The 144,179-nt window shown below is 45.8% G+C and overlaps 1 protein-coding gene, 1 long non-coding RNA gene and 3 other non-coding genes across 9 annotated transcripts; 4 read left to right on the top strand and 1 right to left on the bottom strand.

Moving 5' to 3' along the window:
- The first annotated feature begins 33,472 nt into the window (after positions 1–33,472).
- LOC129626284 (small nucleolar RNA U2-19) lies at positions 33,473–33,552 on the top strand. Its single transcript, XR_008701896.1, has one exon. It is a non-coding gene; the product is annotated as a small nucleolar RNA U2-19 (small nucleolar RNA).
- Positions 33,553–33,698: 146 nt separating this feature from the next.
- LOC129626283 (small nucleolar RNA U2-30) lies at positions 33,699–33,770 on the top strand. The gene has a single exon (XR_008701895.1). It is a non-coding gene; the product is annotated as a small nucleolar RNA U2-30 (small nucleolar RNA).
- Positions 33,771–44,567: 10,797 nt separating this feature from the next.
- Positions 44,568–83,756, bottom strand: ZNF217 (zinc finger protein 217). 5 transcript variants are annotated; one of them, XM_055545345.1, is made up of 7 exons: positions 83,667–83,696; positions 82,282–82,514; positions 56,216–57,982; positions 52,446–52,562; positions 50,210–51,562; positions 48,593–48,724; positions 44,568–46,731 (listed from the first exon to the last, which is right to left on the bottom strand). In XM_055545345.1, exons 3-6 carry the CDS (start codon positions 57,609–57,611, stop codon positions 48,615–48,617), a joined length of 2,976 nt encoding a protein of 991 aa, XP_055401320.1. In that variant the 5' UTR covers positions 57,612–57,982; positions 82,282–82,514; positions 83,667–83,696; the 3' UTR covers positions 44,568–46,731; positions 48,593–48,614. The 5 variants fall into 5 exon arrangements, with proteins under 5 accessions (XP_055401320.1, XP_055401318.1, XP_055401321.1 ...); XM_055545343.1 differs by lacking the exons at positions 82,282–82,514; positions 83,667–83,696 and adding exons at positions 71,752–71,834; positions 73,018–74,169; XM_055545346.1 differs by lacking the exon at positions 82,282–82,514 and having other exon boundaries at positions 83,667–83,756.
- A 3,460-nt stretch (positions 83,757–87,216) lies between these two features.
- LOC129626308 (U6 spliceosomal RNA) lies at positions 87,217–87,323 on the top strand. Its single transcript, XR_008701915.1, has one exon. It is a non-coding gene; the product is annotated as a U6 spliceosomal RNA (small nuclear RNA).
- A 34,484-nt stretch (positions 87,324–121,807) lies between these two features.
- On the top strand, positions 121,808–124,112 carry LOC129625146 (uncharacterized). Its single transcript, XR_008701281.1, has 3 exons — positions 121,808–122,061; positions 123,074–123,176; positions 123,605–124,112. It is a non-coding gene; the product is annotated as an uncharacterized LOC129625146 (long non-coding RNA).
- The last annotated feature ends 20,067 nt before the right edge of the window (positions 124,113–144,179 follow it).

A 144,179-nucleotide genomic window follows, 5' to 3' on the forward strand; every position in this document is an offset into this window, starting at 1 on the left:
GAGGAAACGCAATTTATTCAGCAAATTGACTAACAAATGTTAGCGGGCGTCTGCTGGGACTTCCCTGACAGTCTAGTAGTTAAGACTCTGTGCTTCCAATGCGGGTTTGATCCCCAGTCAGGGAATTAAGAACTTGTATGCTGCATGGTACAGCCAAAAAAAATTTTTAATGATATTATCAGGCATTTATTGTATGCACAGCACTCTCCTAGGTGCTACGGGACGCAAGCTGAACAAGTCACACAGCATGCTGGTCCTCGGGTGTGTACAGCAGCACCTGAAGCTGGTTGATACCAGACGCCTGGGTGAGGGGCTAAATTAGGGTCCAACTCCCCTCATGCTATTTGCACTTTATACCTGCTTTTCAAAAATAATAATCTTTCTGAATAGGAAATTCGCCTTCTGAGAAGTATACAGAGAGGAAATAGTTTAAAAATAGGTCATGGCCTAAAAGCAGACTATAATCATAGAATAAATTGAATAGTCCAGACAGTCCCCACAGAATTTAAGGTCAGAACTAGATTTCTTAAACCTCGCCCCCAGAATGCACCTGCTCGGTTGTTGGAGTCTTTCATAATTAATGTCACAGACACAAGCCGCTGAATTGAGTGGAAATGCTGAAAACAAACAAATGAAATGACATTTTGGGAAGGCATTTAGATAACTCCGACTAATCAGGGAGGAGGTGTGTGTGAGTGTGCGTGCCCGTGTGTGTGTCCATGAGTATATTTTACTTTCACTGTAATTTTCCAGGGCCTATGGTCAGGGCCACAGTAAGACTCGACAATTTTCTGAAACTTCCCACAGTAAATCCAAAGATTATACGGCCTTCAAAGGTGCTTACAGCCCGTGTCTTTCCCGTCTGTCATTCCCTAGGTTATGTGACTGCTTTCCAATCTTTTTCACTGGGTTTCATTTTTCAAGTTTGTTAAATATTTTTTGTTTTAAAAAAACATAAAAAAGTCACTTTCACATTATCTTCTATTCTCTGCAACAAGAATCGAAGAGTGCTGATGAATGCTGAAATAATAACAATAAGGAAATATATTGAAGGTTTCAAACACACAAATATACACATGTAATTCTAAAGAACAAAAGTGGTATCTATTTTGAACATGCATTTGGCAAAAAAAAAAAAAAATCACAAGTGAACTTTGCATTTATTTTTTCCCCCTGTGAGATGTTAAAATGCTAATTTCATTTTCTCCCTTCCTATATGTGGCACTTTCTCAAAATATCCACAAAACACTTTTAGACAAAGATTGAGCAGGAGAAAGAGACCCAGATCTCCATCCCCACAGACAGAGACATGTTTCCATTGTAGGGAACCATTAAACATTTTGAAACTTGTGAATTATCTTTAGAATTTCTATGGGGGAATTTTACCTCTTCATCCAAAGTAAAAGCCACTTATCTCCTTTGGTTTCCTGTGACAGATTCAGAAGCAGACGCAGATACACAATTTCCAGGCTCTAGTTAATCTTCTTCCAATACTTCACGAACAATGGGCTAACAGGCGTGGGTGTTTCTTCAAAATTATTCATGCGGAAGGCAGCCCAAAGCTTCAGGGAAAACTAGAAATGTTTTATGGATTAGAGGAGGACTGTTTTAAAATGCTAGTACCAGGTGGAACATTATTTCTGCAACAGAACTTTGTCCATTTCCATTGGAAAAATATATTCCAAGTAAAATGGCTCCTGCAAGTAAAGGCACCCTGATCTGACACCTCTCAGCATACAAATGATTTTACCAATAGCCATATGATGATCATTAAGGCCTTTTAAAAAAAGCAACCTGATTGAAAAAAAAAAAAAAATTTAAATACTCACAGCCCTTCTACAATGTTTATTTGCTTAAGACTGCTTTTGGAAGTACAAATAATAACTCTTCTGTGAGAACCCCAGGAGAAGTTGAAAAATTCTAACAAATGGATTACTTAAAAAAAAATTTTTTTTTAAATAGAAAACCCTCCCACTCCCTTCAACCCCTCCAGAAAATGAATTTCAATGCATTTACTAAATCCTGGACCTGAAACCTACATTTGTATCTCAGCCCCCAGGCAAAGGCTTATATTTACAGAACTTGAGCAATCATACGATTGTATCTCAAATATGAAGACTTTGTACAGCAATGTATTCACTTTCTAAATGACCCAGATAACATTCAGGAATTATAAATGTGTATGTATATTTTGTTTTAAATATACTAAGCTCAACCAATCTGCGGAGAAGATGTAAAAACTATTTTCATTCTGCATGGAGATCAACGCAACAGAAACATTCCAGTTTTGCAGTATAATGTTTTGGCTTATAATACATCAGATGCTAGAATGTGCATGCAAGTCAGAAAAAGCTGACATACACAACCATTCTTGTCTGGCTCAGGGTTCTTAAATGTCATAATATCTGGGGATACAATCTACTTTTTGGTCTCTGATATGCTGGTATCTTTCTAATCCCTTCTGACTTTGACTCCTAACAGCCAGGCACCATCGGCGTAAATCAGAAACTTCCAAACGCCTTAAAAATCAAGAAGGTAGTTGATCATACACAACCTTCGCACTGGTCAACCAGTTCTTACTCTGCAGAGCGCGTGTGGGTTTTTAAGAAATTTGGCATCAACCATGTTTGTGTTATATATTTATCCCCTGTTACTTCTAGACATTTTTTTTTCTTTTGGAATTGGCAGTAGGGGAGGTAGGGCATAGTGAGTTGGGAGAATTCAACCTTGCTCTGAAGGAAAGTGTCTGCCAGCAAAGAAAGGCAAACACGTTTTTATATTAGGACAGCAGACTAGTCATTTTCAAAGAAAAATGACGGCAAGCATACTTGTAGAATGTTCCATGCGAGCGCACTAATTTTCTATAACCTGCATGCTGTATATACTACATTTGCCTGTATACTAGGAGGAAAATCCAGGCTGTTTTCCTTGTGTAAAATGCAGCGCGGATGGCTGAGAACAGCAGCCTTCCGTACGTTTTTATACTGTACATATTTGTATATACTAACTATATCGCCATGTATGAACACAGATTTTGTTATATTTGCTTGTTTCTGTTTCCTACCAAACTGGCCCACAATGGGGATTCTTTTGTATAGAAAAAAAAAAATTATGCTTGTAATTTTTTTTCCTGATCATTCTCTTTCAATAGCTTACGAAAGAATTAGATCTGAGTTTACAAAGAAACGATAAAGAACCAAGTTTGTCTGTCTGCATGAGTCCATCCAGTTGCTGGATTTAAGGAGGAATCAATGTCCTAATTCAGGGTTTTCCTTTAAAGGCATGCTTTACCCCTTGGGAAAACTGCAAACTCATCCATGTAAGAATTATCCTCTTTGTATTTTATCTAATAGTGCCTGAACATTTTTTTAATGTCTTCTTAGAGGAAGAATTCATAATTGTCAAAATTTGAAACATTAGCTTAATTTTGTTTTTATGACCTCGCAATTCTTTTCCTTATTTATTCGGTTGCTATTGTAATGGGGCCCCAGGCCATTCCTGACATCGGCGTGTTCTTCTTCTGCATTAAGGATGTTTTTAAAATTACAGAAATTATTGAGCCAACAGGCTGTTTTAATCAAAACCATGTTTCACTTGTTTTTGATGATTATAAATTGTCCTTGCAATGAAAAAAAAATTTTTTTCTGCTAGGAAAATTATACCACCCTGTGGCCAAACAGATTCATCACAGAGAGGCATCCAAGCCTTCATCTCTGGGATCTGGAAAGTTCTTTCCCTGGCTGACCATGCTTTCCTTTGCGCCTGATCATCCCAAATACTAGTGCTCAATGCAGTCACTACTTGCGATTTTCCAAAGGCTCACCTACATTGTCACAGCCTAAAGACACACCATGCCCCCCGGAAATGAGGGCTTTCCAGCTTGGGAAAAAAAAACCACGGGGATTTTCAGGAAAGGTGCTCCTCCTTTTGTCCCCAGGCGCCAGCCTCCTGTCCTTCCTCCTAATTCTAAACAATTTGGTCTCGATACCCCATAGAACTCAGATCAGCCAAAAGAAACACCTGGAGCAGCCGCCGGCTGAATGAAAACGACTTGGTCTGGGCACACTCGAGATGCATGTGTGATGCTCTAGCAATGAAATAATCTCTAAAAGGAGAGGGGTTTTTTAAAAAGTACAATTTTACCACTAGAAATATCTTCTGATGGTGGAGGTGAAAATTACATCAAAGAAGCCATTATTTTTTACCTCTAAAGATTTTTTTTTAAGGAAAAATCATTCCAACTTTGAGAACTGTAATTAAAGCCCTATATAATAGACACTACTTCTTTTAGCTGTTGTGAAAAAATACCACCACCCTCAGCAAGGTTTATGCGAGCCCCTCATTCCATCAAAAAGGTTTCTATCCGTGTGCTACTTACATCCTTAAGCATGGTAACTCTTTCCTTTGTGTCAAAAAAAAAAAATCTATGTCTCACCCACTCAGGAGTTATTGGAAATAGACTGTCCCCATCTGAAACCTTGCCATAATTTGCATCAGGAAGTTCAACTGCCGACATTAAGGACCTGGGTGTGTTCAATTATGATTTTGCTGGAGGCTGTCCTTCATATGAATGCTGCAGACATTGAACCACCTTTTGGAAATCGGGCTGATACAGTATAACTCAGACGGGCCTCCTGACACCATTAGCTTTGCAAATGGCTTCATTTCCGTCAACCACGACTTCCGCTTTGGCTAATTGAAAAATGAAAATTAAAGGAGAGAAGAAGAAAAAAAAAAAAAAACAAACACAGATGCACTTAAAACATGAAAAGAATTATTTATATGATAAAAATATATTTAGATTTTCAAAGCACAAGACTGAATAGAAGTGCTCTTTTTATGCTTTCTGAAGATGTTACTGTTAAATGTCTTTCTACATCAGGCTTAATAAATCTGTAATGACATTTGATGGATTGATTTCTGCCTATGTGTGTTTTTTTAAGGTGGCAAGAGAGGAGAGGGGAAGGAGGGCGTGGGGAGCTGCGCTAAGCCTTGGGAGGCCACGCCAGGAGATTATTGGTGGACTTCTCTGTTGCTCAGACCCACTGACCCACTTCTAGCATCTCCCCTTGTCTCCAGCAGATTCTTTTTTTCATCTTTTTTTTTTTTTGTAAACGAATGCCAGCCACCTTGCTTAGTTCCTAGGCTGCCTTTGCAGACTCTCAGATCCAGTCAGCTTGTGCCTGAGTAATTTACGGTGGAATCTCAGCAGAGGCAGTGGGCAGCTGTCTCTCAAATTCAAGGACGCAGCAGAGCAGACAGACATGATGGAGAGACCCAGGCTCCTCCCCCTTGGGCCATGGCCCTGCTGTGCAGTTTCCCTGTCTGCTCCCCTCCGTTTCCTTTAATGCCCCAGGGAACGAGACCATGGTTCACACCCAAGCTGCCCAGGCAGAGGCTGATGCCCCACCAACAACGATTGCTGCGCAGCCGCTCTCGTCTGCCATGTGGCGGGCTGCAGGAGACCCGTGCTTGTCCAATGATGACATCCACCTCGTTGTCGTGGTCCCGTGTCTGAGCCAAGACACACGAGAGGCCAGGCTAGAGAAAGCAAGGCTGCAGAAAGGAGAGGCAGTGAAGGCAGAGGGCTGGGCTCAAGGAGCCCCTAACTTCCAGGGTCGAATGCCTCATGAGCTGAGCTGGAGCTGATGTAATAATAATAGACACATGTATGGTAAGTGTGATGTGCTGGAATCATCCTGAAACCATTCACCCTCTCCCAGTCCATGGAAAAATTGTCTTTCACAAAACTAATCCCTAGCGCAAAAAAAGGTTGGAGACGGCTGGGATAAGCTATCTGGACCGAGCCATAACGTTCTTGGTCTTCATTCTCTCGGTGACTGCGAGGTGAGCACCCACTCTAGGTGAGGTCTGAGGATTCCACCCATGGCTCAGTGCAGTGATGGTGAGGAGAACGGAGCCTGCACTCAAATTCTGTTGAAGACATGGGCTCTGTCCTGCATTATCTCTGTGACCTAAGGTGAAGTTAAAGGAAGCACAGAACATTATAGGAGGAAGAGTAAAGGGAGTGTGGGAACACACAGGGGCCCCCAGCCACCCTGAGAAGTCACGGAAGGAGTCCTGAAGGAAGCGATGGTCAAGATAATCTCTGGGACTTGCCTGGCTGTCCGTTGGTACTCTACACTTTCACTGCTGGGGCCCAGGTTCAATCCCTGCTTGGAGAACTAAGATCCCACAAGCCTCGTGGCAAGGTCAAAAAAAAGACAAAAGTTTACTTCTCCGAGGAGGAGGATTAGAAGAACCAAATATACACAAGAACACACCCCTTAACTGCTCCCTTTTCTCCAGTCCAGTCCATCAAGACTGGACTGAAACAAGCCCTGCTGTTTCTAGGTTTAAGATACAGCTCCTACCTGTTCACTCTCTGTCTCTCCTGAATACCCATGCTTGCTAAATCACTTCAATGTCCAACTCTTTCCAACCCTACAGACCAAACACCACTAGTGTCCTCTGTCCACGGGATTCTCCAGGCAAGGACACTGGAGTGGGCTGCCATGCTCCTCCCTAGGGGATCTTCCTGACACAGGGACTGAACCTGCATCTCTCACATCTCCTGCACTGGCAGGCGGGTTAGGGAAGGTTTCTAACTGGGCCCAGAGCACCCACCTCACATCCACTCTCCACACAGCTATGGGAGTGAAATGTTAATAAAGTAAATCAGACCATGCCATTTTGCTCCTCAAGACCAGAGCTACCAAGGTACTTATCCCAGCGGTTAGAGAATCAGATAGTGAATATGTTTGGCTTTACGGGCCGTCTGGCCTCTGACCCAACAACCCCACTCTGCCATTATAGTGAAAAGCAGCCATAGACGATAGTAAACAATGGTCAGGCCTGTGTGCAGATAAAACTTCACTTATAAAAACAAGCAACAGCCCAGATTTGGCCCTTGGGCTACAGTTTTCTGACTTCTGCTCAGGATCCTCCAACACTCAGGTTTCCATTTGTCTTAGACTGGTTTCCTGTGGTGTTGGAGAAGACTCTTGAGAGTCCCTTGGACTGCAAGGAGATCCAACCAGTCCATTCTGAAGGAGATCAGCCCTGGGATTTCTTTGGAAGGAATGGTGCTAGAGCTGAAACTCCAGTACTTTGGCCACCTCATGCGAAGAATTGACTCATTGGAAAAGACTCTGATGCTGGGAGGGATTGGGGACAGGAGGAAAAGGGGATGACAGAGGATGAGATGGCTGGATGGCATCACCGACTCGATGGACGTGAGTTTGAGTGAACTCCGGGAGATGGTGATGGACAGGGAGGCCTGGTGTGCTGCGGTCCATGGGGTCGCAAAGAGTCAGACACGACTGAGCAACTGAACTGAACTAGACTGGTTTTCTGTGGAAACAGGTCTGGAGATGAGGACAAATAGTTTAAACGGGAGGTGACACCAAGAAACACAGATGGGGGTGGGGGAGGGAAATGGGAGATGGAGGATGCCAACAGGAGCTTTGAGAAGAATGCCCACCATGGGTGATGGGGCCCAGTCCCCCTGGGCACCGGGAGATGGTGCAGGACAGGCTTGGGGTTCTTGCCTACTGAGTAGGGAGCTGGGGTGTTCACACACCACCTCCTCTCGGTTATTAGCGGACAGCTGCTGGGGGATGTTGGGGGGTCGGGAGGAGATGGCTGAGCACGCAGCACTTCCAAGCAGCCCAAAGGTTGGAAGAGGTAGGCGCCCTTCCTCACCCCTGCCTACCCACTGCCTGAGTCTTCCCAGATACAATTCTTCCATCCAGCCTGCAGTGTAGTAATGCATCTCTTAAGAATTTCATGGGATCAAAGACCACTACCAACTAGATTGAGGAATACACTGGTGAGCCATCTTAACTTTCTGAGCAGCCAGGGGCTTTGGTGAGCTTCACCTCAGTTCCTGGGAGTGGTCTCAGGCAAGAACTAAGAGATGAAGGAATCAAGAGCATGAGACCCCCCCTCCGCCTCCCCGCTCCTCAGTAGCGGGCTGAACTAAGAGCCCAAGAGAGTGTTTCCTCTAAAGCCTGTGGACTCAAGATGGAACCTCAGAAGTTCAAGTGCAGAAGCTAGACACAGACAAGCCCCGAGGAGACCAAGACACAGCTCCCGACACGAGAGGATCAGGCAGGACAAACAGAGGTCCATCAACAAGCTCCAAATGTATCTAGTTTGTTATGCAGCTTGAAAATTTTAAACAATATTCAACAAATTGAACATTTAAAAACACTATAGTCATACTGAATGTTTTAGTAAGTATATGTATTGACTTTTCAAAATTAAAAAATAATGATAAATAGTGTATATATATATGGGGCATCCCTGATGGCTCAGAAGGTAAAGAACCAGCCTGCCAATGCAGGAGACGTGGATTCGATCCCTTGGTCCAGAAGATTCTCTGTGTTAGGGGAAGCACCGTGACTGAAACCGCTGCCCTGGCCAGGAAGCACGGCAACCATGCGCATGAGCCGCTTCACAACAAGAGGTCCTGGTGAGGAACACGGAACCAACAAGACAGCACCAGCCAGAAGAGGCCAGGACAGGTCACAAGGTGACACCACACGTCCGACCACCTCCCAGAATCCTCGCTGGCAACCATCTTGACTGAGCAATGCATGGACCACCAGGAAGGACTCTGAGTCAGAATGACTGGTCAACCCGGGAACTAATCCCATCACCATAAACCCGAGACTGCGAGCCACGCGGCAGAGCGGTCCTCCTGGGCTCCCTCACCCTGCCGCTCTCTGCCCGGGCGCCCTTCCCAATAAAATCTCTTGCTTTCTCAGCACATGTGTCTCCTCGGACAACTCATTTCTGAGTGTTAGACAAGGGCCCAGTTTCAGGCCCTGGAAGCGGTCCCCCTTCCTGCAACTCCTGGAGAAGAAAATTGCAATCCACTCCAGTATTCTCGCCTGGGAAATCCCATGGTCAGAGGAGTCTGGCCAGCTATAATCCATGGGGTTCCAAAAGAGTCAGACACCTCTGAGCGACTCACACACACACACACACACACATATATAGAGTAAAGAAATATCCCTATTAGGTATGAAAATATACTATAAAGTTAAGATTTTTAAATACTGAATTGGCACAAGAGTACAGCAATTCAATGTAAAACAAAATAATGCCCAGGAATATGTTAAACATTTGAAGAATTTAGCACAGAGTCGGACACGACTGAAGTGACTTAGCAGCAGTAGCAGCAGCAGCATATTATAAAAGTAGACTTTTAAATTTGTAGGGAAAAAGTACATTAATAAACAATAAGATAGTGCTCAGATGATTGGTAAATTTTTCAGGGGGGAAAAAAGTTAAATATCTCATGCTATATATATTTCAGATGAATCAAAATTAAATCTAGAAACGAAAACATAAAACAACTAGAGGAAAATGTAAGTCAGCAGTTACCTGATATCAGTCAAGGAAGTTATTTCCAGGTATAAATACTAAGAAAGAATCATAGAAACGAAAATGCCAGGAGTCAAAAACAAAACAAAACACTATAAGGGGCTTCCGTCGTGCCTCAATGGTAAAAAAAAATCCACCTGCCAATGCAGAAGACACGGTTCAGCCCCTGATCTGGAAAGATCCCACATGCTGCAGAGCAACTAAGCCGGTGCAGAACTATCGAGCCCAAAACAAGAGAAGCCAGAGCAGTTAGAAACCAGAGCACCGCAACTAGAGAGAAGCCCCTGCTCGCCGAAACTGGAGAGAAGCCCAAGCAGCAGGCAAGACCCAGCAAGACCAAAAAGAAATAAAATTTGAAAAAGAAAATTCACCATAAGTATGATGAGAAGTCATACACAGGAGGAAATTACACTACTATATGATTAATGGTGACTAGCATAATTAATGATGTAGTATATATATATATATATATATATATATAAGAAAAATAGATAAATATCCAAATAGAAAAATTTTGGCAAAACTCATGAACTGACAACATGCATGTAAAGAAATGCTTAGTGAACATTTAAGATAATATCAAGTGACAGTAATAACCAAAGTGACATATATTAAAACAGGGAGAAATCATTCCCGCTTATCAAACTGACAAAAATAAAACATAATATTTCCATTATTGGAGAGGGGTCAAGGAAGAAATGTCCACACTCATTGCTGTTGGATGCTAAAATAGACAGGAATTCCTAGAAAAAGATTAAGCCGTATTTGTCATTTCCTTCAAAATGTGCATGCCCTTTGATTAATTACTCTTCTTGAAGGGTCTTCCTCAGAAAATAACCAAAGATGTTCACTGAGATGTATTTGATAAGAATGTCCAGTCATTCATTGTTGTAATCGTAAAAAGTTGGAAAGAACCAAAATGTTCTAAAATAGGTAATTGATGAAATAAATTATTACATCTATGTGGTAGAACAATACACAGTCACAGAACGTGTGTGTGTGCTTAAAAACAGCTACACCTGGTTTAGCAGGTAAGTTTGGCAGACACCAGTCTATCCTAATGATGAGTAAAAAGCTTGAACAGACAGAAAAATCAACTCTGAGATCCAGAAGAGAGGGGAGGACTCTGCCCCGAAGAGGGCAAAGCTCTGCCCCCAAGATTAAAGAGGCAGACAGGCAAGAACAGGGAGGGAGTTCCCTGGTGGCCCAGTGGTTAAGACTCCAAGCTCCCAATGCAGGAGGCCTAGGTTCAATTCTTGGTGGGGGAACTAAGATTCCACTTGCTGTCCATATGGCCTGGGAGGGGAAAAAGAAAAGGCAAAACACGGGAGAATTCCACGGACTTGAGGAGCCTGGCAGGCTACAGGCCATGGGGTTGCAAAGAGTTGGACATGACTGAGCAACTAACACACTTTCACTGATCTGGAGAAGGGAGACACCCAACTCCATGCAACCTGTCCCAGCCTCTTATCTCACCTAAGCAGGGAGGGAAAAACCAAGAAACTCTTGCGCCACTCACAGTCCAAAGCACAGGCTCACTAAAAAACCAAGACTAAATCATAAGACTCTAGAAGACCTCCCCTCGCCCACTCCTCACCTCTGCTGAAGCCCTATTTACAGCAGTTTCTTTTACCCTCTACATCACTGTTGTTCAGTCGCCAAGTCATGTCTGACTCTTTGTGACCCCATGGACTGCACCATGCCAGGCTTCCCTGTCCTTCACTATCTCACAGAGTTTGTTCAAACTGATGTCCACCAAGTCGGTGATGCCATCCAACCATCTCATCCTCTGTCACCCCCTTCTCCTCCTGCCCTCAATCTTTCCCAGCATCAGGGTTTTTTCCAATGTGTCGGCTCATGGTATCAGGTGGCCAAAGTATTGCAGCTTCAGCTTCAGCATCAGTCCTTCCAATGAACATTCAGGCTTGATTTCCTTTAGGATGGACTTGTTTGATCTCTAGTCCAAGGGACTCTCAAGAGTCTTCTCCCGAACCATCCAGCTGTTAAGGCATGTGTGCTAAGTTGCCTCAGTTATGTCCAACCGTTTGCAACGCTATGAACTGTAGCCCCCCAGGCTCCTCTGTCCATGTAAGAACACCGGAGTGCGTTTCCATTTCCTCCTCCAGGGGATCTTCCTGACCCAGCGATCAAACCTGTGTCTCCTGTGACTCCTGCATTGCAGGTGGATTCTTAATGGCTGAGCCACAGGGGAAGCTCTATTAAGACATACGAAAGGGCAAAAGATATAATTTGAAACGACAGAGTTAGCATCAGAACCAGATGTGGAATTTAAAACAACTACAGTTAATATGTAAGGGCTCTAATGGATGAAGGAGACAAGAACACATGGGCAATGGAAGTGAAAAGACAAACATTTTCAGAGAGAAGCAAAAAGAAATGCTAGAGATTTTAAAAGACAACAACAGCAACAGCAACAACAAAAAAGCGCAGACGGGGGACCATGCGCTTTTCAGTGGACTAGACGCGGCTGAGGAGGGCACGTCTGAGCTGGAGGGTATGTGTGAGAATCCTCGAAAACCGAAAAGCACAAAGACTGAAAAAAGAACAGAACACCCAAGGACCACCGGGCAGCCGGAAAAGGTGAAACATACAGGGAAAGGCAGCGGGCACATGCGCGCTGAGTCGCTTCAGTCCTATTGGACTCTGTGAGAAGCCAGGGACTACGGCCTGCCAGGCTCCTCTGTCCATGGGGTTCTCCAGCCAAGAATACTGGAGGGGCTTCCCTGGGGGCTCAGTGGTAAAGAATCCGCCTGCCAGTGCAGGAGACATGGGTTGGAGCCCGGATTTCGGGAAGATCCCACATGCCTCGGAGCAACTACGCCCGTGGGAACTACTGAGCCTGCGCTCTGCGGTCCGGGGAGCCACAACTGCTGAGCCTGCGCCCTGGGGCCCCGGGGCCGAAACTGGGGAGCCCCCGGGCCACAAGTCCTGAAGCCCCGGCACCCTAGAGCTCGTGTTGCACAAAGGAAGCCACTCGGCGAGGAGCCTCCACCGCGGCTAGAGAGTAACCCCGCCCGCCGCAACCGGAGAAAGCCCGCGCCCCGACAAGACTACACAGAGCCAAAAATAAATAAATAAAAATATTCAAAAAAAAAAAAGAATACTGCGGTGGGTTGCCGTGCCCTCCTCCAGTGGATCTTCCCCACCCAGAGCTGGAACTCGAGTCTCTCATGTCTCCTGCACCGGCAGGCGGGTTCTTTACGACTAAGCACCACCTGAGCTTTGGTAGGACGGTAAACGGGTACAGCCATAGAAAACAGTATGGAGGCTGATCAAAAAATTAAAACCAAGAGCTACCTCACCAGCTAGCAGTCCCACTTCTGGGTGTATATCCAAAGGGAACGAAATCAGTTCCTCAAAAAAGAAATCTGCCCTCCCATGCACACTCCTGCATCCCTTAACACGGCTAAGATAGGGAAACAAGCCAAAGGTCCCTCGGCAGGTGAACGGATAAAGAAAACGTGGTGTACAGGGACAGCGGATTATTATTCAGCCTTCAAAAAGAAGGAGATCTTGCCATTTGTGGCAACATGGATGGGCCTAGAGAATATTACGCTAAGAGAAATAAACCAGAAAGAGAAACACTACAGGATCTCACTTATGTGGGCTGAGCTTTTTTTTTAATTTTTAAAGCAACATCTTAATGTAGCATGACTACAATGTGCAAAAGAAGACAAAAAAGTGATTTTAAAAAATCATTCCAATGAAGTAGCCACGGTAACTGTCCTACTCAGGAAACTGGGGGAATTTCTCAGGGTGTAACTCAGCAGTTGCCCCCAGTTAGCTAAAGTCCCCCGGGACCTGGTCAAGCAAGACTTCTGACAGTGGTAATTTGACTCATCACTGATCAGTGACCATAACTGATTAATGCCTACCTTCTCACTGATATAAAAATGAAGAGCTAGCATTTACCATAGCAGGCACCACATTTCAAATGTTGTGCTAAGCATTCTACATACATTATTTCGTGTAATCCCAACAAAGAACCCTCGGAGGTAAGCACGATTGCCACCCCATTTTACAGAGGAAGAAACTGAGAACAGAGAGGGAAAGTAAGTTGCTCAAGACGGACCTGCTAAGAAGTGGGATCGCTGGGATTCAGCCAGCAGACTGGCTCCAACATCTGTGTCCTTGGATGTTCTCTTGCAGCAGCCAGCAGACTGCAGCCCACAGAAAAAATCCTCCACTCACCTGTTCTTTTTCTTTTTTAAATAAAGTTTTATTGGAACACAGCCACAATCATGTGTGTCCTTACTGTGTGGCTGCTCTCATGATAAAACAGCCGAGTTCAGGAGTTCTGTCGGAGACGTCTGTGGAGCCTCTTCATTCCACAGGGCTGCCCATACCCTTCAAGTCAGAGTGACATGGTTATAACGCAATTTTTTCTTGGCACTGACTCCCCCCCCCAAAAACCAAAAAGATGTGCTATCTGTTCTTTTACGAAAAACCCCTGCCAGCCCCTGCTGCCCTGTCCCTAGACAGCTGACCAGTGAGGGCTGGACCAGAGCCTTCTGGCTTCACCGTCGTGCCCCCAGGTTCTAGGACACCCCATCTCGCCTCACACAGCACACTTGCTCGAGACAATATTCGTGAAAAGAGCCAGTGAGTGCATGAACCCTCACTGACACATCAACATGTCATGTGTACAGATGCCCACCTGGTAGCCAGACAGAAAGCAAAGAAACGCCCCCACACTCCACTCAACACAGTGGGCCGGAGATTCAAACCTGAGCTGTGACATGGGAAAGCCACACGCCTGCTTCTGGCATGAGGCTTGGCAAATAGCAGGCCCTTTAGAGTGGACGGTTTATACGCTTGTTGATGGGGCTTTGTGTGATAACATGCCGTAACTGGCTTCCGCCCTCGCCTAAGGTCTTTCTTTCATTTTTGGCTGAAGACGGTACTTAAGGTGATGGCTTGGGCATTACTTTGACAATGAAGGTCCATCTAGACGAGACTATGGTTTTTCCAGTAGTCATCTATGGATATGAGAGATGGACTATAAAGAAAGCTGAGCCCTGAAGAATTGATGCCTTTGAACTATGGTGTGGAGAAGACTCTTGAGAGTCCCTTGGACTGCAAGGAGATCCAACCAGTCCATCCTAAAGGAGATCAGTCCTGGGTGTTCATTGGAAGGACTGATGTTGAAGCTGAAACTCCAATACTTTGGCCACCTGATGCGAAGAGCTGACTCATTTGAAAAGACCCTGATGCCGGGAAAGATTGAGGGCAGGGGGAGAAGGGGATGCAGAGGATGAGATGGTTGGATGGCATCACTGACTCTATGGACACGAGTTTGAGTAAACTCCAGAAGTTGGTGATGGACAGGGAGGCCTGGCATGCTGCAGTCCATGGGATCGCAAAGAGTTGGACACGACTGAGCGACTGAACTGAACTGGGCCATTTCAGGGAATGACTCAGTTTTCCTGGTTAGGTCCCAGATATTCAGGAGGAATGGTAGGGGTGGTTTAGTTGCTAAGTCATGTCTGAATCTTGCAACAGCCCCATGGATTGTAGCCGGCCAGGCTCCTCTGTCCATGGAATTTTCCAGGCAAGAATACTAGAGTGGGTTCATTTCCTTTTTCATCAGGCAGTAAGCATGCTATTAAACTTCTGTTTGTTTAAAAAAAAAAAAAGAAGCTGATGGTTTGGTCACCACAGTGGTCACTGGGCCCAGGTTCTGAGTCCGAGCAGGATGCGTCTCTGGGCTTCCTGGACCAGCCAGAGGCCTAGGCGCTGCAGGCTGAGAAACAGAAGCGACACTTTACCACCAACGCAAACGTGCCAGCAGAGATAGTTGAAAGACGAGCTGGTGCCTCACTAGCTCCCTAGGTTATCCGAGCCCCTGGGTCTGTTTCCCAGACTCCAGAACTAAGCTCCTCCCATGCTAAGGGAAGTGGGAGGAGTCTGGGAACACACAAAGAATCCAGAGCGTAAAAGCAAGCGGCGCCCCGGCCCCTCCGCCGGCCACGTCTCCTGACTGATTCTTGTCCTTGGTCCCTGCGGCCCTGTGGACCGCTCCCCGCCTCGGCCCCCGGAAACCAGGCCTGGCCCAGCCGCTAGGCCGGGGCTCCTGCGCCCTCCAGCGCTTTCCGCCCTCCGGCCAAGCCCCCCGCGTCGGCCTCTGCACGGCGGTAACCGCCTTCCCCTCCGGGCCCTCCGGGAGGGACGAGCCCACCTGCCCTGCAGTCACCGCTGGACAGCCCTTCTGCCCTCGAGGGGACCGACGCTGCCCGCCCGGCCGCCTGACCCCGCCGCCCGCTCAGCCCCGGGCCCTCACCCTGTGAGAGCCCGGAGGCCGAATCCACACAGCCAACCACATGGTGGGCCTCTCGGTGCCCCCGCACTGATCCGTCCCTGCGTCCAGGGGGAGAGGGTCGTGTCCAGGGAGGGATGAAGAAGCAGGGACCCAGGCGCTAAGCAGCGCCTCGGGGATCAGCAGGCCCGTGAGGGAGACCCAGGCCTGGGCTCAGGTCCCGGAAGGCTGTGATGTTTTGCAGAAACCTCAGCTCCCTTCTGCTTCTCCGCATTCTTCTACCTTGACCTTTCATTTCTACCCGATCTGCAGGTACTAGACTGAGGGATAATACACCCTGGTGGCTCCGTGGTAAAGAATCAGACTGCCAATGCAGGAGACTTTTCCTGGGTCAGGAAGATTCCCTGGAGATGGAAATGGAAACCCACTCCACTTTCTTGCCTGGGAAATGCCACGACAGAGGAGCCTGGTGGGCTACAGTCTATGGGGGTCTCAAAAGAGTTGGACACGACTGAGTAACTAAGCAACAGCAATAACATACCAGTAATATAACATAGCAACATATAGTGAACAGCTGACCCTTGAACAGCCCAGGGCTTCCGGGCACTGGCTGTCTGTGTTCGAGGTTCTAGACATTTGTGGCTTCAAGCGACCAAGGACCACAGCATCCTGTCATATTCACTGTCGAAAAAGAATCTGTGTGTAAGTGGACCCACGCAGCTCAAATCTGTGTTGTTCAAGGGTCAACAGTATATTGTATTAATGATAGTATGTGATCTCTAACATAGTTTATATAATGTACACAAATACGTAACCATTATTGAGCACTTACTTTGTATAGAGTGCTTGACAGAAATTACCTTCCCTTAGCCTTTACTATTGCCCTAAAATAAGCATTCTCAACAGGGTGACATCACTCCCAACTGGGGAAACCGTCAGCTCTTGAGGGGTGAGCAGTCGTAGGCTGTTACAGTGCTTTGTGGTCCTCCGCAAAGTACAAAAACAGATGTGCCCTGGGTCTGCGGCATTAAAGTTTCAACACTTTAATGGAGAGGGGATGGGGAGGGGCGCGTCTAAAAACGCTGCTCAAAGAGGCAGCTCTTTTTTCACGGTTGAGTCACACTGCCCTAAAAGGAAGGTCCTCCTGAACGTGGTGCCGGCTCAGAGAGGTGAGTTAACCTGCCCATAGGCACATGGCTTCTGCTCTGTGCAGCAGGAATGCAAGCCCAAGTCTACTCACAGAAGCCAGGGCCTAAGTGACGTCTGAACGCTGTCTCCAAACACTAAGTTCCAGGTGGCACCAGGAAGGTGCTGCGAATCCTGCTACTCAGTGAAGTGTGGTCCTTGAACCGGCTGTAGTAGGGGGCTTGTTTAAAATGCAGGAACGCAGATTCCCAGGCCCTGCCCCAGACCTGCCTGCTGAGCTCACCCAGAGGACAGCCTGCACGTCCAAAAGCCAAGGGAGACGGGGTTCCCGCACGCCAGGTGAGCGGCCCCCACGCATCTCGAACAGCAGAGAGAGGAAGACATCCACGTGTTGTTCCCACAGGCTCGGTCCCCAGCCCCGATCGGGAGCTCCCTTGTCAGACTAATTATATTTAAGGGTGTTCTCCGACTTGCTGTATTCCCCAGAAAAGAAAGAAAAATGAAGTTCTCTTTCAGGTTTGCAGGGTGGATAATGTCAAATATTTACAGAGAAAACATCATTCTAGAGGCACACCATTCTCTTCCCTTTGATTAGGGGGCTGTCAATCACGCCCCGGGGAGAGGGCCTGTCTGCTCGTCTCGGGAGAAGCCACCTGTCATCGCGGCTGAATTCTTCGTGCCTGTTGAGTGGGGGGGCGCGGGGAGAGGGTTCTGAACACGGGTCGTGGAGGCTGGGGGCTCCAGCGCTGTAAAGACCCATCTTTGTGGGATGGGGTGGCTTGAGCCTGGCAGTCCAGTGAAGCGGCTGACGGCAGGCGGGAGACAGGCCTTCATCACACAGGAAACCGGCACGCTCACAGACCAGGCATTTTCAAACCCAAGCATACATCTGACCACCTGCAGAGCTCGATAAAACATAGACGGCTGCCTGCCTGGGCTCAGAAATCTGGGGAGGGGGCCTGAGAAGGTACATGTCTTCCAAACTCCCACGTGATGCTTCTGTCCTAAGGACCACACTTGGAGAAGCACAGCCAAAAAAAAAAAAAACCATACATAAAACAAATAAAGGGCTTCCCTGGTGGCTCCGTGGTAACAAATTCACCTGCCAGCACAGGAGACACGGGTTCAATCCCTGGTCCTGGAAGACCCCACGCGCCGCAGGGCAACTAAGCCCTGAGCTGCAACCACGGAGCCCGTGCTCTGGACCCCGGGAGCCACCAGGAACGCCGCTGCCTGAGAAGCCTGCACACCGCGGCCGGAGAGCAGCCTAGGTCACCGCAATGTGGCGAAGACGCAGCACGGCCACAGGCAAATAATAATTTTTTTTAAGGCATGTTATTTTTTTTTAAACAAGTTCAAGTGTAGCAGGGTCCACTTCCAGGTAAAATCTGTGGCTGAGGCTCCTCTTGGGCAGTGGGGCTCCTCGTGGGCCCACTGCAGCTCCTCGTGGGCAGTGGGGCTGAGGACTTCAGTGCTTCGCCGGTTGTTGGCTAGAGGCTTCAGTCAGTTCATTGCCACGGGGGACTCTCTTTACCTGGTCCACATGCGGTAGCTACTCCATCACGGGAAGCAAGCAAAGAGGACATGGCAAGGAGACAGAAGCCAGACTGCTTGTGTCCTAATCACCAATGTCGTACCCCCTCATTCTTGCCTCACTCTATCCTTCAGAAGCAAGCCATCCGTTCCAGCCAAGCTCACAGGGAAGGGATCACACAAGGTCATGAACACCACGGGTGGCTATCAGTGGGGTCATCTCAGAGGCTGCCTGCCGCCCTCTCCCAGGCCGAGGGGTGGGCAGGTGTGCAGGCCTTCGGCTTTTTCTCTCATCCAGGAGAGACAACTCACTTCTGACCCCTGGGGCCCCAGGCCCCTTCAAGCCCAGTCCTTCAGCTGGAGGCTAGTCAGCTCTCCTGTACCATTTCAGAAGAGTCGTTTTTGTTTCCTGCATCATCAAATTATAAAGGACAGGGCTTCCCCGGTGGCTCAGTGGCTAAGAACCTGTCTGCCGATGCAAGAGACACAGGTTCAATCCCTGGGCCAGGAAGATCCAACTTGCCTTGGAGCAACTAAGCCCGTGTGCCACTACTGAGCCGGTGAACCACAACTCCTGAACGTGAGCGCCCCAGAGCCCGCGCTCCACAGCAGGAGATGCCCCGCGATGAGAAGCCTCGCATCACACAGCACGAGCAAGACCCAGCACAAAGATAAAATACATTCGTATAAATGAGTTTTTAAAAAGGCAGACCCAACCTTTACAAAGGGATCAAACATATTTTTTTTTAATTCTAATGGATAAAGAGTAGGAAATGATTTTTCCATCATTTGGAAAAAAATAATGAATTCTAAACCTAGAGCCCAACTATGTTTTAAAGATTTTTTTTGGTGTGGGCCATTTTTAAAGTCTTTACTGAATTTGTTACAATATAGCTTCTGCTTTATGTTTTGGTTGGCCGTTTTGTTTTGTTTTTTTTTATTTGGCTGAGCGACATGTGAGATCTTACTCCCTGACCAGGGATGGAACCTGTGCCCCCTACATTGGAAGGCGAAGTCTTGACCACTGGACCAGCAAGGAGGTCCCTGAACCCAACTAAATCATCAACCCAACAATCGTAAAACAAATGCCTACCTTCCAAATGGATGCATGATGGATGCGTACATGGATTTGGATCTTTAAGGGACGTGCCCATCGGTCTTAACCCCCTTCATCTGCCTAACAACTTTAATAGCAAGGTCATGATAACATCAAGTTTCCTATTTCGGTTACATTTCTGGGCTTTTATCTACTTGAAGCAGGGGGCCACAGCGGATGTGTGTGTACACATCCTAGTTTGTCCACATTTATTGACTTTCTGAGGTATTCTGAAATTAACCAGGGCTGCTAAGGGACGTTAGTAAATATTTGGTCATAAAGTATCTTCAGAGAACCGTTTTCTGAGCTAACCACACCCAATAAAGTCCTCTGGCATCAAAGACAGCTCTGTCTGGCTGTCAGACAATGAGATCGTTTTATTGAAAAGACTCATGATGTAGTGAACAAAAGCTTAGGAAATAAACTCTAATCCCCAAAGGAACACTCGATACAGCTCTACTCACACTAAAATATTCAATTTATGGCTTATATTGAATCCTAGGCCTATAATTTACTGCCCTAACTACAAAGGAGTTTTTTTTTTAATACAAACCAATTTCAATATATTTTACTATTTTCCTTGCCTCTGTTAAAGCAGAAATAACAAATTTTGCTGAAAGATTAGAAGACAAATGCAACAGACATTTCCAGGGATGCATCGTCCAATCACCTGGTTTTCATCGGATTCTGAGTACCCAGGATTGCGTTGGATCCCTGGAGACTCAAGGGCATTTTTATTTTTCACTGGCTTCCCAGGTAGTTCTGATAAACACACCAAGGTCAATAGTTCTTAGGAAAACAACAATGTGTTGAAATATTTTAGGAAATATTTTAGGGCACCTACTGTGTGCAAGAATCATTCCAGATGCTGGGGACACAACAGTTACCAAACTAGACAAAAAAGGACTCTTTTAGGAGCTGTCTTTTGAGATCAGAGAGAGAAAGCAAATAGACATTTAAATATAAACACTATAGAGACTGCTCAGAAGTCAGGAAATTCCTCATTAAGTAAGAAGGTGCTTTTTTGGCAAAGATCTAAATAAAGTGGTGGGAGGGAGCTATTCACAGGTCTGCTAAGTCACTTCAGTCGTATCCGACTCTGTGCGACTCCATAGACGGCAGCCCACCAGGCTCCCCCGTCCCTGGGATTGTCCAGGCAAGAACACTGGAGTGGGTTGCCATTTCCTTCTCCTTCACAGGTCTAGAGGGAGAGTAATCATGATGGGTCCGGAGCAGAGGACTTGTCCAGCTTACATTTTTTAAAGCATCCTTCTGGCTGCTGTAGACCGAACTGACTCTAGGAAAGTGAGGGATAAGGAGCATTTAGGCAGATCCAACTGCAGCCAAGCTAGTGAGAGAGGGTGGGGGACCGAGGCTCCGAGAAGACCTGGGGGTTTGGGTTACAGGTCACAGTTAGAACAACGGGAATTGCTCTCAGATTAGATTTGGGATGTGATGTGGAGACGGGTTCTGAGGGTGTTTTGAGGAGGACGTGTCTGAGGAGAGCCTTAGTAACAAGGATCATGACATGGCCATTTTCTGAACCGAGAAGACAGAGGGAAAATTATGTTTGCAGGATGAAGAGGAGGAGTTCCACTTCTCACACGCCGCATCTGGGAGGCCGTATTGATTATCTATTGTTGCATAACGAGTTTTCCCCAAACTTAGCATCTTAAAATGACAAGTATTTATTACCCCACAGTTTCTGTGAGTCGGGAATTCAGGAGCAGCTCAGTGGGGGAGTTCTGGCTCAGGGTCTCTCACGAGGTGGCCGTCGGGATGTCAGTCAGGGCTGCTGTTGTTTGAAAGCTTGACGAGGGCTGAGTGAGCCAGTTTCAAGATGGCGCACTCAACATGGCTATTGGCAAGAGGTTCCGATTTCTTAGTGACCGTTGCAGGAGTCCTCACTTCCTCGCCACACAGGACTTTTCCTGGGACTTGTCAAGTGTTCACCCATCATGGCATCTGGCTGCCCCCAGAATGAACAACTCAAAAGACTAAGGCACAAGTCACAATGCCTTTTGTGACCTAGCCTTGAAAATCATACACTGTCATACACCGTTTGACAGTGAAGTTATCAATTCAACTCACACTCAAGGAGACAGAAATCAAACTTCATTCCTGGAGGACATTGTATCAAAGATTTCATGAGCATTTTTCTTAAACCTTCATAAATGCCTGTTAGATATTCAAGTAGAGCTATCACACATGCAGCTGGTTATACAAATCTGGAGCTCAGTAGAGGGGTCTTAAGTGGAGATATAGTCTGGGAATTGATAGTACAGGGTTATTATAATTATTATTATATTCTTATATTATAGCAGTTGTGAGCACAAGCTTTGGTGTTAGATCTGAGTTCAAATTCCAAACCATGCACTCACTGGCTATTCGACCTTGACTGCCATATGCAAACCTCTTGCCATCTCACTCTCCTCTTTATAAAATGGGAATAAGAATACCCACCCAGTCTTCTCCCCAGGGAGCTTTGGTCCATAATGAATTTTGGTCCATAATGAATTTCACGTTCAAAAACATGAAAGTGAGGTAGGGGGGTTTCCCTACAAAATACAAATTGTGGCCGCAGGGTAAAGAGGAAGGAAACTAGGCAAAACCAAAAGATGCCCCTCCAGACGCCTCAAATAGAGCGATGCCAACCCTTTAAAAGACGCTTACATGTTGGGATGTAAAACCCTTCTTTGTCCTAAGCAATGGCCAAGAGAGCCTTTGAAGTGATCGGTCCGAGTGGATTTTTAAAGTTTTGAACAAGGAAAGACTGAGTTTCAGGGAAGCAGGGAGGAGAAAGGCAGCGTGCTCAGGATCCAGAGAGAGAGCTGCCCTACACCCCCTACACCCCACAGGAAGCAGCAGACGTCTGTGGGGAAGCTTTGGGATGGCGCGAGCTCAGAGAATGAGGGCTTCCAGGCGTTTCTACCCAGATATCAAGGGGCAAGGAGTTCTCCAGCTGCCATCCAAGCTGCCATATTAGTACTGATCATGATTTTCACACTGTTTCCACCACCACTCCTAACAGAGATTGGGAAAATTCACGACGGTAGTCAGATCCAGTGGGTGGGAACAGGGCAAGAAAAGTCAGGATGATAACTGACTCCAAGAAAACAAAGAAACCGGGACTTCCCTTGGTGGTCCAGTGGTTAGGAATCTACTTCCAATGCAAGGGGCGCAGTTTCAATCCCTGGTTGGGGATGTAAGACCCTGCATACCTCTGCTGCTACTGCTGCTAAGTCGCTTCAGTCGTGTCCAACTCTCTGCGACCCCATAGATAGCAGCCCACCAGGCTCCCCCATCCCTGGGATTCTCCAGGCAAGAACACTGGAGTGGGTTGCCATTTCCTTCTCCAATGCATGAAAGTAAAAAGTGAAAGTGAAGTTGCTCAGTCATGTCCATGGACTGCAGCCTACCAGGCCCCTCTGTCCATGGGATTTTCCAGGCAAGAGTACTGGAGTGGGTTGCCATTGCCTTCTCCAGGTGCATACCTCTAGGCATAGCCAAAAAGAAAACCAAGAAACTAGTGGGATAAGAGAAGCATGAATCCCAGTTTTAGAAAAGTTTAGTAAGATCACTAAATTTGTATGCAGAGGTATTCTGAATCATTTTTATAATGATTTTATGAATGCCTTGGTACATTTTAATGACATGTTTCAGATTTATAAAAAGGTGTTGGAAAGTAATAATGCAAACACCTTTGTTTCTACCATCCAGCTTTTAAAAAAAAAAAAAAAGCTTTCTATAATTAACAAACCATATAGCATGACAGGAGTCTTTAAACTCTGGCCATGATAAACATAAAAAATGAAAACAAGTTCTTAAAAAATGAAACAAACAGTAGACAGAGTAATAGAAGAAAATTTAAGAATAAAATTACAGTGGCAGCATCCTACGTGCTGACAGTGGACTGTGTCTTTTTAAGTAGCTGTTTTTCTTTAATGAATAAATAATTACATCCATTTTTTTATAATAGACCCCTGTGAATGTCTTGTCTCTCTGATCATATTTCCCTCCTTCTCCCCTAAGAAAACCACGATCCTGAGTTTCATTTCTTCCTTTGATGTTTTATATTTTTATATGTTTTACATATAAACATCCTGTGTTACATACAGCTTTCCGCACTTTTTTAAACTTCATACCGAAGGTGTCAATCTGTACTTATCCTGCACCTTGCTTCCCCACCCTCCGTCACTCTGACATGCAGTCTCCGGTTCGCGCAGCCCTTGCTCCTTCCTTCCAGGGACGCATGGCTCCCCATCTCAGAGCACAGTCCACTCATTCCGTCTCAGTGTTGACCCTTGCGCTGTCTCCAATGTTTGGAAACACAGACGTTTTTGCAGTCAATGCCTCATCCACACGTGTGCTTTCCTAGGTATCCACCCCGGAGTGAAATCACTGAGTCTGGGAGTGTGTCCGTGAAAATTCCCTTTGTTCCCATCCCAACTAATTCTTGCTAATAAAAATTAAAATTTTTGACAGTTTTTTTTTCAGACCTGGAACCAAAATCTCATCAAATTGCTTAGCAGGAAGTCTTCACCCCCGCCTGCCCCAGCCTCACTCACTCCTCTCCTGCGTCGTGAGCATGTGGCTCTTTCTAGAAAACCCCAGCGCCCGCGTCTATGCTCAGTCTTCCTCCTCCGTGGTTCCTCTGCCCTGTCGGACCTTCTTGGCCTGTGGTCTGGTGGGAGAAAAACCTCAGCAATTGAAGACATATTTTCTTGTCCACAGGGAGCCCACACTTGAGACCAGTTTTGTCCAAGAAAATGTGTGAAACACACACATACTGTAAAACCTCTAGATGCCCTGGGACTTCGCTGGCGGCCCAGTTGTTAAGGCTCTGCCTTCCTGTGCATGGGAAACAGTTTGATCCCTGGTGGGAGAACTAAGATCCTGCACGCTAGGAGGCCAAAAATAAACAGGTTTTTTTTTTTTAATAAAATAAAAAATTTCCAGTAGCCCTATTTCAAACAACAAGAAGAACCAGGTGAAAATGAGTTTTAATAACATATTTATTGTAGGATTATTACTTAATAATACAGTGTAAATACATATGTGCTAAATCACTTCAGTCATGTCCAATTCTTTGTGACCCCATGGACTATAGCCTGCCAGGCTCCTCTGTCTGTGAGATTCTCCAGGCAACAATACTGGAGTGGGTTGCCATGCCCTCCTCCAGGGGATCTTCCCAACCCAGGGATCGAACCTGCATCTCTTAAATCTCCTACATTGGCCGGCAGATTCCTTACCATGAGCTCCAACTAGGAAACCCCATACAGTACATGTAACTTTATTATTAAAGTAATAACATAAAAATAATGTATTATTGTCATTTCAACCCATAATACATTTAAAAAATGTCAAATATGTTTTTCAGATTTTTTAAAAATAAATCTTCAAAATCTGGTGCACATTTTACACTTCCAGCGTGTCTCAATTGAGCAGAGTCACATTTCAGATGCTCAATGGCCACACGTGACTGGTGACCACAGGAGGACACAGAGCCACCCAGACTCTGTCTCTCAAAGTGCGGGCCTGGGATCCTGTGCTGCTGCTGCTGCTGAGTCACGTCAGTCATGTCCGACTCTGTGCGACCCTATGGACAGCAGCCCACCAGGCTCTTCTGTCCATTGGAGTCTCTAGGCAAGAATACTGGAGTGGGTTGCCATTTCCTTCTCCATGGAATCCTATAGGAAAGTCTGACTCTCAGGCCACCCCCTGGAGCTGCTGAATTTTCATCTGTGTTTTCACAAGATTCAATTCAGTTCAGTTCAGTTCAGTCGCTCAGTCGTGTCTGACTCTTTGCAACCCCATAAACCACAGCACACCAGGCCTCCCTGTCCATCACCAACTCCCGGAGTCCAAACTCATGTCCACTAATGCCATCCAACCATCTCATCCTCTGTTGTCCCCTTCTCCCCCTGCCCTCAATCTTTCCCAGCATCAGGGTCTTTTCAAATGAGTCAGCTCTTCGCATCAGGTGGCCAAAAGTATTGGAGTTTCAGCTTCAACATCAGTCCTTCCAATGAATACCCAGGACTGATCTCATTTAGGATGGACTGGTTGGATCTCTTTGCAGTCCAAGGGACTCTTAAGAGTCTTCTCCAACACCACAGTTCAAAAGCATCAATTCTTCGATGCTCAGCTTTCTTTATAGTCCAACTCTCACATCCATACATGACTACTGGAAAAACCATAGCCTTGACTAGATGGACCTTTGTTGACTCTGCTTTTTAATATGCTGTCTAAGTTGATCATAACTTTCCTTCCAAGGAGTAAGTGTCTTTTAATTTCATGGCTGCAGTCACCATCTGCAGTGATTTTGGAGCCCAGAAAAATAAAGTCAGCCACTGTTTCCACTGTTTCCCCATCTATTTGCCATGAAGTGATGGGACCAGTTGCCATGATCTTAGTTTCCTGAATGTTGAGCTTTAAGCCACTTTTTCACTCTCCTCTTTCACTTTCATCAGAGCCTCTTTAGTTCTTCTTTGCTTTCTGCCATAAGGGTAGTGTCATCTGCATATCTGAGGTTGTTGATATTTCTCCTGGCAATCTTGATTCCAGCTTGTGCTTCCTCCGGCCGAGCATTTCTCATGATGTACTCTGCATAGAAGTTGGACATGACTGAGAGACTTGCACAAGATTAGCGGGTAGTTTGTGTGCGCGCCGAGTCTGAGAAGCCGCTCTGGGATTCCTCAGGGACCTAAAGATCACTAGGATCTTCATGGCGTTCTCGGTTCACTCTCTCATGCACTCATCAAACATTTGTTTTGTCAGGCTCTGTGCCAAGCCCCGGCTGGGTCATGAGGATGAACTGAAGAGCGATCCCCCACAGTTCATGCCTTTATGGAGACTCCTCTTTGTTGAAAATGATAGAAAAACCCAACTCAAACAGGAGGTGGAGGGGATGACAGAGGATGAGACGGTTGGATGGCATCACCAACTCAATGTGCATGGGTTTGAGCAAGCTCAGAGAATTGGCGAAGGACAGGGAGGCCTGGCATGCTGTGGTCCACGGGGTCGCAAAGAGTCGGACACGACTGAGCGACTGAACAACAACAAATTGGTTCCAGCAAAAATGCAAATGACTGGGTTCTGATCACAAACACGGGCTCCGGCATCAGCTGGCTGCTCTCGGGCGAGTCTCCACCTCTCCCTGCTCCTCAGACCTCAAGCTCTGAAAGCGAGCAGAGCGTTGTGCTTGACACCGCTCGTGATCAGCCCAGCACCCGTCGCCATGTATTTTTCAGCCACAGAACCCTGATTCTGTTGCAGGGTTCATTCACCTCCCATAGGGTGCAGGTGACTTGGGGAAATCTGAGATTAACCCCAGGTGTTCAGGGCACAGCACTCCCGGACCATTGTTCCCATGATGTCACACGCTTGTCCCCAAACCAGCGACGGTGGCCAGCGGGACACAAGGTTCCGATTGCCAAACCCTGCGTCCCAGACTCTTGCCTGGATCAGAGGTGGAGTGGATCCTGTCCAATGGAGGGAGCACCTACTGAGCGCCAGGCAGCACGAATCACACACCTTCACCATCAGGTAAAACCATTCACATGCTGCCAACGACAGACCAAGCCCAGGCTACTGACAGGAACAACCTCCGCTCCATAATCTTAAGAGTGAAAAATAAGCAAATTACCGAAAACATACAAGGAGAACGAGGCTGTCTGCATTTTTAAAAACCTTCCACGTCCACATTACGCACGGGAAACCCCATGAAGAATGCTCATCAAAGTGCTGGTGGGGATTATCTCTGAGGAGGGGAGTGAGGTGGGGAGGGCAGAGAACTTAGCAGTGACTGGGATTTTTCTGCATTATTCGAATAGCTTACAAGACTATGCATGTTTGCTTGGGAAATTTTTGCAGAGCACTGGGATTAGATAAACCTTGGTAAAAAGGAAGACCACCATGCAGTGATTCATAATCTGCCTGACAGCTCATCTCACTGGGAAAAAAAAATGTACATTTTGCACACCCGTAAAAAATTGCATTCAGGGGGTTTCAGTGGACAGTGTCCATGAGGCCAGGTGACACCTGGTTTAACAGGCCTGTGATGGAGGGACAGTTTATGGTGGATGAACCTGCCAATAGGTCCTTGCTGCATCTCCCTGGAGATGTGGGGTCTGATTCTACCTGCCTGGAATCTGAGAAGCCTCAGTGATTTCCGTAACCAATAGGAGGCAACGGAAGCGGTGCCTGGGACTTCCAAGGCTGCTCTTATGAAGCCTGGCTTGCAGCTCGGCCCGTGGACCCTGGTTTTGGGGGAATCCAGCCTCCAGTAAGGCCTCCGGCTCCGACGTCGCCTGGAGGCAGAGGCTGCGTGGAGCAGACAGTGTCAGGGCAGGACACCAGACGCGGAGGGAAGCCATTTCACCTCCAGACCACCCACCCTTCAAGGGACCGCGTTCAGCCCCACAAGGAAGACTGCCGGTGAGCCTGGCCCAAATCCTAGCCCTCAAAATCAAGAAGCATCGCGCTGCTTGTGGTGTTATGCCACCACGTTTGGGGGCGTTTGTTACTTGGCAAAAACAGAAAGGAGATGCTCTGCTATGATCTGGGGTGCAAGTGGAGACCCCACCTATCCAGGGGCCCCGGGAAGGGAGCCGTTTTCAGACCTGATATCTTAAGGTACGTCCTAACTTTCCACTGAGAAAAATCTTCCCTCCCTCCCTTCTTTCCTTCCTTCTTCCCCTCCTGTTTCCTTCCCAAACATTAACTGATCACCTACTAAATAAGCATAAAGCCAGACTCTGGGGAAACGAGAGTTTGGTTTAGATCAGATCCCCATTCTTAAGGGACCATTTCAGTCTGAAATGGATAAACATGCAAATAAATAGTGAGAATACATTTCAAAACCATAGTAACCACAATGCTTCTGCTTAGCATTAATTGGCTTTATATGGATAAACCTATTTAATCCCCTAAGATGGTTCTGGGTCCCATTATTATTTCCATCCATCCCATGAGGAGACAGACACACAGACATGAAGAGCCGTGTCCAAAATCACGTGATGAGAAGTCGCAGAGTCCAGAAGTGAACCCAGGCTGCCTGGCTCCAAACCAGCTTTGCTGGGGGGAAGGACAGGCTGCAGGGCCCCCGGGGGGCAGGGAGACCCTGCAGGAGGTGACAGGGACGCTGCTGGTCCAGGTGTTGTTCACTGATTAGGACTGAAGGGGCAGAGGAGGTAGGAACCAGCAGGTGGAGATGCTGGTGGAAGGTTGCTTTGAGGGGTCAGCTGCTGGCTGCATTCCTGCGAGACCCTTCCACATGCCTCATGGAAGCACCTGAGGTTTGGGGTGAGAGAGAGAGGTCAAAGATGGAGTGAGAATTGGTGGGGAAATTGAGAGTTCACTTGGTGAAATACATTGGCAATCCACACATGTCTTCCAGTGATGGTGGCGGTTTAGTCACTCAGTCGTGTCTGACCCTTTGCAGCCCCGTGGACTGTAGCCCACCAGGCTCCTCTGTCCATGGGATTCTCCAGGCAAGAAGACTGGAGTGGGTAGCCTATCCCTTCTCCAAGGGATCTTCCCGACCCAGGAATCGAACTGGGGTCTCCTGAATTGCAGGCGAGCCACCAGGGAAGCCTGCCCCTGCCCCTAACCACGCCTCCACTCACGGGTGCCAGGCCCACTCACGCCTGAGTCACTGGACCGGATAAGATGGCCTCAGTGCTTGTCACGCTGCTCTAACCCCACCCCTCCATTTCCCCAGGGACGTTCAGAGAAGCTGGGAAGCCCACCCAAGTTACACGGCGAATTGCCATGTAGCTGGGACCGGACCCCAGGCCTCTGGGCTTCCAGCTTGCTTGTTGTCACTAATATACTTATAAATGTGGGACTTCCAGCCTCCAGGACTGTGGGAAAATAATGTTTGTTGTCTAAGCCCCTTGATCTATGGTGTTTTTGTTATAGCAGCCTGAACAAGCTAAGACAGTCCCTGCCTTGGCATCCTGGAGAAATAAGCCTCCTCTCTACCTTCAGAATTTCTTGCCAAAAATGAAACAAAATTTTAAAAAATGTTCCTCCTTAAACAGACTCCAGAAATGACTAAATAGAGATTCTTTCTCTTCCTTCATAACAAAATTTATAGATGATATTTCTATGTATATTAGATTAAATCATATGGCCTTTTATTGTGACATTTAAAAATTTCTGTTCTGCCTCATTTCACAAAGGAGTTAAGACAGAAACTTGGACATATTTTATGGAAATAATTATTTAACTCAGACTCTGGTTTGTTAACAGTCAGAGTTTCCATGAGAATTATACTTTTAGGGGAACTCACAGGCTATCTAAAGAGATGCTAGATATATCTGAAGAAAAGAAAAAGAGTAATTTGGAAATCTGCACGCACCCCAATGTTCATAGCAGGGTTATTTACAACTGCCAAGATTGGGAAGCAACCCACATGTCCATCAGCAGATGAATGGATAAAGATATATGTGTACATACAATGGAATACTACTCAGCCATAAAAAAGAGGGAGATTTTTGCCATTTGCAACAATGTAGATGGACCTGGAGGGTATTATACTTAGTAAAATAAGTCCAATGACAAATACTTTATGTGTGCTATCATGTACAAAACATATGGAATCTAAAAAATAAAACAAATGCATGACTATAACAAAACAGAAACAGGCTCACAGATATGGGAACCAACTAGTGGGCGCCAGTGGGAAGAGAGACGGGGTCGGGGAGAGGCGAGGCAGAAGCCAGTGGGAAGAGAGAAGGGGATGGGGAGAGGCGAGGCAGAGGTCGGGGATTAAGAGAGGTGAACAGTACGTATAATAAGCTATGAGAATATATTGTACACCACAGGGAATATGGCTGGTATTTTATAATAACTATAGAGTATAATTTATAAAAATGTCAAATCACTATGCTGTACACCTGAACTAATATAATATTATAAACAAACTGTACATCAATAAAAATTAATTAATACTAATTAAAGAGCTGTGAGACGAGCCAGATAGTAAATGTTTTGCTGGGGGCAGGGGAGGGGGCCTGGGGGTGGAGTTGATGGAGTTAATGCAGGTCCGTGTTGCTGCTGCTCAGCTCTGCTGTTATAACAAAAAGCCACAGACCGCATGTAAACAAAGGAGAATACTGTGTTCTCAGGAAACTTTATTGCATCTACATGAGAAGATGGATGTTAGTGGAACCTACTGTGTAATCATCTTACAATATATGCAAATCAAACCATCACACTGTAGCCCTTAAACTTATACAGTGACATGTCAATTATTTCTCAACAAAACTAGGGAAAAAATTTAATAAACAGTCTAACCTTTGAGCCAATAATCTCATTCTGAAAAATCTAACCAGAAGTAAATCTGAAATATGAAAAAAAAAGTTTAATGGACAAAGACATCCAGAGCAATCTTTTCCGGAAACGATGAACACTCAGAGCAACTGAGAGTGCTGTCTGTGCTCTCCCAGAACTCATGTGTGGCAATCCTGACGCCCAGCGATGATCTGAGAAGGTGGGGTCCTTGGGAGGTGGTCTGTCCCGTGGGTATAGCCTTCCTGAGTGGGAGGGTACATTATCAAGGAAATCCTAGGCCCTTCCACTGTATGGGAACACAGTGGAGAGTGCCCTCACCCCACCACGCTGATTCTAGATCCCAGGCCTCCGACTCCAGAACCACAGGAAATAAAGTTCTGTTGTTTAACGCAGGCTGCAGTGTTTTATTACATCAGCACACAGGAGAGGGCAGGACAAACCGAGAGACTAGCGCTGACATACGCACACCGCTGTGAGGAAACCAGGCTGCTGTTGCTGTTCAGTCGCTAAGTCGTGTCCAACTCTTTGCAACCCCGTGGACTGGAGCCCACCAGGCTCCTCTGTCCATGGGATTCTCCAGGCAAGAACACTGGAGTGGGTGGCCATCTCCTCCTCCAGGCGATCTTCCCAGCCCAGGGATCAAACCCGAATCTCCTGCCTGGCAGGCGGATTCTTGACCACCTTGGGAGCCGTAAAACAGGTAACTGGAGGGAAGCTGCTCTGTAACACAGGGAGCTCAGCTCGGTGCTCCATGATGACCTAGAGCGCTGGGTTGTGGGAGTGGGGAGGAAGTTCAAGAGGCAGGGGACATATGCACACGTATGGCTGATTCACATTGTTGTACAGCAGAAAGCAACACAACACTGTAAAGCAATTATCCTCCAATTAAAAATAAATTAAAAAAAACATAGCCCTTTAAAAAAAAATAATGAAGACAGCCATGGTCACATGTTAGCTGCCTCGAAAATGGGAACGTATGGATGATCTTCCTTTCTGATGGTCTACCGGGGTGGTAGTTGTTTTTAATTTAATTAGGAAACCCTCATCTTTTCTTTGCAGAGCCACCTGGAACAAGCCGAGAACAGCAAAGCCGTGTGGCCCAGTGGTTGGGTGGGGTGGGGGGAGGGGACGCTGGCCTCAGTGCTGTCTGGTGAGACCTCATCAAGGTCTGGTTTCCTTTCCCGTAAAACAGGAACGATATCAAGTTCCTCTCTCAAAGGGGGAGGCCTGAGAATTACATGAGTCAGGGCGTAGAAAAAAATGAAAATATGGAATGACTGTGTTGTACACCTGAAACTGATATTACACTGTAAGTCAGCCATACTGCAATTTAAAAAAAAAAAAAGAAGGAAAATTAACATGCTATTACAAATGCTCAGGAAAGGCGAACTCTCCTCCTGTCTGGTGGAAACGGGAAGCGCACTTCGGGAAATACAGGTGAGTTACTTGCTCTGCGAATCTTGATTTCCTTAACAAGTTCCTTCCAAACTAAAAGAATCACACCTTTAGAATAATGCCTCCTGGAATCTTAATGAAGTTCGCACGTGCTGCGTGCTCAGTCGCCTCAGTCGTGTCAGACTCTTGCGACACCATGGACTGTAGCCCCCCAGGCTCCTCTGTCCAGGGGGTTCTCCAGGCAGGAATGCTGGAGTGGGGTGCCATGCCCTCCTCCAGGGAGTCTTCCCCACCCAGGGATCGAACCCAGGTCTCCTGGGGCGCCTGCCTTGCAGGCCGGGTCTTGACCGCGGAGCTACTGAGGAAGCCAATGAAGTTTTCATAAATATGTCTTTTAGGAAAGCTTTTTTTTTTTTGTCAGTTTAAGCAATTACCCTTTAGTTTTCAATTATATTTTTCTATCTTTCCCTGTCTTTTATGGTGATAGTAAAGGCCAAATGTATTTTTTTTTTAATTCCCTTAACTGGCAAGATCAAAATTTGATATCCACCCCTATGATGACACCAGCTTTTTTCAATCTTATTGATTACTGAGATTCCAAAAATCTGAGCACCCTGCCCCGACCCGACGGGTCTCCTGGGATGGCTGCCGTCAGCTGCTTTTGAGCTGCTAGTCCCGCACCCGGCTGCCTCCTGGTAGAAGGTTCTTCTCCGCAACGGCGGCCTGTCTTTGGGTCCCGTAGGTCCGTCTGCGGCCATCAGCGCGGGGCCGCATTTGGGCGGACGTTTGGGAGCGTATGCTGTGCGCCCTTCCCCTTCCGTGGCCGAGGTGAGGGTCCTCGCTGTGCTTTTCCGAGCGGCTGGCTGGCCTGCCGTACTTGATGCCCCAGCGCTCTCCAGTTGCTAATTAATTCCCTGAAGTTGGCCTAGAAACCCGGCCGCCAGCGCCGCAGCGGGAGACTGCGGCCTTTGTTCCCGGCCAGTTGTTATTCTGGGAGAAGCCTGCCGCCCTGTGGACCGAAGCTGCATTACCCGCGCCTGGAAGCAATTTCCTGGAGCCACCGCTTAAGGAAGAACGGGCTTTCCTGAACGAAACTCAAGTTCTCTCTACGCGGTCCGGGTTCCGAGGGCCCCAGAGCGCTGCAGAGAAAGCAGTCCAGTGGCGCAGAGCCTGCTCTACGGTGTGGGTGCCGTAGGCTCCACTGCTGAGAGGACACCCCTCCCAGGCTCAGTGTTCTCTTCAATACAATGGACCCGCAGGCCCCACACCTGGGAGACTGAGATACAAAACCAAATACAGCCTGCGCTCCTTGGCGTGAATAAGAGGTCAACAATCAGTGATGAAAGTAGCCAAATCTGAGCATCAGAAGACCACCCAGTGTACCTGATGCATGATCTCTGTAGTTCTGAGAAGCAAACGAATAATTTAAAATAAGGGGTGTGAAGGAGTATGTGTGTGTGTGTGTGTGTGTGTGTAGGTGACGATAATTATGGGGCTTATTGGTGGGTAAGTGAGAGTTGGTGGTGGGTGTGCTTGTATGAAAGGCTGATCAGTTCTGAGCAATGATGAAAAGATTTTACTGCGGAACTTTATATAACTATGAAGGTTTCTACACTTGATCTGAGCTCAGAATTAAAAAAAAAAAAAAGAGGTCAACAAACATTCACTGCAGTCAGTTCTTGTAGAGAATGATGTACCCAGAATATATATTACATATAAACAATTTTTCAAATCTTATAACTAATAAAGTACTAGTTCACAACTAGCATGACAGAAGTCTTGGTGCACTGTACCATGAAGAGTTGCTTCAGGGACTATTACTCATTCATTCTCTCTCTCTCTCTCTCTCTATATATATATATATATATGTATAAATATATAAACTAAGATCCTGCGTGCCACAAGGTGCAGCCAAAAAGTTAAAAAAAAAAAATTTGACTTGCGGGATCTTAGTTCCCCCTGGGGGGGTTGAACCCCTGGGCCATCGCAATGAAAGTGTCAAGTCCTAACCACTGGTCCACCAGGGAATTCCCATCAAAATATATTTATCGCCTCCTATTTATCACTGTTCCAAGCATTTGTGACTGAATCATAAAGTTCAATTACTATAATTGAGACCTAAAGTCTGGGGGAAAGTAGCACAGTAAAAATGGGTTTCCCTTCTGAAAAATAAAAGAAAAAATAAGTGTGAGAGCTAGTGACTCACATGACTAAACAATTCCACTTGCTATTACATACACACTCAAAAGAACTGGAAACAGATATTCAAACAGAAACATGTACACAGAAGTTCCTGGCAACACCATTCACAGCAGCGGAAAGGCGGAAACACCCCAGACACCTATCAAAGGATGGAAGATAAGCAGGTGTGCTCTATCCTTTCAATGGGATATTATTCAGGTGTAAACAGGAAGGAAGCACTGATTCCTTCAAAACCTGATGCTGAGACTTCCCTGGTGGTCCAGCGCTCCCAATGCAGGGGGCCCAGGTTCAATCCCTGATCAGGGCACTTGATCCCACATGCTGCCACTAAGACCCTGTGCAGTCAAATAAATAAAATAATTACTTTTTTATAATAAAACTTTTTTTTTAAAAAAAAAAGGTAATGCTGAGTGAAAGAAGCCAGACAAGAAGGTCTCATATCGTATGATTCCACTTGTATGAAGTATCCAGAAGAGGAAAATGCATAGACACATTTGTATAGTTATTACTACTGATTTTCAGCATTTGGGATCACGCTAAATAAGGATGGGGGACTTCCAGGTGGCTCAGTGGTGAAACTCTGCCTGCCAACACAGAAGACACAGGTTCGACCCCTGGGTCAGGAAAATTCCCTGAAGTAGGAAATGGCAACCCACTCCAGTATTCTTGCCTGAAGAATCCCATGGACAGAGGAGCCTGGTGGGCTACAGTCCATGGGGTCACAAAGAGACACGACTGAGTGAACAACAAATAAGGATGGACAATGTGCTTACGGTTCCAAAGCCAAGATCAAGTGTCTCCAGTTTTGAACACGGAACAGAAACCATACAAATGGCATTAACTGAGAAGCGGAAGTGAGAGATGGGATGAGACAGACGGGGGAGCAGCATCTCATTATCGTCATGTTACAAAGAAGGGAGGCAACAAAAACTACGTGTGAGGAAATAAAAACGAGGCATCATCACTACTCAGGGTTCTGAAGGTCCAAGGAGAGCCGCTGTTCTCAGCGGAAGCAGGTGCCGCCCCCACCCATGGCCACAAGGCGGCCATGTCCGAAGTGGAGAACCCGCTATGACATACGGCATGCTATCAGCTACTATCTTTCACTTGAATTTTTACCATTTTCTAATGCCACATGGCCTTCAGTTTCAAAGGCAAATTCAGCTTGGAACGACAGAGCAGCTGCCTGCTTTTCATGGGAAGAAAACGCATCATCTGAAGCCACATAATTCATGTCTCATCCCAACAAAGGAGCGCCCACGTTTCCGTTTACCTGAGGACGGGCGCCCCCTGGTGGCAATGTTTCCCTGGCTGTCCATCCGTGCCGCCCTAAGTGAGATTCTAGAATTTCTGCTTTTGCAGGATTCACACTACTGGAAATTTGGTGTGTACAAGTACACACCCAAATCATGTACCCAAATCACAATGTTGGATTTGCATGATTCAAATTTGCATAAAATAAGACCTAGCCGTGTCTGCTGGGGTCCAGCTAGGAGGATGCTACTCCAGAAAATCTGTAAACTTCTCAAGCCCTGGCGTGGTTTATATTGCAGATGGAAGGAGGCCAATGAGCTGGCTGTGATTTATGATTATTTGTTTTATATTAAGGATCAGCAAAAAGCAATAAAAAGAGTCATTAAAGGATTCCATTTTCCAAATCGCTACACTCGCCTGCTCACCTTCAAATCTAAAGGATGATAGTGAGAGAGAGTTAACAATAGTTCAGCCAAAAGTTCAAGTCTTGCTGTCAATTTCTGACATCGCCTTTCAGCTTCTGGTTGATAAAACCATGGATCTTGTCGTTTTGCAGCTTTGTGCCCCGCGTCTGTCGGTCACATGATGATGGAAACTCCTTAACTAGCTAAGCAGCACCTCTGCAGCCTCTTCAGTCCCTGCCCTGGCAGAAAATTCTCCTAGTCAAGCGGATCCCACCTACTGATGGTGCCTGAAATGAGTCCTGCTGCCTTCAACCTCCAGAAGGTAGCTGGAAGGTAACAGCAGGTGCAAACCCTCTGAGCTCCATGTACAAGTCTCAGATTGGATGACCCTTCTTCCAGGAAGCGCCCCCCCCCCGCCCCGCACCCTCCTCATGGGGCTCAGATGCGCCAAAAAGTCAGGTCTTCCAGGAATTGGGACTCAAGTTAAACACAGCGGCATGAGCCGCCCCACAGAGTCTTAACTCATGCGGAGGCACATAGGTGCGTGCTCAGTCGTATCTGACCCTTTGTGACCCTCTTCAGGACTGTAGCCTGCCAGGCTCCTCTGTCCATGGGAATTTCCAGGCAAGAATCCTGGAGTGGGTCATTTCCTCCTCCAGAAGATCTTCCCTACCCTGGGATTGAACCCGAGTCTCTGCATGGGCAGGAGGATTCTTTACCACTGAGCCACCCGGGAAGACACACTAGGAGGTCGCATCAGTGACTCAGTGACCAAGCGCCGGGATGGCCAGACATCGAGTTCGGAGCTGAGGGTGTGGCATGAACATCAGTCCAAGCAGGCCAATCCTCTGCTCAGAGCCCCCAGTGACTCCCCATCTCGCTCAGAGCAGAAGCCAGATCCTTCCAGAGCCCAGCTGCCGGGCGGGCCCGCCCGCCGCCCGCGCCTCCTCCCTGTCCTGGGGGAACCCAGGGCCTTTGCACAGGCCACACTAGGCCAGATCTACCTCCAGAGGTTGCTGGCGGAGTCACCTGAGAAGGTGGGGTTCGGTGAGAGAGTCATTTCCTAGGCAGGTTGATAGGGAGTCTAGGGGTCCCCAAGGAGAGAGGGTCTGGAATTCTCAAAGAGGAAGAAAGGACAAGCTTTTTTGTCTTTCTCTACATTCCTTAGGATTATATAACAATAATGTATCCTGCCTAAGGACAGTCTTTGGATTCAACCTTTTGTTATCTTAAAATGTTGATTATGGGAGTAGACCTAGTCTTTACAAGGATGCATCTTGCCTGAGGACAGTGTTACATTAAGATGTAAATTATGGGAGTGGGTCTGATGAGGTCTTTGCAACCTCCAGACATTCTTTGGATTATATAACCTCATTGTTAACACTAGCAAGCGGGTACTCTTTCTGCCCCCTTCTGATGCGTATGTCAGAAGCTTTCTCTATCTTCTTTATACTTTAATAAAACTTTATTACACAAAAGCTCTGAGCGAGCAAGCCTCGTCTCTGGCCCCGGATTGAATTCTTCTCCTCCGGGGGCCAAGAATCCCAGTGTATTCGCGTGATTCAACAACAACCTTTCACGGGGAGCAGGAGTGGGGAGACAGGAGGGCAGGAGACGGAGGCTCCCTGTGTGGAGGACTGACCCCCCACCCCCTTGCCAAGATGACCGACGACCCTGGACCCTCCTGCCCACACCCTCGAGTAACCCGGGAGGCAGAGGCGCTCCTGTGCCCGTTCTCAGAAGCCAGCTCTGAGGCAAAGTGAGGAGACAATGCGGACCCGTCTCTTTCTTACTTTTTTAAAAATTAAACTGAGTTTGGCATTCCTGGAAAAAACAAACATTAAAACAGAAGCATTGTCATTCTGCTCCCGGGTTACAGTCAGTAACTAATGAACGTAAAGCCCAGCTCATGGGGTGTTGGACTACAGAAATGTTAAGTATTTCAATTAAATCCCATTAATAGAGTCTCAGAGTTGCTACAGCATTTGCAATAACACAGATCATTATTGTTCTTAGAAATTTTGTTCCAAATAGTTGAATAGCAAAGCTGGTTAGATGAGTAAATGAAGTTTGTTTACAAACAGCGCCACCTGATGGCATAGCTTATTTAACACTTTCCAGTGTCCTCTGGTGGGCTTCCCTGGTGGCTCAGTGGGTAAAGCGTCTGCCTACAATGGGGGAGACCCGGGTTCGATCCCTGGGTCAGAAAGATCCCCTGGAGAAGGAAATGGTCAACCCACTCCAGTAGGCTTGCCTGGAAAATCCCATGCACGGAGAAGCCTGGTATGGGGTCACAAAGACTCGGACACGACTGAGCGACTTTCCCTTCACTTCAGTGTTAACATATCCGGGGGCTGGCCAGTTCCACTGGGAGAACAATCTGTAATTATTCAAAGTGTTCAGTCATTGACTGTCTTTAAGATTGCACCTGTCATATACAATTTGGCAAGAATGTGCTCATCACCTTCCTCATGACTAGAGGCTGGTTTGGCTGCAAATATACTCAAATTCCAGGAATGGCATTAGCTTAATTCACAGAAACATTGACATTTCACAAAACTCATGTATAAACTGTAGCCAGCTACCTAGTTGTCTGTTAAAAGCACAGACCTGGCTCAGTCCCTTTACCAGCCAAGAGCAACTTACTGACTTCTCTGCACTTCAGCCTCCCCATCCACACCACTGTTAAGATAATGCATGTAAAGTCCCTTAATTTTTTTTCTTTTCAAATGGTTTTTGACTCAGCGATCCCACTCCTAGATATACACTCAAGGAATCCTCTTATGTATTAATATATGTATTTTTTAATATTTATTTGATTGTTTGGGGTCTTAGCTTTCGGCATGTGGGATCTTCCTTGCGGCACATGGCTTTCACTTTCTACACTATATGTAGATGGAGCGGTGCTGCGCTCAGTCACCCCGTCATGTCTGACTCTGTGGCCCCATGGACTGCAGCCCGCCAGGCTCCTCTGTTCCTAGAATTTCCCAGGCAAGAATACTGGAGTGGGTGGCCATTCCCTACTCCAGGGAATCTTGCATTGGCAGGTGGGTTCTTTACGATGTGAAAGTGAAAGCCACTCAGTCATGTCCAATTCTTTGCGACCCCAAGGACTGTCCATGGAATTCTCCAGGCCAGAATACTGGAGTGGGTTGCCTTTCCCTCCTGTGGGGGATCTTCCCAACCCAGGGATAGAAGCCAGGTCTCTCGCATTGCCGGCGGATTCTTTACCACAGAAATGACCATATGATGTCAACCTTTCCTACAACAAAGGATGCTTGGACTGGCAGCTTTTTCTGCACATGTTATCAGTGACTTGTGAATCGCTAAGCCTCTGTGAATATCCTTTTCCAAGCATATTCTTTTCTCTATAATCTCCTACAATCTGTTTATCAAATTCTTGCCCTCCAGCTATCTTCACGCCCTCCACCCCCACCCACATGCACACCCAGTAAAAGAAATAATCATTTAAGTTCAGTTCAGTTCAGTCGCTCAGTTGTGTCCGACTCTTTGCGACCCCATGAATCGCAGCACGCCAGGCCTCCCTATCCATCACCAACTCCCGGAGTTCACTCAAACTCATGTCCATCGAGTCGGTGATGCCATCCAGCCATCTCATCCTCTGTCCTCCCCTCTTCCTTCTGCCCCCAATCCCTCCCAGCTTCAGAGTCTTTTCCAATGAGTCAACTCTTCGCATGAGGTGGCCAAAGTACTGGAGTTTCAGCTTTAGCATCATTCCTTCCAAAGAACACCCAGGGCTGATCTCCTTTAGAATGGACTAGTTGGATCTCCTTGCAGGCCAAGGGACTCTCAAGAGTCTTCTCCAACACCACAGTTCAAAAGCATCAATTCTTTGGCACTCAGCTTTCTTCACAGTCCAACTCTCACATCCATACATGACCACTGGAAAAACCATAGCCTTGACTAGATGGACCTTTGTTGGCAAAGTAATGTCTCTGCTTTTTACCTGTGAGTGAAGTCAAGTCACTCAGTCGTGTCTGACTCTTTGCGACCCCATGACTGTAGCCTAACCAGGTTCCTCCGTCCATGGGATTTTCCAGGCAAGAATACTGGAGTGGGTTGCCATTTCCTTCTCCAAAAGTACCTGTACCACCCACAATTATCCTCTATGTAAAACTCTTCTCACTCAATATATTGCTATATAAGGAAAATAAGGGGGGCGGGGAGCTTCCCTGGTGCTCAGCAGTAAAGAATCCCCCTGCAATGCGGGAGACTCAGGTTCAAATCCTGGGTCAGGAAAATCCCCTGGAGAAGGAAAAGGCAACCCACTCCAGGATTCTGGTCTGGAGAATCCCATGGACAGAGGAGCCTCGTGGGCTACAGCCCACAGGGTCACAAAGAGTCGGACACGACTGAGCGACTAAGCGCACACATAAGGAAAAGAAAACTAGCCAGCAGTGAGTGCACATCACATTTGTCGCCACGGAAATGCTTATGTTGAGAAACTCCAAATAATTTCAAAGGCATAAGGTTATTGAGATAATTCCAAACACCCACCTGTCTTTCATGACTTGCTGGGTTAGAATAAACCACATATATTATTCATCCATCCACCCACCATCCATCCTACCAACAAATATCCCAAGTTCTGCAGAAGCCCAGGGGATACACCGATAACAAATCTCTGCCCTCTGGGGGTTCACCTTCAGATGGGGAAGACCTATCAAACATGCACCTTGAGATGGGAAGCAGTGCTGAGTGCTGCGAAGAAAACCACCACCAGATCCAGAGACGGAGGGGGCTCGAGACCTGAGGGTCAGGGACGTATGAGCACGTGAGTGTGGACTACCCGGACCACTGCGGAGTCTGGGAGGCTCCAGAAGGGAACCCGAGTCCCCTGTGGCGCCGTAACCAACGGGAAGGGCTGGGGAAGCCGCTCAGGAAGAGAGCAGAGCGGCGGGCAGGCTTGGGTTTCATTCTGAGTCATGTGAGGTCACTGCCGGTTCGAGCAAGGACAGAGGCAGCACTGTCTCTCTTGGGAAAAGATGGGTGTAGCGGCACATGGAGGCGAGGCTGAAGGGGAAGAAGTTAAAGCGGGGAGGGGGCGGCTGGAAGGATGGCTTCGTCCGGGTGCGGCGGTGATGGGGGTGCCTGGAGACGGCCCCGCGTGCGGTGTGTTCTGAAGGGAACAGAAGGAGCAGGTTTGCTCTTCGATTGGACGGGGAATGAAAGAGGGGCACAGGGAGACTGGGGGGACATCCCTGGGGGCGGGGGGCCCCAGGCCGCGACGGGCCACAATCATGGGGTGCGTGCTGCGCTCAGATGCCAGCTGGGGGCTCGGGGGCAGACGTGAAGAGGCATGGGGAGGGACACACCTGGCCCGGGGCGTGGCCAGGGCGTGGCCCGGGGCGGGGCCAGTGTGGACACAGGCCTCAACCCTGGGATCCTGCTGCTTCCTACCGGTCGGAGGCATGGAACTAAAAGATCCACCTGCTCTTGCTGGGGGTTCAAGTAAAAAGCCCTGGGATGCTGAGAATGTAATCAGTCCACTGGGCATGCCGCCTGTGAAGCAGGAAGCTCAGAGGCGTTCTAACAATCGTCATGATGGGATCATGTCGTTGTCTCAGTTAGCGACAAGGTCAAGCGTTCGATCCCCATGTGGGCCACTCTTCGGTCACCTATGCAAGGAGGCTGCCCACTGTTTTAGGGCTTCCCAGGTGGCTCTGCGGTTAAGAATCCGCCTGCCAATACAGGAGACATGGGTTCCATCCCCGGGTCCTAAGATCCCCTGGAGTAGGAAACAGCAACCCACTCCAGTGTTCCTGCCTGGAAAATTCCACGGACAGAGGAGCCTGGTGGGCTACAGTCCACGGGGTCACAGATTCGGACACGACTGAGCGAGCGTGTGATGGGATCCCTGCTGCCCTTTTGAGGCTCTTTTTGGTCCCTCAGAATTCCAAATAGAGTGTCTAGGAGCCTTAGCTGACTTCTCGCTCTTTCAAGAATCACCTGGTGTACTCAGGAGGCACTCACCTTTCTCCCTCCTTCTCCAGACTGCCCACCGAGCCTGCGGGACAGGGGGCTGGGGCCGTCAGACGATTCTGCCTGCTACAGCCTGTGGGGGCCACAGTCTTTCGGGAGTTTGATGTGTGTACAGAGGTCATGATGGAATTTCAGTGACAAATAAGGCTAAACGGCAGAAAAGAGATGTGACTTTTTTTTTCCTTCTTTGGTATGACTTTTCACAAACTCAAGAGGTTGGAAATCTTTTGTCACGTGAGTATGTCCCATTCATACTAAGAAGTAGGGACCTTCCCTGGAGGTCCAGTGGTTAAGACTTTGCCTTTCAATGTCATCACTTCATGGCAAATAGATGGGGAAACAGTGGAAACAGTGGCTGACTTTATTTTGGGGGGCTCCAGAATCACTGCAGATGGTGACTGCAGCCATGAAATTAAGACTCTTGCTCCTTGGAAGAAAAGCTATGACCAACCTAGACAGCATATTAAAAAGCAGACATTACTTTGCCAACAAAGGTCTGTCTAGTCAAAGCTATGGTTTTTCCAGTAGTCATGTATGGATGTGAGTTGGACTGTGAAGAAGGCTGAGCGCCGAAGATTTGACGCTTTTGAATTGTGGTGTTGGAGAAGACTCTTGCGAGTCCCTTGGACTGCAAGATCCAACCAGTCCATCCAAAAGGAAATCAGTCCTGAATATTCATTGTAAGGACTGATGCTGAAGCTGAAACTCCAATCCTTTGGACACCTGATGCGAAGAACTGACTCACTGGAGAAGACCCTGATGCTGGGAAAGATTGAGAGCAGGAGGAGAAGGGGACGACAGAGGATGAGATGGTTGGATGGCATCACTGATGCTCAATGGACATTAAGTTTGAGTAAACTCCAGGAGTTGGTGAAGGACAGGGAGGCCTGGTGTGCTGCAGTCCATGGAGTCGAAGTCAGACACGACTGAGTGACTGAACTGAACTTCAATGCAGGGAGTGTGGATTCAAACCCTGGTCAGGGAGCCAAGATCCCACATGCCTCAAGGCCAAAAAACCAAAACATAAAACTGAAACAGTATTGCAACAAATTCAAAAAACAAAAACAAATCCAACAAGCCCACATCCAATTAAAAACAAAAATCTAAGCATGCATATATATATATATATATATATATATATATATAAAACTGATAAGCAGAGTCTCACTGAATGGCCATACAATTGGATCGCCACCAGGGGCCCCAATCCCAGACCCTGGCAACACTGCAACACTGGCACAGACGTCAACCCCTTGGGCACCACAGCCTGCCCAGTGCTCAGCAAGGAGCAGACTCAGGTCTCGCCAAGTCTGAAAATGCACCCGAGATGCTGCGCTTCTCTCTGACCCTGAGAAGGAGCGCAGACTGGGACAGGAGACCCAGCCGCTCCCTCTAACGCCCAGCAGAGCTGTCTGGCCTTGGGGACGCACGTGGCCTTCTGGGGACCTCGGGCTCCTCTTCTGTCCAAGGAGAGGGTGCAGTCACTGGGAAGTTCGGCTCTCTCACCCTCTTGACATTTCACAGCCATGGGGTTGGGAGGGCCCTTGCCTTATTTCTTTTTCAGCACTTGTCTGAGCTGGGCTAAAATATGGTCACTCTACCCACACAAAAAATTCTGAACTCTAGCCCACTGAGAAACTGTACAGAAAAAAAGGCTTGACTACACGGAAGTAGCTACAGTCACACACTGTACGTGTCCAGGGGTGATGGGAGAGGAGGAAGCCCCCATCTCCCCAAAACTGAGCTCAAAACCAGACCTCCGACTATTTACCCACTTATAGGACCACATACAAAGGATGGAGAAACAGGTTAGATGAAACCGCAAGATCCAATAAACCCAAACACGGAAGTGAGAATTTCTACAGGACAAATGACCCAGTTTCTTCAATAAATAAAATGTATGGCACCCCACTCCATTATTCTTGCCTGGAGAATCCCAGGGATGGGGGAGCCTGGTGCGCTGCAGTCCATGGGGTCGCTGAGAGTCAGACACGACTGAGCGACTTCACTTTCACTTTTCACTTTCATGCACTGGAGAAGGAAATGGCAACCCACTCCAGTGTTCTTGCCTGGAGAATCCCAGGGGCGGGGGAGCCTGGTGGGCTGCCGTCTGTGGGGTCACACAGAGTCGGACACGACTGAAGCGACTTAGCAGCAGCAGCAGCAAGACTGCATGTGGGTGTCAAGGGGGAGGTTAGGGTTGAAGTGGATGAGTGAGTGGACCTTGTTTGGATCCCGACTGCAACTTCCCAGTCTTCAGAAGGCATTTCTGACACCGGAAATGCAGCAATGGAGACCGGTTATGAGAAATCCTTGTCCATTTAGTTAGATGTGATCGGAAAAAGCCCCTATCTGTTCCAGATACTCGCTGAAGCATTTGAGGAACGAAATTAAAACATATTGAAGATCTGCTTTAAAAAGGAAGGAGGGCTGGGGAGTCACAGAGCCTGACAAAGTGCTGCTGGCGAGCCCACGGGGATCTCTCTGTCACTGCGTTTGTTTACAAAAAGTTAATGTCAGAAACGAGGGACACAATAAAGACCAAAGCCCGAGATTGCAAAACACCAAATCTATATTTACATCCACATATAATAACATAACTTTAAGCTGAAATACATCATAAATAAAACAAGTAATGTCTACTGTTTGACAAGTATATCAACAATTAAAATAAATCAAACTGGAATGAAATAAATACATAAACAAAAATCCAACAGATTGTACCTCTAGTATATGTACTGTTGTCTCAAAGGGAAAAAAACATACAAAACCAGTAGTATCCCAATAATTAATACTGATGGACAAAAAGGAAAGGAACACAGCGTTCTGGAGCACAAGGGCTGTGGGAGGGAAGCAGAACCGTGTTTCTAAGGGTTCAGAAACGTGGTTAAAAAGGAGAAATCTCAAAGGCCCCCAGATTTCAGCATAACATGAATTGTTTTCAAATAGATTTGGTGATTTTTTTTTTAATACAGATTTAAATCTCAGCCCTCTATCATCGTGTATATCCGCTTTTAAGATTTATATTTATCGTCACAGCAAGCTTTCTGTAACACTCATTGGATTAGGTAAGGATCAGGTCAATCATCTTTGTCAATGTGTTAATCTTCAAAAATAGGCTATAAAAGTGCAAAACTAGGAAAACAAAACTCTAGATTATGTACATATGGCTCAGCTTGTGAACAGAAAGAAAGATCAATAGTGTCCACTTTCCTGATACAAAGCACTTCATCACGATGCCAGCAGAGTCAGCTCAGAGGTCTCCCTTTTCACCTGGGAGTTAAGACTTTTCTATCAAGTCAGCGTCGTGTTGCATAATGAGAACAAACAAACAAAAAAATCAGGATTCTTTGAGAACGCTACCCTTGTTCTAATGGAGAAGGGCAAGGCAAGAAAAATTAACAGTGCAAATTTATTTCTGAAACAGTTTTCTTAATAAAGTGTGTTGTGGTCACTAAACCTAGGTACTGCTGAAAACAATCAGCCATGGACAGTGGATTAAGGGAACAGAAGTGTAATAAAACATTTAGTAAGCCAGCTGGTGGCTAGTCTCTCTTTAAAACCCAACTTGTCATGTACACTGAGAAAATGGCGCTGCCTCCAGACCACCCAGAAGGAAGACAACCGAGGTCTCAAGGCCAGGGACGTCCCCGGGGCGCCAGGAGTCTCAGTCAGCACTCCTGCACAATTCGTGTGTCTGCAAGTAACCTGAGTGTGTCCACAGTTAACCCAAGCGAAGCGCCAGACACACCAGACTACCAGATGCAAACCTAAAATTTACCCCTCAACTTTCATTTCCTTTAAAAACTGCTTCCAATATATGTAATTCACATGTATAATTTAGCCTTTATATTTTTATAGAAATAATTCAGGCAAACGCCAGAATTTTCCAACAAAAATGATTCACTGGATAGAAAACTAAGTAACTCCACAATTTGGTATGTTTACTGAGTGTGTGGCTGGCCTAGAGGAAATGCTTCTCTATAGATACACACACTTAAAAATCCCCCTGCCAATCCCGAGAAGAGGATTATATGGGTCTGGGTCTTCCTCAGACGACCTACCAAAATTTGCAATAAAAGGGTACCAACTACAGAAAGGCTGATCTTGGTACACGCAGCACATACTCATAGAGGGTCAATGTTTCCGTTAACAACTCCATTAAGACAATGGACTGTGGAAGATTTAACATAATACATATCATTGAAATTAAAAAAAAAACCGTACATTTTAGATGAAAGAGGACAAGTAGCAGAAAAGAGCTCAAAGTGATGAGCAACATGAGAGGAAAAGAATACACACAGTATTTAAACAAGCAGGTTTACAACATATATTTACAAACTTTTTACCTGAGGTGCAAGCGTTATATACTTTCTCCCCACCCCACCCCCCAACCCAAATGATTTCTTTTCAGCAGCGCTCAAGTATGCAAAAAAAAAAAAACAAAAAAACCTCCATTTGTTATTTGGTCAATTCCAAAAATCGTATTATTCGGGGCAAAATAGAGATGATGTCCAGTCTCCATTTGTGTACAACCCAAATCTTGCAACTGTAGTTTTTATTGCTATTTGGTACAAAAGTTAACAACTTTACAAAACCGTAGTGTTCCTCTATGCGCTATATACACAGTACAATCACAGCTTATTTCAGTAGCTTTCAACATTTGCTTTTTCAAAGGATGAACTAATTTAATTTCATGGAGAGTACACATTTATATCCATCAAGACCTAAGGGGGGAAAAAAAGGTTTAAAACATGATTAGGATAAAACTAAATAGTTTACAAAATTTTTTTAAAAGTGTAATAAATACACAGAACTAAAAGGGTCTAGACATGCAATGGATTCCATTTAAGCTTAAATTTTTAACCAAGTCTCGGGAGTCTGAATAAATAAGCTGCACCATTTAGGAGATGCTCATGTACAATGAACAGTGATTTAATCAAGATGATTTAACCAACAACCAGAATTTACATCAGATACAGGTGTCAAGTCAACTGCCACCTATAGGAAACTCTGGAAATTTATACCTAATGAAAGGAAAATATATGGCACAAGACCATGGGTATTTAAGGTAAGGCTCAGAATAGAATAACCTCCTCCACGAGAAGGACAGGGCATAAAACACAGGTAACACTGTTTGGCCAACGTCTATGGAGTTTTACAGCTGAAATTCCCAGCCCTGGGCCAGGCACCACCTCAGCACCGCTCAGGGTGGAAGTCGGGGGCAGAGGTCAGGTGGGCATAAAGGTATGAACCACAGCGCAGCAGGAACACAAACAGCAAAGGCCCAGCTCCCCACAAACATGCTGCAGAATACATGAGCTTAAGCACCAGAACAAGGCCGTTTGGCCAGGAGGGTGTGGAAAGGATGTTCCAGAGTAGAGAGAAAGGAAGCAGAGAAGCCCAGAGGCTGCAGCAAGAGGCGGGAGCAGGACACATACACAACAGTCTCCACTTGCCACTACACAGTGCAAATACACCCATAAATCGTGTTTATGTTTCAAGGCAGAGTGGATCTAATCCCATTTCTGCGATGATGCCAGCCTCCTACCACTGGCATCACCTGAGCGGGAGAGAAGGATGCAGACGGACAGGCCCATGTGCCCCAGGGAAAACCAGAAGGAGAGACTCTGCCCTGGTCCATGGGTCTCTATCTCTGAATCCAGATCTAGCAGGCACTGAGTCAAGAGTCTGCTCCGCAAGGATATGGTAGTGTTTAGCAGAACAAGAGCTGTCTGGGAGGGGATGAAATCTGCCCATGAGCCCCGGTCTTTCCAGTCACTTTATTCTGAACTCTCACATAGATGCCATGACCTCTGCCCAAACTTGGAAGTAACTAAATCAACATGTGCACAACTCCAAGAGCACCACCTGAAGCTTTTAGGTAGCCACCACTAGATACATCTGCCGTGTGAACCAGAAAGTCAAAATAAATCTCCTTGCTCTGTCCCACTCCTGTTCCTACTCTGATAAGCATTTATAAAGGTTCTGAACAAGCACTTAAACTGGAGGGTTGCGGCACAGGCCTTGGATTTTGCAGACCTAGGACCAAAAAGCAGGCAGAGGAAGGTGCTAGGCAAGTTACATAAGCCAAGTCTCAGTCTCCACATCTGTAAAGTGGGCACAGAGTCTCCTAACTCAGGGATCGGCAAACTTTTCCTATAACTGGCTAGACAGCTCTCGGCTTCGCAGACCATGAAGTCCCTGTCACAACTACCCACTTCTGCTTTTGTGGCCCCAGGCAGCCACAGACCATCTGTAAAGGAAAGGAAGTGGCTGTGTGCCAATAAAACTTTATTAACAAAAACTGATGGCAGGCAGTTGGCCTACGGCTCTAAGAAAGATTAAACTAGCTCATGATGATAAACAATTCATTCAACCCCTAGCATGAAATAAACCCCCAGTTAACTTTCAGTTGCTTTTGCTGCTTTACCATGATCATCACCACTGATATCCAGAGACCCTGAGGGCTGTTTTAAAAACACTTCAAAATTCAAGTTAAAAGCAATTTTACTTTGTAATATTATACTGGATACGTTAGATGGTTTGTTTTCAATTAGGTAAAATCAATACAGTGTATGTGCTCACCTTTCATCCCCAAAATAGGAAATCAAGTTTTTTTGTCATTTGGTCGATAATGTGCGTTCCCAATAAAATTCTCATAGTTCCTCTTTTGCAGCATGCTGCTAGATAAGTGTTGATAGGATACAGGCCTTTTTCCTGATTGGGGAAAAAAAAATAAATGGGCATTTAGAATTAAGCTCAACAATTAGCTAAGATGTGTGTGGGTTGTCAGAAGTCAATTTTCAAAATCCTGATAATGTGACCAGAACACATAAGATGCATATGTATTATAAAATTAGTTACAAGGTAAAATATTTTTAATTGCCAGGAAGACATTTCTTAGCCTAGAATTTTAAGTCACTAAATGGTAAAATTATCTAAGTGCTGCTGCTGCTGCTAAGTCAGTTCAGTCGTGTCCAGCTCTGTGCAACCCCATAGACAGCAGCCCATCAGGCTCGCCCGTCTCTGGGATTCTCCAGGCAAGAACACTGGAGTGGCTTGCCATTTCCTTCTGCAATGCATGAAAGTGAAAAGGGAAAGGGAAGTCGAGCAGTCGTGTCTAACTCTTCGCCACCCCATGGACTGCAGCCCACAAGGCTCCTCCATCCATGGGATTTTCCAGGCAAGAGTACTGGAGTGGGGTGCCATCGCCTTCTCCGTATCTAAGTGCTAGTAAAAATTAAAAGCCAAAATAGCAACATAAAGATTTTAAGCCTTTGTGTATCATGAACCAAAACTGTGTGGAGGAGGGGGAAAAAAGACCAATTGACTCGCAACACAGAGTCTTTTCTCTTCAAGTAAAAGACACAGTTATGACTCATGTCCATTTTAAGTGCCGGGGGGGGGGGGGGGGGGGGGGGGAGGGGTACTTCCAATCATAAGGCTGCAGAAATTCTTTTTTCATCAAAATTTTTATAAAAGTCACTGGACTGTGTGAAAGCGACTGTTTTTTAATTAGCTATCCCCGATCAACTGGCATCAAGCCGTCTTTGCTACAGAACTGTCACCACCCAGAACCTTTCATTTCAAATTAATACAAACGGGATGTTTAAAATGGATGTGTCGCTTTGGGCGCAGAAACCTGCAGAGCTTATAACCAGGGAAGGCACTGCGGTTTCACCAAGTGGGACAGGTCCCCACCCATGCCTGTCTCACCTACTCTCACAGGCTCGGGTGTGTGCTAGACACGTCCGAGGCAGCAGGGGCTTTAAAGCCACCTCCGCGAGGACAAGGACCTTCAAGGTACCTGTGGGCATCCGGGGGAGGCAACACGGGGGAGACTGTGCATTAAGATTCACTGAAGGCTGAGCCCCGGGCGAAGGCGGCAGCGCAGTTCCCTAGGTCTGGAGACCGAAGGAACCCAGCAGCCTGGGAGGGGCCCGGCGCGTCCGCAGAGCGCTTCCGAGGGCCCCCGAGCCCCTGTGCGGGCGCCCGACCCGCACTGATGACGGGGGCGGGCAGGATGAGCGCCCCGCAATGCGCACGGACTAGCCGTCAAGGACACCTGACTCAGCACTGCGAGGGAGTGCAGCCCCTGGGCCCCGCTGCCCTCAGCCCAACCCGGGAGAAGCTGGAAAAGGGGCCGCTGAGCCAAGGCCACCACCCCCCCCCACCCCCTTAGGGCCCCCCGACGACGCCCACCTTCCAGCGCAGCGGCGGGCGCGCAGGGTAGCAGCGCGGCGAAGGAGGGCCCGGGCGCGGGGCGCGGGCGCGCGGGGGGCGCAGGCGGCGCGCAGGCGCACTCGGGCGGCAGCAGGGACGCCAGCCCGCGCACCACGCGGTACTGCGGCAGCTCAGGCGGCCGGCGGCACGGCGCGCAGGGCGGCTCAGGCGCGACCCGCGGCCGCTTGGGCAGCGGCTCTCCCGGCTCAGCGCCGCCGCGGCCGCATGCGTAGTCCCTGTTGGGCGCCCAGGGGCCGTCGCCCCTGGCGGCATCGGCGGGGGCCTGCGGGTCGGGCCGCCGCACCTTCTCCGGGCCCGCCTTGCAGGGCGGTGCTTCGGGCGGCGTGCGGGCGGGACCGGGCCCCGGAACCCCGAGGCCGGCTGGTGGCAGCGGGCGCAGCGCCTTGAGGTTGCTGGGGGATAAAGTGCTGTCGGCGCCCGCAGGCGGCGGGGGCAGCGGGGCTCTGCTGGGACCCGGGGCGCCGGGCGCGGGCCGCTCGGCCGGCGCGGGCTTGGGCTGCGCCGCGGCGGCCGGCCGCGGCTTGGGCCTGAAGGCGCCGGGCAGCGGGGGCACGTCCTTGCCCAGCAGGGCCGGCGGGCAGCCCGTCCGCCGGCTGCGCAGCGCAGCCCTGCCCCGGCAGCTCTTGTGCGCGTCAGGGTGGTACTTGTGCTCCAGCCGCTGGTGCATCGTCAGCACCTCCGGGTAGAAGGTCTTGAAGGTGCAGAACGGGCAGGTGCTGCTGGCGGCCACGCTCCTGCCCAGAGGCGCCCCCGCGCCCCCGTGCGGGGCCAGGGACAGGTTCAGGGGCTTCTCCTGGCAGCCTGCGTCCGCCGCCCGCTTCTCCCGGGGCCCGAGCTGTGCGTGGCGGGCTGCCGTGGCCGCCTCTGTCCTGCACACCACGGGGCTGGCCTGAGGGTCCGCGGGCAGCCTCTTCTTCAAGGCGTCCAAGTAAGCGGGGCCGGGGGCCTTGCTCAGCTTCTCGGCACCGTCGTCCGCTGCATCCTTGCTGAAATCCTGAGTTTCCCTGTGCACTGGCGCGAGCGCAGCGCCGCCCAGGACGCTCTGAGAGGCGGGGGCCATCCCCTTCAGTTGCTTTGCGGGTGGGCTGCCTTTAACATCTTTGGCACCGTCGAAACATCTTTTGAAATTTTTGGTTTGCGCACTGTCGGCGGTTAGGAGTGCATCTTCGGCCTCCTGGGGCCTCCCGTCGCTCTTGGCGTCTGCAGCAGCCTCCATCTGCTTGTCCTTGTGATGTCTCTCCAGGTGATACCGCAAGGAGGTCTTCTGCGCTGCAGCATAGTCACAGAATTCACATTTGTATGGTTTTTCACCTAAAACGAGAAGTGTCACTTTACTACACACGCTTATGAAAAGCATCAACACACGCCAGAGAACAGTTCTTCCCTCTTCCCTTCTTGTCTGTGAATCTTCTCATCCAGAAGCTCTCCTGAGTTGTGGCTTTATCACTCTTTCTACCCCAAATATTTGAAAATGTGAACATGTGTCTTCCATTTAAAAATTTAAAAGCACACCTTAAAATGATCTGATTTAATCTTCATAACAGCCCTACACAAGTGAATATTATCCCATCTTTACAGCTAAGAACATGAGAGCGCAGAAACGTTAATCTGCCTATGGTCATACAGCCAGTGAGTGGAAGAGACGCGAGTCCACGTCCACAGGGCCTCCCAGACCACCGTCACAGCTGCTCCACAGCCTGAAGAAAAGGTGACAGAATTCCCCGGTGGTCCAGTGGTGAGGGCTTCAAGCTCTCAGTGCCAAGATCATGCTTTTAATCACCTGCTGCGGGAACCAAGATCCCCCAAGCCAGGCAGAGTGGCCAAAAAGTAATAGTCATAAACATAGGTGTAATAATAGTAATAAACAAAGATGATTAAATATTAATTTCATTCTAAATCATAAAAATTAATAAAGCTGTGACATTTAAAAATATTAGAGATTTTAATAAGATGAGAGTAAGGATAAAGGAATCAGACATTAAACAAGAGACCAACTTCACAAAAAAACAGTTGAAGTTACAATAACACTAAAGGAAGCAAAACAACAGCTACAAATCAACAGGCTACACGTATATTCTTAAGATGTCCCATGGATCTAGAAGAGTATCTGGACAACAACAAAAATCAGACACAGAACTACATCACAATCCTCAGAGCTAATACATGCAGTAAACAAATGTAAGGAGTTCCTTACCTGTATGCGTTCTGAGATGAATATTGAGGTAATAATTTGAACGGAAAAACTTTCCACAATAACTACATTCTCTTGAGGATGTAAGATGCTTCATTTTCCCTCCATCATCATTTTTATCTTAGAACAGAAAGAAAAATATTCACTTAAGACAGTTCAAGGATGTAAACAGGACAAGCTGACTTAAAGATTCTTGGTAGAACATTTTTGGAGAATCTAAAATATTGTTTATATTAGGTATTGGCTAAAAACAGCCAACTGAGGCTGTGTGCAGCATTAACGCCTGTGTCAACAGTTTTGTTTTCTGAGCACAACAGAGCTCACTGTTGATGACTGCTTCTTCATGGCCTTGGTCACAAGACCATTTAATAGACTGAAATGAACACAGAGCTTTCTGCGCTCCCAGGCCTGAGACACACAGAATCTGGCAAACTTGAGCTGGACCTGCACACGGGCTGGAATAACCAGCTTCTTCAGAATAAGTAATTGAGAAAACCCAGCCAACACAAATGCCAACTTTCCCAACCACCAGAGGAAAAGATTAACTTGCTTAAGATTAAGCCAGTTACCACTAGAGGGCAGCAGGCACAACTTAATCTTTTGAAGTTTGGCCCTGGGCAAACACCTAGGAAAGTTTGTCAAAATTTAGCAAAGCAGATTTTGGAAAGCAGATCATATTATTTGCAAGTGCTCACATGGGCAACCTTGACGAATCACAATCTGTCCCCAAGGAACAGCGGGTTAGACTTTAAGCCCCTCTGTCCACAATCAGGACAATGGAGCAGACACAGGCCCCCTGAGGCGGGCCCAGGCTCTGGTCACGCCCCGGCTTGTCCAGCAGGACCCCGAGCTCCGCGTGAACCTCCTGTCACCGCTGGTCACGTCACACCCACCAGTGTGACTGAAGCAGAAGACGGGGCGTCTGTAAATTCAGCATAACTCATCCTTTTGCCTGGAAACCCTGGAATTTCCAACGGAAGGGCCTCTGCCTGGCTCTGTCCACATTCTGAAATCTAGATTTATAGACTTCACTGATTTTAAAAAGCAGCTTGTAAGAAACCTTGGTGAGCCGCCAGGTACCATAAAGACGGGAGTAAAGAGAGAATTCCCCAATGGTCCAGTGGTCAGGACTCCACACTATCATGGCCCAGGGACCAGGTTCAATCCCTGATGGGGGAACTAAAATCCCACAAGCCTTGGGGCATGACTTAAAAACAAAAGAGGACCATATAACTTCTGTCACCCCTGAACTTCCGTGAAGACAGCCTGACACTGCTGCTGCTGCTGCTAAGTCACTCTAGTCGTGTCCGACTCTGTGCGGCCCCACGGACCACGGCCCACCAGGCGCCTCCGTCCATGGGATTTTCCAAGCCAGAGTACTGGAGTGGGGTGCCACTGCCTTCTCCAGAAGACAGTATAGCCACCTCCAAATACTGGAAGACAGGAGAGACAACCTTTGGTCTAAAAAGGTGTCACAAGGACTTAAAAAATCAACTTACATGAATCACTATTATTAATCCAGTTTATAAAAGTTGAAAACAATAAATCATTTACTTTGCTTTTTGATCGTGAAAGTAAATCTAAAGAAAGCCAGGCTGGCAGTAGATGACAGTAAGGTAAGTCTAGACCAGAAGGCCCATCACAGTGTGGGTTCAGGGGATCCAACCCCTCACAGAGCGCCCCGCTCTTCCGCTGACACTCACACCCAGCTCGCCAAGACTTCAGCTGAGCTTGCATGTTAGAGCAGTTTACTGCTTCAGCTGCGTGTCGGCATTTATGGTGTGTTGCGTCACATCCAGAGTTACGAAATGCCTTTACTCCGACACAAAGGACGTGAAATGTCCAGTCTACCAGGTTCCTGCTCCTCCAGCTTCACCCATGATTCTGTTGTGCTGTCCTTCATAAAGGATTTTTTTTTAATAAATAGGCAGCTAAAATCATCCTTGGGAGGTAGAAGATAAGGGTCGATGAACCAATTGTGTAAACAGGGAAATCAGGGCAAAGAAAGGTTAAGCAAGACGTAACCAGACCCATCGCAAGTCTTGGTGCTCCCAGCTATTATGGGCCATCCTAGCCGTCTGCTGACAGGGCCCAGGTTTTCCACTCGGTCCTGCCCACGCCGCCTACAGGCAAATGCGACTGTCCGCTCACAGCTCTTGGGCATCGGGGCATCTCTCTCACCACAAACGGCACAGCACTGCCACTGTTTCTAAGAAATCACTTAGAAGACTAGAAGGCTATGTTTAAAGTCATTTTTATGATGTCATTAAGACATCTAATGCATTTTCTAGATTTCTAAAACCTGAAGATTATAAGCATGCCAAGTGCTACGTTTCCTGTCTCCAAGGAAACTCAAAACACACTAAATATTTGTCATGAAAATTACCACCCTCACCCCCATCATGTGATCAGGACAGAAACTGGGCACCAGCTTGAGAGAAGACGTATCATCCGGTCACATTCCCCCTGGGTCTCATACACGGGGCTCTTAAGAGACATCCACACACAGCCAACTCACAACACAAGACACCAGTGTATGTTTAAACCAAGACCATCTCTGTAAAGGATACTGTTTTCCTAAGACTAGCTCATGTTCTCATCATTCCCCAGCTGATTTGGCAGGGGTTTATCAGCTGAGCTCCAACAGCAGAATCCTCTAGTCAATAAAAGATTACTAAATGGAGAGAAAAGCTGTGTGAAGAGGGGCACGAGCTGAAGCACAGGTGGGATGCTCTGCCCTGGACGGTGCCCCCCTGGACCAGAGAGACCCACCAACAGGCCCTCCGTTTCCTCTGCTGCTGCTGCTAAGTCGCTTCAGTCGTGTCCGACTCTGTGCAACCCCATAGACAGCAGCCCACCAGGCTCCCCCATCCCTGGAATTCTCCAGGCAAGAACACTGGAGTGGGTTGCCATTTCCTTCTCCAATGCATGACAGTGAAAAGTGAAAGTGAAGTCACCCAGTCATGTCCGACTCCTAGCGACCCCATGGACTGCAGCCCACCAGGCCCCTCTGTCCATGGGATTTTCCAGGCAAGAGTACTGGAGTGGGGTGCCATCGCCCTCTCCGCCGTTTCCTCTAAGTGCCATCAGAACACTAGAATTGTGACTGAGCAGATTGGATCTTTCAATTAGCTTTGATGTGTTCATTCTCTATACTTTACCAGGTGCTGGAGTGACTGAGTTAACAAGTACCTGCCCCCAGACACACAGATCGGGGGCCAGGCAGCACCCAGTGGCCTCCCGGTCACACCCTTTCTCCATGGACGGTCACTCCCGTCCTGATCTCTGCCCGCAGATACACACGTGGAGTACGTGTGTGAGAGCTGGCTCCTGACAGAAAGGCAAGTATACTGCCTTTCAGGGAACCCTGCTTTTACAGACTAGGCCTGGGATGCTGGGATGTAAGTGGACGCCCCGTCTCTCCCCTTGCGGACATCGGGGGCCGGGGTACCCTCTGCTGGGGGCCGCCCTGGGCCCGGGGGCATGCAGCTGCACCCCAGGCCTCTGCTCCCCTGTGACACAGCACACGAGCCAGGTGAGCTAACGTGGGGCCTCTGTTAGCAAAATATGACATCACGTCACTCTCAGAGCAGGAAGAAACTGCGACAGGCCTTTTAAGGCCACCCTACCGTTACAGAAAGGCGACGAAGGCCCTGAGAGCTTAGGGACTTTTACAAGAGGGTGAGACCGGGAGCCAGCACCCAGACCCGCCCTCAGTGGGCCATGTCCTCCCTGCAGGACCAGGCGGGGGTCGGGGTGGGGGGGCAGCTCACCCAGGTGCAGCCCGTCCGGGAGCCCATCCTCGGAACCGTCTTCGGAGCCAGCCTCCCGGTCCAGGGCCCCGCTGTCATCCAGGGCGGGCGGCAGCTCCGGGGAGCACGTCCTGGGCTGCCTGCCGTCCGCGGCAGCGGGGGGCGAGCCGGTGTCGGCCCTGCGGTCCTTCTTGTGCACACGCGAGTGCAACACCAGCTGGTGGTAGGTCCGGAAGGCTTTGCCACACTCGGCGCAGTGCGTCGGCTTCTCCTTGCTACTGGCCAACTTGGGGTCCGCGTCCACAGAAGGCACTTCGCCATGGGGGTGTCTGGACTTCTCCTTGTCTTGGGAGAGGCCGGGGCAACCGCTTTTACTCGTCCTGGGCTTTCCGGAACCTTCGGGCTGGCTCTTGCTGCCGTTCCAGATCTCCCCCGGCTCCTCCTTGTCGGAGCACGACTCATCGTTGTCGGTGCTGCCCTCCTGGCCCGGCTGCTGCTCCTTCACCTCTCGGCACACAGCCACCTTGCCCTTGGTGGCCAGCTGCCAGGCCTGGTAGGTGGTGAACGGGTCCAGCTGAGGTATCCACTTGGCCGGCTTCTTGGCGATCTCGGCGGGGGACGTGGGTCTCAGGTTCAGGAACTGCAGCAGCTCCGCCCCCGGCGACGGCATGCCTTCCTGCGGGGCTTCGATCTGCGGGCCACAGGGCCCGGAAGCAGCTTCTTTGGTGTGCATCTTCCGGTGATCGATGAGACTTTCTTTATTTGGAAACAGAAAGCCGCAGACCATGCAGATCTTGTACGGCGAGGAGACGCCCTCAGCCGCGGGCTCCTGCACCACCTCGTTGATGGTCGCCGGGCTCTCCAGGCCAGGCTGCAGCCTGCTCTTCGCCCCCGACTTGCCCGTGTGCGTCCGCATGTGATTCTTCAGAAACCAGGGCTCCTTGAACCGCCGGCCGCACATGTGACACCCGTAGGTGAACGAGTCCTTGTGTTTCTTCATGTGGATCTCGACATCGAAAGCCACGCGGAACGTCTGCCCGCACACTTCACAGCTCAGCTCTTCATTCTCCTTGCAGCTCTTGTCCTTCGGAGGCTCACTGCGCACCTGGACCTTATCCAGAGGGCTGAGATACTCTGCCTCGACGCGCAGGACGGCGGGCTCGCAGAGGGTGGGCCGGTGCTGCAGGAGGACGTGCTTGCTGAGGTCCTCGGAGCGCGTGAAGCTCTGACTGCAGAACATGCAGTCCAGGGGCATGCACCCCTCCATCTGGGTGATGCTCTTCTCCTGCGCCGCTCGGAAGGGGACCGCGGCGGCCCCTTTGATCGTCATGGCGTCATCAAGCTCCATTTGGGTGCCAAGGGAATTGCCGATCACTTCCGGTCCATCCATATACACCAAGAGGGATTGGGTTGGCATGTTTCCTGTCTCCTGAGGATTGTATATAAAATTAGAATCTGCTTGAGGAATCTCTGGAGTTGGAATAAGGCCACTTGTAAAAGACTTGTCACTCACACACCCAGCAGCCCAAGGCTTCAAAACTAGAGCAAATATTTGTTGTAAAAATTCAAAAGAAAGTGTGTATTCCTCTACCGTCGTCTCTTCACAAGTCCAGGAAGCTCAGTCACAACGCCGATCGCTGGGTCTCTCTAGGACCAGGCACAGAGACTGCCCAGCGGTGGATGCAGAGCTGAGCCAGCACAAAGCATGAGTTCTGTCTTCACCGAGTGGCTGATCCAGCTGAGCAAGAAGTCACTTCCAGCAACCTGGAGACAAGGGACTTCCAAAACCTAGAGTAGAAAAAAAAAGGTGAGCTCCAGTCAGAAAGGAGAGAAGGCGGGCGATGACTCAGTGGTCTTCCCCACGAAGGAGAGAAGGTCCCCGATTCAGTGGCTTTCCTTTTACCTAGTATCACTGTGTACAGAGCATCCTGCTACGCATGCTCATTAATTAGACCATTAGCGTTTTATCCAATAAACCTTATCAAACCACAAGAAGTGCACAGTTAAACTGAAAACCTGGTGCTTCGATGATTTAAATCAAAAATGTCAAGTTTCAGAACAGAAATGATCAAATTCAGCTTAGTATGTTTTAACTGCCACTAAAGTGCATGATGTGTATCCTTACAAACAATCTCTACGAGTCTACAGACCTGTAAAAGAAAAAGAACAACTATGAAAGCATCTGAGGCAAAATTTTAAAAGCCAGAGTTTCACATTTTCTTATAGACAAATACACAAGAAACACAAATGCTTAAAAGCACACTGGGATTACACATACCCTAATCACCAACATCACTGAAAAACAGGAACCTCTCCTAAAATCCCCACTCAAGAAACCCATTTTGGAACAGTTTCTCATCCTAGCTACACAGAACCTTAATATATTTTGAACCACTGGACACTGTGCCCCTCATTCCACTGCCCAAACCCGTTTGCTTTTAACAACCTTCTGCCTTCAGTGGGCACCAGGGTAGGACTTCCTTGCCCAGACTACAAATAAGGAAATACAGACACAAAGCTACTTTATGAATGCACACATTTTAAGTAAGATCCTCAACACGGCTGGTTCAACATGGCTTAGGCTTCCATCAGAAAACAGACCTTCTCATTTCTAATTCACACGTGTGTTGGCCAGGTGCAAAATGGATGACCTGACTGAACTGCAGGCTCTGAGCTGGAAGCGAATTTTCACACTTGCAGAAGGATTAACCTGTGAAGCCAACACCCTCCACCTTCAAGGTGAGCACAGGAACTGTTTTTACCTAGTCCCAGCTACTTTAACTGAAGTCAGTCAAGTCCACCCAAGAAAACAGAAAGACATGCAAACTACTCCCACCAGAGTCAACAGTTAACACACACACACACAACTTTCCTTTCCTTCTCTCCACTTCCTCAAAGAGCAGGAACCAGTGGGCTCAGAACAGGAGGAAACATTTCTTCCCCTTCTTCACACCCAGAAAAAGAAAATCCTCCTACTCCCTGTTATCTTTTAGTTAGGAGTAAACTAGATCTTTAACGTTAAGCTTTTCTACCCAAGCCTGCAGATCAAAGTTTAGGGTAAAGAAAGAATGGACTAAGGTGTTTTATCTTTAGTTTCTTAGCCTTTTGTTGCAGTCACAATGGAGGAGAAACACGCAGACTGGGCTGCCAGCTGCTGGGCAGCACAGAACACTCCAGAGGCCCGAGTTCCAGTCCTGGCCAAGTTACAGCCTTGAAGCTCTCACCACCGCAAACCCCATCTTCCTCCGTGTACTCAACGCAGGTGGTTAAATTACAGGACCACTTGCAGAGTTCAAAATATCCATGGTCCTGGGGTTAGACACACTTCATGGGTAGACGTTAACTCTGTGATCATGCTGATCAAGATGTGAGATGATATTTGGATTTGTTGAGTGATTCTTTAGGTTTCCGTGTAGTCATTTACTCATTCAGCAAATATTTACTGAATGTGAGTGTCCCAAGTAATACTGTAACTGAAGAAAGTCACAGCACACGCTCTGGAAAAGCAGCTCTCAAACCCTGACGACACTTTTCACCGGCCTACAGCTGAGTGAGAAGTGCGAGCGGCGACTCCGTGAGCAGCACACACAGCTACAGGAATTCATCTCAATTTGAATCAAGCCTGCCCTTTATTTAAGACCCTTTCTACTTTTGGGGTGCCAAAATACCCCTCTTATAAAATGAAAAGAGTGGCAATAGGAAAGGGTTTTTGGGTTTTTTTTTAATGTCCCAATTTGACAAAAATCAAAGTCCTGCATGTCAGACCTCAACTTTTTTTTTTTTAATCTGACAATAATCTGACATTTGTCAGCTTTGGGGAACTCCACTTTTCTGTAAATAACCTCTCCCCAAAGACACCAATCCTGAACTCCCAACAACTCTGGATGGAAAACAGCAATGTGGTGCACTTCCCTCACAGGGTAGCGGCGTACACTGGAAATTCCTGGCTTCTGACAATTTAGTTTCAACTTTTATCTTTGAAATGTTCAAATACCTGGGTTAAGTAAGTCCTCATCAGCTTCCAACACAAGACCCAAAGGAGTGGCACAGGAGGACGCTGGAAAAAAGTCTTCAGAGAAAGAAGAGCTTCAGTTTTGCCCGAGAGGGTGAACAGGATGGGGCGGGAAGCTGGGGGATGGACGTCCCAGGCCAGGGGGTCTTCTGGTGGCAAAACCCCCAGCCAAGGGACAGAGCCTGGCAGTCATCAGCTGTGCCCAACTGCCCGCGGCCCAGGGTCACAGCAATCCTTCCTGTCCTCTCAAAAGGCACCCAAGACAGGCCATGCCTCCAGCCCCCAGGGGCAGACCTCCTGCCTGCTGGCTCACTGCTGCCCCCCAGTGCCCAGAAAGGGCCACAGGGTCAGCCTCTCAGGAAACACAGGCTCAGCAGGACAGGTATGCAGGACTGTGCCGGTCTCTGGCCACTCACCAACCGTAACTGACTTGACACTAAAATCAACTTGAATGTTCATCAAGCCTTCTACATGGCTGTCTGTGGCTGCCACCTAATGACCATTTTCTACATTGTTAAGAGGATAATAAAAAGTGAATCGTATATAATCGTACCATAAAGTTGACTAGTAGAAGCAAAACTGCATCATTTGGATTTATAACCACTTTTCTTACTGACCTGCCAAACCTAAAATGCAAGGCCTCCTGGGGTCATCTCTCACAGCAAATGCCTTCAACTCGTTTCCATTTTATTTATTTATTTACTTTTGGCTAAGTTGTGCGGAGGCAGCACGTGGGACCTCAGCTCCCTGACCAGGGATGGAACCTGGGCCCCCCGCCTCAGGAGTGTGGGGTCTTAACCCCTGGACCCCCAGGAAGTCCCTGCCCTCAACTCTTGACACAGACACTCAATGCAGACAAAACACTTCCTTAAACTATAAATCAGTAACTACTAAGACTAGACTGCTCACCAAAAATCAAAATTCTTTATATAGAGTGCCCGTACTACCAAAGACTTGAATAACTTAGACTTGAATAATAACTTATGAAAACAGACATTCTAACCTCCCTCCTGCTCATGGTGACAGAGCCCCACCCCACCTGAGGGAAGTGTGAGCGCACAGGCCCCCAGAATCCGACAGTAACCGATGGGGCTGAAGAGACCTGTCTGTCTCGACCAAGAACGGGAGATGGGGTGCAGGGGGAGACGTCATGAACCAACAGGCTCGCTCTAAACGCTAGTTTGCAGAAGTGGTAGCCTTCTGAACACACTAAGCTGAGCGAAAAGTGCTCAGCAAAAAAGTTTTCCAGTATCTAAATTTTTTTTAACTTTTCCTCAGGTTCAACGACAGCACTCAACCGTCAGCCATTTACTCCTCAGGCACCTGAAGCAACAGGTTATTCAGTGTAACTTTCTACTTGGAGAGAAAACTAACCAAGTTATATTGTGATCACTTCAGTAGATACTTTTTTTTTTAATTTACCACAACATAAGCTTTGAAAAGAAAGAACCATACTGCTGTAACCACCTAAAATAAAATAAAAAAGTCTGGTGTTCTTTAAGCCATTTATTTTTTTAAAAAGCAGATACTCATCTGTGACTAAAGTTACTATGAATTCTGCCAATGCCTACAGACCTGGAAATTAGCGACTACTACCCACTCTCTAACGCTCGATGAAAAGCGCATAGTTTGTGCTTACGCACACACGCACAGAAATTACAGGTGAATGCCATCCTGCCGACCAAGTGACTTGGAAATACCGTTCTTTATGCACAGTTGTTCTCAAACCAGTGACCTCAAAGACAGCACACCCCAACTGAACAGGTTATCTGACATGGAAAATCTACCATGGTGTGCAGCAGTAAGGTATTCAAAGTCCTCAAACCTGTTAAAAACACATAAAAATTCTATTTATAGCCAAGTAATTTGCAGTATTACAGCAAGTCATCCAAGCTACCAAGGTATCTAAATAGATGTTGAAACATTCAGTCTAAACAAACTGCTAGTCTCTGGCCCATTCATTTGTATCCTTTAAACTTCAAAATTATCTCCAAGATCTGGTTAGGAAACTGACAATTTTTCTACAGGTTTTCCTTGTCTATTTGACACACACTATTTTTTTCCTTAGTCTGACAAGTGAAGAGAACTCTGCATAGCAACCTACAGTGGTGATCAAAACCCACTGACTAAATCCTTCAATACTATTTCAAGGAAATCACCAAGGTCACACCCATTGAGCAGATGGTCAACCTGACTTTCCTAATATAGCTGTGGAAGGATGTTTCAAAGTTAAAGAGAAAGATTAAAATATTCAGCTTATATTCAACACCACAACCTATTCGAAAGTGAATGATTATTCAAAGGCAGAGCCTGAGAAGCTGTAACAAGACAGTCTCACTGTTGAAATTCAGTGTAGGTGCTCAGTTCTACATGGGAGACCAAGATAGGATAGAAATATAATCCTGCTAGCACATTTGCAGGTTATGATGACGAACTTAGCCTGATTCCTCCTAAATCAATTAAGGTCAATAAAGGATCTTACTATAAACTTAAAGCACCACGTATTAGCTTTAGTTTCAGTACTATCAACATTAACAGATACTGTAGCCTGTAAACTGGCTTTTAAAAATTCCATCTTGATGTGAAAGAGAACTGTAAGGGAAATTAATTTTTTTTATTTTTAATTAAGCAAGAAGCACTGCTATCAGTTTCTATTATTCCCACTTAACCAGTACTACTTAAGTATTTAGAAAAGATTTTGAACAGGACTAACTAAAGATAATTTCAACGAACTAAAAAAAAAAAAAACAAAAAACAAACACATGTATTTTTTAACTATACAGAGAAAATGCTGCACACACAGATAACTGAGTGTATATAAATATATATATTTGTATTTCTGTATGTACATGTATACACACATAGATATACAAATCACCATAACCATTATGTTACCCATTACCCCACACACACACACCTCTTTTTCCACAGAGCCAAATGAGGAGTGTTCTTAATTATACCCAATTTAACCCAACTTCAGATTATATATAAACAAGGGTAATGCCTTTTAAGGCCCAAGATCTTTCTTTAGCCACATTTAAATATTCCCCTCCCTAACTGTTGAGTAGATACTAAAGCTGTATGTCTGGCTCTTTCAAATCACCTATTCGCTTTCAGAAAGAAGAAAAAAAGTCTACCTTCAGTTAATACAATCACTGCTCAGTAGACTTACACACTGAACTGAACTTATCCGCCAACCTAAAAAACACACAAAAATACTTCTTCTGGTGTAACTGAACAGTTCTGAGGTTATCCTGATTTGTTACAGGCAGGAAATACAGCAAGAAACAAGCGTTTCTCCTAAATGCTGACTGGGGAACAAAACATACCTGGACTCTCCCTTTCCAGCCCATAGACCCGTATGCTAAACTGAGGCTCCCTGACCCCGGCAACGCGAGACAGCACGGACGGCTCTCCGGGAGCCCCCGAGACTCGGGCAGCTGACTGCAGGCCTGCTCTCCTGCAGAAGCAGGGGACCCTGCAGGCCAAAGGCCACAGGATTAAACTCCTTCTCTCGTACACAACTTATTCAGCTGTCTTTTCGGGTTTGGTAATTTTATTTCTCAACTTTATCATAAAATTACCAAACTGGCCCCAGATTTCCAGTAACTCAGTTATGCTGTGACCCTGGGCAGGAAGTAATGAGGCTGTTCGGAACAGCCCGCCAACAGCGCTCTACCTTTCTAAGGGGCTCTGATGGGCGTTCCGGTGTAAAGGAGGGGTGGGTGGTGGCACCCGGCCGGCAGGGGGCCGCTCCGTGTGTTGGAAGATTTCTCTAAGAATTGAGCTTACTCACCATGAGCTGCAGATTTTAGGAAAGGATGGTTCTCTACCCACCCCTCCACAGCCCTCCCACTTCCTCAAAGTCAGATTTCTATCTGCCCTCACGGCCTCCATTCCAAATCCTCCGCCCTACATACCACTGCAAATTTGCCTAACTATAGTAAAAAGCTGGAGCAAAGAATCCACATCACCTTCCTCCCCAAAGTCGCCATTTCACCAGCATGCTGGAAGGGTTAACACTGCCCCCTCAAAGTCAGGCTATTCAGCTGTAAGGCTTAAGCTTCCCTCCCCCAAATTTAAGAAATTTCCTGCTGTCTTTGTGCAACTCATCCTTTCTTCCACGTGCATTTAAGCCAGTCAGCACCCCTCCCCCAAAGACCTGGAGAGGAGGGGACGAATCAGGACCCTTCCACGGTCACCACCTCCATTCACATGCTGCAACCAAACCCTTCACTAGTTAGAATATTTAATATGATTGGGATTCCTTCAATTCCACTTCAGTGGCTGTTCTGTAAATATCTTCCAGGCTGTTTTTTTTTTTCATTTTGTAACACATCTCAGTAATTTGAAAACTACTCAGTGTATTCCACATGAAGTCATTTAACTTAAAATCTCCTTACATTTATTTTATTCTAGTGGAACAAATACTCATCAGTTGATAACACTGTCTCATGTGTTTCATTCTTACTGTATAATTCTTAAGCCTGAAAATATATAGCCATTGTTCAGTTCTTTGACAGCACCTTTCCAATTCATCTATTAAACACACTACTACACAATTAAGCTAAAATAAGAAATTAGAAATGAACAATTTAAAACACAGGCAGTAGTGGCATCTGTGAGCTGAAACAATCTGAATTTTTTTTTAACCAAATGGAAACAAAGCTTCATGTAGAACATTAAAAAAAAAAAAAAAAAAGGTCCAATCCTTTATAGTCCTAAGAAAAGGCCCTTTTTTTTTTTTTTTTAAGTAGTAGATTTTAAGCAGTCAAGAATCATTACAACTACTCCAAAGTTCTTTCCAACCAATATCATGTCTGGAACAACTGTGAGAAGAGAATATAATTTTACAAAGTGGGAAAACAGCACATCTTTTGGGACCCCCGAGGCTCTAATCAAGCATTTCAGAATTGAGAGTGCTCCAGGGTTGGGCAGGCAACCCTGCTGTGGCAAAAACAGGCCATTTCATCATAAATGTTGTTAAAAGACAGAGAAGTGATTAGCATTTATCTGGAATGAGGAGACAGAGGGACCCTGGCCTTGCCAGGCCATTATATTCCTTAATTATTTCATCACTTTGTAAGTGACTTGATGACTGAGTTCTATTTTCAGATTTCCTCTGAAAAGGACCACTGGAAGGGGCTTTTATTAAAATAGGCCAAAAATGGAGGATTAGGAAGAGAACTCAGACCAGCCTCTGCTTAAACCTTTACTGGCAAAAGCTAACCCTAACCCTCCATCTTCCTCCTTTACCTGGGACACGGGGGATCAAGCTGTTATCTAAATCAATTCTTCAGGGTGACCGGGGCAATATTTTCTGCAAGCTTTATCTGAATGGTGTTATCAGTTCCTTTTTTTGATTAAGAAGTGAAAGGGAATAATATGAACCCAAGTACTAAACCTAGGTCTCACAAATTAAAAAAAAAAAACCCAGCAAAGGTCAAACAGCAGTGTTTGATGGTGTTGTGAAGAGAAAAGCACTGAGGTTGGACATGAAAGAAAAAAGTATGTGTCCTTTACCTAGAAAAGCCATGCTCTTCCCCCACTTCCTCCTGCAGCATGCAAATCAACGTGTAGTTCTGAAGGAGCAGCCTCCCCCTTCTCACCAAATAATTAAAATTCCAGACAATGAGATTATAAACCCTATTCTACCAAACAAGCCAAATAAATGGTCAATCTGGCTTGTAACTAACAACGACTGCATTTTTAAATAAGTCACTGCCTCTTGATTTCAATACTTATATAACTGATTCAAAATGGCAGCAATTTGAGGTGGGGGTCCACTTCCACTAAAACACCGGGATTAAACACAAACACACACACACATCACTACAGTCTTTAGAATATGAAACAAAACAGTATCTAAAATAAATAGGACTTCTCAGAAAAAGTCATCTACCATTAAGGACATGCCTTAAAAAGTCCTTAGCACACATTAACTAAGCAAGCACAAACTAGTGGTTTGACTGTTATATTTTTCAGACAAAAAGCAATTAGGTTACCACTCTGCACTTGTCACTAGGGCTCTAAAGGCTTTATGGAAAATCTAGGTCTATTACTCATTCTCAAAGTATTACCAAATTCATTATTTTAAATCTTATTTGATATCAAGCAATCAAGGCAGTCTATCAGTCCCAGGAGGCGGGAAAAGTACAGTACGGACCATTTAAAACGTACTTCTTGACACATACAAAAGAGAAGGTGAAAGGCTTCCTTCCAGACCCCTACCTAGTGGCCAGGCCCGGCGGGCAGCTGCTGTCCCCCTGCCTTTTCTTTTGTTGAGCTTAATCTCATGTCAACTCATTCAACCAACTCAAAAGCGATGAAGACATAATTGAATCAACCTGAACTAAATCAGACCTAGGGTTCTTAAAACATACAGCTTAATGTTTCCTAACGATCTAGAAAACTAGGAAACCAGCTAGCTTGCACAGGGCTCAGTAACACAGGCCCCCAGACCTGCCAAAGGATCACTGGACCCGCCATGTCTTCAATACACGTTAAGGAATGTTCAAGCTCAACACTCCAAGGCCTATAGGCTGATCCAGAAAGATAAATTGAGGCTCAAGGAATTTCAAAGGGGAACCAGCGCACCAAAGCCTCACACTCTGAAGTGACTATTCTTTTCTTGGAAAACACAACAAAAAGAGAAGAAAAGTTTACACTGCTCCAAGTGTGAACAGACTACTTGGGGGCCCAGAAGTGGCCAGTGATGGCCTTTTCCTGCTCCTGTTACTAAGCCTTGCTCGAAAACTTCCCCTCCCCAGCCCCTGCCCACCCCACCCCCACCCACCCGCCCAAGAATGCGGCTTCCCGTCCTCGGTGGCCCTACCCTGAATCCTAAAACGTGGGTTTCAACCCCGGACCTGGACATCTATCCCGACCCCGGGGCGCCGGTCCCGGCCTGTGCACCCCGCAGGCCAGGTCTGCCCCCTCCGAGCAAGACCGCCCGGGCCGCCCCAAATCCAGCCTCCCAGAGACCCCAGCAGCGCCCTCCCCTCTCGCCCCCTGCCCACCCCCTGGGGCTCGCCTTTTGGGGCCAAATCAAGAGCGAAGAGGGCTCTACATCTGAAACTGAGCGGTTTCGCCACTCAGCGCCTCCTGGCAGAAACTTCCCTTTTAAAAAAAAGAAACACTTTTAGGCTAACATTTCAATCCCTCCTGCCCTTTAGAGTTCCTACTTCTGCTTCCAGCTGGCTTTTCGCGTCCCACTAGAATTGAGCGATACAGTCTTAAAACGTTCAAGGGTTACTTTTTTAAACTTGCCTTTTTTTTTAAATCTTTTAAAATTAAAGGAAAAAATAAAATAAAAATAAAAACCGTATCACACACATCCAGGAAACGCGGCCCGGTGCACCGCCTGCTCTGGGATGGGCAAAAGCCCGGGACTCCCGGGGACGGGTCTGGGGGCGCCCAGGGGGCTGGCCGGGGTGCGCACCCGGGTCTGCGGTGCGGCCAAGCCCCTCCCTCGGCCCGGTAGACGCGCCCTCCGCCGGCCCGTGCGCCCGGTCCCGGCCATTGTCTGCGGGGGACGCCTGTTAGGACGCACTGTTTTGCCTGTTCCCAACTTGCGCCGGCCCCTCCCGGGCCATCGCCGGGGACCCCGCGCCAGCCCGCCCCCCACGGCCGGGCCAGCCACCGTGGGGACCCGCCGGGCGGAGCCACCCAACTTTTCAAAGAAGCCCCCGGCCCAGCCCCGCGCAGGGCCCCGGGCTCGCCCGCGCCCCCGGCCGTGCTGAGGTCCCCCGGAGTGAGCGCGACGGCCACACCGCCGGTGCACACCCGGGGCTCCCCGGCACCGCGCCGGTGGGATCGCGCGCAGCCGGGTGGGGAGGGGGCGCCCGAGAGGGGCGGGGTGGAAGGCAGGGGCGGGGGGCGGGCTCGGGGGCGCGGCGCCCCTCTACCTGCGGCGGCCGGGGTCCGCGGGAGCAGGGGCGGGGAGGCCGGGGCGGGGGCCACGGCGAGCCCCCCTCGGCCTTTTGTGCCGGCACCTCCGGGCCCCGCGCCCGCACGGGGCCCCTCGCCGGGCCAGAGCCCGCGGGCGAGACCGCCTGGGGACCCCGCACCGGGGAGCCCCCCCCCACCGAAGGCGGCGGCCCCCACCCCAGCCCACCCCCGCCCGGAGAATTTGGGGGCCGGGCTCACCTCGGGCGCGGGGCTAAGGTGAGCGGGGCGGGGGTGCTCACGGGGGGCCGAGGCACGGGCGCCCCCTACTCGTCCGCGCGGGGACAGTGCAGGCGCGGGGGTCCCCAGGGCCGCAGGGCCGCGGCGCGTCCGGCGCACGGGGACTGTTGGGTCAGAAAGTGCTCGCGGAGCAGCTGTTGCGCCCGCCCTCGGCCCCGCGGCTCCGCGACGCCCCGCCCCGCCCCGCCGGCCGCCGGTCCCTCCCACAGGCCCGCCCCCGGGCCACGTGACGCGCGCGGCGCGCCCCCGCCCCGCCCCCCGGACGTGGGCGCGGGCGCGCTCCCGCGGACCCCGCGCCGCCGGCGCACGCGCGCGCCCTTGCCCGCCCCGCCCCCCTCCGCTCCCGCCATCCGGCCTCACGCGGCCCGCGCGCCGGCGGTTCAGTGACAGGTACGCGGGGCGGGGGCCGCTAGGGCCGCGCGCAGGCGCAGTGCCGCCGCCCCGCCCCCGCAAGGTGTGCCCGGACGCCGGGTCAGCGGCCCTGCCCCCGGCCAGGACGGGCCTTGACGCCCATCGGGGGGGTCAGGAGGCAGCTGTGCACGTTTTGTTCAGGTTTTCCTCAGGCATGAGAAGGGTCCATGAGATGAGATGATTAAATGTCTCTCAAATGTGCATCTGCACAGAACTATCTTTTAACTGTCACTGTTTTTCTCAAAGGGCTGAGCTTGCGCTGGTCCAACTTGAAATTTCTAAACTTGGCCTAGGTTCCAAGAATCATCTTGGCTTTGATAGAAATCCACATGGGTGAAATCAGACTTAAAGCTGGGGACCAAAAAGCAAAATAAGCCTTCTCCCTCCCCTTAACTGAAAGCGTTTCCCAACTATTCTTTTTATTTGTTCACACATACGCACAAAGGTTATGATTCCGAAGGCCAGGGATATTCCCCCCCAGTTTACGTAAATCCCAAGGAGGAACCACAGAAGCAGTAATCACATCCACCAAGTTCTCTGCCTCAAGATGCAAACGAATGCAAAAGTAAAAGCTATGCAAGTCGCCACAAACGAATAGCTAAGTGTTTTTTTTTATTGGCCTTCAATGTATCCAAAATGGAAAAACTTAAAACGTATCAAGAAAGGCCCTTCAAGTATATATTTAATAAGTCAGTACCCCCAAAAAGCCCTACCTAAATGCTCCGCTGGTGAGCAGTGCAATCCTTAATAAAATAGGAAATGGAATTTGAGAGACAGTTTCTTAGCAAAGGGGAAGAATTTGCCCAAGTGTGATGTTTTGCTGTCATTTTATATATAACTACTAACCCCACATATAGTCTGGTTAGTCTTTTTTTTAAAAGGAAATGAACCAATTACTTACTCATACTTAGTTAATTAGCAGTGCCAGAAGGAGTCTTAAGCCAGAACTTTTTTTCGCTCAAGTACACTGATATTGATCACTTCATCACTTCCAGTACTAAAGTTCCTTTTCTCAGGAAAGATGAATATCATTCTTAAAAAAATTTTTAAGTCTTGATAGTCACGTCCCAAAACACAGTCCAAAGACACACACTCTTCCTAAACAAGAACCTTCATTTAACTTATCAAAACAAATGACTCTGGGCAGAACTACAAAACAAAGAAACAATGAACAAGTGAAACCAAATTGAGTCTTCACCGAAGTGTAGCCTCACTCTACATGTTAATGGATAACCTTTGAACTCTGAAACCTTGAATGCTGTAAACACAATAGCACTGAGAGTTAAAACGCCTAGTGTCAAAATGGAGCAAAAAGAAAAGTCCCAACTTTTCAGTAGGAATAGGGAAACAATCAAAATGTTTGACAAATAATCGTTTCACTAAGAACAATGAGGATCCCGGCTCTCAGACCTTGTTGCTACTGAATTAGTTTCTGAGCAAAAAAAAAAAAAAAAAAAAAAAAAATGGTGCTTTTCCCTATTCCCTCACAGAGCTACTACTTTGTGAGCCTAAGAGCATCATATGGTTTGTTAGTTACATCATATGGTTGTTCCTCTCCCCTCCCCACACTCAGGCCTGGCCAAAACAACAACAAAAAAACCTTATTATGCTGTGGCTTTTAAATTGAAAGATAATTGTATAAACTAAACTGTCCGCTAAGAGTTTTATAGGCGATCCTTATGTTTGAGCAAAGAATTACAAAGAACCTTGTTCCTGGAGGCGTGCCAACAAAACTGGGAAGTCGTTGCAAAATTCTGCCAGTGTCCAAGAGCTGGGTTGCAAACACGTACTGTGTTTTTAAATGGACAACAGAGTGAGCTGAATGCGTCGTAAGGGCGTCTCGTGAGCCACATTCGTCCCTTATAGAAGGCGGAGACCCACACTTCAGATTTCCTTGGAAAGCATGTATGGTTAAAACAATTAAGAATGAAAACTCCAGAAGCAACAGGAGGACACTGGGAACACTCGGTTTTGTAGTAAAGCTAAGAACTATTATCTTAAGAAATGAAAATCGAAAACCGAGCGTTGGGCTCCATATACTTAGCTCCGCCCACGCGTAATCCTGTTTTGCCATCGCCACCCCCCAGCTCGACTCTCTCTAAACGAGTCAGGTGCTGCAGAGACGCAGGCGACACAAACAATGGAGCCAGAAATGTCCCTTCCAATGTGAGCTGATGCTCCTGCTCACACGTTATTCGGGGAGAGAGGGAAGACCCCACTTCACCCCTTCTTAATGCCACACACATCAGCTACACCTCATTTCTCACAATTATCCAAACAGACCAGCCCTCCTTAAGATCTATTTCCCAATGTATGCTTATAAAATCGCACCATTATCTCTGATCTAATCCTCGTGATAGGAGCCCTCTGCCTTTAGCTAACTTCTGATTTTCTCTCCAGCTCCTCCTGCCTGCCACCGCATTCTCAGCTTTCTAACAAAACAAAACCAAACCCCTTCTGATTTGCTATGTTTAACATCCATTGGAATCACCATTTGAGTTAGCCTTAATGAGAAGAAGAGAATGCCAGTACTATCTTACTTTCGCAAGTATTTGTTTTACTGTGGAACTATTATAGAGAAGCGATTTGGAAACTGTATGTAAATCCAGGGGCTGAAACGGTGCCAAGACAGACTTAAAAGAATTCAGTGTTCAGAGCAGGAAAACCTGAAAAACTGCAGTGAGGAGTTAGCAGGAAAAGAAAATGAAAAAGTTAGGCAAGCCCTTGCCAGCTCTGCAAACTACAAGGGACATTTGAGAAGGAAACCGGGGCAGCTCTTTTAACAAGACTGAAGCTCTAAAGGAAGCAGGGATCACCAACCACTCCAGGGAACACGAAACTTCTCTTTTCTATGAAGTTTCTTGATCCCCTGCAGTCATCTCACAATTCTAAATGCCCTGTAAAACCACACAGCAGTACATGATAGAAAACAAATAGCAGACATTACCTTTGAGAAGGGTAGACAGGGTCTGGAACCAGGGGGGCCTCTTTCTCCCTGAGTTGGCCCCGTCCACCTGACTCGGAACAATACTGGAAGAGATGTGATTGCTGGTTTTTATAAGCAAACCAAAAAAGGGAGGAGCCAAGAATAAGGCTCAATATAAATAGAGGTTTAGATGCAATCCCGACTTGACTAACCAATCATGACTGGTAACTTGACTGAGGACCCTCCCCCACCCTACAAGCACAACTTATCCACAGCCCCCCTCCACTATCCTGCAGGATTGGTCCAAGGAGGTCTCCACTCAAAGTGCCAATTAAACTTTCTTGACAAATTACACGGGTCACAAATAAAACAAACTAGAGGATATAGCAAAAAAAAAGAAACACTCAGATACAGACAACGAGCTGGTGGTTATCAGTGCGGGACGGGGAAGGGCAGGGGAGAGGGGGAGGGGCAAGACGGGGGAGGAAGATGAGGGCTGCAAACTACTCCACAGGGAAGTAAACAAGCTACAAGCATGTAGTGTACAAGTCAGAGGACAGAGCCGGTATTCTCTAACCACCATAAACGGGCCTTTAAAAGCTTTGAGTCACTTTGTATACCTGAAACATATAATACTGTACATCAGCTATACCTCAAATATAGGTATTAACATATATATATAAACAAGTACAAGGGATGTAGTATGCACCACGATTGATGTAATTAACACGACTGATACAATTAACATGATTGATGTAGTTAATGTTATCTATGAAAGCAAAACAGTAAATCCTGAGTACTGGTCATAAGAGAAAATCTGCGTGTGTGTGTGTGTGTGGGTATGAGATGATGGGGGGGTTCACTAAACTATGATCCCTTCATGATTGTTTTTTAAGTCAACCATTACACTATACACCTTAACCTTACACAATGCTGTGCGTTGAATATATCACAATAAAACTAGAAGAAAAATAAATTACATGGGTCACATAACATTTGGAGCACCTCTTTAAAGCTTTTGTCCTCATCGAATATTCTAGATGGGGACCCGTGGGGTGAGAAGGGGGTGCCAATAGGAGAGGAAGGTAACTGGCATGTCCTGAAATCCAGTTTTCATCATCATCTCACAACAGGGAACCATCTTCTATCTGTCCACTTATGCCAAAATCTAGAAATCAAACGGCGGTATTTCATCTCCATCCCCCCTACACACACACCCCGCCTTTCTTTATCCATCAGCAGGGCCTGTAGCCTCCACCTTAATATATCTCAAACCTGCCCACGGACCTTCATCTCCAACACGAGGCTGCCCCACAGCACCGAGAGCGCTCACTCCTGCCAGCACACCACGGCGTCTGCAAACTTCTTCCTTTCTAGGTTTGCCTTAATATGTTCTCCACCCATAGCCCAAGAGATCTTTTTACAGTGTAAATCAGATGGTGTCACCACCCTGCTTAACAGCTTCCTACTGCCTCAGGAAAAAAGAACAAGCTCCAGGGCCTGCCTGCCAGCCCTGCCGATCTGGGCCCTGCCTGACTCTCCAGCCTCAAGTCTTGGCAAGCCCGTCACTCAGAGCTCTAAGCTTCAGCCTTCTCTCTGACCCAGAGTCTCCAGCCCTGTGGTTCCCTTCGCCTAGTTCTCTCTCCCGAGCTTTTCAAAAAATCAGCTTCTGTTCCTCCTGAGAGGTTTAAACTCTCTCTGGGCAGGGAGCTGTGGCAAGATGTTGGAATGTCTTCTCTCCAGTAATCCAATCTTGGGCTCAAATATTCCTGTTTCAACCTCTAGACAGTTGGATTAATCCTAGAATACTATTTCATCGCCATGGGTTTCCATTCCTGATCCATAAAATGGTGTGATGGAGGGAGAGAGGGGGAAGTAAATCTTAAAAAAAAATTTTTTTTTAATTGAAGTATAGTTAAGGAATTCCCTGGCAGTCCAGTGCTTAGGAGCCAGAGCTTTCACTACAGTGGCCCAGGGTTCAATCCCTGGTTGGGGAACTAAGACCCTCCCCCCAAAACGTATAATTGATTTACAATACTATGTTAGTTTCAGGTATAGAGCATAGTGATTCAACATTTTTATAGGTTATGTGTGTCTGTCTGTGTCTGTTCAGTCCCTCAGTCACATCCACTCCATTTAAAGTTTTGTGATTTTGGCTAGATTCTTGTAGAAGTAGACCTTTCTCATCACAAGGAAAAAATATTTGTAACTATGTGAAATGGTACGTGTTAATTAAACTTATTGTGGTCATCATTTCTGAAACATGTACATATATCAAATTACTATATTGTACACTTTAGGCTTATACAATGCTATAATGGTAATCATTTGGGCTTCCCTGGTGGTTCAGTGGTTAAAAAAAAACCTTCCTGCCAATACAAGAGGCGCAGGCTCGACCCCTGGGTCAGGAGGATCCTCTGGAGAAGGAAAGGCGTCCACTCCAGTATTCTTGCCTGGAGAATCCCATGGACAGAGGAGCCTGGAGAGCTAAGGTCCATGGGGTCGCAAAGCGTCAGACACAGCTGTGTGCCTGAGCACAAAATAAAACTGGAAGAACTATGTAATAATATCATTATTTCTATAAATATTTCTGTTCATATGAGACCTGAGAGGGTTGAGAGTCTGCATGAAGCTTGTAAGCCCAAAGTCTGGCGGGCCTGGCACTATCGCAGGCACCGGAGCCCGAGCTTACAGTAAGCAAAGCAGACGGAGCTCTTGCCCTCTTTGGAGCTTGTTTTCTAGAGGGAGGCAGACAACACAGGCTCTGTGGAGACAGAAAGAGCTTGCTGTTTTTTGGACTGGGGCTCCTTAAGGAGCAGACCCCGCCAGGAAAGCTTTCTAAGATGAGGCGCAGAAGGTGAAAAGGCTCAGGGCAGAGGACAGGCTCCCTGGGGAGGCCACTGCAAGGGGCCCAGCGAGTGAGAACAGGGAAGCAAGGAAATAATGAGACAGAGGCAAGGACTGGCTTCTTTGGGGTTTTTTGGTGGCACTGGGTAGCATGGAGGACCTTAGTTCCTGGACCAGGGATCGAACTTGTGCCCCCTGCAGTGGAAAGGCAGAGCCCTAACCACTGGACCACCAGGGAAGCTGCATGGCCTGGTTTTTGGACCTGGTAGCAAGAGATCAAAGATGGTCAATTCTCTGGTCTTGCTTTACTTTATCTCATCTGCAGTCCTTGACGAAGTCAACCCCTTCCTCCAAACACCTTCTCCTCTGATTCAGGACACCGCCTGTCCACCTCATTTCCACCAGTCCTCTCTGGCGGCTCCTTCTCCATGCCCTCACTAGCTCTGTTCCCCTGACTCCAGATTCTGAAGTGTTCCAGGGTCCAACACAGGAGCCTGGTCTTTTTCCTACTCATTCTCCAAGTATTTCATCCTGTCCAATGGCTCAAAATACCATCTACAAGGCGCCTAAATTTGTATATTTCCCACCCAGACTTCTCCCCTCAAACCCCAAAATATATTTCCAGCTGTCTACTCCAGCTCCATTTAGACGTCCAGGAATTATTTCTGGATTTCAACTCTCAGACCTTCTCCCACAATCCCCCACCACTAACGGATCCATAAGACCATAGAATCGTATGAGTCTCTCCGGGAAGGGAATGCAGATGGAGAAGAAAGGTCCCGTAGTGAAATGGGTCAGCCGCTGACACGGACACTGGATCACGAATCCCTGTCGGGTACCCCCCAGCTCAAACCAATGCCCTCACACTCACCATTATAGCAATTGTGCCTTCCTCGCCCCTTCCTACTAGAGCTTAAACTCCATAAAAATAAATGACACTGTGATTTGTTCTGGGCTGACATCTAAGTCTCAGTATGATGTCTGTCTACAGCAGCAATCAATAAATGCATTCCAGACAAATGAATATAGAAATAAAATTAATGTACAGAACTCACATGATTCAAAGAGATGACTCACTGGAAAAGACCCTGATGATGGGAAAGATTCAGGGCAGGAGGAGAAGGGGACGACAGAGGATGAAATGGTTGGATGGCATCACCTACTCAATGGACATGAGTTTGAACAAACTCCAGGAGACAGTGAAAAACAGGAGAGCCTGGCGTGCTGCAGTGCATGGGGTCGCAAAGAGTGAGACAGGACGCAGCAACCGAACAGCAGAACTCAGCTGCAGTGAGATCCAGCCAAAAGGGACCTGAAGTTTGAGTGTTTAGGCCACTCACAGGGGTCTGGGCTGTTTCCTCATATGTACAAGGGGGCTTCTAATCTCTATTCATCCTGCCTAGCTGGATGGTTGGGTTGCCCTCCATCATACCAGAGGGAATCTATAACAGCAAAGGACTGCTACCATAACTCTTATCTTGACTGCTCAGTATCAGCTCGGCAGGGGGCTCCGCTTTTGTCTGGACTCGACTCTCAATATTCTTGGAACTCAGCCCCCTTGATGACCTTTTGTTGTTCAGTCGCTAAGTCCTGTCCTACTCTTTGCGACCCCATGGACTATGGCACCAGGCTCCTCTGGCCTCCACTATCTCCCGGAGTTTGCTTAAACTCATGTCCATTTGACCTGAAACCCAACAGGTCCTGTACTTTGCTAGAAGAGCATTCGGAGGCTCTGAACTCACTTTTCTCTGGTTTGGATGAGATGATCGGTGTAGTAAATGGTTTATATAGTTGGTTGGTTATGAATTTTATTTCCTTTTATGTTTTTGGTCTGAATCAGACTGTTAACTCCATCAAAATGGGGACTTGTCCAAACTCACTGCCAGCAGAGCCTCCTGCATGTCTCTGCCATGGGATGGGCTGTGTGGACTAAACCACCAAGACTTAAAAAGCTTCCATGCCAGAAACGGGCCAACCTGCCGAGAAGCGCTAACATTAACAGGGTTCACATGTGCTTTTCACTTTGTAACTCATTTAATCCACCTAACAATCCTGCAAGGCAGGGCCTGTGTTTTCCCATTTGTATAGACAAAGAACCTGGGCACCCAGCGATTAAATAGCTGGTAATAAGCAGCAGAGCCAGGTGCCTACGTTCAGCACCCACCACCCCTAGGGCCTCTGTCCTCATCCACAGACACGGGGCCTCCCTCATCGTGGGGTCCCCTGCCTGGGCCTCCCCCTCAGCGCCTCTCTCCCCTGCCCCTCACCCCAGTGTCCTTCATCACAATGGCCTCCTTTTCCTGTGCAGACGCCAGCGAGGCCTCACCCAGCACCTCATGGTATCTCCCCAGGACCCTGCGGATGTCCTACGAGAACAGAGTAGATGTCCACTAAACGCCAGATGCCAACTGAGGACGAGTGCTGTGTGCCAGGCACTTGCCATCTACTATCTCACTACGCTCTCCCAGTAACACAGTGAAACGTTGACTTCACTGATTTCAGTACAGACGTTTAACAGTATTCAGCCAACGGCACACACACCTACTGTGAGCCGCGCGTTCTCCCCGCGTGCTGGGGAAACAACTGCCAGGGAAGTGGACACCAACAAGTACATCTCTGCCACACCCCAAGCTCCTTACGGCTCAGAAGTCCAATCTGGGGACTTCCTTGGTGGTCCAGTGGCTACGATGCCAGGCTCCCAGGGCAGGGGGCCCAGGGTCAATCCCTGGTCTGGGAACTAAATCCCGCCAAGTGCAACAAAGAGTTGGCACACCGTAACGAGACCCAGCACAGCCAAAAAAATAAATAAATATTGTTTTTAAAAAGTCAGATCTGATCATATCTGGGCCCTGCCCCGAAATCCCAATGTCTCTGAGAAGACAGACAGAATTTCTGGTAAGGCCTAGTGGGCCCTCTGAAGACTTTGGACTTTGTTCTAAGAGCACTAGTTTGCCACCAAAAAAAAAAGTGAGACCGAAAGAACTATCAAACTTCAAGTGTTTCTTCCTCGAGAGATTATCTCCCAAAGGATCTCATCCCACTTAAAAAAAGAAGCGTGGCAAAAAGCAAAGAAGTTACAGTCCTCTTACTTCAAGACCACATTCTCCTCCCCTTGAGGGTAGGAGCTCAGACTCAGCCCTGCCGCCCTGATCACCACACCTGGCACCGGCTGTAATCTGATCAGTCTTCACCCCTTGAGTTATTACTGCCTTTCCCTTTTTCTTCCCCATTGCCTTTTTTTTTTAATTATCAGATAGATGCTCTATTTATAAAAATAAAATTTTATTTTTACATAACACTGAGCAGAGTTCCTGTATGATACAGTAAGTCCTTATTACTTAACCATCTTATGCCTTTCTTTTAAAAAAGAGGAAACCAAGGCTCAGGAGCCTTGAGCAGGCTGTCTGAGGTCACACAGCTAACAGCCTGATTCCCCATCTTCCAGATGAAGGTCAGTGGACCATTTGAACCCAATGTCAAACCTCAGCTCTGTCACCAACCTAAAGCTCCTAAAAATGAACCCTGATGCACGCTGTTGACACTTATTTCCTGAACGTTCAGCCCTGAGCAGCTCTGGGGCAAGGTTGAAGCCTCCTCGCCCAGCCAGCTTCCCCGCCCCCGTCCTGGGCTGCTCCCCTCCCACCGCTGTCACTCCCTGGCCTTCCCTTGTCCCCGGCGTAGCTCCCCTAACAGTCTGCAAGTCTCCTGTGAAGGTACTGAAGGTAAGGAGGAAAGGTCATGCAAATCACGTCCCAGCAGCAATTAGCAGAGTGCTTTTCGCAGAGCTGGGAGGCAGTATATGTTTGTAAGATGAAGTCTCAAACTTCCATGCCTCCTTTTTACACTGCCTGTCAGAGCTGATCAGTTCGGAAGTCTTACAACTCCTACCATCTCAGAATCTCTCAAATGCACCCTTTTCCTTTTTTATTTCCACAGTCCTTGGTTCTTGTCTCATTCTGATCTGTGTAGCAGTCTCATAACCGATCCTCTTGTCCCTGTCTTCTTAACCCAGATTACCTGTTCCTGAGCCCCACCAATAACCCCTGCCACTGCCCTGTGCAATGGAAATGCGGTAAAATCTCCAGTTTTACCAAAATAAACCATAGTTCCCTCTCTCAGGGAACAAAACTACACGCGGCCCCAGCCGATCTTTTGGCCAGATGCATTCCAGAAGTATTTATTTGGGAGCACTCCTCGGTCCCAGGCACTTAGCTAGATAGTACTTAAGCAGTGAGATACAAAACGGACTGGATTCCTACCCTTGTGGATCTTATATTTTAACAGGAGAAATCGTAAACAGATGAATACATAAGCAGAAAAGCATGTAATTAGAATACCTGCTCTAGAGAAATAATCCCTCAGTTACATAAAGAAGCGTGTACAAGGATGTTCACTGCAGTATTATTTATGAGTGAAACCCTGGAAGCAACCCCGTGTTCATCAAAAGGAAAACGCTGCGTGCACTGTGCTCTATCCGAACTGAAGAATGCGGATAGCAGCTGGGAAGAATGAAGCAGTATGGCCAGGTCGCCAAGACGTGGTGGAATCAAAGGACAAAGCTGCTCCCTGTGGCTGAGTTATGTTGATGTTTGACAGAAAACAACAACATTCTGTACAGCAACTATTCTTCAATTAAAAAATAAAATTTTTTTTAAAGTTGCAAAAAGTAATGCCATACTTTCTTAAAAAACATATACACAGTAATGTATTTTCCAAAGGAAATACATGTATATTGTATATTTATGTGTATTACATAAATACGTATGTTTATGTTTATATATATATTTACATATACATAAATACACACATCTACATATACAGTATATATTTAATGATGTACATTTATAGGTATTACATTATGTATATGTACACATGTGTATACATATACACACGCATATTTGTGTGTGTGTGATGTAAATATATTTATGAACACACACATCATAAGACATATTCATGCTGATCATTTCTCAATATACATAAATAACCAAATCATTATCTTGTACAACCTGAAACTAATACAATGTTACACATCATATCTCAATAAACAAATATATATATATGCAAATACACCAAATTTGGCTAATTCTCAAAAATGGGCAAGGATCCAGGGCACTTTGGTGAGAGCTAAAATTTTAATCTCTTTTCATGTAAAGCATACACATGCCTACTAACAAGAAATTCCAAACTGTGTGGAATAACCTCAGAAATTAAAAAAAAAAAACAGGAGATAAAATGTTTAGTACCCCCACCTACAGCCCTTTCAGGAACAGGAGAGGCAGCGCTCTCTGCTTACCCGCCTCCCTACTCCGGCCGCTGGCCTGTCAGCCTGAATGTCTCCAAACGCATGTGCCATCCGTGTGCACAAGGCCCCACAGCCCCCTGCCCACCCCCCAGGGCCGCTCCAGAGGCCTCCACCCTCTTGGTTCAGTCACCCTTCCGCCCCTCCTTTGTGATACCTGCTGGACCAGGCTGAGCCCACCTGTGTAAACTGCAGGCCCCTTGAAGGGAAGGCCAGTTTCCTCCATGTCGCAGTTGCTGGCCCACAGGAAGTGGCTCAATATTTAGCTGTTCTATTTAATTAAACACTGGAAAAGGAAATGGCAACCCACCCCAGTATTCTTGCCTGGAAAACCCCATGGAGAGAGGAGCCTGACTCCATAGGGTGGCAAAGAGTCAGACATGACTGAAGCGACTTAGCACATCGCACATTTAATTAAAAGAACGTGTTCTTAGCTGTACTATTTAACTAAATAAACATGCTCCCTAGGCTCCTTCATTCACGCGTGCATTTTCTCTCCTGCTCAACAAACATTTATTAAGCACCTACTGTGTACCAGGCACTGTTCCAGGTGCTAGGAATGCAGCTGGAAAGCAAACCAGTCAAAACGCCTATCGTCACAGAGTTAGCATTTAATGTTCTACCATGTTCCATTAAGTGCCGGGACTCCCCTGGCGGGCCGGTGGTTAAGGCTCTTCGCTCCCAATGCAGGGATGCGGATTTGATTCCCGGGCAGGGAATTAAGCCCCCACGTGCCTTGTGGCGTGGACAAAAATAAGGGGAGAAGCGGTCAGGAGATAAAGGGGGGAGGGGTGTTAAATAAAGAGTCCGGGATGAGTTCATGGGGGCAGGCATCTGGGTAAGGATCTGAACAGGGTGGCAGTGAGAGCCATGGGCACCCCTGGGGAAAGAGTCTAAAAGGCCGGCCCTGCAACGACCTTCAAGGGTATGCCCAGTGATTCAAGGAGTAGAAAGAGACAAATCAGAAAATGAGAGCGGTGGCGATGATATCAGTTGCCTGGGGCCTTTGGGGTTTTAAGAAGATAGGATTTTATCTGAATGTACCTGAGAGCCATTGAATGGTTTGAGCAGAGGAATGATGACTGGGTACTAAGAAGCTTATTAAAGAGATGGTAAAAATGAAGAATACTCCTAAAATAGTCAAGCAGATAATCTCCTTTGCAAAAACACTCAGATATTTGTGTGTTCATATTTTCAGGCGACTTTGATAACAACAACAATAGTAATAGAAGACATAAGAAGGATAAGGAGACAGGAAAAATCAAACAATTTATTGAGCCCCTGCTATGGGCCAGTCTTAACACCACACGTAATGTGCCCCATCAGGCTGTTACTGAGTTCTCCTGATAACCCATCTATATTTATGTAATTGTACATGAGTTTATATTATAAATTAAGTATATTTAAATTCATTTGCCAGATGAGGAAACTGGAGCCAGCAGAGGTTTGCTTTCTGACTTACTAGCTTAACTTCCTTGAGGTTCAAAAAGAATAAAATGAAATTATACAAATGTTAAAAAAAAAAAAATGAAATTATAGCCCGATTTGATTCCAAAGCCCAGGCTGCCACATGCCATTCTTTCTTATCCTAAATTGTTGACCTTGGCCTTAGGAGAACAGAGGATAATAATAAGGCTCTCTGATGGAGCACTTACTATGGTCCCAGTACATTGTATGCACCACGTTTGGACACCCAGGCCGACTTAGTGCCCCCTTCACCCAGATTAGAGACCTGCCACTGAGCCGTCACGTGGACGGTGGTTAAAGGGCTGAGCTCATGAAGCTGGGTTCACACCGAGACTCTGCACTACCCAGCTGTGCATCCTGTCACCTCATTTGAACTTTCTTTGCCTCTTCTCCCCATTTTACAGATGGAGGTAAGAATACCCACTGACAAGTGTATTTAAGAGAAATGAACAAATCCTCCCCTGTAAAAAGCTTTGGAGCCAATTTGTCACACAGCAAGCTTCCCAGGTGGCTCAGCAGTAACGAACCCGCTGGCCAATGCAGGAGACGCGGGTTGGATCCCTGGGTGAGGAAGACCCCCAGGAGGAGGTAATGGTTACCCACTACAGTATCCTTGCCTGGGGAATCCCATGGACAGAGCAACCTGGCAGGCTACAGTCCATGCGGTCTCAAAGAGTCGGACACGACTGAGCCACTGAACTGGACTGAGCTGAATATTATAAAGATTATCGCCTACGGCCACAGAAGCTCAGCCACTGCAGAACCCTGCTAAGGAGCTTCTCCATGGGTTAGAGAAGCGAGTGTATTTATAGTAGGTGAGGGAGAGAAAAGGCTTTGGACCCGGACTGCTCTCTCCAGAACTGAGTCGCTTTCAATCATCTTTAGTCCACCCAACATGGACTAAGCAAGTGAAATCCTTTGAAAAATCAGAAGGATACCTTAATCTGGGCGATCTCTCCGGGGTTCAGAGACAACCCGTCTTTCGGTATCCCCTGGGCATCTTCTCCCAGTGGAAGGTCAAGGAGGCCCAGTGAAGGACGAGGTGGGAGGTGAGGGGCAGCGGGGAGGGACGCAAACAGCAGCCTCCAGACTGTAGGTGCGCTCTCTCAGGCCACGCCGCCAGCAGGGCAGTGGGAAATGCTGGAGAGGAGATCAGGGCCAGGGCCACACCCTAGAGAGGCACAGAGTGGCCAAAAAATCCCTGAGTCTAGACGAGGGATCACACAGCTGCCCTAAACCTCTGGAGCTGGTTAATCCCGCCCCAAAGCCTTCACCACTTCACTTTCAGCAGCTCCCAGCACCAACACAGCACGTTTCCCCCAGAAACCGGAACTGAATCAAATGCCGTCCCAGAGCCTTCCTGGATCCACATCCTGACTCCACTGCCCAGAGACCTCAGCCCAATGACTTAGCCTCCCTGTCTCATCTGTAAAATGGGAATAATGAGTCCCCAGTGCACCGGATACCTTTAAGGCTTAAAGGAGCTGATGGCAATGGGCCCTTAAAAACCTTAAAGGTAACTCAGAAAACGTCAGCCAGAATGACAGGAGCCATCCTTCTCCCTGTCCTAATCAGCCCTTCAGCTGAACTAATCCCCTTGGCCTCTTTGACAACTTTTTTTTTTTTCAAATGTGGTTAGCACATTTTGTTGACATATTTTTACAAATACCAAGCCTGCGTGTCCTCTTAAAAATATTTTAGGAGATTATGTTTTGTTCCCACTTGTGGCTTCGGCGAGTGGGATGAAAACAGTGTAAAAGTAAATGAGGAAAAAAGGACCATCTTTCCTGAATTTTTACAAAAAGAAAGAAAAGAAAAGAATGAAAGATTCGGATGCTCTTAAAGACTATCTTGCTATTTTCTTATCAAGTTCCTTTTCTCTTTTTTTTTCCTCCCCCATAAACACAACAGTAATGACATAGGCTTTCTTTCTTCCCTGTTTAAAGTTAAAAATCTGACACATAAATTTCTCCAAACTAATTGAATTTTCTATAATGATTTGTAACTACTATGCTATGTCCTTTAAATAATGCTACAAACAGAAATAAACAAGTTTCTCAAGCACTTGTGCCTGAAGTCAAGGAATAAGAACAACGTGTCCCCAAGGAAACAAAGTAGAATTTGGACTCCAGGCTAAAATGGCTCTGCCTTAATCCTCTGTTACCCGGTACCACGGGGCTGCGTTTACAGGAAGCGCCTGCCACCAGAAGTTTTCTGCTAGTTTCCAACCCGATTTCAACCGTATTTTTGCATCATCCCCTCAGCCATATGGAAACAAAAACACTCAGCTTAAAAAAAAAAAAAAAACGTAAAGATCGCTGACCTGTTCCTTTCTGCCTTCTCCAGGATGGGTAGAGGCAGGAAGAAACGCAGGACGCCCCTCCCCCTCCACGGCCGGCTTCCCGGCCGGTAGAGACTATCTCATTACCACATTTTGAACAAGCAGCCCGGTTTCCTCGTTTAATCAAAGTTAGTTTGCGCTTGTTTGGCAGTCTGCGCATGCCAGCTTTTTATGGCCATAGAAAATGTGTATTTATTTATTTTGAGATGGCTCTGACCATATGACACACGAGTCAGCCCCAGCCTATGATTTATAAGAGCTCTGAAAAGCATTGCCTTTAAACATGTTAATAGAGGCTCTCTCATCCTTTGTAAGTGGAAGTGTAAATTGGTACAGTCCTTTTGTGAACAACTCGGTGGCACAAGTCAAGGGTCTTACAAACGTTCATACACGTGGATGCAGCAACAACACTCCCGAAATCAACCCAAAGGAAACAGCCCCATCAAGGGAAAGGTGTCATGAACAAAGACATGCATGGCAACAAGATTTACTATAAGGAGAGGAGCAATACACACACACTCTCTCTCTCCATGCCCATGTGGAAACACACAGGAATAGCTAATCATCCAAATTATGCCCCACTTTTGCACATAGCCATTTTGAAACCCAAAAGTTTTGAAAAATAATGCCATTGGGAAATAGTTAAAATACCAAATGGAAAAAATCAAGATGCAAAATCATATTTTTCATAAACTATGTCTTTTTCTTAGTAAGCAAATAGCACATAAGCATACATAAAACTCTTAAAATTGGTTTTCTTATCAGGGAAATTTGAGCATGGACTGTACATTATGTGATAGCGAGGACTTATTGTTCATTCATTCGCTGTGATAATGGCATCTTGAGTTACTAGGAAAAAAATGTACACTTTTTTTAGAGACATATATTGAAGAGTATAGGAGGAGAATGGCAATGATATATTGGAATTTATAATGCTTTAGCAAATTTCAAATAGGAGAGAACTGAAGCAAATGTGGTTCACATCTTGAAACTGCAGAACTGATTCTATTATGTTCATTTCAAAATTTCTTGGTATTTCCCTGGCAGTCCAGAGGTTGAGACTTTGCCTTTCAGTGTGGGGGGTACGCGTTCAATCCCTAGTCAGGGAACTAAGATCCCACATGCCTTGTGGCCAAAAAAACAAAACAGAAAACAGAAGCACTATTGCAATAAATTAAAGACTTTCAAAATGGCCCACATCAAAAAAATTTTTGGAAAATTTTTCTATTACACATTTTTTAATGGTTATTTTTTTATCACGGGCTGTGCATGAACTTTTCCTACCTCCTCTTTTTCTCAAATTATTTTTTTCTTACATGCCTGTATTACCTTTGGAAAAAAAACAAATTAACATTTATTTTACCAAAAAGAAATTACAAAGAGTTGACAGTCCCACAGAGATGTTTTTATTGCTGTGCAGTAGTCGTGAATCGTCAGAATACTCCGATAAGCCTAGGCACCTTAAAATGCGACCCCATAAATGGTCCAATTCCTCTCTGTGGGTTGCACCGTCTGAGACAATGCTGTAAATATGATCAGCTGATAACAAGGCCAGCTGCAGCGAACCATTTTTAAGATTAGGAACCATTTACACACACACACACCACCTCCTGCCTCTTAAGCGTTAAGTGGCAAGACATTCTGGTTTTATTTCCAAAGTTTCATGCAAGAGTCATGTAAGCAGCAAGCAGCCCAGAGTTCCACATGCCGCCAAGCTGACTCAGAAGGAAGGGTTCCACATTCCTTAATTAGCAGCATCAGAAAAGCACCACTTCCTGCAGTGGAGTTTCCCGTTTCACCAAGCTACTCACGGCTCCACACACCCGCCAGTTCACAGGCAGGATTTCCATCAAGTCTGGAAACACAGTGTTATTTCTTTTACTTTAATGTACTTACTCTTTATTGTTTTGTTATTTGATTGTACCATTCTATCAGTCTATTCTGTTGTATTCTTATTTTTTTGCAGATTGAAGAGGGTTCAAGATGGTATTATGCGTTTCCTTCTTTGTTTCCAGACCTTACAGACACTCTGTAAATACTGAGATCAAAGCTGGGAGCAGAATAGATGAGCAACACACCAGCTTGAAAATACAGTTCTCTTGGTTATTAATAGTCCAAAGATTCAAAGTACTGAGCCAGAAGTTTCTCTTTTAGTACCGTTTACTTAAATTAAGTTTCTGATTTGTATTAAAGTTCTCTGGCAGATCTCTTACTGGGGGCAAGAGCATGAGAGAGGGTTCCAAACAAGATTACTGGGTTTTCCAATGTGATATATTTGATCATCTATGAAAAGGCAGGGGTAACCCTATTGCAATCTTAACTGAAATGTCAAAATCTCAGGAAATACTCTCCTTGTAAATACTGGATTTAACTGTTGTAACGATTATTTACTCTGAACTTCAGAGATCTTGAAGAAGTGGGAAGTAACCTTAAGCAGGTAATTGACAGATTTGACAGACACTTAAAAAACTATTTGGAAAACATTATTTTGCACTTTGAAGGATCCTAAATCTGCTCTATGACATCGTATTCCATTTTTCTCTTTCAGACCTCTCTTTCCTAAACTGTATCTTGTCAAAAATTTCTCCTTACCCACCAGTTTGATAGATTTATATTTCATTTTTAATTAAGTACCTTAGCTGTAAATAAGAAGACACATAAGAAAAGCTCAGAGTCTTAGAATCCAAAATAAAGCAGGTGATTGCCTTCATGGCAAATCTGCCTTCTCAGGGGTCTAAAAGGGAGCAAAGAAGGCCTACTTAGGAGTTTTATTTCTTCTGAAGGCATCTTCCGGCATTTGAGAATGTCTGAGGCTATTTAGTGGGTAAATTAACCTTTGATTGGGTCTCTTAAGAATGAAAGCCTTTGTTTCTGGCCTCGAAGAGCAATGAATTACTTCTAACACTATATGATAAACTTGATGAAAACTATTTTTTAAAATTCATGTGCTTCAAATAACCATGACGTCAAGTTGAGTTGAGAGAGTCAGGGACACAGGCTTCAATTAAATAAGACTTTGGGCTTTTGGTTCTCGGATCATGTAAGAGCTGCAGTTTTGACTCCATCCCTGACCTAGTTCTCCTCCTTATATCACTGGAGGGGTGCATGAAAAATGCCCAAGACTATCATATTGTCTTCTTTTTTTTTGACCACACCACATGGCTCGCATGGTTTTGATCTTAGTTTCCTGACCAGGGATCGAACCCCTGCCCCCTGCAGTGGCATTATGGAATCTTAACCACTGGACTGCCCGGAAATTCCCATATTGTCTTTTTGGAGACATCAAGGTGTCATAGATTATTTTTTTTTGTCTTGAAAATAATGTTTGTAAACACAGTACTTTGTAAGAGAATCCCAAACCCAAGAAGCTGTCTCACCTTTAAGGAAATCAAAATTGATATAAAACTATTCTTATAAACATTTTAGGGATATTATTTTTATCTGAGAGTTCTGCTTGTGAAAAAAGATGACGTCTGAATTCACACTCAAGTTTTGTCTCCCTCCATCTCTGTGTGTTAAAAAGCAATTTCTGGTGCTCGCTTCGGCAGCACATATACTAAAATCTGAACGATACAGAGAAGATTAGCATGGCCCCTGCGCAAGGATGACACGCAAATTCGTGAAGCGTTCCATATTTTTTCTTTGCGTTTAAGCCAGCTTCTTTCTCCTGGATGCATTTTAGGGCTGGGGGAAACAGTGTTTAAAAACGTAACTTAAGACGCATGTTTTCTGAAGCCACAGAGCCGTGTGGAACGGGCCCCTCTTCTCCAACCTTCCTGCTCTGATGTCTCAGATTCCTCCCCTGGTAACCCAGGAGCGAGGCCTGGGGTGGTTATCAGTACCAGCACCTCCATCACTACTCTTACTTTCAGACTAAAAGTCCCTTTCCCCTTTGCTGGGACCTTGGAAGATGGAGTGTGAGGATTTTCAGAATTCTGTAGCTGAGAGCTTGTCTTGACATAGAACGTAGAGTCATACATTTATAATAGTTACGCTTAGTTAGTTACACATTGCCAGTTCTAGATCAGAACTGCTCTTTGGATTGACATGGCACTGCATACCCGTAGTCTCATTTTTTGTTGTTACTGTTTTAACAATAAAATCTGTTAATACTTGGCAAAAAAAAACCCAAAAAAACAAAAAAACAAGCAATTTCTGCCCTTCTCTGCACTTTTCCAAGTTACCATAGATGTTATGTTTTTCTGAGTTTTCAAGTATGCAGCTCAACACTGAAAATTCATCAGAGGAACCCTGGAATGTCAACCTGTGATGGTTCAAAGCTGCTACTCGGAACACAGGGCACCCACCAGGAATTTCAACCTGTAATGGTTCAAAGCTGCTACTCGGAACACAGGGCACCCACCATTCACCCATATTCTACTGTGTTCTGGTCGCGGAGAATCCAGTGTGAATGGTCTCTCCCTGAAGTCGTTCAATGGGCCGAGATAATCTTCGCAAACTTGCGATGCTTTCGGTACAACCACTGCCCCTCATCAACCAGCTGGGCCGTCTGCGGTGCCAGCGTCAGATAGTGACTCAGGAGGCCTCCTGGCCTGTTGATATTTCTCTGCCTATCAGCAGATCATAAGTTAGAGTATTCCCTTAGTCATACAGACTGCCGTTTATTGGGATGTTTGTAGTGGGAACTACAGTTGAAGATAACAAAATTGAACATAATGTGAAAAAATATATATTCTTTTTTCCTCGGGGGGTGTACGATTGGTTTTGCTATTTTCTGATTCTTAAACTGTTAGTTGTTTTTAGGAGCAGAGATCTGATTTTTTTTTTTTAACTCTTGAGTATTTGAGTTTTTTGAAAATATTTACATTTTCTGACCCAGCCTGCATGATATCTTCTATGGTTCCTAAGATGAAGAAAATAAGAGAAAACTAAAGAGACATGGCAAGCAAGTCTGTAATAACCTGGCAAAGGAATTCTTGAGCAAGAGTATATGGGTTTGAGTTTATTGGAACATTTGAAACCAATGAAAATTATCCCCCCCCCAAGCTTATTTTTGTCCTTTTTACTTTAAACCCACACAGGCATACAACTGAAAAATAACATTACAATATAAATGAAACATGAAGCTGATCAAGCCAAGATGCTATACCTGCATCTAGAAACATGAGATGGAGTGTCTGTAATCCATTCTCAGGTGTAAAGACCAACTCTTCAAGAAAAGCTGACCAGATCTTCAGTATTCAAGTTTAATTTCTCTTTGTTGACCTGATACAGACTATCTTGAATAGTGTTAAAAATACCAACTTCCAAACTGCAGGGATAGCTGCTGAAATGCTATCTATCTGGTGAAAGTCTCTGTAACATGTCGAACAAATGTGACTAGGAGACAGAGCCCACAGGAGATGAATCAGAATTATTCAGGATAACCCACAATACGCTAGGAGAATACTGTTACTAAGTCTATGCACCTGCCATACTTTAAATATAGGAGTTCTCAAATTTTACAATATCACTGAGAAAATACTAGAGGATACATTCTAGACATAATATGGAATATATAAAAGATACTTTTGAATGTTTATGATTAGAAAGACTTACTGTTCATGATAGGAAATTTGAAAGTGGAAGAAAACACCCATAAACCCAACACATGACCCTCAGAAACAACCACGTTTCCTAAATTGGAGGGTTTCCTGGCAGCTTCTGAAAAACGGCACAGTACTTGGTTTTCTTCTGCTTTTCTTCCCCTGATCCTTTACCATGATGATTTTTCTCATATGTCCAAAATGTTAACTTCTTAACTCACGCCTTGCTTTCTCTTATAAAGATTTTTAAAATGCAAATGTTGTACAGAACACCCCCCTCCCCGTACCCCACCTCCAATTCCTTTTGGTCTGTAGAATGGGGCAGAATATCAGGGGAAACGGAATAAAGGGCTTCACTGATAGTTGAATTAAAACCCTAATAGGTAAAGCCTATCATACCACGGAAACACTTTTATTTCCCTTCTATGTTAAGATATTTCAGAGCAAATTATCCAGGAATAAATGCCACAAAAGAGGTATTTACACTGTAAAGGAAACCAAATTGGCAGGGTAATTATCTCCTTCGAAAAATCTTCACTCTGGTCTTAGTGGTGACCTCCAAGGAGGGGACATAGTAAAAGGGGGCGGGGGGGTGGGGGGGTGGGGACAGGCTTTTTCTCTGTCCCTCCCTGTGCTTCCTGAATTTGACATCAGAGGCAGGTATTAGAATGGGACAAAATGCAAACTGTAGATTTTTTAAGTCCAGGAATACATATGTTTGCATTACAATCTGCAGGCACCAAGCTCTGCAAACAGGCACACCACCTCTGCGTCTCAGGACCTAAGATTCTTACCACTGCTCCTGTTTCTCGCTTTCCACTTCAGAATCACACTTTGGGGTGGGAGGGGCACAGCAGCTAAAACTACGACTCCGGCTTCATCTTGTCCACGAGTAAACTGTCAGAACAGCCTCGACAACGCCCCCAAAGCCAGATTGTCTAATTGTATAAAACAGAAATCCCTAAGGGCGATTATGAAGTGAATCTTCACAGCATTTGTATTTGTTTCCACTCTGGGGCGTTTTTCTCGCGTCTCTCCAGCACGCCATGGTCGAAGGCGGTAAACCCGCCCCTGGAGGTGAAGATGCGCAGGACCCGGGGCGGTCTGTCTTGGGCGCCACCCGTCCAGGCGTCTACCTGTGATGCGCTCTTCCCGGCCCACCCTGCTCCACCGTGGGTGTGAGTCACTCAGCCACGTTCTGCAGCTTGAAATCCATTCTCTTCCTGAGTCAGTATGAACTTTGCCCAGTCTGTTTCCTTGCAGTATTTCCACCGGCACATGGAAGAGGACTTGCATGCGAGCGCATGTCTTCCGGAGCACGAAGTGGCTCACATGTGCTCACACAGATGGACACAGATGGACAGGTTGAGCTTTTCTTGCAGAATGAGGACGAGTGATTCTGGCTTGAATGCCCAGCATCAAACGTGGCAAGATTTGTGATTTGCTGTACAGCCTGAGACTCTGCCACGGGGCCGTCTCCTGTTTTGTCCTTTTTGCCCTTCTGCTGGAATGGAGCCTCTCTCTCTGGCCTGGGGAACTAGCCAGGGACCCACGCAATGATGAGTCCACAGGCTGAGCAGGGCACCTGCGACCACAGTAGCCACGAATCAGCCCCAGTCTAACCCACCAGACATGAGTGACAAAAACAAGTTTGATGGCGGAATTTTCTCTGTAAGGTGTCCTGAGGCTAGTGCCTTTTTTGCCTTCTACATTCTAGAAAATGTTTCTAATGTGTAGCATTCTTCCTCATTAAGTACTTTTTCCTTTCTCTCTTTTTTTTTTTTTTTGCTTGTTAATGGGCCTTATTATAAGATTACATTTTGAGAACATGTGGTGAAAGTTAGGATTTTTCCTCTCCCTCCTCTTTTTTTTTCTTACTGCTTTAAAAACAAGATAAGCCTGTATGCAAATAGAGTCCACAGTAACCACACTAACATTCTCAACCGTATTTATTGAATTGCAGAGTCCTCCTTCGCCGATTAAGCTCTATTTGCATACCTTTAACATTAGAAACATTTATTCCAGTAATGAGTCATTGGAGACATCTTCTGGGTTTATAACTCTGAAGCTGGATTCTACAGTACTAATGCCAGAAAAATGGGTGTCTTCTGTGTTAAAACCAGGATTTTTTCTGTGTTGAGAGAGACAGAAAGAGAGAGAGGTTTTTGTTGTTTTGGGTTTTTTTATTCTAAAACTGAAATGTGCCCAAATGAATTAAACATAATATCTGAAACATATTTTGTTATTTACTTCATACACTAAAGAAATATACTGTATGATTTTCTCGTTCTGTGAAGAGATAAAGAACTTGCTAGTCTCTTCTTGTCTGAATAGAATTAGTCTTATAAAGAAGGGTAATAGCTCTATATTTTGAAATTTGTTTCCCAGTCCATAGAGGTATAACTGACAAAGAAGATAATGTAAGTTTAAATTGTACAATGTGTTAATTGATACTTCATATTTTGCATTTTTAAATGGAAAAAAAAAGGAAAAAAAGAAAGAAAAAGACAACTTCAATGCTTTTCTCAGAAAGAACAGGAAGCCTGAAGGAGGAAGTATGTGACAGTTTATTTTTCAACAAGTCCACGTTATCAAGTGAATGAAATTCCTCTGGAAGCTATAAAAATGAAGATTGGAGGATGGTTGTGTTCAGATAGCACAAAGGGCTCCTGGACATTTAGAACCTTTTTTTTTTTTTTTTCATTTTAGTTAAGTTATTAATGAATGTCAATTATTGCACTTTTCCAAAAGGAAACACTGAGTCATTCATGAAATGATCTAAGATTTCGAAACTTGCTTACAGCATTTTTTTCTCTCCTTTCCTACCTTGCCAAAAGCAGACTCAGAAAAGCCAACCAGTAACCATGGCCTACATCCAAGGAGCCGACACCAAATTAGCACAACACTGCTGTAATTTCACAAAGGCTCCTGCTGCCCCCAAGGGTTACTGCCCCACCAGAATGGCCTCTGCAGCCGCCCAGGTCCAGGCTGGAGGGGCTCTGGCCCCCTCCGATGCTCTGGAGGGCCTGAGATTAACTCATTCTGGCACACTCATTATTTGGCCATAGCCTGGCCTGCCTCCAAGTTTCGTGTGGAGCAGCAGATGGGCGTGGGCCCGCAGATAGGCAGGCCCGTGTTCCTAGGAGGCATTACATATTTATGGCCGGAGCCCTACAGAATTTGGCCAGAGATGGGGTACAGATGAGAATGTGTTTGGCGAGGAAATACTGCCTTCTTGATCCATTTATCAAGAGTGCTTCAGCTTAGGCCATTAAACGGTGTCCAAAAACAGTCAACAAATGTTCAGTCGGGAATAAACTGTGAGTGAGGTGGTTTTAACCTCGGGACAGCTGAGGAAGCATATTTCTAGATACTTATTTTTAAAAACATGACTTTAGATAAATGTGCACAGAATTAAACCACCAGAGTTTCTGAACAGGCCCTGGGGAGCCAACTCATTTCATCTTTACAAACAACTGGAAGTCCATGTAGGTAAATAATGTAGACAAGGAAATAATGCTTTGATCCAAACAATACAAAGCAGCTTGGAATTGTGCCTTCTTAACAGTCTGTTTGCATTGTACTACTGAAGGGATTTTTCAGATACATTATCTTAATATGACTCTGCAAGGGAGAAAAAGGAAGTATATGGTCCCATTTCACAGATTAGGAAATAGTGCCTCAGAGAGACTTTGACCTTTCTAAGGTCACCAAGTTAGTTAATTGCAGAGCTCAAACTTAAATCCAGGACTTCTGGCAAAGAGAACTGGCCTTCCTCTGACACACCCTGTCCCTTGTAACTTGGCTCTGCACGTCCAGTTCTGTACAGACAGAGTCTGTCAGCTCCTGTGCCCGCTGCTGTTACATTAAACCTGTGCTTTTCAACTCCTAGGATTCCCAAGGAATTTTCTTGTTTCTGCTCCCTACCTTGAAGATTCTGCTCCCATTTCACAATGAGGAGGATGCACCTATTTGAAAAGGAAGTGGTCTCCCATTCTGGCACTTGTGTAGAATAGCTTCCTCTTCTTCTCCCTAAGTTTATTTTGGTCTTATTTTATCCCCACACCTAAAAAAAAAAAATCCCACATACGAGGGATCTTTTTAAAAAATCCTTTCTCATCCACTAAGATGTTATTAATAATCACTGGTAATTTTTAATTTCCTCTCTGTATGGGTGTTTATTTGTCACATTTTTTAAAACAGTGATCACTTTTTTGGTTATTTAGAGAAAAATCATTTTTAAAAACTATCTTATCATTTTTGTGTAACTCACATGGTGTAATTCACACAATGGATGTTTACTGCTAACACCAGGAGAAAAAGGAGTTCAGAGCTTCGTGACAAACCATTAAACAGCTGTTTGGGTTTCACTTACTTAGAATATGCCCAGTGAGCACTGGCTAGAAATTGATGATCAGGGGGCAACCTTTCTCAAGTGATTTTTGTAAAATACCTAGGAGACCTTGAACATTCTGTTTTACGATCCCGGGGAGGGTGGAGGGTGGTGTTCGTGAGGAATATTACTTTATTACTCAGCTAAAAGTCCCTGTGGCTCTAAAAGTCCCTCCTTCCTGATGCCACAGGCTGGAAGAAGTCCGTTTTCTCTTCTTTACTGTCTTCTGTGAAGGATCCCATTTTCAAAATACATAAAAGAAAACTTTGTTCTTGTAGCTGATGCCTCTCCCCCCGTGGGTACAGATCTCTCCCTCCTGAGTACACTCTTATTTGCTAAGCTGTAGCCTTTGGGCGATTGGAGAAGGAAATGGCAACCCACTCCAGTGTTCTTGCCTGGAGAATCCCAGGGACGGGGGAGCCTGGTGGGCAGCCGTCTATGGGGTCACGCAGAGTCGGACGCGACTGAAGCGACTAAGCAGTAGCAGCAGCAGCAGCCTTTGGGTGGGGAGGGGGTCATCACCAACTCACACCACAATAACACAAACAGTTTGATACAGCTCACGCCCACGTCTGCAAGTACTGTTCTAAGCATTCTATGTCTGGGCTTTGTGGAGCCTTCCTACTGCCCCAGGTGGGGCAGATACCATCTTGTAGAGGAGGGAAGAGGCACAGAAAGGCCAGTTCACAGATGCCCTAGATCACACAGCCAGGTGCCAGGCTCAGAACCATTACCCCTAGCTGCCTTCAGGCGTTAAAGCAGCCTGCAGACCTTCAATGAAGTTAGCTCGTTGACCTTTGTCCCAGAGACAGATTTTTTTTTCCCCTGAAGTCAAAGGAGTGTAGGTGAAAGGTGGGGAAATCTTACTCCGGAGTCTGGGATTCAGTCGAGCGCTTCGACCCACTGAGAAAGAGCAGGGCTATGGCATGGATGTGCAGCAACACTGTATTTCTACCCATTAATATCCCCTTTAAATGCTTGAGTCAATCATTTTGTTGCAACATCAGTCAGTTGTGGTTCCCTAGCAAAGTCAGACTGGCTAGCAAATAAGACCTATCTTTCTAGGGAGCACTAGATACCTTAGCTTTGAACAAGCAGATGCATTTAAATTCACTTTAAATGCTTATGAAGCAAACTGTAGAATGTTAAAACGTAGAGGATTTTATTCACTAGCTGAAGGACTCAGAGTTAACTATCTTAAAAAAGAAAACAAGCGATCAACAAGCAAACTAGAAAGAAACCAGAAGGAAACAAACATGACCAAGCAAACAGCAAATTCAATCTTGCCAAAATGCTTGAGAAAATACAGAACTTGTTTAATTATGTTCTCCAGTTACTCAGATGTCCACAAATAAAAGCTTTGTTTCAGATTTTATATATTCTAAATACATACTAAAATATATTTATATGTATATAAATAAGTATTTCTTATACATTTTTAAATGTACAGGAAATATTTTCCAGTCTTTAAACATGTGTAGTACAGGAAATACGACATCTTTTATGAAACAAGTTTGGATATCAATAAAATAAACCACAGTAGAAAGAAAGAATTGTGGATGATCCCTAATTCTTCAGTAATTCTTCAATACTTTCATTCTGAATTGACTAATCATTCATGATGAGATAGAGGTGTCTTAACTTTTACCTACATGGACTTCACAGCATTCCCTGGAAACTTCTTTTTGTGGACCAGATTCCTAATATGAGTTCTGTTCTCATGATTTATCTCTTCCTCCTTCTAAAGGGGAAGTGAAAAAAAAAAGGTCTCCATTTTTACACACACACACACACACACTTTAAGTGCAGAACCCTCTTTATGGATATTGCAGTGCCATTTTAAGGAAGAAACACTCTCTCTGGGACTCAGTTGAAATATACAGAATTTATACGGGTCATTAAAACTTATTATTATCAAGTTGCTAACCACTAAAGAACACACACAAAGGCTATGACAAGTGTAATTGAATTAAGCTCTCCAATCTGTGGTTAATGAAAAGACCTGAAGATTCTCATCTTAAAGTGAACTCAATGTAAATCCCACAGAGAAAGTTGAAATGATTTTATTGCATGAAAGAGCTCAGTGAAGTTTTAAATTCTTATTCACATGAGAAAGTTATACTGCTAAAGCCAAACACTGTGAATGCAAAAGGCTGTGTCAATCCCTTCTCTGTGGAGAAGGAGCCTTCTTTCTCTCTACCATATGCAGGATGTTTCTCATTCACCCAAACCTCAACTAAAAGAAAACACAGTAAGCACGTTCAGCCAAGTGAATCACCTGTGTGAAATCCACGGATATCCTATGTCTCTGGCATCACAAACTTCAAGCTCAAATAGATAAAGGAGACATTTACGGGACTTCCGTGGAGGTCCAGTGGTTAAGACACCACATTCTCAGTGCAGGGCGCACGGGTTCAATCCCTGGTCAGGGAACTGAGATGGCACACAATGAGGCCAAAAAGGAAAGAGGAGAGAGACTGATGAAATGACGATCTGTAATCTGGGTGAAATCATGAAGTGTGCAATGGGTCAAATTTTCACACCCCTGGACTACCATTCACTAGGTCATCTATTGTAGACCCATTCTGCCAGGCAGTATTTTAGGGGAAGGAGGTACACTGATAGATCAGGCTCACAGGTCCTTGAAAACAGAGGTACCTTCCTACAACCAAGGCAAAATGGGAGCCTCGTGAAATATGTCCAGGTACCTTTTTTTCCCTCAGTCACTGAAAATTTATCGAACACCTACTATGTACGGGGACCTGTGCTGGTACACAACTGCACACACACAAAAGGGTCCCAACTGGATTCAGAACTTTAGCCAGGTTGACAGACTTGTCAACCTCCAGTGGCTCAGACGGTAACGACTCTGCCTGCAATGAGCAAGACCTGGGTTCGATCCCTGGGTCGGGAAGATCCCCTGGAGGAGCGCATGGCAACTCACTCCAGTATTCTTGCCTGGAGAACCCCATGGACAGAGGAGCCTGGAGGGCCACGGTCCGGGGTCGCAAAGAGTCCGACACGGCTGCGAGACTAGGCACAAGCACCCAACAGCCTTACACAGTGAGCTGCAGTGGGTCTCAGTCATTCGTGAGCGTTAGCACGACCACAGGCTTGATGAAAAATGCAAGGGGGCTTGGCCCCCTGAGAAGGCCCTTCCCTGGGGCACTAGAGGTCTCACACTCTGCATGCGACCCCCCGGGGGATCAGATGCGGGTGTTCTGTGTTTTGTTTTTTTGGCCCCAAGGCTTGGGGACCTGAGTTCCCTGACAAGGGATCAAACCGGGGCCCTGAGCAATGGAAGTGCAGCGTTCTAACCACTGGACCACCAGGGAAGTCAGAGATGTAAGCTTCTTAGTCTGCACCTCACAGAAACAGCTAACAACAGCTGGGATATGTGTGCAATAGAAAAATTACAGCTTTGCCGTGAAGGCCAGATTCTCTGTGTGGAATAAGGGTACAGTACCCAGGGTCTATGATACTTTTAGGAGCCCACAAAAATGTCTATATTTTCACTTCTTTTAAAGTCAGAAGAAAAAACATGAATATAATAATCATGAATATATCATAATAAGTCCAGCCTGGATTACCTTCAACTTTATTCATTTATATATCTGAAGTTGCAAAATACAATTTTTAACATCCTTTTATGGAAGAAGTGACCCACACAGGCAAAAATATATCGGACCCCCTACAGTCATGATTCAGTTCAGCCCTGGCACTCTGGGAATATATATATATAGATAGATAGATAGATAGATGTGAGAGTTGGTCCATAAAGAAGGCTGAGTGCCGAAGAGTTGATGCTTTCTAACTGTGGTGCTGGAGAAGACTCTTTAGAGTCCCTAGGACTGCAAGGAGATCCAACCAGTCTATCCTAAAGGAAATCAACCCTGAATATTCATTGGAAGGACTGATGCTGCAGCTGAAGCTCCAATACTTTGGCCACCTGATGCGAAGAAGTGATTCACTGGAAAAGACACTGATGCTGGGAAAGATTGAAGGCGGGAAGAGAAGGGGAATGACAGAGGATGGCATCACCGACTCAATGGGCATGAGTCTGAACAAGCTCCGGGAGTTGGTGATGGACAGGGAGGCCTGGTGTGCTGCAGTCCTTGGGGTCGCAAAGAGTCTGACGTGACTGAGTGACTGAACAACAACAGTATACATACATATATATACAAACACAAGCCCTGGAGGTGGTGGAAGTTGGAAACCAGTTAAGGCTTCCACGTAGGAGGGATAGTTGAGCTGAGACCTGCAGGGTGAATAGAAATCCTCTATATTAAAGTCAGAGTTGGGAGGAATAGACAGGGCGGCGTTAGAAAAAGGACGAGATTCTAAGAAAAGGGACTCTGTGGTGCAAAGACCGTGGGGTAGGGAAGAGCATGAAAATAGGAGGAGCCAAAAGATGACGATGGGTCAGGGAGACTCTGGCGTGGGGAGGATGGTGAGCACTGTTGCGGGGCCAGTCATGCCAGGCATGGACGGCAAAGACACGCCCCCCACCCCCGCTTCGCCTAATTCCTAGTCTGCATCCAAGAGGATGTAAACCTTTCACATGTATTGATTTTCGTCTTACTGATTTGCAAAATGTGCATGCGTATCTATTTTTAATTATTACCTCTTTCTCTGAATTCTATTTATTTACTTTTGGCTGTGCGGGGTCTCCCTTCCTGCTCGGGCTTCTCTCCGGTTGCGGTGAGCAGGGCCTGCTCTCCGGTTGAGGAGCGCGGACTTCTCCTTGCCGCGGCTTTCCTTGGTGTGAGGAGCAGGAGCTCTGGGGTGCAGGCGCTTCGGTAGCTGCAGTTTTCGGGCTCTAGAGCACAGGCTCAGTAGTTGTGGGGCGTTGGGCTTAGTTGCTCTGCCGCGTGTGGCATCTTCCCAGATCAGGGATGGAACCTGTGTCTCCTGAATTCTTTATCACTGAGCCACCAGAAAAGCCCCTAATTATTATTTTTTAATGTTAAATAGGCCTCTAGATTTTTGTTGTTAGGGGTTGGGGGTTCCTTTGAAAAAAGAAGAAGAAAATAGTCCTGTTTTCCGCGCATAGAATGAAGCAGCTTCTTTGTCTTCTGGAAGTCTCCTCGATACTGCGATGGCGAGGCAGGGCAGCCAGGTCGTCATTACTGGTGCCTCAGCTTGGAAAGCTCTCAAAAGCTTTCCGTCAGATTCTAAGAATATTCCAGAAGATTTGGGTTTCAAAATACCTGCTGCTCTGGTAACTGGGAGGAGAGAGAGAAGACCGTGAGCCCTGTGATGTTCGCACGGGGCGCAGGGCGTTGACCGTCTCCCGTCCCGCAGCGGCCGCCAGCAACCGTGCTGCCCTGTATGGGGGCTCCGGGGCGGGCCGCCGTGTGCAGTATCTGCCGGATGCCGAGGGCTGGACATGCTGCTTTAATGTTGATGAATATTCCGCTTTTGAATATTGATGAATGAACCGCTTTTGGTTCTGAAAGGAACCAAATATCTGAGTTTTTACTTGATATTTGTGAAGTCTCTCAACTTTCTAAACACCACTGGAGTGGGTTGCCATTCCCTTCTCCAGGGCATCTTCCTGACCCTGGGATCGAACCTGAGTCTCCTACATTGCAGGCAGATTCTTTACCATCTGAGCCACCAGGGAAGCCCTCTAAACACCTCATACCAACCAATATGCGTCTCGGCCACATTCAGCCTGTGAGCCTCAAGTTCAGGGTCACGGCAGTGGGTTTGCACAACTCCAGGGGGCGCCATTTGTAGAGCCGTGCCTCGGTGTTGTGCCACATGGCAGCCTTGCCTCCCAATCACAGCTGACTCTTTCTTCACATCCTCTAGAATCTAGGCCCCAGGCTTGCTCCATGCTCACCCTGAATGGTATCCGACCCACAGCAAGCACTCGACAAATATTTGTTGAATGAATCAAGATCTTGTCTTCTTTACAGATTTGCCAGCTAACCGTAGCTTCTTCTCTCCTTCTGAAACCTTCCTAATCAATACCATCTGTCTGTCCTCTCTCCCAGTTTATAAGCTGTCTGACCCTGGACAAGTTACTAGGCGTCTCTGGGCTTCTGTTTTCTCAGTTGTAAATGGGAGTGATAATAACTCTCAGTCTCATTTTGAGGACTAAACGCATGTAAACTGCTTAGGACAATATCTGGCACACAAGAAGTAACCGACAGGCGCTAACTAGTAATAACTATTTAATCGTATCTTAACTGGGACTTCCCAGATGGTGCAGTGGTAAAGAATCCGCCAGTGTAGATGCAAGAGAGATGAGTTCAATCCTTAGGTTGGGAAACTCCCCTGGAGAAGGGAATGGCTACCTGCTGCAGTATTCTGGCCTGGGAAGCCCCATGGACAGAGAGGCCTGGTGGGCTATAGGCCACAGGGTCACAAAGGGTCAGACATGGCTGAGCAACTGAGCATGCCTGCTTATCTTAATTAATCATCTTATATTTTGTGTACCTTTCTCTCAATTAAATTGAATTTACAACTTTTACCTTGTTTCCCTCACAGCAATTAACATGATACAACCTACAAGGTAAGCAGCAAATATTAGGGACTTTAAAACTATTAATTATATTAATTAGGTATATTAATATTATATTCATTAACTATATTAATTAGGATCAGAACTAGTTCTGAACACCAGAAAACACGGGGTAAGAGCTTTGTTCTCCTTCATGAAAAGTAAACTTGGAAGTAGTCTAGGGCTGTGTGGCACTCCATCGTGCCAGGAGATGGACTCTATCTTATTCTTCCATTCTACCATTCTTTCATGAAGCATCTGACTCAAGATCTAATGTGGCTGCTCAGGCTCCAGCCATCAGAACACATTCCAACAAGCAGGAAGTGGAGGGGAGATCGGAAAAAGAGACATACCTCTTTAAAGATATTTCTGGGAAGTCGTGTATACCACTTCCCTTTAAAAACCTTTGGTCAGAATGTAGTCACACAACTATCCTCAGGTGTAAAGGAAGCTAGGAAAATGCTCTTTTGCCTGGATGGCCATGTGCCAACTAAAAGTTGGACATTTTATCGCTGACAGAGAAAGGGATACAGATACTGAGGCAAGCAGGGGCTCCGTCCTAGCCTGTCTGTTTGACATGAGAATATCACAAAGAAAAGAATACAAGTGATCTCAGGCCTCTTGAAGGAAGCTGGTAACTTGGGCTTAACTGTGAATTTTATAAAAAGCCCGACCCTATCTTCTACTTAAAACTCTTTAATAATAATTTTAGAATGGATGGCTTTTCATTTATAAATGTCAGTATTCACGTATAATGGAGCTCCCTAAGGAAGAAAGACATACACGTAAAAACCAATTGATTAAGTGGTTTTTATGGCACTTTTCTTTACTATGGACAATGCCAAGCAAATATTAGGTAGAGAAAAGAGAATAAGGGACCTCCATCTTCCCATTATACAGCTTCCACACCGATCAAGCTTCCATTGAGGGACCACTTACATCCTCTGCACGCCACTCCCTCCACTACGGTATGATAAAAATTGTAGGTATCATGTAACTTCATCTACTGATATGTTAGTATCTCTAAAAGATAAGGGCTTCTTAGAAAGCTTAACCACAGCGTCATTATCACAATTAGCAATGTCTCTAATCACCACAGGTTTTGTCGGTGTTTAAGTTGTCTCATAGATTTCTATTCTTGAAGGTTCATTTGTTTGACTAAGAATCTAACCAGAGTGTTTGCAATGCAGCTGCTAACATGCCTCTCAGTCCCTTTTATTTTTATTTATTTTAAAATTTTTATTGGAGTAGAGTTGATTCACAGTGTTGTGTTAGTCTCTGTTGTATAATAAAGCAAATCAGTTATATATATATATACACATATCCCCTCTTTTTTGGACCCTTTTCCCATCTAGGCCATTACAGAGTATTGAGTACAGCTCCTTGTGTTATAAAGCAAGTTCTTATGAGTTCTCTGTTTTATACACAGCAACGTGTATGCATCAATCCCAGTCTCCCATTTTATCCCCCACCAGCCCCTTTTAATCTATAGCTGCACAGCTCCGCATGGTAGCCACCAGCCACACGAGGCTATTTGAATTTAAATTAAAAATGCAGTCCTTTGGCTGCCTCACAAGTGTGAAATAGCCACACGTACAGAACGCACAGAACGCTGCCATCAACACAGAGAGTTCTGCTGGAGCGCTCTGCTCCCTGCGATGCTCCTGACCTTTTTACCCCAGCAGTGTATTTAGGGAAGAAACCGGGGTGTTTGTCCTGCAGACATGTCCACAGTTCAGACTCTGCTGATTCTAACCCCCTTGTCGACAAGTTTAACTTGCTTCTTTGTTCTCTGGACTCGCTGTAAGCCAGGAGTTAGACTTAGAACCTTGATCAGAGTCAGAGTTGATTCCTTGGTGCTGTTTAAGACGACAGGCAAACCAGTTCTCCGTACTGTGTTAAAAAGCACACAGGGAGATCAGAATCTAGAAGGACGTACACCAGGAAAAAAAAAAATCTTATCTGTAGTTATTTTGGGGAAGTGGAATGACCTTATTCTCTGTCTTATTTTTGCTCATCCATATCTCATTATTTATTCCCCCCATGAGGATGCCTTTCTCATGAAAAGTAAATAAGAGCTGCTATTTATTGCAAACATGTGCCAAGCACCATGCAGACAGATTGGCTCGCCTGAGCTCATGGAGCCCTCGTGACAATTCCATGAGGTAATTATGGTCCCCACGCCATAGTGAACACTCAGGAAGATTAAGTGACTCGTCCAAGGTCATTTGGTCAGTATTTGGTGGAGTCTGGATTTAATCTCCCAACTGTCTGTCTCTCAAGGGATTAGAATTTTGGTGAGCATAGCCTGCGGCCGGAGAGACTCCATTTCTGGAAAACTCTGTCGGGTTATTCGGAGCCAGACCCGGGTCTGGGAACCGAAGTCCACCCCTGCCCACCACCCCCCGTCGTGGTCGCCCGCAAACATCTGGTCTCCCGTGCCAAGCCCTCCTCTCAGCCGGAGGGTGTTCCACGTGGCATCTGAAGGAAGCCTGCGCCCCGTGCCTGCGCAGAGCATGTGCTTAACAAAGGCGGCACCCCTGCCCCTGGGACCACCGTGAGAGTCCGCTCGCCTCCAGTCAACGGCCTCGCCCTGAGCCCCCCGTACAGGCCAGGACCTCCGGGATGTCGGGACACATCGGTGTGCCAAACAAACAAAAATCCCTGCCCTCATGGAGCTTGTAGGTGGAGGTTTAGGAGGAGAGACTACAAAATAATACCCATAAACAAGATAGTAAGTTAAATATAGAGAAAACCAGATGGTGATAAGCTAGTAAGAGAGAAGGCTATGAAGAAAAGGATGTGTGTGTATGTGTGTGTGTGTGTGTGTGTGTGTGTGTGTGGCAGGGTGCGTGCCTAGCATTTTGGGGAGGTTGGGCAGGGAAGTCATCTCTGAGGCGAGTGGATGCACCAGGAATGAGGGCCACTCCAGCCCACTGACTTTTTATACAGCTGTGAGCTAAGAACGGCTCTTCCATTTTTAACTTGTTGGAATAAAAATCAAAAGAAGAGCAACATGTGGGAACACATGACAATCGTATGAAGCTCCATCTCACTGTCCATAAATAAAGTTTTATTGCATCATCGTTTACTGTCCATGTCCCTGCTGCGCGGCATTGGCCCGAGTACTGTCACCAAGAGCCCATGTGTCCCACAGGGCCTAATACTGACCGCCTGGCTTTTTACAGAAGAGAAAGACCTAAAGTAGGTGAAAGAGCAAGTCACGCATTGCTCTGAGGGAGCAGCCAAGTAGCTGTCACAGCACAAGCAAAGGCCCTGAGGTAGGACCACGGCAGGACAAGGGACCCATTGTGACTGAGCTGAGCGGATGAATTCAGAAAGCACGGGTCACGGCGTGAGCAGTCTACCCCAAGGACCTTAGCCCCCAGCCTGAGCGAGATGGGAGCCAGGGCTGCTTGGTGGTGAGGGATGATGTGGTCTGTTTTAACAGTTTCATCTTAAGAGTAAGGGTGGTGAGGGGGTAGGGCAAGAATGAAAACATTGAAAGCTTCAGGTCATTGTAACAATCTGGGTTAGGGATGATGAGCTGCTGAACCAAGGAAGAGAGAATGGCTGAGGTTTATCTAGTAGGTTCTGAGTAAATGTTGAAGGCAGAGCCGACAGGATTTGCTCAGGAGTACAAACAGTAGCTGAGTGAAGGGAGCAGTCAGGGCTGACTCCCAGGTTTAGGCCAGAGCCAACAGAAGCCTGGAATTTTCTTTAACAGAGCTGGGGTAGACTTTGGGAACAGTAGGGTGAGTGGAGAGAAGATGAAGCGCTCTGCTTGGGTTCTGCTAAATCTGAGATTATTTCACTTTTATTTATTTTTTGGCCATACTGCAGGACCTGTAGGATCTTAGCACCCTGGTCAAGGATGGAACCTGGGCCCTCAGCAGTGGGAGTACGGAGTTCTAACCACTGGACAACCAGGGGATTCCCAAAAGGAATGCTACCTTTTTTTTTTCTCTTTCTTTCCTTGTTTCTTTTTTTTTGGGGGGGGGTGCTTACAGGAAAGTGCAGACTCCTAACCACTACACCCCCAGGGAGTTACTTGAGATGGTTTTAAACACTTTCGGGGAGATGTCAAGGGAAGAGCTGGATCAGGAAGGCAGGAGCCGGGGGAAAGCTGAGGTTCAGGATGCCTGTTTGGGTGTCAGCAGGCTGCAGCTGCTGTGAAGTCTGGAGGAGACAGGAGAGATCTACCAGGACTCGTGTGATCTCCACCCCCCTACCCCATGCCATCCAGTGACAGCCTCCCCATCAGGCGCTCATCTTTTTTCATAATAAAATCCTAAATTCTTAGAGAGCCAACGCTTTCTGAATGATACTCCTATCAGCTTTCTCCTCTTCCAATTCCATCAGCTCTAATTGCATCGTTCTTACCTTTGCTCCAGAAGATCCAGCCTATGCAGTTTAGTGGAGGTGATGGAATTTCAGGTGAGCTATTCCAAATCCTGAAAGATGATGCTGTGAAAGTGCTGCAATCAATATGCCAGCAAATTTGGAAAACTCAGCAGTAGCCACAGGACTGGAAAAGGTCAGTTTTCATTCCAATCCCAAAGAAAGGCAATGCCAAAGAATGTTCAAACTACTGCACAACTGCGCTTATCTCACATGCTAGTAAAGTAATGCTCAAAATTCTCCAAGCCAGGCTTCAGCAATACGTGAACCGGGAACTTCCAGATGTTCAAGCTGGTTTTAGAAAAGGCAGAGGAACCAGAGATCAAATTGCCAACATCCGCTGGATCATGGAAAAAGCAAGAGAGTTCCAGAAAAACATCTATTTCTGCTTTATTTACTATGCCAAAGCCTTTGACTGTGTGGATCACAATAAACTGGAAAATTCTGAAAGAGATGGGAATACCAGACCACCTGACCTGCCTCTTGAGAAATCTGTATGCGGGTCAGGAAGTAACAGTTAGAACTGGACATGGAACAACAGACTGGTTCCAAATAGGAAAAGGAGTATGTCAAGGCTGTATATTGTCACCCTGTTTATTTAACTTATATGCAGAGTACATCATGAGAAACGCTGGACTGGAAGAAGCACAAGCTGGAATCAAGATTGCCAGGAGAAATATCAATAACCTCAGATATGCAGATGACACCACCCTATGGCAGAAAGTGAAGAGGAACTGAAGAGCCTCTTGATGAAAGTGAAAGAGGAGAGTGAAAAAGTTGGCTTAACGCTCAACATTCAGAAAACGAAGATCATGGCATCTGGTCCCATCACTTCACGGCAAATAGATGGAGAAACCGTGGCTGACTTTATTTTTTTGGGCTCCAAAATCACTGCAGATGGTGACTGCAGCCATGAAATTAAAAGACGCTTACTCCTTGGAAGGAAAATTATGACCAACCTAGACAGCATATTAAAAAGCAGAGACATTACTTTGCCAACAAAGATCCATCTAGTCAAGGCTATGGTTTTTCCAGTGGTCATGTATGGATGTGAGAGTTGGACTATAAAGAAAGCTGAGCGCCAAAGAATTGATGCTTTTGAACTATGGTGTTGGAGAAGACTCTTGAGAGTCCCTTGGACTGCAAGGACATCCAACCAGTCCATCCTAAAAGAGATCAGTCCTGTATTGTGTTCATTGGAAGGACTGATGCTGAAGCTGAATTGAAGCTCCAATACTTTGGCCACCTGATGCAAAGAGCTGACTCACTGGAAAAGACCCTGATGCTGGGAAAGCTTGAAGGCAGGAGGAGAAGGGGATGACAGAGGATGAAATGGCTGGATGGCATCACTGACTCGATGGACATGAGTTTGAGTAAACTCCGGGAGTTGGTGATGGACAGGGAGGCCTGGTGTGCTGTAGTCCGTGGGATTGCAAAGAGTGGGACACGAATGAGCGACTGAACTGACTGACTGATGCAGTCCCCGGCCCCCTGTCTGCTCCCTCTTCTGCCTGGAATTCTCCATTTGCAGACTTTTGCACGCCTGCCGGCCCACTTCATTCACAGCTCCACAAAATACCAGCTCTGCAGGAACCGTTCCTGACTCACTTAACCAAATAGCTCCCTACTCACCACGCCCCAGCTTTGTGTATCAGTTCCTAGGTTCAGTATTTCTCTTCTCCTATGAGAGTCTAACCACTGGTGGCTCAGACGAGACAGTAAAGTATCTGCCTGTCATGCAGGAGACCTGGGCTTAATCCCTGGGTAGGGAAGATCCCCTGGAGAAGCAATTGGCAACCCATTCCAGTATTCTTCCCTGGAAAATTCCATGGACAGAGGAGCTTGGTGGGCTGCAGTCCATAAGGTCGAAAAGAATCGGACACGACTAAAGTACTTTTGCACAATGAGACTCTAAGCTCCCTGAGGGCAGGAACTATGTCTCGGGCAGAGCCTGATACCTGGTAGGCACTCAAATATTTCTTGAATACCAAATAAAGCTTTTGAACTGTGGTGCTGGAGAAGACTCTTAAGAGTCCCTTGGACTGCAAGGAGATTAAATCAGTCAATCCTAAAGTAAATCAATCCTAACTATTCATTGGAAGGACTGATGCTCCACTACTTTGGCCACGGGATGCAAAGATCTGACTCACTGGAAAAGATCCTGATGCTGGGAAAGACTGAAGGCAGGAGAAGAGGGTAGCAGAGGATGAGATGGCATCACTGACTCCATAGACATGAGCTTGACAGTGGAGGACGGGGAAGCCTGGCGTGCTGCAGTGCATAGGGCTGCAGAGAGTCAGACATGAAGTCGTGACTCAACAACAAAACAGTAGCAACAAGCAAATAAACGAGAGGATAAAGAAAGATAATTTTCTACTTTACATATTCTGTGTGCTCTACCCTTGTTGTTCAGTAGGTTCCTCTACCCTAGAGCCCAGCAATATGCCTCTCAATCTTTCAGTTTAGAAGTCAAGCTTAACACCAGCCAGGCATGTCACAGAGGAGATTGGGAGCAAGATGTCACATCTTCAAGAGATGGGCAAGAATGAATAGATATTTAAAAAATAATAATAAAATCAGGTGAGTGCAGGACACGCCCCTGCCAGCTCTTTGCGTGTCTGCTCTACTGTTCCAGGGAAAGGGGCTTCCTCTTGGGTACTTGGCAAAGCAAGTTTTGGTATTTTCCTGCACAGGCAAAAACACCAACACCAGGAGAGGAGATTTTCCAGGGATACGTATGTTGCAGCCAAACAAAGTGACTTTCCGTGGGTCTCTGCCAAAGAAGAGAATCAGCTCTCTTCTATTCCTAAAATAAAAGCCCCTTGGAGAGGGGAAAAAAAAAAAAAAGGAAAAAATAGCAGTTTTGTTGAAAGTACAGAATTTAAAAGGGCTGCTTGCTAGAACAGAAAGGGGGATTTTTAGGGCAGTGAAACTCTTCTGTATGATGTGGTGGCCGTGGATACAGGTTACTATGCATAAAATGCATAGAGCTGCACAATGTAAAGAATGAATCTTAATGCAAATGATGGGCTTTAGTTAATAATCTCATTTCAGTTAGTTGTGCCAAATGTAGCGCAGTAACGCAAGGTGTCAATGACAGGGAAACGCAAGGTGTCAATGACAGGGAAGTTGCGTGGAGGCAGGAGGGGGGTATATGGCGACACTCTGTAATGCTTCAGTTTTTCTGTAGCTTATAATACCACCCTGAAAAATAGTCTATTAATTAAAAAATAGTAATAAAAGTGTAACATGTGCACACTTTTTAATGAGCACAAAACTTGTGAAGACAACACTTCATCTCACTATAGTATCAATGGGAAAGGGACACATTGTTAGCACACGTATCTCTTAAGAGTGAAGTGGAAACATCGCAAGCTAGCACTTCTCGACTTGGAATCCGTCCACTGTTCCTGAGTTTGAACAGTGTGTGTGTGTGTGTGTGTGTGTGTGTGTGTGTGTGATTTTGCCGTTGTTGTCCTTGCTTTTAAATGTCAGTATTTTGTCATCCAAAAAAAGCCCTTAGAGCTCTGCGACTCTCAAAAGACAGTATCAAATGTTTCAACAACTGACAAACCTCAGACTTCCTGTATTTCTGCAACTTGTTGCCTCCCCCTCCTTTTAATTTGTTAATAATCTCTCCGGCCACAGGCGCTCCCTGTCGCACATCCCTAACTAGATCAAAGGTGAAGGTTTGCTAAGTAGTCAGTGTAATTTCACCTGTGTGGCCAGCTATTAAAAACAGACCTACAGGGGTTGTCAAGGACAACCAACGTATGGATTTGGCAACCAAAACCTCCTGCAGTGCAAGCAGGGATAGACAAGGGCCAGCGTTTCCACACCATTCCCAGTCCTGACTCACTCATCCTCAGTGAAATCCTGCAAGCTCAGCAGAGGAAAATGTACCCAGCTTCCTCCGCCCACCCCGCTCTCCCCTTCTCCCCGCCCCAGTTCCTGACTTCAGAAAGGAATGTCACTATTATAAATTAGAAGAGCAAAGAGCTTGTCCATTTCTTGGACAAGCCTTTTTTTTTTTTTTTGAGATTTGTTTTCCCATACATAATTTCTCCTTCCAGTCATTACACTTTTATGTGGATTTTTTTAAAGAACATATTTCTTACTATATTTAAAATAGATAACCCACAAGGATGTCCTGTGTAGCACAGGGAACTCGGCTCCATATTCTGTAATAAGCTAAACGGGCAAAGAATCTGAGCAAGAACAGATACACATACACGTATAACTGAGTCACTTCATATACCCGAAACCAACGCAGCTATCCTTTGCTAACCATACTAACACAACTGCTGCTCACCACTATACTCCAATATGAAATACAACTTTTAAAAAGAGAGGAGAAGAACGTATTTCTTATGTAATTTGTTTTGCATTGCTGTGATGAGGAAACTTTTCTGTTCATACGTGTTAAAGTCTAGTGAAGGTGCTGGTGTGAGATCACCCTGAGCCTTGGAAGGAAATGATTCACCGCAATGCTGTAACCGAAAGTGTTCAAACGCACCCGGGGAAGGAGGCTGGTCATTAAGCGAGTTACCTGAACGGGGCAGTTCCTCAGCCCAGTCCTGCCTTCAGAGTTCCCCACACCCAGCTCAGCCTCCTCCCCACAGCTCTGTTCTGGCTCTCTTTTTGCTCTGTCCAACTGCAAATGATTGACGCTGGGAACTCAGCCTCCAAATTGAATCTTTAAAAGAAACCCGCAAATTTATGAGTTTTCATCATTCACATCTGACCATCTGCTTCCAGATGGGCCTCGCCAGGCTGTCTTCTTGCTTTGCACTGAAACTTTTTGCCATTAAAAACATGGTTGCACTTAAGTGCGTTGGATGGGTGAATGAATAAAATCCAAAAATGTTCAGGATAAATCCAAAGTTGTAAAAATAAAATATACCTTGATTTTTTTCTAATGAAATACATTTTTATTTAAACAAAAGCCATCTCATTAAAGCAATGTGCGGGAGGGGTGAACACAGAACATACCTATTAGCTACAAAAAGATGCCAAACAATAAAAATAAAACAAACAGGAATCTAAAAATGAAAAACGTGTATTTTATCTCCTTCTCAAGGTTTTGGTGAAGGCCAAGGACAGACCGACCCTGAGGTTCATCATTCTTTACAAAAAAGTGATGTGAAACATTTCTCACCTTCCTTTATTTAGTTACATTTCAAAATCGAAAATCGGTCATTATTAATGAAAAACTAATCTGAACATCTTGCACACTGAGATACAAGTTGCTACTTTTATTCCACACGTTCTATGTGGAAGCAGCCAGATTTGATCCATGTGGTTTGGGATTTTTTATTTTTTTAACTTTTTAATTTAAGTATAGTTGATTTATAGTATTCCAGGTGTACTCTGTGTGTGTATGTGTGTGTGTGTGTGTGTGTGTGTGTGTATTCAGTCATTTTGACTTTGGGACCCCATGGACTGTAGCCCACCAGGCACCTCTGTCCATGGAATTTTCCAGGCAAGAATACTGGTGTGGGTTGCCGTGCCCTCCTCCAGGGTACAGCGAAGTGATTCAGGCTCTTCTCCGTTATAGATTAGTATAAGATGCTGAATATCTGTGCTGCACAGTATGTCTTTATCATTTATCTATTTTATATATAGTAGTGTGTATCTGTTAATCCCAAATACCTAATTTATCCCTCCTCCCCCTTTTCCCTTTGCTAAACCTAAGTTTTCTACGTCTATGAGTCTATTTGTTTTGCAAATAAGTTCATTTGTGTCTTTTTTTTTTTAGATTCCACATATTCCACATAAATGATGTTGTGTGATGCCTGTCTTCGATTTACTTCGGTTAGTATGACATTCACTAGGTCCACCCAGGTCGCTGCAAATGCCAGTTTCATTCTTTTTGACCCAGGTGGTGCAGGGGTAAAGAATCCATCTTGGTAAAGAAGCCGATGCAGGAGATACAAGAGACACGAGTTCCATTGCGGTTGGGAAGAGCCCCTGGAGAAGGAAATGGCAACCCACTCCAGTACTCTTGTCTGGAAAATTTAGTGGACAGTGGATCCCAACAGGCTACAGTCCATGGAGTCACAAAGAGTCGGACATGACTGAACACACACACACACACACACTCAGGCTAAAGCTATGCAGACTTTCACGCGTCCTTTCCTCCATAAAAGAGAAAATTAATTTTATTTGATGACTGCATTGATATAAAAATAAGTACATTAACATTAAATAGTAAAACATGTTCTTCAACCTAAAAGGTCACTCGTTTCCTCTGGTTTCAAAAGACATTGAAACTTTTTCATGGGCCTCGTGTCTAGTCAAGAAGTCTGCTCTGGGGGAGGGCTGTTTTATAGAAACACTGATTAAATAATCACAAACCCAATGTAAAGATGACAAATATTTTTTAACATTAAAAAAATCTGTCACTGACTTGTCACAATTATGAAAAATATTTGTACTTGCTTAAAAAAGAAAAAAAAAAACCCTTCAGTTCAAAATAAAAATCAGCTGAGTACTCAAATCTGGAGAAAATAAATCAATTGTGCCTCTATTCAATGGAACATTATTCTATCACTGAGAAAATGAGTTTTCAACAAACATAACTTTTTTAATGTGTTTAAAGTACAAAACATATTTTTTAATGGATAGTCTCCCTAGAGTTAATGGAGTTCTATGGAAATGGACACATATATTTAGTGGGTAAACTAGCCTTGACTTTCTGGAGCTTTCTGGAAGGCATATGGGCGAAATCTATTGAAATGTAAACCGTTTGTACTTTTTAATTCACAGATTCCACTTCTAGGCATTTAATCTGTAAATTCATCCCTATATGTGTACACATATATAAAGGCAAAGATATGCATGGTAACATTTTAACAGCAGAAAATTGAAAACAAAATTAGTATCCATCATTAGTGAACTGGTTATATAAATGATGGTCCATTTCCATAATGGAACACTATACAGTCGATAAGGGGAGGAAAAGCCAGAGACAAATACTATCTGGCACCATTTACATGCAGAATTAAAAACTAAAAAGTTGAAGTCATAGAAATAGAGAGTAGAATGGTGGTTGTCAGGGGCTGGAGGAAGTAGGGAAATGTCAGCCAAAGGCTACCAACTTTCGGTTGTGAGATGAGTGCGTTCTGATGGTCTGTACAGTATGATGACTAGAGCAATAACGCTGTATTACATACTCGAACTTTGCTGAGAGAGTAAAGCTTAGAGTTCACGCACACACACCTACAGAAGGTAACCATCATGTGACGGGCATGTCAATTCATTGATTTTGGGACTCTGGGTCTCCCCTGACTGTCCAGCTGTTAAGACTCCAGGCTTCCATTGCAGGGGGCTCAGGTTTGATCCCTGGTAGGGGAACTAAGATCCCATATGCTGTTCAGTGAGGTAAAAAAAAAAAAATTGAAAATTAAAAAAAATTGCTTATGGGACTCATTTGATAATGTATACAGGATCAAGTCATCACTGTACATTTTAAATACACTACAATTTTAGTTGTCAGTTATACCTCAGTAAAGCTGGGGGGAAAATAACAGCAAACACATACATAGAACCTACTATGCATGGGGCCTAGTTCTTTGTATTTTAGGGCCATCAGCTCACAGGTGCTTACAAAATGCATTTACTGTACGTGAGACAATGAAAGAGTATTTCTAATAAAACAAATGAAATACCCTGGAGAGTTTACATGATAAAATGCAGATTTTTGGCTTAACATGGAAAACTCCAAGATGTTCCTAGATTCCCTCTGAGCTCCAGCAGGAGGAACCTAGAATGAAGTACTCACTTTGGATGGACATGGACTCTAGTTCAGAACCAGCCCATCTGGCCTGCTTGCCTGTCATTCACTCATCCATCAGGTATTTTTGGAAGACTCCCCCTGTGCGTGGCACCGTTGTGGACCCAGTGAATTGAAATAAATCTCCACCTTCGTGTAACAGATTCTCACCACAGTGAGCAAGTAACAAGCGAATGATGATTTAGCACACTTTTCAGGTGGAAATACAATTCTGAAGAAATACAGAGGCCAGGTGAGGGGAGTGGTTTTGTCTAAGGAGGCAGACGGATAGACAAGAGCAGGTCAGACGACTGAGCTTGGGTGGGGGGGAGGGAAGGTGGGGAGGGGGAGGGGAGGCCAGGAGGGAGGGGAGGATGGGGGAGGGGAGGATGGGGGAGGGGAGGATGGGGGAGGGGAGGATGGGGGAGGGGAGGATGGGGGAGGGGAGGATGGAGGAGGGGAGGCGGGGGGCGGGGCGCCGGCCGGGAGGGGCCGGCCTGTCCGCCTGCAGGCTCACGGCGGGCCGGGCTCCGAACCTGCCACCGCAGCCCCAGGGTCTGCACGGTTCCTGACTCGCTCCGCCCAGGGAAAGGGCTCAAAGCCCAGGGCCCACAGGCACTGGCTGTGTCCCCCTTCTGAAAGGACTCGGCGGGAACGATCACTGCGCTGGTCCCCCGGGTGCGCGGTGCCCCAGCGTGAGTCAGGGCTAGGGGAGCGGGCTTCGCAGCCTGCTGCCCACGGCCAGTCTGGGCAGCCGCTTGCTTCATAGACCAAGTCTTGCTAGAACGCCGCTGTGCCCCTTCCTGTAGGGATCGTCTGAGGCTGTTTTCCCACCGCAGGTTGGTAGTGGAGCAGACTGATGGCTCTCAGAGCCTAAAATGTGCGCCGACTTCTTGCAGTAACTGTGATTCCTGGTCTACAGCATCCAGTCCCTTGCCCCCAGAGAAGGACAAAGAGCAGACATTGGTTCGCATTGATCATTCTTTCTTTTCCCATGTCCAGCAAAGACCCTGCACGTATTAGGTGCTTTATAGAAAATAAAGTTAGCTATTATTAGTGATAAAACATGATTGTTACGACATAGTATTCAGAGGAAACTCGTTAATAATAAAACTTCAGGCACACTTCCATCTTAAAAGGATCCCAATTTCCTTTTATGGAGTTCTACCATTTTTGTTAGTACACAATAAATTGTATAATATATGAATGCTTTTTTTGTTTTTTAACCACACCATGCAGCTTGTGGGTTCTTAGTTCCCAGACCAGGGATTGAACCCAGGCCCTGATCAGTGAAAGCACAGAGGCCTAACCACTGAAGCGCCAGGGAATTCTCCATCTCTGCAATCTTTTATTATTTTTGAAGAGTGATTATAAGATAAATGTAAATGCAAGCTGCAAACTTCAAATAATGTGTTTCTTAAGTTTGCTTTTTTTAGAGGAGACAAAAAATAGACTAAAATACTGGATCCAATTTGATACAGCCCTGGTAGGGTGGAGGAAGGTGGGAAGCAGGGCAGAAAAAGAATGGCAGGAAGTGTCCTTAGCATCATCCCGGCTGAAAATCAGAGCTGCAAGTAGGCTGTTGTCCCGGCGTGGGCGCTTTTAAGTGCACTCAATAGATATGTTGTTTTTAAAGGAGGAATGTTACTCCCCGCACAGAACTTCACCAGGGATTCCCAAGAGAATTATCAGCCTTGCGGCTTCCCCACAGAACCTTTGTAAAAGCAAGCTGATTTCCCCAGTCTGCAGACTGATTGTGGGCTGCCCTGTTTTGCTGCCAGTTACTGGGTCTTTCCACTCATTTTTACCATTAATACAAGACAAAAAGGAACAAAGACAGCCAAGACTTTTAGCCCAAAGTACTTAAAAAAAAAAAAAAAAAAAAAATATATATATATATATATATATATATATATATATATATATATATAAAATCAGTCTAGTCTCCCCTTAATGTTTTGACCACAGGGTGAAGCACGTGTGGTTTTGGTACCCCCCCCCCACCCCCCGCCCCGCCCCAACGATAGATCAGACCTGTGACCCCCTGCACTGGAAGGGTGGAGCCTTAACCACTGGACCACCAGGGAAGTCCCTGGCTCAAAGTAGTCATACTTTTTAAAGCCAAATATAAAGTAGTTTGGGAACTAGCCAGTTGTTTTGCATTAGCCACTTATTCTTCAATTGGTGCAGGGAACAGTGTTAGTAATGCTCATTCAACCAATACCATCTTGCTTTATTTCATTTTTTACTTGTTTATGTAAAGGCTATAACCCATGAAGACAGAAACTGGTTCACAGCTCCATTCCCAATATTTAACACCACTTGACAGGTAGCCTGAATTCAGCAATTTGCTGAAAGGAGGTATAAGCTGGTTCTGTTCCAATTGATGGTGATACAGTGGTCAATGAGCTAACTAGCTCCCTGCCTTCCTAGAGCTTGTAATATTTTACTAGGGAGAGGCTGACAAGTGAGCAAACAAGTTCATTATTACTAATCCTGACAAATGTTATGGAGGAAACTGGGTGTCGCCGTTAAGAATTCAGAGTCTAGTATAAAATAGATAATCCCCGAGGACCTACTGTGTACCATAGGGACCTCTACGCAATATTCTGTGATGCTCTACATGGGGAAAGAACCTAAAAGAAACGGATATATTTATATGTATACCTGAATCACTTTGTTGTACACCTGAAGCTAACAGCACTGTAAATCAACTATACGCAACATAAAATAAAAATTAAAAAGTTCAGGGAGTACCTCAGACTTCCTGGGTCTGAATTTTGGTTCTGGATCCAGAGCTCAGGCTAGGGTGAGGCAGGCAAGGCACGTGCCTCAGGCACCAGAACAACTCAGTGACTGCGATCGGTATCACTTAACACAATATTTAAAAAAAAATCAAATTCATGTCAAAAAATGCCACGCTGAACCAGTTATCAAACTTTTAAATAAAGACAGGACTGAGATGAGGGCGAGGCAAGTGAGGGGCAAATGCAAATGTTCTTTGCTTCTCCCTTTACAGAATGAAGTCTCAGTGGTACTGACTCTTATATATTAATTAGAAGTGAGAGAAGTCATCTTCTCTTCCCCCCAAATAAAGACTCGTGAACAGAGCAATTTCAAAAGAAGAAACAAACTAGCCCCCCAAAACATAGGAAAAGCTCTTCAGCCAGATTAGTAATCAAAGAAACGCAAATTAAAATAACAATGAAATATCACCTTCCACTCTAAGATTTGCAAAAGTTGGGGAAGGCACAAATACTGCAAAGTGTACATTAGTTCACTTTTTGGAGGTAATAAATGAGACAATATACATTAACATTTTACATAAATAGTCCTTTTGACTTGTTAAGCTTATAGAATCTGCCCAAAGGAAATAAACAAATGAACAAAAAAAACAAAAGCAAAACCCCCAGACAATAACCTTTTAGAGCTTTGTGAAGATTAACTGTGAAGGGAATTCATGTCAGTTGCTGCCACCTAGGAAGCGCTCAGTAAATAGTACTTATTATTATTTTATTGTTTTCAACAGTGTTATCTGTCCTATGGAAGTCCACTGTGGAAGAACCACTCAAGCAATAATTCCAAAATAATTCAGAAAACTGAAGGAGACAGTTACAGCCTTTTGTCAGGCCTGAAACATCACCACTTGAAGATGTTCCATTATTATTTTATGGACTATGAAGAAAGAAAGAAAGAAAGGCCTCCTAGTGTAATTGCAGGATGCCATCAATAGCAAAATGCAGGCTAATTTCAATTATGGTAGAATGTGAAAACTGCTGGGTCACCCAGACCCTGACAATGAAGCGTGAGCGAACGATTACAGATCATCCATTTCCAGACAACTGAGTATTGAAATAACCATTTTCTTGGAAATTTTGACTAACTCATAAAATCGAAATTCTAGGATCCCTGAGCACCTAGAATTCACTGTTTATCAGTGATCACCAAATGAAAAAAATAATGAATGAATGAGAAATGGAAGAATTAAGGCTACAATTGAAGAGTCTCTGCTCATAAATAGCACTGGAAGTTATGTAAAACAACAACAAATGTCCTAGAGAAGGGCAGATGGAAAGCTATAATGATACAAAAAGAAGGAACACTTGGGTGGACATTTTCTTAATTAAAATAGCAGAGCCCGTGTAATCCCACCACGGATAACCTGGAATATTTTTAGAAAAACCTGACATCATTTTGATGCAATGAAGCTATATTAAAATATACCGAGTTCCCGTCCTCTGTCTATCCTAGATAGGTAAATCAATAGTCACCATTTTTAGGAGGTGGATCTTAATTCATCTTGACTGACTTATGAATTCTGTACATATGGATGCCTGATCCTAACCCACTAATTTAATAAGTCCGATTTTCAACATCAGAAAAATTTTTGGATGATTCCCACAGAAAGAATGTTCATTCTTTCCGAGGAATTGGGCTTGTTGTATTCAACTGAGGTAACTATCCATTGTTTAAACCATCACTATTTTCAGACATTTTATGAGAAAGGAGTCACACACATTTCTGTAACTAATAAATTATCATCCTGCTTAGAGTTAATTTTTCAGTCACTTTGCATAATTACATGAGCTAGCTTTCCCCAAGATGATGATGATTATTTTGGGGAGAGTGGAGGGGAATATTTTCATTTAAGTTTCTTTGGAATATTATCACATTCCACAGTGTGGCTTTGTTCAGTTAAGTACCTGCGTTTGGTAAATATTACCACTGTGCCTTTCTATTTATGTTCTTTGGAAGAAAGGAGGGGAAAAAATTATACCTTCCATGTTGAATTAAGAGTATATAGACTTCTTTTTCCCCTTTTAAAAATATACGTACGTTGGCAGTTGAAAACAGGTGCTTATTCAGTTCATTCACGATATGAAAAAAATCAATGTACGTTTGAAACTCCTCTTTCTTCAGAGCAGAAAATTGTAAAGGTTGAGCAAAACAGAAAACCGGGTCCTTTTCTAAATATAGCAACGTCACATGACCACACTTGTCTTTGTACTCGGAACGTTAAGGTATTAGACACACTGCTTCATGGATGTGGCACATAATGACTTCAGGAAAGAGGGACATGAGCAGCCAGTGCGACGCAAACGCTGGGCTTCTGTCTGTCCTTTTGGATCAAAGGACACAGACTTAGGATGTTTGGGGGCATCCCCACGTGAGTTTGTCATACGGGTAGACTTTCCCTCTGCGCTAGGAGAGCAGTTCTTCCACTTCTTTGGTTTTATTTTCATACCCCCTTTCACAGCGACTGATGTTTAAACACTTCTCACAGTAGATTTTTTTTTTTTTCCGTTTGCTTCTTTAACTGTGAGTTTTCAAACTGAGGCTAATTCAGTCTTGCTGATTATCAAGGTCATTCATGCCAACATTATATAGTTCTCAGTATCAACCCCCTGTAGTTCATCTCTGAAGGTGGCGTTTTGCTTGTTTTATTTTCAAAGGCTTCTTTATAGAGTGATTTGGGCAGGGATCCTTCAAGTTTTTAGGGCTTTCAATGTTCTGTTTTTATATTTTTATCGTTAAAGAGCATGTGGCAGGCTCACTGCATTTCTGGAAAAGCTCCATGAAAGGTTAAATTGGGAAGGAGAAATTCAAGAGCTATTGTGGTATTTACAGGTGTTCATCAGCAAACAAACATTCTTAAAATGCCATTTCTATTTTGCAGCAGGTAGATCTTTCCAGCCAGGCAAGGGTTTGCAAAGCATGGTTGAAAAGGAACTAGTACTTGGTTTTAGAGGAGTGGGCGGGGAACTGATACATACTAACATTGAGAGAAGGTCTACCCAAGACTGGGGAAGCAGTGGTTCTCACATTGCTGCCAGTGTTTACAGGGAAACATTTCTCCGTTTGCCCTCCAGGCCCACAGAGGGAAGGAGCAGAAGGAAGTAACTCGGATTGTCTCATACTTGAAGGAAACAGAGGCCTCAGCTGGTTGCTAAAAATTCAATTAAAAAAAAAATGTAGCTCAAGCATATAGCACGTGTGGGCCAGAACTGAGAATCTGGTTTTAGAAATCTGGAGTTTCTCCTTGGAAAGTTCCCACTGTTCCCTTGACCTAGCTTTAAACATGTTTGATGATGATATCCTTTGGTTTGTTTTGGATGCCCCTTATGAAATCCATTTTTTCATAAACCTTTTACTACATAGTGATTTTTTTTTAAACCAACTGCAATTCATTTAGGTATTATTATATAATTAAAATTATTTTTTCAAACCGTGTATTCTCAACAGATATATCAAAAGAGTCCAAATTTCTTTAAACACCCCTCTTTTCAAAACAACCCTCCAGAAGGCTAGACTAAAAGCTGTGTTGGTCTCTTTGACCTTTACTTGTCTTAAAAAAAAAAAAACACTACTTTTTTGGAATGTCCCTTACAAAACGATAAATAATAACTTTATCAACTTCCCCAGAGGCTTTCAGAACCAAAGAAAAAAGTTCAGCGAAGATCAACTGCTCTGGAAATTCATCCTAAGAGGGAGCACTCCCCTCTGTGTATTCTGTTCACGGTACTACTGCATTTAAACAACAAACCCAGAAACCTGGCTCTCCTTTTTGAGGATCCTGGGTCAGAAGAGAAAGGCAGACACCAAGCAGAGCTCAGGGATTACCCAGCTTTGGGTTTTATTTCCCTAATTGCTGAACTGAAGGCGCTATGTGGGGAGCGCTCAAGAGTTAAAGAGTTTCAAAGTTAAGGAAGCAGTAAACTCATTTGCAAGGGCTGGTGTCCCGCATTGCTCCTGCTTCTAAATATGGGCGCTTCCTTTGCTTCCCATGCCTGTGCAGTTAGCATTCTCCCCGTCTAGGCAGGGCAGGGCTGTCTCTGCCGCCCCCTTCTTTCTTTCAGTAATCCAAGCTCCTGGAGAGGGCCTTAATACTCAAGAGTATTTCCTCATTTACTTTGTAAAATGTCAAACATATCAAGAAGGGAAAGGGTTCCTCCAATAACATTATCTCTGGACACTGTCTGCCTCTTCTTAAAACCTCCCTGAATTCTATTCATGACTTCATTTCTTTCTTCTTTTTTTTTTTAATTAAATTTTTGACCTCGCCATGTGGCATCTTAGTTCCCTGACCAAGTATTGAACCTGTTCCCCTGGCATTAGGACCAGAGTCTTCACCACTGAACTGCCTGGGAAGTCCCTTCATTTCTGATTAATCACTTGGCTCTCAAGATTATTCAGGAACCACACTCCACCGGCAGTGATCTATCTTTAGGAAGTGAACTCACTAAAATTCATTGTTTTGTTACTTGAGTTTGCCCAAGCTGCTACATTTTTCTTTTCTAATAAAATCTAGAGAGATTTCAATCTTTGCAATAAAAGTAGGAGGATTAAAAACACTCCACTATTTTCCCATATCTCTAATCAATTTCACTGTATCACAAAAGTGGAGAATTTTAAATCTCCAGCATATCTGGCTTCCCCTTTTTTTTTTCTTATATAGTCAGTAGGTCAAAAAACCCACATGCAGTAATAGGAAGTGAACATAGTAGACATTTGTTTTTAAAATTCTGTCACATATAAGTTGTTTTAAATCTGAAGCTTCAAAACTTGGTCCCTATTTCTTTGAAGTATATACTTTCACATACACATATATATTTATATATGTTCATACACTCACAAACACTTAGGCTCAGTGAGATTGTTGAGAAAGTAAAGCATGAATCAAGATACCCAAACCACAGCACTTAAGAGTCAGAAATCACATAGTTTTGTTTATTCCACCTGTGATTATTAAAGGGAAATTTAGACAGAAAGGCTATTTAGCATGCTCTGGTGTCTTTGGATGCAAGGCTCTGGGTTTACCATATATTCTGTACTGCCCCTGAAGGGGCTCCATTTTCTCATCTGTAAAGTGGGTCCATTGGGAGACATGATTGTAAGTTATTTAAATATATCTGATTTTGAAAGCTAGGGTTTAGATCATGCGAGATAGGACATCCAGGTCTCTGGGTGACTTGACAGCCCCACTTTTCCACCATGAATCAGTTTATTTATTACTATTTTTTAAAAATATTTATTTGGCTGCACTGGGTCTTGATTGCTGCATGTGGGATCTAGTTCCCTGATTAGGTCCTGAACCCAGGCCGCCCGCACTGGGAGTATAGAGTCCTAGCCACTGGGCCACCAGCGGAGTCCCGAGTCAGTTTATTTTTGCCCTGGTCAGGCATTAGCCAGCTTTCACTAAAAGGCTGGGTTCTGGCAGCTGGGGTTTCCTGCCCGTTTTCTATAGTTTCACCAGCTTTTGACTCAGAAGAATCCAGTTAGAGTCGATCCCTTTAGTGCAGCGAGTAGCAGCAGATACCAGAATATCCAGAATTGTCAGAACCTCGTTTCCGGCTTCACCCCGCCTCCCTGTCTCTGTTTTGCATAGTTTTCATCTTCGCCAGAATGGGTCCCTTGTCTTTTGGGAATTTCCTCAACCACTCATCATTTCAGGCTGAACATGAATGATTTATCCAGCAAGAGTTATTAAAATTGACTGTGGTCTCTGAAGGAGGGATAGTTTGTCAAACCTCCATCCTCAGAATAACTGAATATATTTTGCATGACCTGTGATTAATGCAAGGTAATTTCAGAGGATGGCTTTTACTAATTAATAAATCAATCACATTGACTCATCTTGGTAGACCAAACTTTAAAAGTTCATTACTGACTCGTTCAAAACCAGGATCTCATACATACATAGGTCAGTGGTTTAATGTAATTCCTCTTAAGAAAGCAAGCAGATTGAGTAATACTTTAATTCAGAAACACGTTGCTCAACGTGTCTTCTGAGCACAAGCCTGAGAACGGGGGCCGGCAGAACACCGGCAGCCCACGGCCGGCCGGCCGGCCACGGTCCTGCTTCTTGGCTGACTCCGAGAAGCCAGACTCGCAGCATTATTAAGAATTTGGAAAGGTCACAGGGAATTCTCTCACTACCCATAGAGGGACTGCTGAAGCATCTGAAAGCACCTGATTCACTTAAAACAACAAGATAAAAACTGAGCTGTTATAACATGTCTAAAACTCGACGGAGCTCACGAAGCACATGCAGGTGAATTCTTTTTTCCTTTCTTCTGCCCACAGAGAAGCTCAGCTATTTAAAAGCCACTGGAGTCATGGTTTCAAGAAAAGAAAATGGTTTGTGTTTTTCTTATCATGGTGGAAGGGAGACACACAGGGCTTAACAGTTAACAGCAAGAAGGAGCCTTTCAAAGACTTCCCCCTCCTCCCCCAGCTAATTTCAAGGGACTCGGTTCCAGGTAAATACATACACACCTAGAAACTTCCAGTAACCAAACCCAAACCAAACAGTAATTCCATTCTTGTGTAAATTAAACCCAGGATGGCTTTCTCAGAGTGTATCTTCTATTTTCTGTTACTAGAGTATTTGAACAATTTCTCCATGGAGGAACAGGTATTTATTGAATGCTATACAAAAGGAGGCAGCTCGGTCGGGCCCTGGAGGGGTTTACGGCCACAGGGAGCACTGCAGGCGTGGCTGCCCTGCCCTTGCAGAAGGCTCAGTGAAGGGGACTGCGGGGACTCCGGGCCTGGGTCCCACAGGCTTCTCCCAAGCCGCTCTTGATGGGGAGTGGGGGGACAGAGGAAAGACGGTGAAAATAGCTCCCGAGGGGCAGGGGGAGGAGTGGAGGGAGGACGGAATTTAGAAGGACCCGGAGCCTCAAGAGCATTTCTCTACGCCTACCCCTTAATAGCTGTGGCACATGTAATTTTTCTCCTCTGGAATGCAGGTACGGTCTTCACAGCCCGTCAGGCCTTCCCAGTGTACTGACACGTAGTCAGTCAGGATTTTTTTTTGGTGGGGGGAGGGGGGAGGGCAGAGAAAAGAGGGAGAGAGAAGAAAAGGCATTGTTTTTTTCAATTAAGGAGGGATAAAAGGAGTAACAATAACATAATGGTAACGATGACAATTTTCATTAGTATGGATGTTTGTGAAGTGCAGGTCTGGGCTAAGAAGCGCTTTCTAGTCTTACTGCCTGAACTGTCTAGTTAGGTAAACCTCACCCTCGCTGCCCCTCCCTGTTCCCTGAAATCCTTTAGTCACCTTTCCTGAGGGCATGGGATGTTTTCCTCCTTTAAACTCCTCTTCTTGCTAAGGGCCCTTTAGGTAAGACAGGTGCACCATCCAGGGTGAAATTGTGAGGTTTCCAGTTCAGATGTGATAAGGAGAGAAAGAGCTGGATTTTCTTATGGCAGCAGGTACAGCCTGTGACATCCGAAGCAGTCATAGCCACTCCCCACAGGAATCCCCATTCTGTCACTCAAGCTGTGTGACCTTGGGGGAACCTCTCTACACCTCAGTTTTGCCATCTATAAAATGGGTATAATGATAGCATCCAGCCTTGGAATCATTACAAGAACCAAGTATCTTAACGCCTGTGTTTGGCACAGAGTAAGCTCCAAGTGAAGGGTGGCCGTGGTTTTGTGGTTGTTTGGGGTTGTCCGTTAAGAAACTACCCAGTGATTGCAATCTTCTTCAGCCTGGAATTGGATGAACTAATAATTGTCTAAGAAAGCATTAAAAAAAAAAAAAAAGAAAGCATTAAAAGTCAGTCATTCTTGAGAAAATTTCTCTCTCTGATATCATGGTTTATCCACTACAGAAGCTTCTAAAAGCTAAATTAAATTCTAAAAGAGCTCATTTTTAGATTAGAAATTCTATACACTTGAACCTGTCTTGTCCCCTAAGAATAGAGTAATTCCATGATAAAAGGAACCAAGTTCCCCTACTATTTTTTACAGTGGGCATTGAACATATACTGGTGGGCTGCCGTCTATGGGGTCGCACAGAGTCGGACACAACTGAAGCGACTTAGCAGCAGCAGCAGCAGCATCCAGCGAACAGGTAAGGGAAAATAATACTTTTGGGTGTAAATAGAAGATCTGGAGTAATTCTGGCAATTCATTTGTTTCCTTAGAGGTAGACTTTCAAGCCAAATGATGAATAACAGTGCCTAAATTTTTTAAAAGTCTGCTCTCTACCTGTAATTAGATGTTTTTATTCTTTTTAAAATTTCTTTTCTTGACGTATAGTTGACTTATAATGTTGTATAAATTGCTGCTGCACAGCAACGTGAGTTATACATATATATTCTTTTTCATGTTCTTTTCCAAAGTGGTTTATTATAGGATATTGGATACAATTGCCTGGTTTTATTCTTGATGTTGTTTATATGTGGGTTCCCTCTTATTTCTCTTACTCATACCTGATGAACTGTCTTAAATTTTATTGAACTTTGCAAAGAAACAGTGATTGATCTTTTTTTGTCACAGGTTCCTGCTTTCAGGTTCACTAATTCCTCCTCCTGTGTAGATTCATAGATAACATCCATAAGATCTGGAAACTTCAGAGCAAATTGAGAATAGCACTTGGTAGAGTGGAGACCAGGAAGCTAAAACTGGAAAACGCCCCACAGATGATTCCAACGCTAACAGAAAGGTGTTTTTTTTTTTTGTTTGTTGTTTGCTTGGAGATTTTAGAAGAATGTATTATTTTACAAGAATGTATGCAGATTTTACTTGAATAATTAAAAATACAAATAAGAACACTGCAAAGAGAACACCCCAGGTTTCCTTGACCATCTGCCGCCCGCGGGGCTGACCTTCCAGGTCCCAGGAACAGAGAGCAGAGCGGTGAGTCGCAGGGGGTCTGCGGGGCGCCGGGCAAGAGGAAACGGGGGGTGCAGGGAGGTGGGGGCGACTCCCGCTGCTTTCTGAGGGCGCCTTGCTCTCATTTTCTGCCTCCCCCACCCACGGATTTCCCCAGTGTGCAGAGACGGCAGGTCTTTTTAAGTCGGTGAGAGAGAGAGAGAGAAAGGGAGGGACCACGTGACTTTCTGGAACGCAGACTCACTTCTTGATTTTGATCCTCACTGGCGCGCTGGCTCCAAAATGTCTTGCCCGAAATCGGAAAAGGTCCTGCCCTCCTGGAAAGGCTCCCGTCTTCAGTTCACACGAACCGACCCTTTGATCCTCCCTCATTTTGCTCTTAAGATTTGCTTCTCTTCCCAATCGAATAATCTGTCTCTCTCTCCTTATGAGAAAAGCTTTCTAGATGTGATTCCCCTTTGGAAGGGAAGACTTTAAAGTCCTCCTTGGGCGCATCCTTTCTGGAAGGGAGAGGGTGGAAAGAGGCCACGGGGCCAAGAGCGCTTTCGGAGTTCCTCCCCAAGCACCCCGCCTTCCCGCCCCGAGTCTCGGCTTGAACCCCCGGCCGCTGGGAGGCATCGCGGCGCAGCGCGGTGGCTCGGGGCACCCCCTGCCCCCGGGCAGCGCCCGGACTTCAGTCTTTGGAGCCTGGGGCCCCGTGAATGTGGAGGTGGGTGGGCAAAGCAGAAAGCAAGTCTGTTTGCTTCTGAGTAAAGCCGGCTTCCGTGGGAGAGAGACAGGCTCTGAGTTAGCAAGAATTCTGCCATTTATCTCGTCCTCCTCGCCTAGGATTTCAAGGCAGGAACTGCCCAAATCCAGGGTGCTCATTTCCCGGGGGCTCGGTTGCAGACTTCCGGGGTTTGTGTACTGGTCCCTTACTCTTCTCTGCAGCATCTTGCCGACGGGGCCAGGTCGCGGCACCTGCCCCGCAGTGGCCAAAAGCACCTAGAACAGTTCAAGCCTCTCGGTGAGAAATGAGATGTTTGTACATGAAGTGACCTTTAATTGTGTCTGAGGAACTCATGTCAGATCAACATGTGGTCTCAGTTACTCTGCAGAGGCTATTACATTTCAAGCTGTTTTGTGTTCCTTTTCAGCATTTAAATAAAGTATTTTCTCTTTCATATATTTGGTGTGGCTCAAAGAAGTTTGGTTTTCTTCCCCCCCCTTTTCCTCATAGATTGTATTGTTTGATTAGATCTTTTTGTTAAGTCAGATCAAAGATGGCTTTTCTTTCTTTAGGAGGGATCTTTTCTTAAATCAATAGATTCCACAGGAAAGATTCATTTTATTTGAACGGTTTTGAAACGGGAGAAGATTTAAGTGGGCGTGAAGAAATGTTTTTGCTTCTGTATTATATTTATCTGTCAAACAGATTGAAGAAAGTAAATACTTGGAAAGGGGGCTTCCCAGGTGGCGCTAGTGGTAAAGAACCTGCTTGCCAACGCGGGCGACTCAAGAGATGCAGGTTGGATCCCTGGTTGGGAAGCTTCCTGGGAGGAGGAAACGGCAACCCACTCCAGTATTCTGAGAATGCAAACTTGCGATTTACTGTGGACAGGCTTTTGGTCTTGGCTGGATAGATGCACCATTATAGAAAACAATCTACTTCACCTGTGATCTGAGAACACCAAAGAGCTAGTGGTTCTGCCCTGCCTCTCCCTATTCCTGCCCTTCATGTGGAGATGCTGGCCTTAGCTTGCGCTGTTCCACCTGGAGTGTCCTTTCCGTGCCTCTTATTTTTAAATTTTTAAATATTATTTATTTTGTTGCACTCTGCCTTAGTTGTGGCATGCAGCTCTTCGATCTTTGTTGTGGTGTGTGAGATCTAACTCTGCAACCAGGGATCGAACCCTGGCTTCCCGCATTGGAGTGGGGAGTCTTAGCCACTGGACCACGAGGGAAGTGGAAGCCACTGGACCCTCCAGGTCTCTTTGTTGGACAGACTTCTTCCTGTTTTTAGAAAGGGGTTTAGAAAGCATCTGTGCCCCTGCAGCAACTCCATAGGGGTTGCTCTCTCAAGGGCCCTCAGGCCTGTATTGAAACAGTTTCTTTTGGCTCCTCCTTACAGGCAGGAAGTATGCTGTCCTCCTTTACCCCTCCCTCCCCTCGCTTGTTGGAGCCCAACATCTGTCAATCTGAAATGAACAAAGACAGAAATGTGGTCCCTGTTTGCTTTGCTATGAAAAAAGGTGGCTAGGGGTTTATTGGGAGTGTTTGGCAGTCGTGCAGTAAATGCCACCTGTCTAATGTCACCGATGGAGTGTATGTTGTTGTATAGCCGCTAAGTTGTGTCTGACTGCAGCCCACCGGGCTCCTCTGTCCATGGGATTTCCCAGGCAAGGATACTGGAGTGGGTAGCCATTCCCTTATCCAGGGGATCTTCTTGAGCCAGGGATTGAACCCCAATTTCCTGCATAGCAGGCGGATGTCTTTACCGCTGAGCCACCAGGGAAGCCCATAATGTACTATATGGATGCTCATATATATGATCTCAAATGATATATATAATGATCTCAAATTATATGTATTATTCTTTTTTAAAAAAAATTTAATTGAGAGAGTAGCATTGGATACCTACACGATCTTGTATAAAATAGATAGCTAGTAGAAAGTTGCTACCAAGCACAGAGAGCTCAGCATGGTGCTCTGTGAAGACCTAGAGGGTAGAGGGAGGTGAGGCTGGGAAGGAGGCCCAGGAGGGGGCAACACGTATGTGCCTGTGGCCGATTCACGTTGATGAATGGCAGAAACCAACGCAACCCTGTAACGCGATTATCCTCCAATTTAAAAAAAAGGAAAAAAAAGTTAAATGAATTATTGCTGTCTTTGTGTATTTATTTTATTTTTCTCATTCAGTTGTACCACTGGGCATGTGGGATCTTCGTTCCCTGATCTGGGATCAAGTCTGCGTTCCCTGTATTGCCACTGTGGAGTCTCTACCCCTGGACCACCAGGGACGTCCCCAGTGGCATCTACTGTTCTTACTTGCTGTCTCAGTTAATCTGTCTCTTCAGCTTACAATGTCCACTCCATGAGGGCAGGGTTTTTATCTAGTTTTCTTCACTGCTGTGGCCCCAGCGTTCAGAACAATGCCTGAGACAGCAATAGCTCAAAATTATTTTGCTGAATAAACAAAGCAGTCTATAGAGCATTCCCACTCCCAAGCTTCAGCCATGATGCTGAGGGGAAATAGAGATGGTCGTCCACATAATTCAAACCAAAGATGCCTAAATAAGCCCGGGGGTTGTCATGTGACTATAGTTAATGACACCGTATTTGAAAGATGCTAAGAGAGCAGATCTTAGAAGTTCTCATTACAAGAAAAAAACCTGTGTAACTATCTGGTGATGGATGTTAACTAGACTTATTGTGCTGATCATTTTGCAATGTATACAGATATATACCTGAAATGAATATAATATTATATGTCAGTTATAACTCAATTTAAAAAAAAGAGAGAAGACTTTCTTCTGAGCTGTCAGCACTCCAGGACCTCACTTACGTGGGTGGGTTCTTTCAATTCACCAGTCGCAGCGATGGTGAAGTTTAGCCTTAGGCATCCAAGCAGTGTGTCACGTGGTAGATGCCACTCCGAAGCTCAAAACAATATGTTCTTTATTCTTTCACACACTCACACACACACACACACACAAGACACCCAGGAAATTCTGTAAAAAAATTCCAGAAAATGCATCATTTGGTGTCGTGAAGAACTGCGTCAAAGAGTAGGTGCTTAATAGAACTTTCTTGACTTGGCCCTCACCAAGGCAATGTAAAAAGTCAGAGCATTTTGGGTATAGAACACCAGCTCCATAATGCCAGGACCAACCAAGTTATGTTCTCTGCTGTATCCCACACTCCTGGCAGGGTGCCTAACACGTAGCAGGGGATGGGAGCTATGTTAATGAACAGATGGATGAATGAATGAATGAATGGTGTCCATATATCTCAGCTACTGTGATATAGACTGAACTTTAAGCACCAGTTGAGATCATGAAAAGTTGTGGGAGAAATTTCCCCTGCATGTGCAGTGTAGTGGACGGATAGCTAGCCATTTAATCTGGAGATCAGCTGGCCATTTGTATGCCCAATTAAAACTTTCCAACCACAGCTTTGCTTGTGTGCATATTGCCCCTGTAATTAACCATGTGTATAAAATGCATTAGGCTTTTGTAATAGGAGAAACAATAAGGAAATATATATACCTGTGGAAGACAGGTGAGCATCCAAGGAATTCTAGGACTGAGCAACAACAGAAAATATGAAAGTGATTAGGCAATGTTTTTCCTTCTTCAGAGCATAAGGCGTCTGAGAGCAGATCCAAGCTTTGCCCAAAAATCAAACAAAAAAGTAAAATTAAGAAAACAGTTTTAAGGCCAATGCTAGGTCTGGCCAGCTAAATATCTTTACTCAGTGTAACAATTATCAAATTATTAAACAATTTTTCTGTCTAATGAACCACTCCAAAATGTAGTGGCTTAAATCAACTAAAAAAAAATTATGACTTTTTTTTTTAAGAGCAATTTTAGATTCATAGCAAAATTGAGAGAAAGGTAGAGCGATTTCCCCAAAACCCCTTGCTTTCTTATATGCACAACCTCTTCCAACCATTTTTTTTTCTAGAGCATATTCTTTTCTGTGAAACTCTATCCAAGTACGGCGTCTCAGGCGTTTGCAGTCAGCAGGCCGGGCTGGCTGACGCAGGGAGCGCCCCTCACGGGCCTGCTGGCCGTCCCACTGGACGGTGTGGGCGTCCTCAGCCCGGCCGGCTTGTCTTGTCTCAGGTGGCCTTTCAGTCCCTAGCAGGATAGCCCGGCTTCCTCACCTGACGGTCTCGAAGAGTGAAATACGTAAAGCGCTGGGACTCCCCTGGCGATCCGGTGGCTAAGACCCTGCATTCCCAACGCAGGGCGCCTGGGTTCCAGCCCTGGTCAGGCAGCTAGGTCGCACCTGCCACAATGGAGAGTTTGAGGGCCTCAACGAAAGATCCTGCAGGCTGCAACTTAGGCCAGCTGCAGCCAAATAAACACAAAGAAAAATATAACACAAAGTGCCTTGAGGGCTCGTCTCAGGCCCTGTGCCACAACTCTGAGGCTTGAAGATAACAGTAAGAGTTATTTCCCCATGGGGGAACACAAAGTCAAAACTAAGGAGCATAATCAATAAATGGACTTAATATGGCAGATATAAGCGACTGAATAAAAACACAGGAGAGGCGAGATCACTGCAGGACTGTCAGATTGAGCCCAGCAACACTGTTAGCAGCACGCAGCAGTTGGGGCCACACTTACACGATAAAAGCATTTGTTGTTTGTTTGCAAGTCCCATTTAACGGGGCATCCTGTGCTTCTTCTGGCATCCACTGCTAACTCCTATGCTGTGCATCTCCAGTGTTCCGCCAGGAAAAGGACCAAAGGAGAGAGTGGGGAGTCCGAGTCAACTGTATGTTAGACAATAGTAAGGCTTAAATTCTTTCTTTCTCTTTCTTTAATATAAGAAGCAGATAGAAATGAAAGTGTTGATACTTCCTTCTGCTCCCCTAGTGGGTCACCTGGCAGCAACCACCTCTCCTCTTTGGAGATCTGCTACCCGCGACGCTCCTCATGCTGGGAATCACTGCTTACTGCGTTTTATAATCTCCAGGGCTAACTGTGCATTCCTCACAGATGACACAACCTTGAGCAAATATTTGAAATCTCTCGGTCTCCTCATCTGTGAAATGGAGCTAATAACAGCACCCACCTCGTCCAGCCGTATGAGGATCATATGCAGAGCACGCGTGAAAGGCTGGACACGGCGCCAGAGATGGAGGGCGTCTCTTCCCCGGGGAGGCCGGTTACACGTTAGCTGTTACTACCATTGCTCTCATTGTTCTTGGCGGTCATGGTTGGTCTGATTCCAGTATGAGAAAAATGGTTATAGCACTAAAAAAAAAAAATCTTAAAACGTTTTTTAAACTCCGTATCTGTTTCAAAAAATTATATCTAATGCAAAGTCCCTAGAATTGGTATTCTCAAGATAGAGGGACTTTAGTTACATTTCGAACTTAGTGTTAAAGTAGAGCTCTGAGAGCAAATTTATGTATATACATGTCTGCATACACAGCCCACAGCCTTGAGGATGTAGATTAGATCCTTGAAGTTTGTCAGGAAGACTCTCAGCTAACTGGAGATATTGGGGGATTGGCATATGGCAATAAAAATGTCAAGCTGACACCTGGGCCAGGATCACTAACTGTGTGACCCTGTGCAAACCACTTACGCCTCCTGAGGGTTGGTTTTCACATCTCACCTTTCCCTAAGATTTAAAAGAGCCAGAGGAGTGCAACTTCCATGCATAAAAGAAATTAGCTACAAGGATATATTATATGGCACAGGGGATGTGGCCAATATTTTATAATAACTATAAATGGACTGTAACTTTTAAAAGTTGTGAATCACTATATTGTGCACCTGAAAATTATGTAATAATTGTAAATCAACTGTATCTTCATTAAATAAATAAAAATACAAAAAGATGTTGTGTATAGAAAGACTTGTATGAACACCGTCTGTCCAAGCACATTATTTTAAAGGCCAGTGTGCCACTCACACACCATCAGTTCTGCCCAAGAAGCACTTGCTGCTTTTGTGGCTGGATCGTGTCAATCCATTTGCAGGCCCCAAAAAGGTACATTAAAATTATTTCCAAGTTTATGGTTGAAAACACCTTATGTAACCTTCAATGCTGACCTTTTTTAATTCACAAAGTTTTGAAGACAGTCACTCTGAGGATTGTGGGAACCTTGCTTCTGTGGGTTGAGTATAGCATTCACAGTGTTGGACATAATACTAGCTTCTAACAGGTGCTCAAGATACAGGTGAAAATGAGAGGAAGAAGAAAGAAACGGGATGTCCCAAGGAAATGGGTCTACTTCCTGCTGAGATGCATACTGAGGTTATTTCACTCTCGAGGGGTGTTCAAACCTGTTCTCTATTCAGAGCCGGTTCTTCAGTGGATGGAAGTCCAGTCTAGCCCAGAGAACCACTCCCTTAAATCAAGCATTTACCAAAAGTATGATCATAGTTACCAGTGGAGATTCTGCTTTCTGTCTGGCCCGTGCATTTTCCAAAAGTATAATCATAGTTACCAGTGGAGATTCTGCTTTCTGTCTGGCCCGTTAAAATATTTTCTGGTGAATAGTTTGCACTGTTGGGTCAGATGACCTGGGTTTTCCTGCTTGACCCCTGTTCTCGACCGTGTGGCTCTGTGCGGCTTTCTTCACGGTCCTGGGCCTCCATTTTCTCATCTGTAAATGAGGGAGCCAAGAGGATTTAGCTCGCTGAATTCCTGTAATTACAAGCATAGTTACACTTGCATAGCATTCATTTGTGCTCATTCTATGTCATAGGGCTTCCCAGGTGGCTCAGTGGTAAAGAATCTGCCTGCTAATGCAGGACACACAGGAGATGCAGGTTCGATCCCCAGTCGGGCAGATCCCCCGGAGAAGGAAATGGCAACTCACTCCAGTATTCTTGCCTGGAGGATCCCATGGACAGAGGAGCCTGGCGGGCTGCAGTTCATGGGGTCACAAAGAGTCAGACACAACTGGGAGATGGCGCACACGCACACATTCTACGTCAGGCATTTCCTAATCATCACCCCTAGAATCCATCAAGGAAGGTAAATTAAGTCATACGAATATATCACACCCAACCCAATAAAGTTTTTCCACCTTGAGGAACCGAGTTTTTATATATATCTATATCTATATATATATATCTATATATATCTTTCATTCTTTCTGAATTTTTGCACACTACTGGTCTAAGGGAAAGACTAAAAGAAGAGCAGTAAGAAACAGTCGTGGAAAATCAAAGAAAAAAGTTTTTTTAAAGCAAGGATGTTGCTGTTGTTGTTTAGTCACTAAGTCACGTCTCTCTGTGAGCCTGTGCACTGTATGTAACCTGCCAGGTTCCCCAGTCCATGGGCTCACCCAGGCAAGAATACTGGTGAGGATTCCCAGTTCCTTCTCCAGGGGATCTTCCCGACTCAGGAATCAAACCCGCACTCTTGAGTCTCCTGCATTGGCAGGTGAGTTCTTTACCACTGAGCCACCAAGGAAGCCCAAAGCCAGGATGACTAACACATTATTATCCTTTCGGTTCAGTTCAGTCGCTCAGTCGTGTCCGACTCTTTGTGACCCCATGGACTTCAGCATGCCAGGCCTTCCTGTCCATCACCAATTCCCAGAGTTCACTCAAACTCATGTCCATTGAATCAGTGATGCCATCCAACCATCTCATCCTCTGTCCTCCCCTTCTCCTCCTGCCCTCAATCTTTCCCAGCATCAGGGTCTTTTCAAATGAGTCAGCTCTTTGCATCAGGTGGCCAAAGTACTTGAGTTTCAGATTCAACATCAGTCCTTCCAATGAACACCCAGGACTGATCTCCTTTAGGATGGACTGGTTGGATCTCCTTGCAGTCCAAGGGACTCTCAAGAGTCTTCTCCAACACCACAGTTCAAAAGCATCAATTCTTCACTGCTCACCTTTCCTTATGGTCCATCTCTCACATTCCTACATGACTACTGGAAAAACCATAGCCTTGACTAGATGGACCTTTGTTGGCAAAGTAATGTCTCTGCTTTTTAATATGCTGTCTATGTTGGTCATAACTTTCCTTCCAAGGAGTAAGCATCTTTTAATTTCATGGCTGCAGTCACCATCTACAGTGATTTTGGAGCCCCGTTTAGCTTATTTGTATCATCACCATTTTACAGATGAGAAAATTGAGGCCAGTTAAACGGTGGAGTGGAGAAGGCGATGGCACCCCACTAGTACTCTTGCCTGGAAAATCCCATGGAGGGAGGAGCCTGGTAGGCTGCAGTCCATGGGGTCGCTAAGAGTCAGAAACGACTGAGCAACTTCACTTTCACTTTTCACTTTCATGCATTGGAGGAGGAAATGGCAACCCACTCTGGTGTTCTTGCTTGGAGAATCCCAGGGATGGGGGAGCCTGGTGGGCTGCTGTCTATGGGGTCGCTAAGAGTTGGACATGACTGAGCGACTTCACTTTCACTTTTCACTTTCATGTATTGGAGAAGGAAATGGCAACCCACTCCAGTGTGCTTGCTTGGAGAATCCCAGGGACAGGGGAGCCTGGTGGGCTGCTATCTATGGGGTCGCAACAGAGTCGGACACGACTGAATCGACTTAGCAGCAGCATGTTGGTCATAACTCTTCTTCCGTCTTTTAATTTCATGACTGCAGTCACCATCTGCAGTGATTTTGGAGCCCCAAAAAATAAAGTCAGCCACTGTTTCCATTTATCTCCATCTATTTACCATTAAGTGATGGGATCAGATGCCATGATCTTTGTTTTCTGAATGTTGAGCTTTAAGCCACCTTTTTCACTCTCCTCTTTTACTTTCATCAAGAGGCTCTTTAGTTCTTCGCTTTCTGCCGTAAGGGTGGTGTCATCTGCGTATCTGAGGTTATTGGTATTTCTCCCGGCAATCTTGATTCCAGCTTGTGCTTCTTCCAGCCCAGCGTTTCTCATGATGTACTCTGCATATAAGTTAAATAAGCAGGGTGACAATATACAGCCTTGACGGACTCCTTTTCCTATTTGGAACCAGTCTGTTGTTCCATGTCCAGTTTACAGATTTCTCAAGAGGCAGGTCAGGAGGTCTGGTATTCCCATCTCTTTCAGAATTTTCCATAGTTTATTGTGATCCACACAGTCAAAGGCTTTGGCATAGTCAATAAAGCAGAAATAGATATTTTTCTGGAACTCTCTTCCTTTTTCGATAATCCAGCAGATGTTGGCAATTTGATCTCTGATTTCTCTGCATTTAGAAGAACTAAAAAAGATTATTATCCTTTAGAAGAACTTAGTTGTTCTTTGGGGGAGGGACAAGTTCCATAGTCAATAAATTCAAGAAACACAATCTCCTCCCTTTGAAAATCCACCGCATATGTTTACATAGTAAAGGCGCTAAGAAAACAGTTGGTGTTCTGTAACCCAGCATTTCCTACGCTGATTGACCACAGACATTTCTGTTGTTGCTTTATGTCTTCTATCACTTATTAACACCGGGGAGCACAGTCTGGAAGCTCTAGCCTATTGCTGTGTCTACAGGAAATCCAAGCAAACATGAGGTTTGCTCACGAGAATCAGAACACAACCCCAGGAGTGCTGTTGGAGGAAGGCAAACGATCGGTTCGTTCATTTTTCAACTGATTCTCGTGCTTGTGTGCAGATGCGGCTTCAAAAGCTGAACTGCCAAGGGCAGAAGACCTGGTGAATAACAGCTATAGCATGGAAGCAGAAAAGGTGCTATCGTTGCTTGTACAGTGAGACAAAAGCACTAAACGACTCCTGGTTCTTTCAGCCACAGACCCATTCAGGGTGCTGCCCTGTGGCACCCTGCTCAGGGGCAAAGGGCAAACCTACGTTGTGCCAAGTGGCGCCTATTTATAGTCAGTGAGGGTTGTTCTAACTTCAGGATATCGCCAAGAGGGCTGCTACTCAATTTTGGGTCAACATGGTTTCTTCCTTCCAGTTTTATTGAGATCTAATTGACCTATGTACTGTGTAAGTTCAAGGTGGACAGCATGATCTGACTTCATCATCATGACACGATGACCACAACAAGATTAGTGAACATATAAATTAAAGAGACAACATTCAAGAGAGAGAAAAAAAAATTGTGATGAGAACACTTAGAATTTACTCTAACAACTTACATATATAACATGGGGCTTCCTAGGTAGCTCAGCAGGTAAAGAACCCACCTGCCAATGCAGGAGAGCCAAGAGATGCGGGTTCGATCCCTGGGTCAGGAAGATCCCCTGGGGAAGGAAAGGGCAGCTCACTCCAGTATGCTTGCCTGGGAAATTCCATGGACAGAGGAGTCTGGCGGGGCTACAGTCTATGGGGGTGAAAAGGATTGAACCTGACTGGGCATGCACACACCTGTATAACACAGAGCAGTGCTAATTGTATTTTTCATCTTATGCAGCACATCCCTGATAATTATCATATAACTGTAAGTTTGTACCTTTTGACTGCCTTCACCCAATTCTCCTCCTTCACTCCGCACCTCTGCTGACCAAGAGCCCAATCTCTTTTTCTATGAGTTTTTTCATTTTTGAAATACAATTGACCAATATCACTATGCTAGTTTCTGGTACACAACACAGTGACTTGGTATTTCTATATATTTCAAAATGATCACCACCATAGTACTTAAGAAAGTTATTTATTCATCTTGCTTATTTATACTTTTTGTTTTCATTTCTCTGCTTAATAGCTTGCTGCTGCTAAGTCACTTCAGTCGTGTCCAACTCTGTGTGACCCCATAGATGGCAGCCCACCAGGCTCCCCCATCCCTGGGATTCTCCAGGCAAGAACAATGGAGTGGGCTGCCATCGCCTTCTCCAATGCGTGAAAATGAAAAGTGAAAGTGAAATCGCTCAGTCGTGTCCGACTCTTAGTGACCCCATGGACTGCAGCCTATCAGGCTCCTCCGTCCATGGGATTTTCCAGGCAAGAGTACTGGAGTGGAGTGCCATATACCGTCCTAATTCTTTGGAGAGAAGATTTTTGTTGTTGTTTAAACCACCTGTGTTAACCTTTAAAAAAAGTACAAAGAGTAAAAGTTATAAGATTTTACCATATAATAAAGGGTACTCAACGGTTTGATGAACTTTGTTCTTTTTAAAAAAATTTTTTTAAAGTATAGTTCATTTACAATGTTGTATTAGTTTCTAGTGTACGACAAAGTGATTTATTTATATATTCTTTTTCATATTATTTCCCATTATTCGTTGTTCAGTGGCTCAGTCATGTCCGACTCTTTGTGACTCCATGGACCGCAGCACGCCAGGCTGCCCTGTCCTCACCAGCTCCTGGAGTTTGCTCAGACTCATGTCCATTGAGATAGTTTATTACAAGGCATTGACCATCCTTCCCTGTGCTCTACAGTAGGGTCTTGTCACTTATCCACCATATGTGTAGTAGTTTATATCTGCTAACCCAAACTCCAGTTCACCCTTCGCCATCCCTCTGGATCACCCTAAGTTTGTCTTCTGTGTCTGTGAGTTTGTTTTGTAAATATGTTCATTTGTGTCATACTTGAGGTTTCACGTATCAGTGATGTACAGGATATTCGTCTTTTTGACTTCCTTCACGTACTGTGATAATCCCTGGGTCTGTCCACAGTGCCTCAAGTGGCATGGTTTCATTCTTCCTTAAGGCTGAGTAACATTCCATTGTACGTATGTTCCACGTCTTCTTTGCCCGTCTGTGGATGGACACTCGGGCGGCTTCCACGTCTTGGCTGTTGTAAACGGTGCTGCTGTGAACACCAGGGTGCGTGTATGTTTGGTGCACTTCAGTCTAGACTTCTCTTACACACACAGTAATTTTACCGTGCATAAATTCTATGCTGTGTGTCATAAACCTTCTTCTGCAGTAATAAACATCGTTCAACATTATATTTATTAATGGCCAAAAATATTCCATGGTGTGACTGTGCCATACATTATGTAACCCTTCATCCACCTTTGAGGGACATTGTGGTTTTTTGCAATTTGTGATTATTAAAATTCTTGTGGGAACACCCTTGTGTGTCTAGCTTTTCACACTTAAAAGATGTTCTCCTTAAGGTAAATCTCTAATAATATCTGTAACAAAGTGTACCTCTGTCTTATATCTGGTACCATGTTGCCAAATTTTTTCCCAGAAAAGTTATATGAAATTGCATGCATGCTGAGTCAGTTCGGACTCTTGCAACTCTCTGTACTATATACAGCCCACCAGGCTCCTCTGGCCATGGGATTCTCCAGGCTGGAGTTGGCTGCCGTATTCTTCTCCAGGGGATCTTCCCGACCCAGGGACTGAATCCAGGTCTCATGTCTCCTGTGTCGGCAGGCGGGTTCTTTACCACTAATACCACCCTCATTCTAAATGTGCAAAAAAATTGCTTCTTTTATACTTGCAATTCTTATGTATTTATAAGACCACTCTTGATCTACACTTGAAACTATTACTATTCCCTAGGAGAAAAGATCAGTTCTGTTGTGAAGTGGGTCACTTTTGAGGGGAAAAAAAAGCCTACAATACGGAATCCAGTTAATTTTCCATTTTGTCCACATAATGAGAGAATCAGTAGTTCTTTAAGCAGGATAGAGATAAAATTTGGACTCAACACTATAACACAGATGTGTGTGTTAGTTGCTCAGTTGTGTCTGTTTCTTTGCAACCCCATAGACTAGCGCTGCCAAGCTCCTCTGTCCATGGAATTCTCCAGGCAAGAATACTGGAGTGGGTTGCCATTTCCTTCTCCAGGGGGATCACCCTGACCCAGGGATGGAACCCGTGCCTCCTGAATTTCAGGCAGATTGTTTACTATCTGAGATAACAGAGACACACAAGAGAAAAAGTTTCATCTTTTCCAATGTTTGGAAAATGCCTAAGGATTCTCTTTAAGTAGATAATCTATGCAAATCCAAGATTTAGTTACTTAATGTACCGTAGACAACCCGATCACTTAAGGGAGGGTACTGCCTTTGAAAGTGAAAGTGAAGTCGCTCAGTCTTGTCCTGCTCTTTGCCACCCCAGGGACTGTAGCCTGCCCCAGGCTTCTCTGTCCACGGGATCCTCCAGGCAAGAATACTGGAGTGGGTTGCCATTTCCTTCTCCAGGGGATCTTCTTGACCCAGGGATTGAACCCAGGTCTTCCACTTGCCGGCAGACGCTTTACCCTCTGAGACATTTGGAACTTGCTTTATGAAACAGTCTTGGAATTATTGACCCAGTAAGTCCTGAAGAATGAATGGGTTTTATTTATTTTTTGCTTCACCTAAAGGCATGTGGGCTCTCAGTTCCCCCACCAGGAACTGAACCTCGGCCTGTGCAGTGGAATCTTAACCACTGGACCACCAGGGAAGTTCCCCAATGGGTTTCTAAAGATGGATTTCCCTTTAGACAAGGGCATTTCAAACAACGCCTACTTCCTGGAATGTAGTAAGTGCTCAATTTAAAAACATAGCTGAATGACTACACGTCATAGGCGCAGTTAAAAAGCCGTGTCCTTCCTATCCATCAGAGTCTATTTAATCAGCCTGAGTTGTTCAGCAACTGTTCATAGGTAACCGATGGGTGTTAAGTACACGCTCTGAGCAATCTTCTCCTGAACTTGCACATTCTCCATAAACAGAGGCAGCAAACTGGTGCCCAAGCGCCACACGCAGGGCTTTTTTTTTTTAGTATTTTCGGTTCAGGTGGTATTTAAATATTTTTAAATAATGGCCACCATTTCTAAAGTAAGCTCTTACGTAGAAACCTAGAGGTCTGGCGTTTCGGGACAGAAGGCGAGCTCAAGCCATCCCGGGGGCAGCTCGGGCCGCAGACAATGGGGGGCGGGGCCGGGCCGTCGGCCCCCACGGCCCCCACGGCTCCCACGGCCCCCACGGCCCGCCCCGCGCCCCACCCGCGTGGCCCCGCAGCCTCCGGATTCTGCCACGCCTTTTTTTTTTTTTTTGTAAAGTTTGGACTATGTACCTTGGAGATCTTCTTATCTGAGATTATGCTTGAAATTCAGAGAAGCTGACTAGGTCTCTCTCCTCGCAGTTTTTAAGAACGTGCTGTTCGTCAGCCTTCCGTGATAACCTGTATTTTGGTGCCCTTTGTCCGCCCCGGACTGGCAGGGCCAGCTCTCTGGAGAGACTCGTCCTCCGCAAACTCTCCCCGCAGGTGGATGGCCATCGGAGGCCCCGGGTCCTCTCTCCCCGCACGGGGGGGGGCGGCGGCGGGGCGGCGGAGGGCGGACTCGCCGAGGACGCAGGGCCCCTGCCCGGCCTTCGCTTCTCGGCCAGTCCCGCCGTCCCTCTGACCCCGGCAGGACACTTACTGGAAATAAATATTTTGAGGAGGTGAAAAAAGCCCCTCGATTCTACTCTGCTTTGAGCAAAAAACTAGCTTCTTCCTATGATATAATGAGACATAAAAAATAGAGAAACGCTCTTACCACTTGGCTATCAGAAAAGCAGAGGCTTTTTACATAGCCCATTACATACAAGATAAACACATCGCCCATTCCCCCCTCCGAATAACTGAGAATAAATGCCAAACTTCTATAACCAATTCGCAGGTACTGTAAATCCCCTTTATTTTCTCCAACAGTAGGTGTTTGGTGTCAATGTACATTTTTTTCCCTACCATAATGCTTCCTTTACCCAACCTATTAATTTTGTTTTTATGAATAATACAGTATGTCTCGGTTATTATTTAGTTTGATTGTATGCTAGCCTCATGCGCTGCATTTTAATTTAAGTGTAACTACTCCGGAAAAATGCAAATCTCTCCTATTCAAATTCAAAAGAAAATAAATGGATTTTTTATGGCCTAAAGGATCTATTCATTACCAAATCATTTATCTTTTCAGAAAGAGCAGTTTATATATCCAATATGCTCCAGCGCTGTCTTTATTTTCTTCATTTTTTTTCTCCTTTGATAAATATGCTGCTCTTTGAAATCTTCTTGAATCTCTGCTGACAGGGGCAGCTTATAGCAGACTGAACAAGAATATAATTAATAGCGTTAAACAAAAGCCAAGGTGGCATAGAAAGCTCAAACATATTGGATGTTAACAAAATAATAATAACTCTGAAACTTGGATTGCAATATTAAAAGGAAAAAGAAAGCTACACTTGAGTTGTATCAAAGCAGAAAAACATCAAGTGAAGAAGAGACAAGAATATCTTTTTAACAGACGAGCGTTTTTCCCCTAGTTCCTGATTCCTTTAAGAGCTAGGAACACAGATACTCTAATCATGCTCTTTGATTTTAATTCTAACATTACCTGCTATTAGAAGTTTGGCATTTTGGATGCCAGGCTGTATTTTTATTGAACACCGGTTTATATTTCCATCTTGATGAAAGAAACCAGTTTGGAGGACCTTGCTTCTGGGAGGGTGTCGGAATGCACGAACAGCTGTGATGCACGAAGCAGTTTCCGATGAAGACGTCCAGCGCAGCAGCTCGCCAGGCTTCTCCTGAATTGGGAAGGCCCCTAAGCGAGAAACAGTAGTAGCAAGTGGGAGTCTGTGGCCTTTGTAATGGTTCAGACATTTACCTTCCTCTGGCATATTGTACTTAAAAAATCATATGATTACATTAAAGTCACCAAGGATGTTGACTTTGCCCATTCATGTTTATGTATTACATTGGATTTCAGGGCAAACTGAATGGATTTCTTTGTTCTCACCAGATTAAATCCAGATAGATAATCTGGGTTAGTTATGGCTACATTGTTTAAATTAGTGCTCATTATAGTACTTACAATACAACTGGCAGAGGGAGCAATTTAAATGTTCATTTTGAAGAAGGAAACAAAAAAATCATATGCCAAGCTCAAAAAATGTACAGTTGTTCTGAGTCCCTCCCTGACTGTAGGCCGTTTTCAAAGAATTGTTTACCTGGAAATTCTCAAACAGCAGCCACGCTTCGACACGCAAAGGCTGTGTACAGGACTGTTGGTGATGCGGGGCTGGCTTTAGTCTTGGTCAGGGCGGATTTGTGAGTTTACAGCAGCCTGTGCGGCTGTTGCTTCTCCTTTGCTATCAGGAAGGCCAGGAGCTGAGTGACACCTCCCCAGCCACATGCTCAAAGGCCCTTTTTGAACGAAGGCTTCCCCAAGTGAAAGGCAGGGGGCTGGCTCTGAAAGAGGTGAATGAAGGCTCTTGGAAGGACTAATTGGCTAGTGCTGGCAGGCCAGGGATAGCAATTCTGAGAACATCTGATAGCTAACTCCTTAAGAGACAAAAATAAATCAGGGTTTCACCAGGTGCTTTTATTAAGGGCCCTGTGTTTTTTATAAAGAGAAATGATAGGATTCGGACAGGAAGGGAAAACAGGGGACACAGAAGCTGATGTTTATCGAGGCCACTTCTTTCTAGACTCCAGGGGTTGGTGCTTAACTTCAGTTGTCCTCCATTTCATGATTTATTTGGGAAATTCCTGAGGTGAGAGCGAAGGGATATATCAAGGTCTTGGCACCAGGAACTAAACAAATAGCACGTTGGAATATTTTTAGCAGATGATAATGCAGAACACAGGAAGATAGATGGAAGACGGTTACAAAGAAACAAATCGAGATGTTCTAACTTGGAAGTGATGGGATGCTGATTATTTAGGGAATGTGTGTGGAATTTTTCTCTATAAGTCACCTATGGCTCAGGCTCTAGTGGACAGTGTGCAGAGGACAGACAAACCGCACATCTTAAGGAAGGAGAGACGTGACGTTCACAGCCAACCACAGCTTTTTTGTTTTACGTGTCACATAAATAATACAGATTGTGCTTTTAAAGAAAAACTGAGCACATGAGAATTGGATCCTGGATCAGATTGTAACGTTTTTCTTATAAAAGACATACATTGGTCAATAGGTCGGATCTGAGTAAGGTTTGTAGATTAAATCATGTGTACTGTATCAATGGTAATTTCATGATTTTGATAATCATCCTGGGATTATTATGTTGACGTAGAATCATTTTTTTGGAAATCTTTTCTGGGTAGGTGGGCCAGGGATCAAAACTAAGCCCTTTGCACTGGTTAGGGAGTCTTAACCACTGGACCACCAGGGAAGTTCCAAAAGAATGCTATTTTTAAACCAGAAATATACACAAGGTGGGGGGGGGAAATCAGGAATATGGGGAGAGAGTTAACTTTTGTTTGTCAACACATTTCCAGGAATTGTTCATGACTCGAAGCTACTGTGATTTCATGCAAGATAATAATTTTGAAGGAAAAGTGAAGTGCTCAATTGCTGGGCTGATCTTTCTACTGCTTAAGGCCCTGGACAAATTAATTAATTCATTGATACACTTGCTTTGTACCTTCATCCTCTCACCTGTAAAATGGGTGTAATAATAATTTATTCCATTTAGTCATTGCCGCAATTAAAGCAGATGATGTATACAGAGCAACATTCAGCTCTGGTTCATGACAGGTGTCAGAAGCTGTTTAGTAGGTGGTCACGGTTTTGCTTAAAATCATTTCTATAGCTTTTGTTTTGATGATTTGGCTTTTGTGTGATTGATAATAAAACAGAATGGCTTGCCTCTAAATCCATGTACTTGGAAAATGTTCATACGCTTTAGAAAACACAGTGTTTGGAAGCTGGACTCAATTCCTACCAAGATAAACACTTTTACAGTTACATGGAGGTTATGTTCTGCGCTTGTGGAAAAAATATTTTCTGAAAAGTATAATAAACTTTAGCTTCAAGGAATAAGACTATATTGGTTACAGGGAGTAGCTGTTGGTTTTGTGTAAAAAAAGAAAAGGAAAATTTATCCAAAAGATAGACACTCATTAGTCCCAGGGACCGGAGAAGGCGATGGCACCCCACTCCAGTACTCTTGCCTGGAAAATCCCATGGACGGAGGAGCCTGGTGGGCTGCAGTCCATGGGGTCGCAAAGAGTCCGATACGACTGAGCGACTTCACTTTCACTTTCCACTTTCATGCATTGGAGAAGGAAATGGCAACCCACTCCAGTGTTCTTGCTGGAGAATCCCAGGGACGGGGGAGCCTGGTGGGCTGCCGTCTATGGGGTCACACAGAGTTGGACACGACTGAAGCGACGCAGCAGCAGCAGTAATAATAGTAATAGCAATGCCAGCACTTGCGGGAGTGGTGCAGCCGGATCCCTAACTCCTGCTGTCGTGCCTCTTCAGAGGTAAGTCTTGCGAGTTCTGTAAGCTGTAATAGTTCCAATCTTTTACAATCTAACTTTTGGGAGCCTGGAGAAGGGGAGCAGCGTTATGAGGTAAGGACCATACCCCGTATCCGATCTCAGCCACTACCCCTTCCTTCCGGCCCTTCCTCCTCTCCCATCCTTTTCTCTCGTGGAGAAGACCCGTCTGTCCGGGCCCTACACTGCGGGCAGCGGGCAGGCGCAGGGAGGCACGCAGCCTGTGCGGGCTGCGCTCGGCGCCTCGGCGCTCCTGGGCTCCGACCCCTTCTGCTGCAGGTGGAAGGCGCCTCGCACAGACCGAGCCTTTGCCTGGAATGGGGAGTGTCTGCAGTGTTTCTGCATTTTCTGGGGCTCAGGAGGGAGATGCTGAGGACCCCCGGTGGCCCCCGGAGGCTGTGGCCCCGCTGCAGGCAGGCTGGTGCACAGCCCCCAGTGAAGGCCTGGCTGCCCCGAGCAGGTACCACCGCCCGGGTCCTCTGCTCCTCCGGGCCGGGCCCCAGCCTCCTGCCCAGGGGCTCCTTGCCACCTTTTTTGGATTAGAAATGTGCTGTACGTTCAGAGTAGACAACCGGTGGCAACAAACAGAACAGGAAAAGGCCTTCATCACCCTCCAGCCGGCAGTGACGACAGTCTGGATGGAGGTTGTAACCAACCAATGGCAAGTGTCCCCAGCGGCTCCTCACCTGGTTGCCGGTGCGCTGCCGTGGCCCTTGAGGACAGAGGCCATCATGACTCTGCCCTCAGCTCGCACACAGCTGGGCAGAGGCAGTCAACCACACTCAAGCGACTGAAGCGTCAGGTGATAAGGGAAGATGCTTCGCTGAGATGGACAGATAAGACCTAGAAAGGGCTGTGAAGTAGGCCTAGAGCTGATTGTGAAAGAAGATTGAGAAGGCCCCAGTTGTCAGGAGGACTAGCCGATGTTATTGCCCGGTGTAGCAGTGAAGGACGTGGACTCAGATTCACCCGCCCTGAGGAAGAGTCCTGACCCTCATCATATATGGGCTGTGTGGCCTTGGGCAGACTAGGTAGAGCTTGGAAGCCTCAGTTTTCTGATCTGTAAAATGGGAGGATACTGGTATCTGTCAACTAGGGGACAGCGGGGTCGAGGGAGAAAGTGGATGTGCGAGCTCGTGGAGGAAGGAGCGCGACCGTCATGTTACATCTGCCGGGTAACAGCTTTGGATTGAGCAGAGCAGGAAAGACAGCAGCGTCCCTGTCCTAGAATTTAAGGCTGCAAAGTGGTGACCCAAGGCCAGATGGCACTTGCAGGCATGTTGTGTTTGGTTCGTGGAGTATTTAAAGGTTTTTAGAAGGAGGCAGATTGCTTGCACATTCACATATTCCCAGGAATTTCTTGGCAGTCCAGTGGTTAAGACTCTGCTTCCACTGTAGGCCGTGTGGGTTTGGTCTGTGATCGGGGAACGAAGATCCCGCACGCTGCGAGGTG

Source organism: Bubalus kerabau, chromosome 13 (assembly GCF_029407905.1).
Source record: "Bubalus kerabau isolate K-KA32 ecotype Philippines breed swamp buffalo chromosome 13, PCC_UOA_SB_1v2, whole genome shotgun sequence".
Classification (NCBI taxonomy): domain Eukaryota; kingdom Metazoa; phylum Chordata; class Mammalia; order Artiodactyla; family Bovidae; genus Bubalus; species Bubalus kerabau.

Excerpts from the sequence above, each read along its gene's own strand:
- ZNF217 (XM_055545346.1), bottom strand. The coding sequence starts at position 57,611 with ATGCCAACCCAATCCCTCTTGGTGTATATGGATGGACCGGAAGTGATC. Across the intron at positions 52,563-56,215 it reads CCCGGACGGGCTGCACCTGG|ATAAAAATGATGATGGAGGG; the intron begins GTGAGCTGCCCC and ends TTCTGTTCTAAG. Across the intron at positions 48,725-50,209 it reads GCCCGCCGCTGCGCTGGAAG|GAAAAAGGCCTGTATCCTAT; the intron begins GTGGGCGTCGTC and ends TTCCCCAATCAG.